The 144,179-nt window shown below is 45.0% G+C and overlaps 2 protein-coding genes across 4 annotated transcripts; one reads left to right on the forward strand and one right to left on the reverse strand.

Moving 5' to 3' along the window:
• Window positions 1-353: 353 nt before the first annotated feature.
• WNT16 (Wnt family member 16) lies at window positions 354-12,680 on the forward strand. Its single transcript, XM_030549103.1, has 4 exons — window positions 354-590; window positions 706-956; window positions 5,034-5,320; window positions 12,159-12,680. The coding sequence occupies exons 1-4, from the start codon at window positions 496-498 to the stop codon at window positions 12,621-12,623; spliced, it is 1,098 nt and encodes a 365-aa protein (XP_030404963.1). The 5' UTR covers window positions 354-495; the 3' UTR covers window positions 12,624-12,680.
• On the reverse strand, window positions 12,599-90,281 carry FAM3C (family with sequence similarity 3 member C). Of its 3 annotated transcripts, none has more exons than XM_030549101.1 (11): window positions 90,096-90,281; window positions 76,797-76,858; window positions 65,830-65,934; window positions 63,520-63,549; window positions 61,522-61,645; window positions 47,394-47,452; window positions 45,889-45,939; window positions 45,115-45,199; window positions 41,205-41,331; window positions 39,876-39,988; window positions 12,599-12,680 (listed from the first exon to the last, which is right to left on the reverse strand). In XM_030549101.1, the coding sequence occupies exons 2-10, from the start codon at window positions 76,807-76,809 to the stop codon at window positions 39,899-39,901; spliced, it is 684 nt and encodes a 227-aa protein (XP_030404961.1). In that variant the 5' UTR covers window positions 76,810-76,858; window positions 90,096-90,281; the 3' UTR covers window positions 12,599-12,680; window positions 39,876-39,898. The 3 variants fall into 3 exon arrangements, with proteins under 3 accessions (XP_030404961.1, XP_030404960.1, XP_030404959.1); XM_030549100.1 differs by lacking the exon at window positions 12,599-12,680 and adding an exon at window positions 80,551-80,603 and having other exon boundaries at window positions 38,108-39,988; window positions 90,096-90,280; XM_030549099.1 differs by lacking the exon at window positions 12,599-12,680 and having other exon boundaries at window positions 38,108-39,988; window positions 90,096-90,280.
• Window positions 90,282-144,179: the final 53,898 nt, after the last annotated feature.

Raw genomic sequence — 144,179 nt, forward strand, 5'->3', positions numbered from 1 at the left:
CAGTGCAGCCCGTGCTACGGAGCTGGGCGCTCTGGGGACACCTGTCGCACAGCCGAGCCCCTTTGCTTTCTCCCAGAGCAGAGGCCGGGACCCGCACACAGACGCCGCGTCCCTCTCCCCGAGCGAAGCCTGCCTCTCCCGGGAGCCTGTTTCACAGCCGGTGTCCCGCGCGGGAGCGCCCCCTGGCAGGCGAGCCCTTGCCAACCCCCGGCCCCGCGAGCTCTGCGGACCAATGGGCGCTCTCCCTAATATTCATGAGCTGCCGCGGGCCAATGAGCGGCCAGGCGCGGCTGGAGGGGCCGAGAAGGCTGGGCATGGAGGAGTCCAAGAGGAACCTGCTCACGGTTGAAGCGAAGGCACCTCTGCCCGGCCCTGCGCTCCCGCGGCTGCCCCCAGGCCGCTCTCCCCGGGCTCGGAGCACAGGAAGAGGCAGAATAAGGGGAAGCTGCCGCCGGGGCTTGTCACCTGCTGGCCCGGGGACGGCGGGCTGCCTCCATGGGGCGGGCTGGCTGGGGCTTGCCTCGCCTGTGCGTGCGGTGGGCAGCGCTGCTGCTAGCGCTCTGGCCCTGCTGCGCCCACGGGAACTGGATGTGAGTCGGGGGCGGGCGGGCAGCGATGGGGCTGGCGGGGCGGCCGGGGGAGGGGGCATTGCTGTGGCCGAGAGACTCCGGCTGCCTGGCTCTCACTCCCGGGCTGGTTCCGCAGGTGGCTGGGCATCGCCTCCTTCGGGGTCCCGGAGAAGCTGGGCTGCGCCGGGCTGCCGCTGAGCGGCCGCCAGAAGGAGCTGTGCAAGAGGAAGCCCCACCTGCTGCCCAGCATCCGCGAGGGCGCGCGGCTGGGCATCCAGGAGTGCCGGAGCCAGTTCAGGCACGAGCGCTGGGACTGCCTCCTCCTGCCCCCCGGCTCCGCCGCCGCCGCCGCCGCCTTCTCCGTCTTCGGCGCCGAGCTGAGCAGCGGTGAGTCCGCGGGGGTCCCGAGCCCGCTGCGCGCCCCCAGGTGCCCGCCAGCCGGGAGGGGCAAAGGCGCTGGCACCTGCCAAGCCCTGACGCCTTGGCAGGGGTTCGGCGGCCGCCGAGCAGCGTTAGTCCAACTTGGGGCGCAGCGGGGCGCCGGGCTGCGGAGGCCGCTACTCCATCCCCGTCCCCGGGCGGCGCGATCCGCCCATGTGCCGGGGCTAGACTGGGGCGCAGGGCGGGGACGAGCCAGAGGCTGGGAAGTGCGAACGTTGCACGGACGAGCAACCCCCGTCCCCCAGCTGTCCCCGCTTATGGAGGGCAGAGGGGCCGGGGCGGGGGGGAATCCTGGGGCCTACCGGTGCCCAGCGCCCCCCCTTGTGTCCCCTCCACCAGCTGCTCTCCAGACACTTTGCTGATAACCAGTCTACGGACACGCTAAAGGACCCCGCGGCCGCCGCCTCCTCCTCCTTTTCCCTGGCAAGGCGGGCAGCGGCACTGGCAGCAGCAGAACACAGTTGCTTTGATCCTGATCTTCAGACGGGCTTGGCACGTGTCCCCCTCCAGCAGGGGAATGGCTGGCTGGTGTAACTCACCATGCACCTGGGCTGTTGTGTTCTGGTGGGGAAAAAACACAGGATGCAACTTTACAAGGGGCCTGGATCTGATCTGACCTTGCCAACGCCTCCATTGATATTCTTGCAATTCCTTTGATTTACATGGAATTACACCTGGCTGACATCAGTATAAGTGAGGGTAGAATCAGGTGCATTATTATTTACATTCTTTTATATGCTGCTGGCCTTCCCCCAGTTTACACAAGAAATTTGCCCTGATTTCAGCCAGCTCTAGACAGCTGCCAAAGGCTTGATCCTGCTGCTGCTCAGGTCAATGGAGAAACTCCTGTTGATTGCAGGATCAACCCCCAAGCGAAATCCTACATAGACAGGCAAAGACACCATAAGCCTTGATGTGCACCAGTGTTGTTTAGTCTGATTTCAAGCAAGGGTCAACAGCATCAGTGCAAATCACAGTCTGTCCTAGCGTACTATGTCTACACTAGCTGTAGCAGTGTAGGGGAGGGATGGCTGAAATCTGCAGTGTAGACAAGACCTAAGTCTAAATTTCCAAAACCGTCATAGCTTATTGTAATTGTTTAATTTTGATCTGCTACATCCCTGCATGGCAAAGTGTTGTTTTAAATATTAATATTCTGAGATGAATATTTGTGCAGTTTTAATCCTGTTGTTTCACAGTGATGAGATTAACTGAGCAATCATAAACATCATTTCAAGCAAATCATTTGATTGTTTTATTTAGAAGTGCACACAATGGGTACAGTATCAGTGTAGAAATGTACCATGTACAGTGTAAATAAGGGGGAAAAAAGAATCCAAATGTTATGTTGTCTTAATTCTTTAAACATTTCTCATTGCTCTTTTTTGTTAGTTTTATTTGTTGTGTTATAATCACAGTATTTTAAACATATTTCATTAATACAATAATTAGAATGCAAGACCTCAGTTCAGCAAGGTATTTAAGCACATGCCGGCTTTAAGTATGTGAGTGGTCAATGGGAATTGGCTGAATCAAGGCTTAAACTAGGGGTAATTTGTCTATATTAGATGAAAGCATCAGCTCCTGCAAGAAGCTCTCTCCTTGCTCCCCTGGAGCCTCGCTGACTTGACATCTATCTTAGTTGATCAGGTTGTAGGATCTGGGCCAAATTTACTAATTAAACACAATTATTTTCAAATGTGTTTCACTAAAACATGTTCTCCTTTAATATAATTATTTTATGCCAAATGTTTATTGCTTTAGATACTGTTAATAAGTGATGACCAAGGCACCGATCCTCCCTACCCCCACAGCAGTAGTGTGATTGCTCCCAAACACTTTTGCACATGGTTCATTTTACTCACATGAGTATTCCCATTGAAGTCCTGTGCATAAGGTTACTCATCCATGTCAGTGTTCGCAGGATTTGGGTTCAGTCCCACACTACTTGTCTGAATGAAGAGTGCGCAATCAGGTCCTTCAGTAGTTTAAGATGGTATTTTGTCCCTGTGTAATGGTTGCTAAATGCTATTATACAGCACTTGAGAAATAAACCACAAAAATAAATAACTAAAAATAAGCAATACAAAGTAATGTAAATTCGGAAAGGGCCATCCTTGCAGTTACCTGTGTGAATAACTTTATTCATGTGACTACTTCTATGGATATCATTTGGGCCCAAACTTAGGGACTGACCCTGCAGATACTTAAACATGAGTGTCTTTACTGGTGTGAATAGTCTCATTCGTGTTTTTTAAGGGAAAAGTTGTTTTGGTGCCATCAAAACACTTTAATAGAAATGAAGTTCCTTTTCAGTGAGCAGTGTGGATAACTAAAACGCTCTCTTATAACAGTGGAGAAAATAGTGGTGCTTCAGCTGATGGCAGGATGTTTTAGATGGCCTTAATAGTGTGCTAACCTTACCGGAGCCTTTAAAGATACCAGGCCAGATTCTCTGGGGCTGTCACTTTATGCCACACCTCCAGCAGAATTTGTCTCTAAAGTTGGCTTAAACAGCATGGGAACAGTCACCCCAGGGCAGTGGTTCCCAAACTGGGGTTAGCGCACCGCTGGGGGTTCGCAAAATGTTACAGAGGTTCTTGGGAGAAAATTCCCTAATGTTGGACAGAGCTGTCCCTAGAGACCCTGGGCAGCATGGGGCCAGCAGCCTGGAGCCCCTGGACTTCCAGGAGCTAAGCAGATCAAAGCAAGCATGTCTGTCACACTGAGGAGATTTAAACGTCAAGATTCCTTATAAGAAATAGAAAGGGAGGTGGATATTTTTTGCTGTTTTTAAAATTAAATAGGCAGCTAGTATTGGTTTTTAAATTAAGAACAAGTTTAAACTTTGTTGTAACGTGCGTTGTTTGTCTAGACTGCTCAAGACCTGAATGCTTGTGTAGGAGGAACTCTCTGAATTGGCTTCTTAAATACCTGCATGCTGTTTCACATCTGATACTCCTTGATGAAGCATAGGAGCCTTGTCTTATAACAGGCTTATTCAAAGTGATACAACCTACGAAAGTGAGATCTTGGAAGAGTGTTGCCATTTTTGTAATGTAATAAAAATACTGTAATGATAAATCCTAATAATAAATAATGTGTAATAAGCATGTCAGAAGAATAAATTTTATATTTCCAGAATCACTGCTTTTATAATTTATACTCGGGTAAAGGAGAAAATTCCTGGAAATATTCATTTTTAGGAGGGGGTTTGTGAGACTTGACATTTTAGTGAAAGGGGTTCACAGGTTATTAAAGTTTGGGAACCACTGCCCCAGAGCAAGGATCATCCATTGGTGGCATAAAGATAGCACTTTGGCTTTATGCCACTTCCCCTTCTTAATGCCAGCCTACCAGAGAAAAGGGAGTATGGCCAAAAACCTTTATGCCACTCTGATCCCTGGCTGTGCTTTCAGCTTCTTCTGATTGTTGCACCCTTTGTAAATTAGAACAGCCCTGAGGTTCTTAAAGGTGGCATACAGTGGGATCTGGCCCTGTACAAAGGCAGCGCTATGATCCTGGGTGTGTACAGGTGAACTTTGGGTCACCCCATGATCTGAACCATTTTCTCCTTATTCAAATCAGTATTAATGGTGGAGAGCAGCAGGGCTGATCAGAAGTTTTCAACTGAAATTTATTTTTGAAATTTTTCTGGGGCAAACCCCCCACAAATCCACTTCTGAAAGTGGTGAACAAAAGCAAATGTTCCATTAATTATGCTCAGAATGAAGTAGCATAATTAAGGGAACAGTCCTGAAAAATGAAATGTATGTGAGCAGTCCTTCTGCATCTGCGAAGTCTTTTTAGGCTGGGGTCTCGTTTCCATGCCACCGATGTAACTCCATGAATCAGGCTCACTGACATCAGTGGGATATGGTGTAAATAATGACCGTAGAGCTCTCTTATTATATCCCTTGAATAATAGCTACTGGGGATTGACTTCCAAGATTCATTTGTGACAATTAACAGTGGCCAGATATGGTTAATCTCTAAAATAACATTTCCATGCATTCTTTTTAGGCACCAAGGAAACAGCCTTTATATATGCAGTGACGGCGGCAGGCCTTGTACATTCAGTGACTCGAGCGTGCAGTGCAGGAAATATGACTGAGTGCTCCTGTGATACAAACCTGCAAAACGGTGGCTCAGCCACTGAAGGCTGGCACTGGGGTGGCTGCTCTGATGACATCCATTATGGAATGTGGTTTAGCAGAAAGTTCTTAGATGCACCTATTAAGAACATAACTGGAAAAGACGGGAATGGATTGATCTCAATGAACCTGCATAATAACGAGGCTGGAAGGCAGGTATGCATTAGAAGTTAGAATCGAACAAAATGCTTGGTAGATTTAACTGCCCAAAGTGGCATTAATGCAAAGAGGCCTGATCCTGACTGCAAGCAAGGATTGGGCCCATGGCAAGAGCCAAACTAAAATCTCCAGAGCAAAGAATTTCAAAACTGAGGCTATCATCTATCTAACTCACTTCATAGTTAAAAACCAAAAACCACAAAAATTTTGTCAGAGTTGGAGTGCAGTAGAGACTTTTATCATGCATGCCCCTCCTTTAGTCAAATTTAACCACACCCTTCTCAGAATAATGCTTGTGGCTTTGTTTCCTTTCTATTATATACAATGGGCTGCCTTTTTTTTTAATCTTTCTGTGGGTTGACAGAGTGGACATCAGGTTTCTTAGCTGCTATAGTCTATTTTTTTTAAAATTGCTCTTTACTTTGTTGCCCACAGTGCATTACATACTGTTATATAGACCCATGAATAAGCATTTTTAGACAGAGTTTATATACAGTCTTTCCTGAAAGAAGCTGAGTACCCACAACTCTTAGGAAAGTCAGCATGAGCTTTGAAATCAGTTGCAAAACTCTCATTAACTTCAGTAGGATCAGGATTAGGGCCCACAGTCTGCAATGATCAGGCGCTTGCCTATCACTCTCTAAGCTCTACCTACACTTAAAAATTAAATAAAAATTTTTAGCGTTGAGCACCATAGTTAGATTGAGGTAGCCCCTTGTCTTGACCGCTTCCATCAATGTAGGAAGCATCTATGCTATAGCAGCATAGCTGTAGCTGTGTAGATGTAGTGTAGATAAGCCCAGGGTAGTTTTATTGAAATCAATGTTGGCAGAGTAAGGTACCACTTTGTGTGAATAAGGATAGCAGAATTTGCCCCAATGAGAATCTAGGAATTTAGGACCTTACAGGATTGCAGGCCTTTTGTAATACAGAGCTCTGCAGTACAGCACAGAAAAGAGCACTGTAGAAATCATTTGGTGCACACACCTTAGTCCATGCTGCATTTTTCTACAGCGCAGCACTGGTTTTTGTATTTAAAAAAAAAAATTCATCCATGGCAAGCTTGTAGCAGTTAATGATCTTTAGCCACACTGTTTTTCCAGCAGAGCTGGAATTGTTGTTAATACCCTTGGAGAAAGTATGCAGACTATTTTGTGTGATTTCCATACAGTAAATATTTTGCAATTTAGCTGTGAGCTGTAGGGTAAAGCAAATACTGAGGCTTTTATGCAACGTGAAAGAGAAAGCAGCCCTCATTATTTACAGTTAGGATTTTACTCTAACCCTGGTATCAGTGAGTAAAATATCAGCATAAATTCTCTTGATTGTCCTAAATTCAAAATCCTTAAATAGACGTTGAAAAGAATTTAAACTGGTGTTCTGGGGCCTACAAGAAGGAGGTTTTGCAAGATATTGTGCTATTGTATGACCTTTCATAATAAATACCATCGTGTTTCAGATGCCATGTCCTTGCAAGAACAGTCTTCCAGGGAGTGATGTGACACTGTTCATTTGGAATAACTGGTACTGGTTTTGGTATGTGTAGAATACTCCAGTTCCTGTCCCATCTTTACTCAGAATCGTGTGTTTAAGCTTTGATATCCTAGTTTGCTCTAAGACATGTAACTTGAAAGTAGGAAGGACTGGAAGATGGGAAAAGAAGAGTGGGCCAGTGTTAACTAGTCTGAGACTGAGAACATCAAGGTTCAATTCCCTGCTCTGTCAGAGAGTTCCTGTGGCAAGTCATTTAGGCCCAGATTCTCGAAGATATTAAGGTACCTAACTCCCAAATGCCAGTGGGAGTTGGGCATCTAAATACTTTTGAGGCTGAGTGCCTTAGCTTCCTGTGTCTCAGCTGCCCTTCTGTAAATGGGTGGGGGGGAATAATTCTATCTTACCTCACAGGTGTTGTAATAGGTGAATAGACTTGTGATTATGAGGTGCTCAGATACTATGATATTTCAGATATCTAGACAGACTGGGGGCCAAACGCTCCCTTCTGGTTCCACAAGTAGAAAGAAGGAAAAAAGGAATGGATCTGGGTGGGGTGGGCTCTGTTGTATGCAACCCCTGTTCTTCCAAGCACTGTAGAAACTTTTCCCTGGATGCTTCTTGAAAATAAGTGAGTACAAGTGAGCTGTTGACAAGAGGGGTTAGTCTCAGGAGTCTGCTCCCCAATCCCATGAAAGTTCCAAGTGTATGTTAATTTTGACCCTTTGATAATGAACATACACTGCTCCCCTCTTGTTAAGTGGAAGTTGGAGAGAGCAGCAGTCAGGACCATTCTGAGAACACTGCCCCTACAGGAGCTCTGTTGCTGGGGAGGGGAGATGTGGCAGCATGCAGCGTCCATATGGATTTCCCTTGGCTCTGGTGGGTCTCAGAGGAAGGAACCTCAAACCTTTCTCTTGGGGGTGGGTGCAAACCTCTCCTCCCTCGGAATGATCAGGCTAAAACTGAGAGTCTGAACTCAAAGGGTTCCATGTCGCATAAAGGAATATACTAATTGACCCATCAGAATATTGTATTGACAGATAGTCAGAGGAACTCACAGGTGTGTAGCACTTCTTAGCTCTGAACCTATTAGATAATGATTTGGGGACAGGATGGCTCAGAGGATGTCTAATGGAGCAGTTTGGAATTGATTATTGGTCTGCTAGTGAGTGAAATGTCATCTGCTTAGTGGCCTGTGTGAAATTAGGTGATGGCCTTATCAAGGTCCAGATAACTGTCATCAGAACCACAATCCCTGTTGGCACTCTTGGTGACAGCATCGGCAAAGTGGATTGAGTGGGTGTGGACTGAAGTACTTACTCTGTCCTGTCATTGCTCCAAATGGGGCTGTTGCTTATAGGCCACAGTGTATGGTCTAAACAGAGGATTCAGCCACCAGGATAGCACCTTTCACAAACAGTAAATTCACCTCGCTTCCCTGTATATACACATACATACATAACCCATAAAAGCACTGCAGTGCATGTGACAGTGCCCATATGGCATAAGTTTCTAGCTGTAGTGGATCAGAACATATTGTACCTTGAAATGCCCTCAGATTATGCAGAAACATGAGACCATAATTTCCAGCATCCTGACACAATCTGGTCTGCTTTCATTTAGATGCTTACCATTAGGCACCAAAGTTTGGCCTCGTGCATAGAAGCTTGTTTCATGACAATCTGTTGTTGCAGTCAGAATATGAATACACTGCCTCACAATGCTATCCTTGCATTCACCTTTTAGAGCAGAACCACACTTTAATAAGGAAGGTGTATCCCACATCATGAAGCACCATGGGGACAGGTAATCAGAAACACTTAGATACGGGACTAGGGGTGAGAATGAGGCTCACATCATTTGCCCCACTAACTTCAATGGGGCTAGTCATGTGTGGAAAGTGAAGTTTGTGAAATTATTTGCAAGATCAGGGTGTATGTTCATGCAAAACCTAGAACCAATGTGGTTTCAGTCTACTTGGGGATGCTACATTCTACCATGATACATATAAATAATAATGGTAACTAGGATAATACTTTGAAATAGAATCTCTTTGTAAAACAGGTTTACTGTTTACATTCTCTATATGGTTTCTGTTTTTCTTTGTCATTTTTGCTAGCTTCTCAAGTTATTTACATTGTAACAAAGGCCCTCTTCTCTAAGAGGCCAGCTTCTCCTCTGCCTTAATTATAGTGAAGACTTAATGCCAAAGCCATGACTATCCAATCATTTCCTTATCAACTGATTCTGAAGATACAAACACAGGATTATAATTGTATAAATAAGTAGTGAGGAAGAGAACACAAGTATCTGCCGTGATTGCGATGGTGAATCAGAGTGTTACTGGAAGACTATTGTAAATTGGGGATGCCCAGGGGTAGTCTGGGCATAGGCCCTACACCCCATTCTTGCAGAGGAGCAGTTTGAGTGTTCTTACTGCCTGGACATAGCAGCCTCCAGCTCCAGATATGGCCCATGGGGTCTTGAAATGTTGCCTGCAACTCCTTCCCAGTTCACTAGGTTAGTCTGCATTGACTGATGGTTCTAACAGGTCAGGGCTCACACCTGCTATTCCTCTTTAATGACTCTGTGAATACCTCACTTGTTTGACTTACCAGCGACCTCGAGCAACAAGCAATTTCTATTCATGCACCAAGGAAGGTACAAGTCCAACCAAATATGGTCATGTGTATTTTTAATAATGTTTGTAGAGTTATACATAATTAGGTGTGACCTTGAAGATCCAGGCACATTGCCAGTGCAGCCCTCAGTATCACTCTGGAGTCAATCTGGCAATGTGCTGAGAGCCCTGAACTCCCACTGAAGTCAATGGGACCTAGTCAGGGCAGGGTCCGAAGCTTCAGCCACCCTGATAGAAATGTGTTCATTTTTTATTCCAGATTTACTGTAATGTTAAAACTTAAGGCAGGGACAAATCACTTCCTCTGCACCAAATTATAACAACTGCTCATTTGTTAAACTTGGGGCGAGGTGGGGGGGTTGCCAGTCAAGACACAAATAAAGACAGTCCTTGGCCCTTGGAGTTTGCAGCCTAAGACCCTGACTCTTAAATCTGTCCTTTGAGGATAGAGCAGTGCCCCTGATGTCACTGGGGCTCTGCATGGGGGCACGGCTCCAGTGGTTCTGATCAGTCTGCAGGATAAAGTAAGAGTCGCTGTCAAATCCAGAGGAAGGTGTTAAATTTGTATTTTTCCTCCCTCAGCCCCTTCGTTCCTCTCCTTTTATAAATGCTAGAGTGGGGAAGGCATGTGATGGACATGGGCGAGTATTTGTGGGCATCATGGAGGAAGTGGGTCTGTGGGAAGGATTTGAGTAAACAGAGAACAAGTTTTTTTTCCAGTGGATGCTGAAGAACTTGCTCTGTAGTTTGTGTGGAAGTGTGTGTTCCTGTACAGAGTTCTCCTAAGATCTTTGTGGTGTTGGTAAAGATATAAAACTGGAAAACACACCAGACTCTATTGCCTTATTAGTCTGCTGTAGGCTTAACCCAAGATCCCTTTTACACTCAGTTGTTATAAATCAGGGTAAATGGCCTTTAACCTTTCTGCACTAATAGCTTAAAAATGAATCTACTTTCCTGTATAAAGAGTTTAAATAGAAGCTTTTAGCTCCACTATTAAGTCTTAAAAATCAGCCTTTCTTAGTACTCTCCAGCTACTGGTGCTTCAAAAAATTTCATCAATAAATTGTTTAGTGATTAAAATGTATACATTTGTTGTGGGAGTGCAGGACAGGGGCAAGTTAGATACACTACAGACAAGTATAATATGGACTTTTCCGCACCAATTACCAATGAAGCCATATAGCGTGTTACTAATGGAGAGGTTCAAAAAAATGTAGGCTTCATCATTTTGCTAAGTCTGTGTATATCAGGGGTGGGCAAACTACAGCCCATGTGCCGGATCCAGTCCCTCAGTGCTTTTGACCTGGCCCGTGGGTAAGCAGCTCCGGGCCGGAGCCCGCACCCTTAACCCCTACTGCACCCCAACCCTCTGCTCTGAACTCCCTGCTGCACCTTGCACCCCTCCTGCACCCCACCCCCCTGCCCTGAGCCTTCTCCCGCACTGTGCACCCCCTCCTGCACCCCAAACCCCTTCCTTGAGCCCCCCCATACATCCTACACTCTCCCTGCGCCAACCCCTTGCCCTTAGCCCCTTCCTACACAACGCACCCCCTCCCAAACCCCACAGTACCTCCCACACCCCAACCCCTGTCCCAGCCCTACATTCATGGCCCTGCATGCAATTTCTCTGGCCAGATGTGGCCCTCGGGCCAAAAACTTTGCCGACCCCTGATGTACATGATAGTTTTTTTAACTTCTCCAGAACTGTGTCACGTGTACCAATAGACACACCTCATTGTTTACTTCTACATATGACCGTCCATGAGAGATTGAAGGGGAAACCATTACACTCACTCTCTGCTAAAGATTTGAGCTGCAGTCCCAGCTGTAGGAAGTTAGTGCTTTGTTTACAGTCTACAGTTTTTCGAGGCTGGCTCCAATATAAGCTCTGCCTAGATTCTTGTGTGCACTGCAGAAGCCTAATTAAGGCTGCAGACACCGTTTGCCCTGAAGACACTTTTTATTAAGTCGTCTTATATCTGAAAAGGATTTCAAACTTATTCCACCCAACAGAAACACTTCAAAAAGGAAAGTATTAACTCTACTGATATTTCTAAAATACTGCAAAATTATAAACAATATGGATAAGTTACACTATCAAAATACGTTAGCTAGTGTTTGTGTGCAGTGAAAAAATGCATTGAAAACAAAAGACATTAATGGCAAACCTAACTTAATACCTATGCCAACAGTAGAGCCTGATCCTGCCTGTGTGACAGCCACCTGGGACTTAACCTAAGACCTTGGATCTAAATGTCCTCAGCTAAATCCGCTCTCATTCCCAAACTGTGCACTGTTAAACATCATTGCTGTGTTCCACTCAAGAGGTAGCTGCATTTCAGCAATGGGTGGAATGATTAAGTATATGTAGGTTAGGGGAAACTTTGAATCCTTCAGAATGAAAAAAAGGCATACACGTTAATTTTGAAGTAGTAATAATGGAAACGTACAATTTATTTTGTCTTGCTAAGATGAGCTGTAGGTGCTCAGCACCTCTAAAAAGTCAGGCCCTGTGCATGTCTTAAGCTAGGTACCCAGAGAGAGTAACCACTAAAAATTTGTCCCTTCTGTGCCCTTGTTTCCCCATCAGTAAAATGCTCAGAGACCTATGGATTACTAGTGAATGAGCAATATTTTTAATGAATGAGGAAATACGGTGGAATTAAAGTCAGAATATTGGTCTCAATTTGTTTTCAGGCTGTAGCAAAGCTGTTGTCAGTGGATTGCCGTTGTCATGGAGTTTCTGGGTCCTGTGCCGTGAAAACTTGTTGGAAAACTATGTCTTCATTTGAAAAGATTGGCCAGTATTTAAAGGATAAATATGAAAATAGTATACAGGTATCGGACAGACTGAAGAAAAAGCTACGCAGGAAAGAAAAAGCCCAACGGAAAATACCAATCCGCAAGGAAGATCTTCTCTACATAAACAAGTCACCCAACTACTGTGTAGAGGATCGCAAACTCGGGATTCCTGGAACACAGGGAAGGGAATGCAACCGCACTTCGGAGGGACCAGATGGCTGCAACCTCCTCTGCTGTGGCCGTGGTTACAACACTCACGTGGTCAGACACGTGGAGAGGTGCGAATGCAAGTTTGTCTGGTGCTGTTATGTTCGCTGCAGAAGATGTGAGAGCATGACTGATGTTCATACCTGCAAATGAGATACGCTGCCTCCGAAAACAAAGTAACTCCTTCCTGCTGAACAGGACTCATTCCTCCTGTGTTGGAATAACAAGAGGATCAGTCTCAGTAACAGACCTCACGGAATGTATTGTATTCCAAACAGTTTGGTTTCTAACTGAAAGAGCAACTCAAGACAAATAGTAGCGTGCACAAAATGATAAAGTAACAGCAAAAATGGCCATGCCTTCTGAGAAGTCCAGGTGGATAGTGACATATTTGAATATGTAATGCCAGAGCTAGTTAGAGGTATTAAACTTTTCATCAGCAACAGCCATAACATGATGATCAAGAATTGCCTTAATGTTGTCAATAAATATAGTGGAAAAAAGTCAAGAAGAGGTATTGGCTTTTGATGGCCACAGGCTGAAAGGATACTGGACAAGTGAGAGGTGTCATGGAGTCCTCACTCCCTTCTGTTTAATAATGGGAACCATTCAGGAACTAGAATTGCCCATGTATGGCTTGTACCTGCATGCTGCTGAAAGAAATGAGGATGCAAAGCTCTACTGTTGAACATGCAGTGCTTGATTAGCCACTGTGCAGAGGGGCAGTCATGTAGTGTAAATGTCTTGGTGCTCAGTAATGTGAGCTGAGTAGTTGGGAGAGTGGAGATAATGGGTATATTTTGGGTGGAAATGAGGCATGGCCAGGCCATCAGTCCTGGAGTTCGTTCTAGTGAATGTGCACAGTAGCTGCCATTTTTAGTATTTTCACAAGGCTATTACTCAAATGTGCTTAGAACAACTGAAAGGAGGGCAGCTGTGTAGGAGAGAATGGTAGCTGAAGGAAACAAACTGCTGCAGCCAGCTCCTCCAGGTCTCATATGTGTGTGGGGCACAGTGTTCTTGCCAGCCCCCTATCTTTAGCCCCAGTGCTCTCAGCTTACTGTACTGTTGGGTCAAAAGTAACAAGTCACCATCTTACAGCTGTTTTAGTGGTGGCTTAGCTCTGGTTCTCTTAATCCTCAGCCACATCACATGCAGGATCAAACCAGGAGAAATTTATCATAAAGGGAAATAAATGTCAAAAACAGAACTTTTTTTACCCTCCTGCCTTTAAGAACATAAGTATGGGCATACTGGATCAGATCAATGATCCATCTAGCCCAGCATCCTGTCTTCTGACAGTGGCTGGTACCATATGTTTCAAAGGGAATGAATGGAACAGGGCAATTTATCGAATGTTCCGTCCCATCATTCAGTCCCAGCTTCTGGCAGTCATACTTTAGGGAGTCCCAGAGCATAGAGTTGCATCCCAGGCCCTCCTGACTAATAGCCATTGATGGACCTATCCACCATGAATATCTTTGCAGATATAGTAGCTAGAATATTTCAACAGATCACTCCCCAGCCAGTGTTGCTTATAAAACAAGATCAAATGCATAATGTATTTGATAGATTATTTTAATGGTGTGAGCCACTTACTGTACTGGTATTATTTTCCCCCCATTTTTGGCCCATTGTTATTTACATCTGTGAAAGGATGGGAACCATTCAGGGATTAGGCATTACCCATGCAGAGCTTGTTCCTCCACACTGCTGAAAGAAATGTGGATGCAAAGCTCAACTGTTGAACATACAGTATTTGCTCAGCAGCTGTGCAGAGAGGTCCATGTAGTATATGAAATGCATCTGGTGCTGATTGTTTATTTGTAATTATGTGTTAAATACTGCTTTAAAAGCATTGTGCGAAAGGGTTTTGGTTGCTGAAATATACAAAGATGTATTTTTGATAAGATAAAGTTTATATTTTGTAAATATTTAAATTATGCAAGTTATAGAAAAGGCTTTAAAGGCATGTGTATTAAGTTCCCTGAACTAACACAAGATTACAATGTTTGACATTTGCTGGTTAGATCTCTTACTGTTGCAGTAGCTTTTATCTGACTTTTATTCACACGTGTAAGGCGAAAAGCATGTATTTGAGCTATTACATAAATGACATTTCTTAACAGCATTGCACTTTTAGATATTACAGCTAAAATACACCTATTATGACACACTGAGAATTTTATTTTTGAAATGAGCAATTGAATTATATTTGCTACATTTTCCTTTTCCTCTTAAATTTGCTTGAGGAAGACCTAGAGAACACAACAAACACTTCTGTTTGTTTTGTACATATGTTATTTTTCTTGGACGTGATGATACTGGATTTGTTCTCATGTTTCCTGTTAGATTTACATGTGAGGTTTTCTAAAGAAGCAGACTACATTTACTGACATCAGAACCACCCAAGAAAGATTCCAGTTTGGTGAAATTCACCACAGTTGCCAAGTCAGCACGAGGCCTAACTCTGTTTTGAAGGCTAGAGTGTGACATACACGGTTCATATGCTTTGTGCTGGCCCTCTGTTCACAGGTGGATTTCACCTACTCATTTTAATCACAGTAGCGGAGGGCTCTAAGGCACCTCAAGAAATCAATTCCCTTGAGCTGAATCAGATTTAAATATACCTAGACCATCCCTGATAGATGGTTATCTTACAAACCACCAGTGACAGGGATTCCATCATGGGAGTTTTTCCTGCATAATGACTGCAAACTATGATAATTTATAAAATATGGGATTACAGTACTTCTGTTACCATAGAGTGGCAGAATATATAACTCCTCCTTAAAGAATAGATTTCCCCCAAATCTAAACTGGATTAAAGAAGGGATAGTAGAAAGAGATACTCCATCTCGTACATTACATGGGAGAGGCTGCTTATCTCAGTCACGTTCCTTCACTCTGACGTCTTTGTAAGCATGGAGCAGCAATTTGTGACAAGTGGCAAAGCTATGAAGAATGCCACAGATCCATTTTTTCCAAACAAAGAATAATTATGACCTCTTCTTTAAACTCAAACTATGTTAATTATTTATGCCAGTTTGGATTCAGAGAAACCAGGGGCTGGTATTTTAGGGAGAGAAGTTTAAGCATGATTGGGCTAAATTAATCCTGGGAACAATTCTGTCAAAGTCAGCGAAGTTACACTAAGGATGAATTTGGCCCATTTTGTTTGCATGCTAATTTTGTAACTTACCAGTCTCCGTGGACAGTGATAGCTATAGAAAACTACCTCTTGGGTGGAGATCTCTCACTAAAGGAAACTATATTGCTATTGAAATTCTCTCTCTTACTGGACAAATTGTTCTGTACTGGGCAGCACTTTCTAGTGCATTGCCTATATTGCAGGATGCATAATGAATACTAAAGATATATGTAGGAATAACAAAATGTAGGTAATGAGCAAAAGTCAGTGTGGGCCAGTCAGAGGACATAGTCAAAAGGATACATATTAGGGCTGAGATATTCAGAGGACCAGATGAGTGTCAAGTGCCCAGCTGCCATTGATTTTCATTAGGAGTTGGTTACATGACTTCTTTGGAAATCTCAGCCTAGGATGTTTGTGTCACACTTTTAAAAGTTATAAATGACTCATTAGCAGCGAGCACATTAGCAACAATATTTGCTAAGAGGGATGGCTCTGTTAATAATATTAAATACCTAGCTCAAATATAGCACTTTTCATCTGTAGATCTCAACGTGCTTTACGAAGGAGATTGGTACCATTAATCTTATTTTACACATAGAGAAGCATGGAAAAGCAAAGTGACTTGCCCAAGGTCATCCAGCAGGGCAGTAGCGGTCCTGGGACTAGACACCAGGTCTCCTGAGCCTCTGTCCAATGCTCGATCCTGCAGTTGTTTCCTATTCCAGCTATTGGGAAAAGGAAGGCTACTTACTTTATAGTAACGAGTTCTTTGAGATGTGTGGTCCCTGTAGGTATTTAGAATGGATGCATGTGAGCTCGGGATCGGAAATTCTTCAACAGCAGCATCTATTGGTCTGCACCTCCTTGTGCTGCGAACTGAGGGCAGAAGTAGAGAAGTGGACCCACTGCCTCTTCATTTCCTACTCTGCCACAAATCACGTGAGCAGGGCTGGCTTTAGGCTAATTCGCCTGATTCCCCGGAATTGGGCCCTGCGCTTAAGAAGGCCCTGTGCCGTAAATGTTTTTTACTCACCCCAGTGGCAGTCCACTCCACTGGTGTCTTCGGCAGCCCCGCTCCCCTGGCCAGAGCGCCGGCTGGAGCGTGGCAGCCCCACGGCCCCGCGACCGTGGTCAGAGCGCTGGCTGGAGTGCGGCAGCCCCACGGCCCTGCGACCCCGGCTGGAGCTCCAGCCAGAGCACAGCAGCCCTGTGACCCCGGCCGGAGCGCGGCAGCCCCACGGCCCTGCGACCCCGGCTGGAGCTCCGGCCAGAGCGCAGCAGCCCTGTGACCCCGGCCGGAGCGCGGCAGCCCCACGGCCCTGCGACCCCGGCTGGAGCTCCGGCCAGAGCGCAGCAGTCCTGTGACCCCGGCCGGAGCGCGGCAGCCCCACGGCCCTGCGACCCCGGCTGGAGCTCTGGCCAGAGCGCAGCAGCCCTGTGACCCCGGCCGGAGCGTGGCAGCCCCACGGCCCTGCGACCCCGGCTGGAGCTCCGGCCAGAGCGCAGCAGCCCTGTGACCCCGGCCGGAGCGCGGCAGCCCCACGGCCCTGCGACCCCGGCTGGAGCTCCGGCCAGAGGGCAGCAGCCCTGTGACCCCGGCCAGAGCGCGGCAGCCCCACGGCCCTGCGACCCCGGCTGGAGCTCCAGCCAGAGCGCAGCAGCCCTGTGACCCCGGCCGGAGCGCGGCAGCCCCACGGCCCTGCGACCCCGGCTGGAGCTCCGGCCAGAGCACAGCAGCCCTGTGACTCCGGCCGGAGCGCGGCAGCCCCACGGCCCTGCGACCCCGGCTGGAGCTCCGGCCAGAGCACAGCAGCCCTGTGACCCCGGCCGGAGTGCAGCAGCCCCACGGCCCTGCGACCCCGGCTGGAGCTCCGGCCAGAGCGCAGCAGCCCTGTGACCCCGGCCAGAGCGCGGCAGCCCCACGGCCCTGCGACCCCGGCTGGAGCTCCGGCCAGAGCGCAGCAGCCATGTGACCCCGGCCGGAGCGCAGCAGCCCCACGGCCCTGCGACCGCGGCTGGAGCTCTGGCCAGAGCACAGCAGCCCTGTGACCCCGGCCGGAGCGCGGCAGCCCCACGGCTCTGCGACCCCGGCTGGAGCTCCAGCCAGAGCACAGCAGCCCCATGGCTCCCCTCCCCCAGCCGGCAATTGGAAGTGCTGCTGAAGACTGGGAGCGCCACCCGGTGAGTAGAAGCCCTGCCCCCAGGAATCAGGCCCACACTTGCTAAAGCCAGCTCTGCATGTGAGGATCCAAAGCAGAGGGGAAAGAAGGTGGATTGTGAATACCCACAGGGATCACAAATCTGGAAAAATTCCAGTTACTATAAGGTAAGTAACTTTCCTTTCTTTGAATGCTGGTCCCTATGAGTACTCACTGTGGGTGGTGCCTAGGCAGTGCTTATTTAGGAGGGGTGTGCGTGGAGGTACATGGAACCACAGTCTGCAGGATTGCTGAACCAAAGGTTGCACCATCTGCTGAGCTCCAAGTGACTGCTCTGCAGATTTCAGAAAGAGGAACCTCTTGCAGTGATGCTACTGCAGCAGCCTGTGCTCTAGTTGAGTGAGTTCTCCCACCAGGTGTCTGACCCAGTGCAGCCATTCTTCTCTTCTTATTAGGAGGAGTTGCTGTGAACTACTAGCAGAGGAAGATGTACTCAGAGATCCACCTGGAGAGTCTCTGAGAAGATCGGGCCTCACCCTTCATTCTTTTGGCAAATGAAGTGAGCAGTCAAGGAGATTATCAAAAAGCCAGGGTCCTTAGAACATCTAGACAGCGTAATCTCCTGCTGTCTCTAGTGTGGTGGGACTTTGGGTAAAATATAGGTAGATGAACCATGTAATTCAAATGAAGTCTGCTGGGACCTTAGGAACAGAAGTCCGATACAATCAGAATGATACTGTATGAAAGATAATGTAAGGTGGCTCTGCCATGAGAGCACCAAGTTCACCTACTCTCCAAGCTAAAGTAATGGCTGTCAAAAAGCTAGTTTCATTGATAAATACAGGAAGGAGCATGAAGCCAAGGGCTCAAAGGGTGGCTGCATAAGTGCTGCTAGTTCAGATTCCAGGGTAGTGTAGGTTGAGAGGAAAAGTTCTAGCAATGCTTTTGTGGGATGAGTGAAAATAGTAGCTCTCTATGGGAAGGTGCAAATGTGCTGATAGTTGTGAGATGCACTCTCAATAAGCTGACTGGAAGTTTTTAGAGAGAGGAGGTAATCAAGGCATTAGGGAAGTTCTGGCTCTTCTGGAGAAAGGTTGCTAAGTGGGAGCATTTTCCCCTGTCACCTAAGACATGATGAAGGGTTTCTACTATTAAGCAAGATGAATTGTGTTGCTTTTGAACACGTTCATTTAAGTCTGTTCCCCAACCAAAATCCATCTGCCAACTGAAAGGAAATCAGGTTGGGATGGTTGGTTCTGTCCCCCATTCTGAGACAATAATGTGGGAAATGACTGCAGGTGGTCAGTTGCAGGGCTATGGTGAACCAAACGGATACAGCCACTATGGTGCTATTAGAATTACTGGGTATTTTCCAGAGAACACAAGGTATGAGGGGAATGGGAAGAAAGAAATATATTAACACTTCTGAAAATAGGAGTAGGAAGGCATTCCCTCTGGAGTCTGGACCCTGGTCATTACTAGAGCAATAAACTCAGCATTTCATATTTTTTTGGGTGGCAAAGAGGTCCCAGGATGGATCCCCTCATTGGAAGATTTCGTTGGACCAACAAAGAGTAGAGCCTTGGGTTATGTGATCATCCAGGTGTGCTCCCCAACTCAGGAGACACACAGTGAAAAGGAATGTCTTGGTGAGAAGAGAGGAAGTGAAAGTAATAGCTACACACATCATTCCTCTCTTCCCACCATGTGAGTAACACTCAAATTGGACACAGGAGGGAGACCTTTATGGAGTCCTTGCATGGAATATAAACTGATTTTAACCAGGTCTGAATGCTGTGCAGGTGCAAGCTGGTGAATGAGGTCACACAGGTGCACACCACCAGGGCCGGCTTTAGGCCTGTTCCATCAATTCCCCCGAATTGGGCCCCGCGCCTAAGAGGGCCCCGTGCTCAGTGAGAATCCCTTCCCTAGCTAGAGGCACCTTTTAAATTTTTACTCACCTGGCAGCGCTCCGGGTCTTCAGCAGCACTTCGGCGGCGGGTCCTTCAGTGCTGCTGAAGACCTGGAGCGAGTGAAGGACCCGCTGCCGAAGTGCTGCCGAAGACTCAGAGCACCAGCCGATGAGTACAAGCCCCACGTGTTTTTTTACATTTTTTTTGTCATCCCTGCCAGGCCCCGCCGAAACTGTTTGAATTGGGCCCCACACTTCCTAAAGCCAGCCCTGCACACCACCATGTACCCCAACTGCATCAGGCAAAACAAACTGTTGTCTGAGTGATGAGGTGGATTTGAGCACTGAGGTCCTCCCGAGGCTAGAAACCTGTCCAGTAATAAGTATGCTCTGGCTGTGGTTGAGTCCAGGACTGCTCCAGTAAACACTATAGTCCCTGGAGATGTTAAAGTGGACTTCCCTGGATTTACCTGAAACCCCAAGAATTGGCATGGGTTCAGTTGGATGGTCACTGCCATCTGTACATTGTGGTGGGACCAACCCTTGAGGAGCTAGTCGTTGAGGTAGGGAAATATGCGATAATGAGTCTGTGGAAGTGGGCTGCTACCACTGCCATGAATTTTGTGAATATCCTGGGCATGGTTGATAGTCCAAAGGGGAGTACTTGGCATTGTAAGTGATCTATGCCCACCATGTAGTGCATAAATCTCCTCGGGGCTGGGTTTATATCCGTGTGGGAAATGTGTGGATTTTTTCAGATGATGAGCAACACACTTGTGTTTATGCAGCGATGGGATTATGGCAGTAAATGTAACCATCCTGAGTCTTGCCCACATGCTCAGGGTTTAGCTGATCACCATATTTGGGGTCAGGAAGGAATTTTCCTCCAGGGCAGATTGGCAGAAGTCCTGGGGGGGTTTCACCTTCCTCTGCAGCATGGAGCACGGGTCACTTGCTGAAAGATTCTCTGCACCTTGTAGTCTTTAAACCATGATTTGAAGACTTCAGTGGCTCAGACACAGGTTTGATACAGGAGTGGGTGAGTGAGATTCTGTGGCCTTCATTGTGCAGGAGGTCAGACTAGATGATCATAATGGTCCCTTCTGACCTTAAAGTCTATGAGTCTATCAGATGAAGACATTCAACTGTCCAAGGATTACCCTCCAACTCCTTGTCTTCTTTGGAACTAGGAAGTACCTGGAGTAAAAACTTTCACCTCTGTATTCAAGAGGTTCTGCGGCTCCTAGCTGGATCAAGGAGTCCACTTCCTATTTGAGAATCCTCTTGTGAGAGTGTCCGCAAAGAAGGATCCAGAAGGGTGACTGGGAGGTGTGGTGGACTGAAACTTGATAGTATGGCCTGTGGACCCCTCTGTATGAGGTTAAGGTCTGCCATCCTGGAAAAAAATGGGGTACGTGACTGCTCAATGGCAGGTGAAGGTGGTGACAGAACACATGATTAGCAGTTCTTGAGCGATTTGTCAAAACACCTTTTTAGGATGTCATCTCTGCTGGGGTTAGGAATCAAGATGTGGTGGATGGACAATGTTTTGATGTCCTATACTAACAGCAGTTCCATCAGAACTGGGGACTCCAGATCACAACAGGTAGCCAAATCCATCTAGAAGGGTGTATCCCTGTTTTGCTGGAGAGCTGGTTGGAGTCTTCTGTTTTGGGGCTGATGGTTGAGGCTGTGATCTGTGGTGTGATACGATCCGTGTTCAGGGCATGTGCTCCTTACCATCTTTGCATCACTCAGAGGATAGTTTTGGAGCATCAGATGCTCCTAGTGCCACTGGTGCCTGCCCAATCTCACCATGAGCTCCAGGTGAACCCTGTCTAAGGCCTGGAGTCTTGCGGAAGCCTGTAGGGCTTTGAGGAATAATGAGCAGACTTCTCTGTCCTCTTGTGTGTCTCCTTACCCTCATTGTGCTTCTTCTTGTCGGGCATTCTGTCTGTGCTGGCAGAACACTACTCAGTGGTTCTGGGTGATGAGTTGGAGAACAAGAGGGCCCTGAATCTGATCTCAGGCCTCAAGGCTAGCTCCATGAAGTGTTGGCAGAGCTGGAACTCCCAGACTTGCCTAGTGTGAGAAGGAAAGGAGTGACAAATCCCACACTTAGCTGGGATGTGTGCCTACCCTAAGCGGCAGAGGCACGTGTTGTGAGTGTCACTCACCTGGAAGACCCAGGGGCAGGTGAGGCAAGATTTGAAGTCCAGAACACTGGGCATAATGCCCCAGAGGTGGGAAAAGACAAGGTGAGGAATGACTGACACACACACACATACACACGCACACTCCCACTTCTAACTAAACTAGACTTATGCAAACTATCTAAAAGGAAATAACTATTTACATGTAAGCATCAAGTGGAAGAAGGGAATACAGGCACAGGAGAATTCCGTCATGGACCACAAGCAGTAAAAGAGGAACTCAAGGGCGTGGTCAGTCCATGTCACCACTTATGCCTTTGGTTTGAAGTACAAGGAAGCATAATGCACAGTTCAGACCAGCAGACATTGCTATTGAAGGATTTCTGCTCCCAGACTCACAGAACACCAGTCCAGCCACAGTGGTTACCCATAGGGCACCAATACTCAAAGAAGAAATTGTGGTTTATCAATTACAATTGTATGGTAACTGCTGGCATTTTAATATGGACCATAGCATCAGCAACAAGAAAGTGATCCCCACTCTAGCCTCCAGTAATTTTTTTAAAAAAGCAATAGTAATGTAACCAACTCTGAAAATGCATTTCTTAAACATGGAGTCTCATGATTCATATTTCTGGAAGGCAGTTGTGTTTCTTCTACAGACAGGTGGCTAATTCATTGCTGGTGTAACTCCATTGAAGTGAGTGGTGTCTATAAAGTCTAATTACAACATTAATTTCAGATAACTAATGCTGAAATATATCTGACCCTGGTCTGAGTTCCGCTGTCACACTAGTTTAATTTCTGTGTAGTTCCACTAACTTCTGTGGACTAACTCATGTTTCCACTAGCACAGAGGACAGAATCAGTCCCTTTACCAATGTGCCAGTTTAGTAGGATTGAAAATATGGTAGAAGATCTGGAATGTGAAACTGCAATTAATTTTGCAGCTATCTCAGTGTTTTGTGATAATCGTAGATGGGAATGGAATCAGGATTAAAAAACTTAATCTAAATGCACCATTCCTGATGTACAGTAGCTATCTTTTAGCTAGATTGCTAAACAATGGGATTTAATAAACAATGGCAAAAGAGTTACTAATCTTTTAAAAAAACCACAACTAATTTAGGGCTTGTCACATGGTACATTAGTGAGCATCAGCTTGGGTGCAAATTCTAGTGTGCACCAGAATGGTACACACTAACTGTTCATGTGTGTACATTAAAAATTCCCTAGTGTGCACTGACATAATCCTGTTTCAAATCAAACAGTACTAAGTCACCATGCACTAGGGAATTTCTAGTGCACACCAGCAGGAGGTGTGAGGACAGCTGGTGAGAGAGATACCTCAGCTGGTGAGCACTAATGCACCACATATACAAGCCCTTAGTACACTAACTGAACAACTGGATGTAGGTCCAGATATTTATTATAGCTACAGGACATATAGTGCCACGTATCTTGGGAAATCTGCTATTGATCTTGAGCGCACTAGCAAGGTAGAAAATTCCATCGCACACACACAAGATCAGAATCTGTCTTGTAGTTTGGCCATTTTTCTAACTCATGTGTTTACAACCAGGCAACGTAACTGTTAAACAGCTGTGCACTTGCCCATGTTATTGCTTAAATCAAACACAGTTTGGTACAATCAAACTTGTAATATGTATGGTTCAAATTGTTTTTAATTTTTAATAAGTTGAAACTTACTATTGGGAAGTATTTTTATAACCTCTTTCCCGGAGCTCTGAAAATTTCTCTCTCATTGGCAGGCAGAATGAAATGTCTTATGATCAATTCTGTTTTCTACAACCGAGACTAGAAACTAAACTACAGGCTAAAAAAATGATAATCCCCAAAGTTACATTGTTAATTTCCTTTTGTGCTGAAGGGTACATTGTACCCCCTGTCAACAGCAAAAAAACAGATCCATGACTGAAATAATATCCCTTTCTCCCCTGAAAGAAAGCCTGCACACTATCAGCTGAGAAACTGGAGAGCCACTGAAATGTAACAGTGGATAAATTTTGTCCCAGACAACATCTTAAAGGGCAAATGCATTGTTAGAGAATTTATTTATCTATCATCATGAAAAGGTTCTGCATAGAAGAGCATAACTTTAAGACATTGTCTAATTGCAATTTGGAATGTATTGATGTAGGATTGTGTATGTTTTGATTTTTTTGACTTGTGAGTCAGCCATGATTACACCAATTACTGCAAATTAAGGAGTTACCTCTAATTTAGGCCTTGTCTTCACTGCTAAAAAGGGTTCATTTTTTTACCTTGGAATAGCTCATGTCCGTTAGTTACCTGAGGTAAGAAACACACCTTTTTAAACAGCGAAGACAAGTCTTTAAAGAACAAAGTAACTTAGTTTAGTGCGAACTGGTTTTGGAGCTTCACAGTCTTTGTGCACTTCTTGAGATTCGATTCTATCAAGGGTAAGAAGATTGGTAATCCTATAGCATGTGACATGCCGTCAGTGACTCCTGACCCAGTATTTTGAATCATTGTCTGCAAGAACAGAAAACTTGATTCAAGTGTTGTAGACAAAAATAATCTAAAGTCCATTTATTGAATGGATGTATTGACTATCATAAATTAGCAATGAGCTAACAAATGTTTTTTGGTATGATTTTAAATAACAGTGGGCTGCCATCTCCCACAGTGGTCTCATTGGCTCTCAGAAGTTAAAGCTGTGAGTGCGAGGCTAGATTTCCCACAAAAACCCAGGTACCATGGAAAGTGTTGACAGTTCAGTGGTTAGCACTGTTTCATTTTACTCAACACCCCACTAGTGCTTTATTTTAGTATTAAGAGGCAATATGCTATTGGAGATGTAAAACAGAGGTCCTAATTACTTACAGTCATTTAAGATCCCAGGGTACTTTGGCCAAATAGTGACATTGCCCCTACATTCCTGCATAGTTTGGATAATAAAATTTTGCCTGTCTAAATGACCTTGAAATTTCAGTTGGATACAGCATTCTTCACTTCTTGACCTAAGCAATTGATTAGTGTTGCAGTTTAGGGTTACCAGATGTCCCAATTTTATAGAGACAGTTCTGATTTTGGGTTTTTTTTTCTTATATAGGCTCCTATTACCTCCCACCCCAGTCCTGATTTTTCACACTTGCTGTCTGGTCACCCTAGTTGCTGTTATGGTCCAATTCTGCTCCTACCAAATCTAAATATAAGATCTGCTATTGACTTCAATAGGAACAGGATTGGGCCCTTAAGTAGCCAAGCTGGTGTCATCCCACAGGGATGAGGGTGAAATGATATTGCTGCAGATATTACTGTCATGGATCAGTAATTGTTTAAAAGACAGGGAACAAAGGGTAGGAATACATGATCAGTTTTCACAATGGAGAAAGGTTAATACTGGGGTTTCCCAGGGATCTGTACTGGGGCCAATGCTGGGCAACATATTCATAAATGATCTGAAAAAAGGGGTAAACAGAGAAGTGGCAAAGTTTGCAGATAATACAAAACTACTTAATTCCAAAGCAGACTGTGAAGAGTTACAAAGGGATCTCAAAAAACTGGGTGTATGGGAACAAAAGGGCAGATGACATTCAATATTGTTAAATACAAAGTAATGCACATTGGAAGGCATATTCCTAACCACACATACAAAATGATGGGGTCTAAATTAGCTGTTACCACTCAGGAAAGATCTTGGAGTCATTGTGGATAGTTCTCTAACACAATCTGCTCAATGTGTAGTGGCAGTCCAAGAAGCTAACAGACTCATAGACTCATAGGTCAGAAGGGACCAATATGATCATCTAGTCTGACCTCCTGCACAAGGCAGGCCACAGAACCCTACCCATCCACTTTTATAACAACCCCTAACCCCGGACTGAGTTATTGAAATCCTCAAAATTGGTTTGAAGACCTCAAGCTGCAGAGAATCCACGAGCAAGCGACCCATGCCCCACGCTGCAGGGGAAGGCGAAAAAGCTCCAGGGCCCCTGCCAATCCGCTCTGGAGGAAAATTCCTTCCCGACCCCAAATATGGCGATCAGCTAAACCCTGAGCATGTGGGCAAGACTCACCAGCCAGCACCCAAGAAGGAATTCTCTGCAGTAACTCAGTTCCCATCCCATCCAACATCTCCCCGCAGACCATTGAGCAGACTTATCTGGTGATAATCCAAGATCAATTGCCCAAATTAAACTATCCTATCATAACATCCCCTCCATATACTTATCAAGCTTAGTCTTAAAGCCAGATAAGTCTTTTGCCCCACTACTTCCCTCGGAAGGCTATTCCAGAACTTCACTCCCCTAATGGTTAGAAACCTTCGTCTAATTTCAAGTCTAAACTTCCTAATATCCAGTTTGTACCCATTCGTCCTCGTGCCTACATTAGTACTAAACTTAAATAATTCCTCTCCCTCCCTAACGTTAACCCCCCTGATATATTTATATAGAACAAGCATATCCCCCCGCAGCCTTCTTTTGGCCAGGCTAAACAAGCCAAGCTCTTTGAGTCTCCTTTCATAAGGCAGGTTTTCCATTCCTCGGATCATCCTAGTAGCCCGTCTCTGGACCTGTTCCAGTTTGAATTCATCCTTCTTGAACATGGGACACCAGAACTGCACACAATATTCCAGATGGGGTCTCACCAGCGCCTTATATAACGGTACTAACACCTTCTTATCCTTGCTGGAAATACCTCGCCTGATGCATCCTAAAATCGCATTTGCTTTTTTAACAGCCGTATCACATTGGCGGCTCATAGTCATCCTGCTATCAACCAATACCCCAAGGTCCTTCTCCTCCTCTGTCGCTTCCAACTGATGCGTCCCCAACGTATATCTAAAATTATTATTAATCCCTAAGTGCATGACCTTGCACTTTTCACTATTGTATTTCATCCTATTACTATTACTCCAGTTTACAAGGTGGTCCAGATCTTCCTGAATAGTATCCCTGTCCTTCTCCGTGTTAGCAATACCCCCCAGCTTTGTGTCATCCGCAAACTTTATTAGCACATTCCCACTCTTTGTGCCAAGGTCAGTAATAAAAAGGTTAAATAAGATCGGTCCCAAAACCGATCCTTGAGGGACTCCACTAGTAACCTCCTTCCAGCCTGACAGTTCACCCTTCAATACGACCCGCTGGAGTCTCCCCTTTAACCAGTTCCTTATCCACCTTACAACTTTCATATTCATCCCCATCTTTTCCAATTTAACTAACAGTTCCCCATGTGGAACCGTGTCAAATGCCTTACTGAAATCGAGGTAAATTAGATCAACCGCATTTCCTTTATCTAAGTAATCTGTCAACTTCTCAAAGAAGGAGATCAGATTGGTTTGGCACGATCTACTTTTAGTAAATCCATGTTGCAATTCGTCCCAATTATCATTGACCTCTATGTCCTTAACTACTTTCTCCCTTAAAATTTTTTCCAAGACCTTACATACTACAGACGTCAAGCTAACAGGCCTATAATTACCCGGATCACTTTTATTCCCTTTCTTAAAAATAGGAACTACGTTAGCAATTCTCCAGTCGTACGGCACAACCCCCGAGTTTATCGATTGCTTAAAAATTCTCGCTAACGGGCTCGCAATTTCACGCGCCAGTTCCTTTAATATCCTTGGATGGAGATTGTCCGGGCCCTCCGATTTTGTCCCATTAAGCTGTTCAAGTTTGGCCTCTACCTCAGTTGCGGTAATATCCGCCTCCATATCCACATTCCCGTTTATCATCCCTACATCATCGCTAAACTCCTCACTAGTCTTATTAAAAACTGAGGCAAAGTACTTATTTAGATATTGGGTCATGCCTTGGTTATCCTTAACCTCCATTCCATCCTCAGTGTATAGCGGCTCCACTTCTTCTTTCTTTGTTTTCTTCTTATTTATGTGGCTGTAGAACCTTTTACTATTGGTTTTGATTCCCTTTGCAAGGTCCAGTTCAATGCGGCTTTTAGCCTTCCTCACTTTATCCCTACATGTTCTGACCTCACCAAGGTAGCTTCCCTTGCTAATCCCGCCTTTCTTCCACTCCCTGTAAGCTTTCTGCTTTTTCCTAATCCCCTCTCTGAGTTTCTTGCTCATCCAGCTTGGCCTACAACTCCTGCCCATGTTTTTTTCCCCCTTTCTTGGGATGCAGGCTTCCGACAATTTCCGCAGCTGCGACTTAAAGTAATTCCAGGCCTCCTCCGCATTTAAATCCACAAGTTCCTCCATCCAATCCACTTCCCTAACTAATTTCCTTAACTCTTTAAAGTTAGCCCTCGAGAAGTCGAAAACCCTAATCCCAGATCTACATTTGTTTATCCTTCCATCTAGTTTGAACTGAATCAGCTCATGATCACTCGAACCAAGGTTGTCCCCTACCATCATTTCTTCTACGAGGTCCTCACTGCTCACCAAAACCAAATCTAAAATGGCATCCCCTCTCGTAGGTACTTCAACTACTTGATGAAGAAATCCATCTGCTATCACTTCCAGAAAAATCTGCCCCCTATTATTCTTGCAAGCACTCGTCCTCCAGTCTATATCCGGGAAGTTGAAGTCTCCCATAATCACACATTTCCCCTTTGTGTTTACTTCATTAAAGACATTAAAGCGGTCTCTATCCATCTCCAAATCAGATCCCGGTGGTCTATAGCACACCCCAAGCACTATCTCAGGGGAAGCTCTAGTTGCTTTTTTACCCAGTGTGATTTTTGCCCAGACAGACTCTGTCTTATGCATTCCATCACTTCTTATTTCATTACAGTTAATCTCATCATTGATGTACAAGGCTACTCCACCACCTTTGCCTTTCTTCCTGTCTTTTCTAAACAGCACATAGCCTTCAATACCTGTACTCCAGTCATGAGTACTATTCCACCAGGTTTCTGTTATCCCTATAATATCCGGTTTCACTTCCTGCACCAGTAACTCCAGTTCCTCCATCTTGTTACCTAGGCTCCTCGCATTAGTATACAGACATTTTAATTTTTGGCGTTTGGCGTCAGTGACATTCTTTCCCCCGTCGTGCACAGACCTTCTACCACCAGCATCACCCGTTAATCTGGTTCCTACTCCACTATTCCTCCTTGGATCAATTATTTGATTCGCAAGGGTATCCCCTCTCACTTTGTTTACTTCCCTCTCCAGGTTATATTCCGGCGTGGAGATCTCCTGAACATCTCCCAACCATCTCCCCCAACTTCCTAGTTTAAAGCTTTCTTGATGAGATCAGCGAGCCTCCATCCTAGAATTCTATTTCCCTCCTTACTTAGATGAAGTCCATCCTGAGCGAACAGTTGTCTATCCATAAACGCTTCCCAATGACCGTACATCCCAAAGCCCTCCTTATAACACCAATGCCTGAGCCATCTGTTGATCGCCATAATCTTGTCACTCCTTCGTCGCCCTGCTCTAGGAACCGCAGAATCCCACTGAAGATCATCTGAGCCTCGATTTCTTTGAGCGTCTTCCCCAGTCTGGCATAGTCCTCCTTGATACAGTCCAGCGAGTAACTAGCCGTATCATTCGTTCCCACATGAAGGACAATCAACGGATTCTTTCCCGCTCCCGCTAGGATCCTATTCAGACTCAGGTCCACATCCTGTATCTTAGCCCCTGGCAGACAGCACACCCTTCTGTTCTCCCGATCAGGTCTAGTTACAGGCCTGTCTATTCTTCTCAGTAAAGAGTCTCCAATCACGTGGACTTGCCTTTTCCTGGCGACAGTGTGATTCTTCGGTCTATCCCCCACACCAGCTGGCCGCAAGTCCTCTCGATTTGTATTCGCCCTTACAATCCTCCTAGGGCTCATACTTGGTGTCGCCTCCATTGACTCCTCCCCTCCTTCTGCAGGACTAGCTGCTCGTCTCTTTTTCCTTGCCCTCTCTCCTTCAACAGCCTGCTGTGCTCCATCTTCATTTTCCAACTCAGCAAACCTGTTCCTGAGTTCTGTTTCTCCATCGCTGGCCCATCTTTTCCTCTGCCTGGTTCTCCTAGTCACATGCTTCCATCGTCCACTTTCCTCACCCAGCAGCCCCTCCTCAGAGTTCTTTGGTCCTGCTTCTATCCGCTCGTCTGAGCTTATCCCCTGTGCCTCATCATGTCTGTGTTCCATCATCTGCTCAAACCCCCTTCTAAACTCAGCCAGAGTTTCCACCTGCATCTCCAGTCCTCTTATCTTCTCTTCCAGCAGCTCTATCAGGCGGCACTTCATGCAGACGAAACTCCTTTCAGGTGCCCCCTCCAGGACCATGTACATGCCACAGCTACCACATCCGGTCATCCTCAGTGTGTCTCTACCTGCTGCCTCTGCCTCAATCATACCCTTCCAGCTCTGTGCCTGGCAATCCACGCCTCACACCGCACCACAGGCCACCAAGCAGCACTGGGCTGCTGGCAGATCCCTGCCCCTTCCCTTGTCTGACTTCCTGGTTTCTCTGCCTTGGTCTCCCCTGGAAACTCCCACTGAAACTCCCGTTAGCAGCTCTGTTGGCTGGCTCCTGTGCCGCTGCAGCTGTCTGTGCAGCTGCCTGAGTGCCTGGCTCCTTATATAGGACCCCTAATCAGGTAAGCCCCACCCCCAACTCAGGGCTCAGCCTCGCTCCCAGCACACGGCCCCTAGCAGCCTGCACACACACTCACTCACACACAAACTCCACAATACAATCCACAAACTACAAAAACCTGCTCCTCCAACAGAACTCCCACTGAAACTCCCCTGTTAGCAGCTCTGTTAGGAACCATTAGGAAAGAGATAGATAAAGACAGTAAATATCAGAATGCCACTATGTAAAGTCATAGTACACCCACACCTTGAATACAGCATGCAGTTCTGGTCATCCCATCTCAAAAAAGATATATCAGAAATGGAAAAGGTGCAGAGAAGGGCAACAAAAATGATTAGGGGTTTGGAGCAACTTTCATCTGAGAGATTGAAAAGACTAGGGCTGTTCATCTTGGGAAAAGAAACAACTAAGGGAGGATATGATCAAGGTCTATAGAAACATGAATGGTGGGGAGAAAGTGAACAAAGAAGTGTTATTTTCCCCTACACAACACAAGAACTAGGAGTAACCTGATTAATTGGCAGGTTTAAAACAAAAGTAATTATTTCCTCACACAATGCAGTCAACCTGTGGAACTCATTGCCAGCGGATGTTGTGAAGGCCGAAAGTATAATTCTGTTACTTTTTTTTTTTTTTTTGCTAAGTTCATGGATGATAGATCCATCAATGGCTATTAGCCCAGATGGTCAGGGATACAACCCCATGCTCTGAGAGTTCCTAGCCTTTGACTGCCAGATGCTGGGACTGGATCACTCAATAATTGCTCTGTTCTGTTCATTCACTCTGAAGCATCTGCATTGGCCACTGTTGGAAGACAAGATACTGAGCTAAACTGACCATTGGTCTGATCCAGTATGGCCGTTCTTATATTATGTTCAGTGCTCTACATCAATTCTTCACCTCTTCATTTATGTTACACTATTTATTATTAAAATTAAACAGGCATATTTTTGATTCTACATAACATGAAGAAAAGTGGAGACCATGTTTAACTATGTCCTTTACTAATGCTCTACACACAAGTTAAGGCAAAGAATTATTTGCATAGTGCCACCCAGGGGCAGGTCTAGGCATTTTGCCACCCCAAGCACGGCAGGCAGGCAGGTTGCCTTCGGCAGCTTGCCTGCGGAAGGTCCGCTGGTCCCGCGGCTTCGGTGGAGCTCCTGTAGGCATGTCTGCAGGAGGTCCGCCGAAGCCGCGGGACCAGCAGACCCTCTGCAGGCACGCCTGCAGGAGGTCTGCCGAAGCTGCGGGATCAGCAGACCCTCCGCAGGCAAGCCACTGAAAGCAGCCTGCCTGGCGCCCTCGCTACAACTGACAGAGTGCCCCCAGTGGCTTGCCACGCCAAGCACGCGCTTGGTGTCCTGGGGCCGACCCTGGTGCCACCTGTGTATTAAGCACTTCACGGAAGGATACAAATCAATGAGGGTGCCCCTTGCCCACCTCTGCTACAGATCTAAAACAACTCACTGATCCAGGGGGTAACAGGGCTATCCTGGCTTCTAGCGTTACTTGGAACAGCATCAAAGCTGTTCTTATGTTATGCTGCCCGTGGCCCAAAGTGCATATTCCACCAACTGAGGATCATGGATACATTGCAGTGCAGCAGCACATCTCTCTCTTCCCCAGCCAGGCTCCCTATATCAGCAATCAGGGCGGGGGATGACGCAGAGCTAGCTGAGATTTCCCTAACACAAAGGGAATCCTCAGATGTTCATCTCCACAGGTTTTATGGCTATTTTGTGCTGACAAAATGGCACAAAACCAGCACAACAGGGCCACAGTTCTGGTCCAAGATGTCTGTCCCACAGAGTTTATTGGTAGATTAACAATGTAGTTTCATAACGTTAGTCCAATGGGAGAACTAGCATCAACAGATTTTTTGGAAGAAGTGTGTTTTGACAGGGGTCTGCAAGAAGGGAAGGTGTAGGCAGGGAAAACTAGATCAGGGACAGTACCAGCTGCCAAGTTTCTACTCAAGACAAGCCCAGGACTGAACTAGCAGGAATGCTGCAGGTCAGGAATGAAGTACATTGATGGGACTATACAGACAACCATCACAACCTGCACTATGCCCGACTCAAGCCACTGATGCCAGTCCTCACATTCCTAAGTAGTGACATTATTTTGGTTTTTCTTCCCTTTTCCCAAAAAGTCCTGGCTTCATTTTTTACATTTATTTAATTCGTTCTTTTAAACACTTGTTCCTAACACACACAATACTTCTGAGAAATCACAACTGCACTTGTAGCCGTTATGCACATGCTAAGAAACCCAAGGCTGCATTTTCAAGGGTTCTCTACTTGCTGCTTACTTAAGACTTGTAAGGGGGTATTAAGCTGGACAACCACAGTCAGTGGAAGCTTTTCAAAATTCGCTATCAGGAGACAGATAGTCAAGATCACTTGTTCTGTGCAACACAGACAGGTGGGAAAAAGAACTGGAAACAGGCAGATGGCTCTCACAACCACCCCTCTGACCATATCATGCTCTCTTGTCTTCAGGGCCAACCGGTGGGGGGCAAGTGGGGCAATTTGCCCTGGGCTCTGCAGGGGCCTTGTGAGCCCTAGCCTGGCGGCGGTCTGGGTCTTCGGCAGCATTTTGGCAGCAGGGGGCCCTTCAGTGCTGCTGAAGACGCGGAGCGACCGAATGGCCCCCTGCCACCGAAATGCTGCCGAAAACCTGGACCACCACCAGGTGAGTACAAGTGCCGCAGCTCCCCTGCTTTTCCCCAGGCCCCCTGAATCCTCTCGGTGACCATGCTTGTCTGTACAGTATGTGAAAAGCTCAGTAACCACACAAAGTATCAGTAGCAGGGTAAGAAACTAGGAGTGGCAGTAGCACTTCCATTTGTGATGCAGGACTCTTTGGTTGGATCAGATCAAGGGTGAGCATCCCTTTGGGAAATTGAAACCAGTCACATTCCCCTTCAACATGTTGTAGATGTTAACTTGTGTAGGCCTTTAACATTTTCCTGTCTGTCCTCTTCTCCACCCCCCAGTTAGTCCTTCATGCCTCATATTGGGAAATGCTAGTGTAGATCTTCATAAGAGGAGACATCCTTCCTTTCATGCCTGGATTAACAGTAAAATAGTTAATACTGACAAAATATCATCTGAGTTAGCTACGACTGAAATGAGCCTGCTCATACCTCAGAGCTATAGTTTCAGACTCCTTGCAAACTCATGCAGATGTCTCCATATGGGTTACATTTGCTCTATCTTTTGTTTTGGTTTTGGTTTGTTTTGCAACCATAGCAGTTTAATTTTTAATCAAAGCTGAAATCATGAGCCATGGAGGAGAATATTTACACAGCCCTCAGCTAGTCCCCTCACTCACCAACAGGGAAACGCACCCCACTCCCTAGGGAACACTGATGTACACAATGACACTTTGGTATGCTAGTGGTTGAGACACCTACTCACATTGGAGTCCCTGATGCAATTCTGCGACAGGGCCTTGCTCAATGAGGAGTTACTAAAACAATCTGCTGCAGATATTCCAATGACCTGATGCACAGAATTCAAGCAGGGCAGGGTAGTTTCACATGCTGAGCCAAAACTGAAAAATTGCTACACAGAATTATAGAAACGTAGGGCAAGTCCAGTTCCCTGTGTTGAGGCAGGACCAAGTAAACAGATGATCCATGACAAGTGTTTGTCTAACTTGCTTTTAATCAAATGATAGGGATTCCACAAACTCCCTTGAAAGCCTATTCCAGTGCTTAACTACCGTATAGTTAGTTACATATTAGGAAAATTTTTCTAATTTCTCTTGCTGCAGATTAAGCCCATTACTACTTCTCCTACCTTCAGTGGACATGGAGAAAAATTGATCACTGTCCTCTTCATAACAGCTCTTAGCATATTTGAAGACTTATCACTTTTGTTGCTCTCCTCTGGACTCTCACCAATTTGTCCACATCTTTCCAAAGTGTGGCTCCCAGAATTGGACACAGTATCTCCAGCTGAAGCCTCTCCAGTGCCAAGCAGAGCTGGACAATTGCCTCTCATATAACACTCTTAGTACATCCCAGAATTATATTAGGCTTCTTTGCTACTGCATCACATTGTTGACACTCATTCAATTTGTGATCCACTATAACCTCCAGATCCTTTTCAGGAGTACTATCACCGAGCCACTTATTCTCCATTTTGTAGTTGTGCATTTGATTTTTCCTTCCTAATGAAGTACTTTGTGCTTGTCTTTATAGAATTTCCTTGTTTATTTCAGACCAATTCTCTAATTTGTCAAAGTTGTTATGAAGTCTAATTCTGCTAGCAACCTCTCCACTCAGATTGTATAAGCATTTTCTCCAAGTCATTAATGAAAATATTTACTAGTATTGGACACAAGACTGACCCCTGCAGGACCCCACTATATAGATTCATAGACTTTAAGGTCAGAAGGGACCATCATGATCATCCAGTCCAGAGGTCCCCAATCTGTGGGGCATTCCCCCCCTAGGGGGGTGCCAAGGAACATTTGGGGGGCCCAGCTGGGGCCCAGAACAGAGGCAGGGAGGAAATGTCACCGAGCTCTGCTCCTGGCCCCAGCTGCTGGCCAGCCCCATGCCTGGGGCCCCTGGCTGCCAGACCCATGCCTGGGGCTCTGAGCCCACCCCAGCTGTGGCCCAAGCCTCGGCCCACTTACCCATCTGCATGCCCCCCTCCTGGAGCTGCAGCCCCGCTCCTGGCCAGCAGAGGTGGGGGGGAAATGGGGGCACAGTCGCAAGGTAAAATGTTTGGAGACCACTGATCTAGTCTGACCTCCTGCACACTGCAGGGCACAGAACCTTACCTACTCACTCCTATAATAAAACCCCTAACTTCTGCTGGAGTTACTGAATTCCTTAAGTCATTATTTAAAGACTTCAAGTTACAGAGAATCCATCGTTTACACTAGTTTAAATCTGCAAGTGACCCATACCCCATGCTGCAGAGAAAAGGGAAAAACCCTCAGGGTCTCTGCCAATCTGATCGGGGAGAAATTTCTTCCTGACCCCAAATATGGACATCAGTTAGATTCTGAGCATGTGGGCAACTCACCAGCCAGATACCTGGGAAAGAATTCTCTGTTGTAACTCAGAGCCCTCCCCATCTAGTGTCCCATCAGCAGCCACTGGAGTTATTTGCTACTAGCAGTTGCAGATTTCCTACAATGGCATGTAGCCCATCTCATCATACCAACCTCTCCATAAACTTATCAAGCTCAGTCTTAAAGCCATTTAGGTTTTTGGCCCTCCACGGCTGCCCTTGGAATGCCGTTGCAAACCTTCACTCCTCTGATGGGTGGAAACCTTCATCTAATTTCATGCCTGTTCTGTTCATTCCCTCTGGGGCACCTGGCATTGACCACTGTCAGAAGATAGGATACTGGGCTAGAGGGACCTTTGGTCTGACTCAGTATGACCGTTCTTATGCCTAAACTTGTTTAGGATAGACAGTTTATATCCATTTGTTCTTGTGTCCATGTTTGTACTTAACTTAAATAATTCCTCTCCCTCTCTGGTATTTATTCTCTAATGTATTTAGAGAGAGCAATCATCTCTCCCCTCGGCCTTCTTTTGGTTAGGCTAAACCAGCCAAGCTCTTTGAGTCCCCTCTCATAACAAATATACCTCCTCAAAGTTTACTGCGAACCACAGATAACTACTCTGAGTATGGTCATTCAACTAGATGTGCACCCACATTACATTAATTTCATATAGGCCACATTTCTCTAATTTGATTATTAGAATGGCATGTGGGACTGATTAGGTTGGCTTGGCCTGATTTGTTCTTGACAAATCCATGCTGGCAATTCTTTATAAGCTTATTATCCTCTAGGTGCTTACAAATAGAATGTTTAATAATTTCTTCCAGTATCTTTCCAGGTATCAAAATTAGGCTGACTGGTCTATAATTCCCTAGGGTCCTCTTTGTTCACCTATGCTATGTTTGCCATTTGCCAGTTCTCTGGAACCTCACCTGTCCTCCATGAGTTCTCAAATATAGTTGATAATGATTCCAAAATTATCTAGGATGAACTTCTACCAGGCTCTGACTACCTGCATACATCTAAATACTATTTCATCTGTTCTTTCCCTGTTTTGGCTTGAACTCCTTCACCTTTCTTGTTCATATTATGTTGAGGATCTGGTCACCATTAACCTTTTTAGTAAAGACTGAAGCAAAAGAGGCATTAAACATATCTGCCTTCTTGATGTCATCAATTATTAGTTTTCCTCCCCCGCTAAGTAAGTAATTTCCTTCATCTTGCTCCTAATGAATTTAAAAGCCATCTTATTACCTTTTATGTCCCTTGCTAGGCGTCACATTCATTTTGTGACTTACCATTTCTGATTCTGTCCCTAAATGCTTATGCTATTCTTTTATACTCCTCAGCAATTCATCCATATTTCTACTTTTTGTAGGATTCCTTTTTGGTTTTCAGGTAATTAAAAAGCTCCTGATGGAGCCATACTGGCCTCTTCCTATTCTTACCATCTTTCTTTCGCATTGGGATAATTTGCAGTTGTACATTTAATACCATCAAATTGTTTAATACCTACTCTTTAGGAGTCACATGATGGGTTCATCATTCCATCAAAGTCAAGCAACTCCCTACCTTCATCTGTGTGAACTGTCAGAAGCTTGTGAAACACTTATTACCTCAGGACTGAATGATAATAGTATTAAAAAAAATGTATGCAGATTGCATTACTTGGCTCAAACCACAGATTAGAACACAAACCTGTTTCTTGTACACCTTTTGACATTCAGCACATATATCCAATCGTAATATTTGACAACTTAGTATGAAAACTAAGAATTGGTCTGTTACAGAATTAGGTCGATATAAGGCAGCTTATGTCAACCTAATTATGTCAGGGTACACAATACAGCCTTGTCCTGCCGATGTAAGTGCCCTACTACACCAACATCATAACTGCACCTCCATGAGATGCATAGGGCTTATGTCAGTGTAGTTAGGGCAATGCAATGTCCATGTAGACATTGCGTTAAGTTGGCCGTCATTCTTGTCAATTTCATGCTTCATGCTGGAGCCGTGAAATTGACAAGAAAGCCTGGAGGCTCGTGGTGGGCTCTAGGTAGAGCCTGGTTGCCCCACAGATTGGCTTCCCACTCCCAATCAGGTTGCTGCTTGTGTTCATTGCTGAGAGCCCTGCTGCCTCCAGATTCCCCACTGGGCTGGAGATGAGAAGCCTGGGTAGCTGCTCCCTCGCCCATCTGCTCCCATCGAGGAGGCGAGAAGCCTGAGGGGGCAGCTGGGCTCCCGGCAGGGAGCTATGAGCCCTGGCTCTCAGCTTCCCATGTTACCCACCATCAGTCGGGGGCAAGCGCTCCTGGTAAGGATGTGCACCACCAACAAAAGGAAGGTAGTGTGAACATCAGCCAACACAGTAACTACTGTGGTGGCTGTACGTTGACCTAACATAGGTTGATTTAAGTTTGTAGTGTAGACACACCCTGTATAAATGTCATTTTGTTGGCACTCATATCAGAATAGTATTACACAGGCTAGTAAGACAATAGCCTAGAGAGATTATTCATATACAAACTGGATTTTTTTTTAATAAAGCTATATAAACCCCTAAGTATTGTATCTTCAAGATTCTTTCAAATGTATTTTGCCATTACCTAAACACTAAAGCTTATACATTCATTTTCTTGATTAATCTCACATTGTGAAATAAAGTTAGTTTCAGTTTATAGAATTGAGGGGATTTTTACTTTATTTGATGAAAAAATATACATGGTATTGACACGTATGATGTAATCTCTCTCAAATAAGAACTAAAAATTTGCATGATATTTTACAAATAAATGGTTTCACTGTATAAGGTGCATTTATTGCTGTTCTACATTAAAGTTGAGGGAAAAACATTACATAGCAGACTAGTTAAACATAGAAAAAATGCAAATTCCAGTCTTACTCATTCCTGTATTAAAGGTGGATATTATTCTGAACAAAGTTATCATTCCCTATATTGCTTTAAAGATTTTAGTGTATTATGTTTTAAGCTGGTCTCAGAAGATACTGATTATATAGCATTCTGAATAGCACTATTTGTGATTCATACTGCAGTTCCTGACTTTTTTTTAATGGTACTGCTCAAAGATGTTAACCATTTATACTAGAACATACAGTGTAAATAGAACTCCAAGAGATTAAATAGACTTCTGAGCTAGTTCCTGTACAGTAAATGCCTGGATAGTCAGTTTCACCGTACTCACTTTGTATTCAGAAAAAAGTTCTAAGCCTGCCCTACTAAAAAAGATAAGTGATTTAAAAAAATAATTTCTACAGAGAATGTTCAGTTTTCTATTTACTCTTACATGAGTTATGGTATAAGGCCACTTTAACTTGGTCCAGTTTTTTAAAATCTTCATCCTTTTCAGCAATGGATAACAGTGTTAGCTAATTTTTCAATACCAATTGATACATATCTTAAAATGTGGTGCTCTTTGTAACATCCCATCCTAAGTACTGATTAAGTATCTTGATTCACATTAGAACTAGTACAGGTAGTAGTGAAACTGTGAATAATTACATATACTAAATTCCTATGAGGATACAGCCCATTTTCTAACATACTTTCCTCACTGGGAAATCTTGCTCCTAGGACTAGAATTAAAACAGAATGGCGTTCCGTCATACAGCTCTATCATTCAGCTAGTTACTATTGCTTAACAGCCATAGGCAGACCTGCAGGTCAGGCAGCTGGTACAAAAATTGTAATAAAAACAAAACAATTGAATCATAGAACTGTTACTAAGCCAAGTATCTTCTACAAAGTAAACACTATTTCCATGTTAAATACAAATCTTTTCAAGCTTCTTTTTTTAAATATCATGTACAAGTATTTATATAATTTACTTTTTAAAAATAAAAATGTAATTGTGCTTCTCCTGGCTGATCTACACTTTTGTATAAAGTACGCTGATTTTGTTGATTATTAGGTTTTTGGGGGGCTGCAAAACAAAATTCTAAAGCATTTGTACTACAATAACCACACAGATCTTTAATAAAAAGTGATGCTGCCATCAAAAGGCAGAGGCTAAAAAAATTAAAGCTGTTAAATTTCTCACTAAAATCTACATATTCCACAAAGGTTACGGACTCACAGCAACATTTATATTGTTAGAGGACAATATAATATCCTTCAGTATGAGTTCATTCCTTTACTGGGTACTTAATTTCTTAGTCAGTAGATCTAACATCATTATTTACCATAGGCAAACTAAATGGTGCACTTTGAGGAACGCTGTTTAGAAATGGTTCACTGTCTTGTTTATTTTGGGTCTATTTACAAAACAATTTCTAGATGCGTTAGCAATAAATAATTCTGATATTCAAACCACCAGTGCTCATGCGCACACTGACAAGATGGATGCATGCTTTAAAAATATTTACATTACACAGTATCTTCTTCATAGCCCTCTCCCTTATAATAGCAGAAAGTGCATTTTCTCTCACATTCTTTGTTTTGAATCTTTGTTTTAATCTTGCTTCTGAGGGATACAGCCTTCCATCTCAACAACTTCTGGCCAGCCTTCATATTTGTTTGTATCCTTGTTGTTCTTTATGTGCTATAAAGAGAGAACATGAATCCATTGTTAACATAAAACCATTTGTCCTGTTACCATTATAAATACTGCAAGGCTACCACTGATTAATTAAAAAAAAAAAAAATGCCCTCCAGAAATGCATATATATCCTTTAGCAAAGCCTACTCTGTGGGTCTGAGACAGAACTAGAGACAAAATAAATTATTTTGCCTTATATAGATATATATATATATATAGATATAGATATAGATATATAACCTAAATCTTAATCCAAATCATGAACAATACAAAATCAATGACCACAATTGAATATCTGCTATTAGCCACGAATTTGGAAAACTGGATGCTAAGTAGGCTCCTTAAATCGGAGTTTCTCAAATACGACCACCATGGTCTTTTCTTGTGGCCACAGCCTCCCGGGCTGTGATTGTGGGGAAAGGGAGGGAGAGGGGAAGGTGGGCACTAAGCAGTGGCCCCTCTCCAGGGCCTCCAGCAGCAGTTGGGCCTTGCCCCCCTCTGGAGAGACAAACTCTGGAAGTATAGGCAGCTGGTGTTTCTAGTCTGTTTAGGTCCAGTAAAGAACAGAGACAAATGTAAATTATTTTTATTACTGGAGTCCGAAAAAACCCCATAAATAAATTATGATTTGGACACGTATACGTGCATATTTATTTTGTTTTTCCTTAAGTTAATTTAGTATTTTAGGAAAAATTGTCAGCGCAGCCACCAGCAAGAGTTGGTGGCCACACTCTGAGGCTACCAAAAAATTTGTTGTAAGAACCCCTGCCTTAATGTAGGCACTGAAATAAGTGTTCTATTTTCAAAAGCAACTTGAAATAATTATGATCTGTTGGGTGATTGGAATTTTTGAAAATTAGGCTACTTAGTTAGGTGCCTAAATTTTGAATTTCAAACACCCATTTTTGAACTGACCTATATGACCATATTATAGCTACCTGGTTTTTTTTTTTTTTTAAAGTAAGAAAAACTCATGTTACAGAGTTTTAGTTAATCAGTTTTAATGTAGATCTATGTATCATTTTTCTAAGATGCATATCACAGAATCCTTTTGTATATTTAAAATAAGTTAAATATTCAAAGAATTATTTGTGGAACTTAAATACTAACTATTTACTGTGATAGGTTTGAGACAGTGATTGATGTTCATATAATAGGCTGAGCCTCGGTTAGTACAAATTGACTTATCACACTCTGAAAAGTAATATTAGCAACAAACCTGTTCAAATGGACTTTTAGTCTTAATTCCTTTTCCACCACAAAAGACCCAGTTGTCTCTAAAACCAAGGTTCGTAATAGATGTGCTTCCCAGTTCAGCAATCAGTTTCCGTGCCTCCTCATTAAGCCTTGAACAAAATGCAAAGTGTGTTAAATGTGAAGAATAGAATCCATGTAGCTAGATCCTTTATTGCTCAGTTCACAATTCAGCTTCTAATTCACACAATACAATTTCCAGTTAGTTGGTTTTTGGGCTAGTGTTACAATTAGAATTGGGAATGCCTCTCTTTATGAGGCCCATTGATCGAATGAGATTTCTACCATTTGATGCCAAAATCTCACATGTCCAGCAGGCGGATCCAAACCTGCAAAAAACAAGGCCTCCAGTCCTGCAAGGATCTATGCACATGCTTAACGTAAAGAATGTTAGTACTTCCACTGAGTTCAGTGGGACTGCTCATGCTCAAAATTAAGCACATGTGAAAGCTTGCATAGGATTAGGGCCTAAATCTGGGTCAGAATCTGACCACCACCCATATCTATAGAGAACAATTTTTGGAACAGTATCACTCACTCAGGCCATAAGATATCAATCAGCCTTTCCAAGGTAGGCCTGATGGATTGTAGATTACAATCAACCAGCTGAATTATTTATCTTTTGTATGCTTTTCTCTAGGTTTTGATTTTATATTTTTGAATGTTTTGATATCATAAGCAGGCCATTTAGTCTGATCACAACTAAGTGAAAGATGAAACATATGACTGCTCAGGTCCCAATTTAAAATTAATGATGCTGCCCTTTGCCACAATTATGGCTCTAGATCTAAACAAACCCGTTATAGCAGGGAAGATAAAATGATGATGTAACAAGATACATTTTATTCCAATTTTTTTTTTTTTTTTTATGAGGCAACCCTTTTCTCTCCTGCCAGCTACTATGTTTTGGCCAGTAATTTGGCTCATTTTCAATTTCTGAGCACTCCACAAAACTTTTGATTACTACTAACTAATGTGGTACAATCATATGATACGAATTCAAAATACATCACGTTAAGCCAGAACTTTGGGCACACCAAATTGAGTTAATTTTAGGGCTACTGTCCTGTGATTGTAACCATCTAAATATTCTGTACATCCCACTAATGCAGCTCTACAGATAAGGCACAGATTTTGTTGAAATTGTTTGCATTTACTATTACCAGGATGCAATATTGATGAGGTTTTTGTTATTCATATGAAGTTACTAGTGAACATTAGAGACTGCGTATTGACATGGACCGCCCAAACCCACATTCCTATTGACCTGTGGAGCTGCTTTTTTTTTTTTTTTTTTTTTTTGCTGTTGTCACATTTGGATACCAGCTGTCGCAAGTACACAGCTGGGATAGGATTACTGAAACAAAAGAAATCTCTGCATCCATCTTATTAAATATCATGAAGTGAAAAACATGTAACAGGCAGCTAGTCAAAAGGGAAGAGGATGGTGAAAGAGACATCTTCAGGAGTGGGGGAGAAGCAGGAGTAGGTGTGGCAAGGCACCTTCTCAGTCTCCCCAGTCTCTGCTGCTTTTAGCCCTAGTGAGACAGGCTCAGGTAACGCAGTCCTCCTTGGGACACAGGGGAAGTCTGCTCCCCGTATCTCCACCAGTCCTGGTTAGCGAATTCTTACCCCCTTGTGGGAGAAAGTACTGCCTCTCCTCCTGGTGGATCTCGCTGGTTTTGCTACTCCTGGCAGCAGGGCTCCTTCTCTCTCTGTTCTGCTCCCCTTCCTTCTACAGGGAAGGGTTTAAAAAGGTCTCAGGCAGCCCCAAGTTGGAATCAGCTGATCCCAATTAACCTCAGGTAGCTCCCCCCTCAGCTGATTCTAATTTGCTACCTTAGTAACCCTTTCACAGCTGAACCTGATTGACCTGTGGTTGCCTCTCAGTTGATAAGGAGGAGGGCCTTTTAACCCTCTGGTACTGATTCCTACCCCTCCCTTGCAGCTGTCTGTCCTGAGTTTATCACAGAGGTTAGGAGGAGAAAAGTGATCATTTTTAACTGCCTTCTTTCCCTAGCACTAGTAGTTTGGATTAGGCAGCCGCTTTTAATCCACTCTATTGTACAACCTAATTTGGGAACAGTTCAATATTATAAATCTAGGTTTTACCATAGAAAGTGGCTATTGTGCCATGATCTGCTACTGAAAGAACAGCTGGGCTGGAGGGGGATGGGTTAACTGAACTTGAAAAATATTTACAAAAAATGTTTTGAATACTTAATTTATTTCCTAATTAGGAAAAAGTTGCTCACAACTTTGTTTGTTCTCATACTCTTCCACAAGGAATTATTTTTCATAGTTGAAGTATAGGTTGCATAAAACTCCCCAAAATTATTTGTAATGGCTATTTAGCTTTAAAAATTGAAATACTAGATAACCTATAACCTAATAGCAGTAAGACACATAAAAGTTTGCTGTTGGTGAACACTCTGGTGGTTTGACTGTTTGCTTCAGATCATCATCTCCCTGTGTAGACCAATAGTTTACTAAAGCATAACCTATTATAGCTTACTGATATAGTGCAAATGCCACCACCTCAGTCACATACACTGGCAATTACAATACTTAAGCAAAAGGGAATCAACTAATAGTCATGACGACAACCTTAACTCTTGACTTATTTGCTTGTGTTGGTTTAAACAACATTTAGGGCCTGAGCTTGAGAATGATTAGATGAAACCTGGGATAGATGTATATTCATGTATGCAAAACTGAACCAACTGCACCTGCAATGTATGCTCAGACCATGGGCCTAATATGAAATTAAATAACTCATTAACTTTAGAACAAAAAAAATGAACTTGCACAATCTATTGATATGGTAATGATAAACAGACAGACAGTACATATCTGCGTTTGAAGAAGCGAGGTTTTTTTACCCATGAAAGCTTATGCCCAAATAAATCTGTTAGTCTATAAGGTGCCACCGGACTCTTTGTTGTTTTTGTGGATACAGACTAACACAGCTACCTCCTGATACATTACATATGTAGTTATTTAGAATCTCAGGGTTGGAAGAGACCTGAGGAGGTCATCTAGTCCAACCCCCTGCTCAAAGCACGACCAATCCCCTGACAGTTTTTCCCCTAGATCTGTAAATGGGCCCCTAAAGGATTAAATTCACAACCCTGGGTTTACCAGGCCAATGCTCAAACCATTGTCAAAGTTGTGCATGGGACACTTTCACTGCAAAAAGCCCTTTGATACCCAATTCATTGCTCCTTTTAACCTAAAAGGGTTTATAATCATAACTGCTACACGTCGCATACTAAATACAGTAGAACCTCAGAGTTACTAACACTAGAGTTATGAACGAACCAGTCAACCACATACCTCATTTGGAACAAGAGATATGCAATCAGGCAGCAGTAGAGAGAGAGAGACACACACACACTCTACAGCACAGTACTGTGTTAAATGTAAACTACTAAAAAAATAAAGGGAAAGCCGCATTTTTCTTCTGCACAGTCACGGTTCAAAGCTCTATGAAGTCAATGTTCCGTTGTAAACTTTTGAAAGAACCACCGTAAAGTTTTGTTCAGAGTTATGAACATTTCAGAGTTATGAACAACCTCCATTTCCAAGATGTCTAACTCTGAGGTTTTACTGTATGCTTTATTTCTGCACAGCCTGGAGTATTCACTCTTCAGGTTACAAGATCATAAAAATTAAGAAACTTTCCCACAAAGGATAGCATCAATGATATTTTTGCAGAAGCAAAACTTCTTCAAACATGTTTTAGGAACAGTTAAGGTTTTTTTCAGTATACATACATACATACATACATACATACATACATACATACATACATACATGTTAAGTATTTAAAAATGCAGGATATGCAACATTTACTATATTTGGTCAATACATACTTGGTTGCACCATCATCATAGGTTCCCATTAACACTACAGTTCCATCTTGAATGGACTTTAGGAAGTCAATAAATGGTGCCACATCTGAACAGAGACAGAATACACAGAATTACCACATAATACAATTACCATACCAAATCTAGACAAGACACTATTCCTTCTGCTGTGCTAATTCAACATTGAGATATCCTCTTATACACAGTTTACACATGGAAATTAAGTTGGGAAAAGATGACTAGAGCATCAGAGAAACTGTACCTTAATTTTATAGCTGCAGGTATTTTATTACACAGAATAGGTGAAACTGAGGTTTGTTTCCATTTAAATTAAAAATGGTGGCAATAAACTGAAGCTATGGTAGCTCAAATTGGGAAAGTACTCAATACCAAATTAGTGTAGTGGGGAAAAAAGCCAAAATTATATAACACAAGAGCTGTGTGCTAGTCATTTAGGAAACCAATTTATTAGCACTACCATAACTCTTACTAATACAGTTTACATGCCATTTTGGCACACGATGGCTTCTTGAATCTGCTGTCAGAATTGCCATTAGGGGGATGATTAGTCAAGAGGGCAAATGCTTTTATGTGCATGTGTATAGATAACAGAATATATTTGTGCTTCTATTTACCTGTCCTCCCCTCAGAACAATAGTAGTGTATATGAAATGACTACATAACTGCTCAATTCGAATATTTAAAATGTAATCAGAAGCAATTTATTTTTGCCATTCAAAGTTATTTTTATACGAGAAACAATTCACGAACACTTACCTCCTCCCCACATGTCGAAGAACTTGGTGTCCAATGCTTCTCCTGTTTTGCCTAGGAAAAAAAGCTTACATTGTGTCTCTCTATCCAAAGTTCTGTTAAAAATATCTTCAACATTTCATAACAACCAATCACAGGTGACCTTATAGATTTGAGAGCCTGCAAAAAATACCATACTAATTCTCAGCTGGTATGTTCTCTTCCAGAAAACAGCACCTTAACTGCCTGTTACCATACTACTATGCACAGGACAGACAAAGAAGAGCACTGCCGTCTTACTGACTGAGCTACTCATGCAGGAGTAGAAAGATGAGTGTTTTTTTTTTTCAATTTTAAGAACAGTAAAAAAATGGCAATTTGTACTCAGACCTGCTTCCTGTATCAATTTAATAAAAAAACTAGCTTTCACTACTTTTTATCCCTAGTAGCAATGTGTGTGTGGAAAACAGGGCACTTTTTGCAGCTGACTGGAAATTCCACGGCAGCTTCATTTAAATTAAACACACGGAGGATTTCAATGGATTAGATACAAAAATGAACACTACAACCTGTTATTCATTTTGATCTAAGTTTATTTTATGCTGTTCCAGGGTCAGTTTTTGATATGCATTGAAAATACAAAAATCTACATCATAACTGCATTGTAGAAGATAGCAGAGCACTTCAGCTGCTCCCTACCTAACTGCCAGATTATGGTCTCTGGTCAGATGGAGACAGTTTAAGATTGAGGCATAAGCACATTAGCTGGATATTACTGCTAAAATCATCATCAATGAAATAGCTGACAAAGTTGACACTTAAATGGTCATCTTTACTACTGAAACCGTGTGTGTGCCTATCACAACATATAAATTTTTCAAGCTCATCCCCTTCACAATCATATGTACAGAATTTTTCTGGTTTTTTAATGAAAGCTTAAATTCTGGAACATAATCTTGCAATAACATTCGGTGGAAAGATTTGTGTCTGTGGAATCAAGGCATGAAACTTATCTATGAAAGAATGACTGATTCTATTCTGGCATTATCAATGGAACTTTTAACTAAGCTCCACTGAAAACAAGTGCAAGAAGAATTTGGCTCACGGAATCTTTACTACTGGTGGTGTCACATTACCAAATAAAGAGCACCACTTGACTTCGGAAGCATGGCAGTTTTTCCATTTTACAAGTAAACAGAACATATATTAGCTGATAAACAATGAGATAAAATTAACATGGAGCCTGTGAACCCATTTTACAGTAAAATTTTTAGACAAGAATTGAACTAAAATTTGATGCTTTCCACACTGCATTTCTAAACTAAACTACAAGTAAGAGATTTTTGCAACACTACTTTCAATATAAATCTGAGAATTTGCTTCCTATGACTCCCCTCCCTCACTTTTTCTTCTTTCTCTATCTTTGCCTCTTGGCGGTCTCTTTCTCCCATCCTCCCTAAATGCCTTAAGGACTATTTGAAAAATGGTCTTTGAATGAAAATACTTTGCACATTTAAAATATGACTTACCATTTATCAAAGCTATATTTATTCCTCTGCCAACATTATTCTTTACACCACTCATTAAACTGAAACAAAATAAAAAAAATGTTTACATCAGAATTATGACAAACTTCTGATACAAGCATTTCATATTTTTAAAAAGGCAACACTGAAAAGTTGGTGGTAATGAATATAAATCAGAAGTTAGGAACTGTAGAAAACTGATAAGGGAAATCAAGGGACACAAGAAGAAACTTATGATCAGAGTTAAGGATAACAAGGAGTTTTTAAAAATATATCAGAAACAAAAAGAATCCTGACAATGATATTGGTCCATGAGTAGATGGAAATGATAGAATGATCAACGCAAGAGGCAGAAGTGTTCAATAAATATTTGAATTCTGTATTTGGAGGGGGAAAAAAAACAGATGATGTAGTCTCATATCTGAAGAAGTGGGCTGTAGCCCACGAAAGCTTATGCTCAAATAAATTTGTTAGTCTCTAAGGTGACAAGTACTCCTGTTCTTTTTGCAGATACTGACTAACATGGCTGCTACTCTGAAACCTCTCATTATATTGTGATAACACACTTTCCATTCCACTCACGTCTCTGTAGGTCGTTAAACAGACGCTACATTAGTCATACATTTTTAAAATGAGCAGGTCCAGATAACTTGCATAGAAAAACTTTAGAAGAGCTGGTTGAGGAGCTTGCTGGACATTAACGTTTACTTTCAATTAGTCGTGGAACACTGGGAAAGTTCCAGAAGGCTGGAAGAAAGCTAATGTGCCAATTTTTAAAAGGGTTAAATGGGATATCCCAGGTAATTATAGGCCCTTCACCCTGACATTGACCCCAGGCAAGATAATGACTTCGGGCAGATATGGGACTCCATTAATGATGAAGTAAAGGAGAGTAATGTAATTAATGCAAATCAATACAGGTTTATGGAAAACAGGTCCTGTCAAACTAACTTGGTGTGGATATAATAGACTTAGACTTTTCACTTGGTACCACAAAACACTTTGATTAAAAAACTAGAATATAAAATTAAGATGAGACACATTAAATTGATTCAAAAGTGGCTGATAGATCCACATGGTGATGATTCTCCATTTACAGTTACATTTTGAAATCTGTTTCCCATGGGGTCCTGTATGGACTGGTTCTTGGCTCTACACTATTTAACATTTTTATCAATAACCTGGAAGAAAAAATCATCGCTGATAAAGTCTGCAGATGACCAAAAATTAGCGGAGTGGTAAAAAAAATGACGATATTCAGAGTGATCTAGATCAGTTGGTAAATTGGAAGCAAGCAAACAATGTGTCTTAACACGGCTAGATGTAAATGTATACATCTGGGAACAAAGAATCTAGGCCATACTTACAGGATGGGGGGACTCTACCCTGGGAAGCACTGACTCTGAAAAAGGATTTGGAGGTGGTGGTAATTGGGTAATCAGCTGAATACAAACTCCCAAGTGTGACACTGTGGCCAAAAGAGCTAATGAGATCTTCAGATGCATAAACAGGGGAATTTGAACAGGAATGGAGGTGCTATTTCACTTTTGCATTTGGCAATGGTGCGACTGCTGCTGGAATAGTTTGTCCAGTTCTGGTGCCCACAAGTCAAGAAGGATGTTGATAAATAGGAGAGGGTTCAGAGAAGAGTAATAAGAATGATTAAAGGATTAGAAAACATGCATTATAATGATAGACTTAAAGGGCTCAATCTATTTAGCTTAACAAAGAAATGGGAAGGGGTGACTTGATTACAGTCTCTAAGTACCCACATGGGGAAACAAGTATTTAATAATGGACACTTCAGTTTAGTGGAGAAAGGTGTAACGCAATCAAATTGCTGGAAGTTGAAGCTAGACAAATTCAGACTGGAAATAAGGCATACATTTTTAACAGTAATTAATAATTATAACAATTTACCAAGGGATCTCGGCGGATTCTCCATCACTGACCATTTTTAAATCAAGATTGGATATTTTTCAAAAAGATATGCTCTGGGAATTGTTCTGGGGAAGTTCTAGGACGTGTGCTTTACAAGAATTCAGACTAGATGATCGTAATGGTCCTTTCTGGCCTGGAAATCTATGATTATGCTTTTATGGAAGCTCTGAATTGAGGCTAGGGAATGGAGTCATCTTTAATTGTTCCCTGTTTAACTTGGTCAGCTGACTTCTTCTATTATGGCTATTTTTGATAGACTAACCATGTTTATATGGCTGGACTGTTAATGTTTTCTTAAATTATCAAGAAATAAAATTAAGTACATTTTTGGCAAGTTTATTTGTTTTAAGAAGTGGTAAGCATTGACCCTAAGGATACAAAATGTTTATGGAAGTTTTAATAAAACATACAACTTTAACAAGATTTCATCTCAATGCATTTGAAGTAAAAGACAGGCACTTATATACTAGGTCCTAGTAACTAGGACATAGTCTCTGTTCAGATAAAGATTTAAAACACAATTTTGACCAATAAGGATTCTATATTCTTCCAGTAATACTATAGAATTTGGCCCAAATGTTATGCTTTTTTATAAATATACAACCAATGGAAATGTTTCCAATTCCAATTAACTAGGATATGAGAAAGTGAGAGCAACTAGTCCTGTTTTCATTGGTCACATGAAAGATGCAAAAAAGGTTAAAAAAGCACAATAAAAAAATAAATGACATGTGTAAAAAGTTTCAGCACTCATTGTGCAGTTACACTGCAATGGCAGCGTATACAATGGGAGCAATCTATGATAAAAAGTTATTTCACTGCACCCAAAGATATGTTGCGCAGTTCAAAGAACATACAAATAAGGTCCCTGTAATAAACAGCTAACAAGTTAAAAAGAAACACAAATGCAGGTGAAAACAAATTAGATGACTATGAGATAGAGTTTGAGAAGGCTGCACAAATAAGGTGCCATAGCTAATCTTAGGCTCTGATGCCAGAAAGCACTTAAGCATGTGTCTAAATTTGGGCATCTGCTCAAATCCCACTGACTTCACAGTGAGACTTTAGGATGTGCTTACATGCTAGCCTGAATAGAATGCTCTCCTGAATTGGGACCTCAGTTTGTGCTCACTTCTTAAGGAGCATGTTTTTCTGATATGCTTTAAATTTAATCCAGTTTACTTCTCTGGTCAGTTATTTTCAGTCCAATTTCGCAAACCCCATTGGAGAATTTGCTTCTGAAGGGCAGTATCCATGCAGACACAACAGCAGCAACTTGAGCTTCAACACAATGACCCACTACTGTTCCCCCACATTGATGTCAAAATACCGTCTATTAAAGTCCTTCAATGTATGATGCAATCCACCTCTGCTGAGACTGCAAATAAAGGCATTACGTAGTGCCAGTTCTGGTAGACACCAGCTCATTTCAGATTGGGCAGAGAACAGCAATCGGTTGATAGTAACTTTGTCACTGTGACTGTATCTGAACCAGTAATCAGAGATTAAAGGTTCCATATTCCTCTACCAGTTCCCTGAGTTATACAGTCTGCCAAGAATTTCGAGTAAAAATACAACCCACAACAGGATTTAAACTCCAATTTTAAAATATAAGGCAAGCAATTTTCTGCTAGGCTACAAAGTTAGGCTCTGGTTAAATCTCAGGGGATACCAGAGGTATTTTGGTGACTGGCGGGCTTCCATATTTTTCCATTAATGCAATTGAAACATATGGCAAATGAAAATACCTGTACAAATGTGTTTGAAAAAGGCAGTAAAGTTCTAAGTACATTCTTTGGTCATACTAAATTCTCTGTGTAGACAAAGTTATCTGAATGTTTAATTTACCATGTTTTTATTCAACACAAAAAAAAATCAGAAGAATTTCCTGTTAATTTGGCTATAGATTTCTTCACAAATAGGTGCCTATTAAGAGAATGCAATTTTTGAGTGATCAGTTGTCCATAAAACCACAAAGACTGAAGTTATAGCCCTCTGTACTCGAAGGAAAATGAACTTGGGAAATCCAGTGTAATTCTTCAAGTAGATGGAGCCATGTATTCCACATGCATGTGCCCAGCACACCAGAGCCAGAGAATCTTGCCTACCAGTAACCTCAGAAGGATGGTGCTATATCGCATGGCCACAGCCCCTCCCCTGGCTAGATGAGGTTGCATCATGACTCCCCTCAGTTCCTTCTTACTGCCTGTGACCAGAGTCGGAGCTCTTGTGTGGTTTTTAACTTCACAATTCATCTCTCTCTCTCTCTTAATGACTTACTCTAGTTGTATATATTGTAGTTAGTTTTTCCCTGATGATACTCTCACCAGGATTCAAACATTCAAACACTAGGTGTTGCTTTGCTTAGGTGAAACCTGTGTCAAAAGGAGCTGTGTTTATTTGCAAATACACCTCTACCATGATATAATGCTGCCCTCAGAAGCGAAAAAATCTTACCGCATTCTAGGTGAAACTGCGTTATATCAAACTTGCTTTGATCTGCCGGAGTGCGCAGCCACGCCCCCCAGAGCACTGCTTTACCACGTTATAGCCGAATTCATGTTATATCGGGGTAGAGGTGTAGTTCACAAAACAATAAGATGGCATGGGATATTCACTTACAGCAGCAGCTTCTCAAACCGGCCATGTGGCCTGCATTGGCACTGAGGTCTGTGTGGGATTGGAGGTCACCTCAGGTTCAGAGGGCTGATGTTTCGCACTTTGGAGCTGGCACCTCTCTGAAGTCATTCTCTGTCTAATGCACCAAGGAAAACGTTTCATAATACCAATCAAGACCACTGCAGGCCTCATGGAGAGTCTTCTTCCTCCTCCTCCTCCAGAAAGTATAGACTGGCACAGCATTACTGCTGGCATGCAGCATGAAGCAGGCCCTTCCAATCGCTCCCTGCTACCAGGTAGGGAGATGAGAGACCCCATACCATCCCAGCTCTGGCGCTGGGACGTCCGTTGAATCCAGTATTGGCAAAGGTTGTGATGGCACTGGCTGTTTTCACACTAGCAGCATATCAGGCAGCAATGGACCTCCTCTGCCTTTCTGTCCTGAGCTCTCTTTTGGTCCAGAATTTAGGCCAGGCTACAACATTTACAGCCCCGCTGTCTGGATAGGCTGTTGAACTCTTAGGTCTGTGGGCACTACATCTCAACATTCCCCGTGCTGTAGACTGTAGAAGCAATGCCAGCACCGGGCTCGGCACAAGGGACCTCCTCAGCACCAGAAGCTCTTTGGCATGCTGTTGTTGCAACATTCTCTGCCCTCCACCTCCGCTGACTTGAGAATTGACATCATCTTCGGCACTGGAAACAATGGAGGTACACTTGGTGCCGGCAGTACCATTTCCACCAGCAGTACTGGTCCCTCCTTAGTTTTGGGCAACAGATTAATCACACTGCAACCTCAGGGTTGGCTCTATCCTTATTCCCATAATCCTAAAACGCCTCGGTGTCCAGGTCAGGACACTCCTGCTGATCTCCATCACCCAATTGGAGGCTGTTTATGGAGCAACATGTGTACCAGGATCGGCAATCATCTTGCTGTAAAGAGCGGGACCCATGGCCTGATGTCTCCTCGCCACTAGTGCTCTAGCCCTATGCCCAGTGGTCTCCATGGAATCAGCAGAACATTCCTCAGTCACAGAAGTCTCAGCTCACTCCAAGGTGAGATAATTAGGCAGGTTGGTGGCTGGGACCATTGATGCATTGCAAGCTCAACTACTGGAGGCTCTGCCAGGCGAGGGTTAATTGGAGTTGTTCAATACAGGTCCACCACTTCAGGAGCAAGCTCCAGCCCTTGCAGAGTTAACTGCCTCCTCCTCATCCCTGGATGATTCAGCAATGTCCAGTTCTTCCTTCCCTCCAGTACTTGAGGACTTCAAGGCCAACCAGATCTTTTGCAGTATGTGAGTGCTTCCCTGGGCATTCAGGCAGATTTCTTGTAGGAAAATACCCACAAGTTACTGGATATTCTGCAGCCATCTGGCCTAGGAAGGGTGGCTCTCCCCATCAAAGACATACTTCAGGAGCATGCAAAGGTTGTTTGGAGCATGCTGGCTTCAGTGCCACTTACTACAAAGCAATTGGAGAAACACTACTTTTTAGTGGTGCAGAGACTTGAGGGTTTTACTCCCATCCAGCCACTAATTCCCTGGTTTTAACCACAGTTAACAACAAGGGCTCAGCAAGGCAGGTTTAAGTCTACCCCTAAGCACAAGGACTTGAAAAAGATGGATTCACTGGGTAGATAAATCTGTATCTTCTCTTCCCTGCAAATGCAGATTGCCAACTAGGAGGCACTGCTGTCCAAGTATGATTTTGTAAATTAGTCAGCCATGTCTAAATTTGCAGACCAGCTGTCTGAAACCTCCAGGGATGTTTTGGGTGTTTATCATGGGAGGCGACTTTGCGTCCAAGATGGCGCCATAGTCCACGCTAGATGGCGCAGACACTTCAGCCAATGTAACAGCCTTGACGGTAACCATGAGAAGGTCATCCTGGCTGCAGAGTTCTGGAATTGCTCCAGCATGCAGCAGGACATAGAGGTCTTGCCCTCAATGATGGGCTGCCATTTTTTTCTTTTCTTTTTTTTAAAAGACAAAATGGATGAAACTCTGCTCTCCTTCAAGGATTCTAGGGCTACCCTATATTCCTCGTACAGGGGCTGCACCAGCAAATCAGAGGTGCTATTATAGCGGACAACAGCAGCAGCAACTGTACTGCCTGCAACACCCCTTTGGGCAGACTTTCCCTCCCATGAGAAAGCAGGACTACCCCAGAAAGGGGCTCAGGTCCCATATGCGGAAGCATCCAGGTCCAGGATTAGGCCAGTCCACACGCTCTCCCCAACCAGCTACCACGTGCCCATTTTGACTCACTGGTCCGGAACAGTAGTCCAATCATGACTTCTACCAGTCCTCCCCAATCAGGGACAGCCTCACTCATTTTCTCAGTGTTTGGGACTCGATTACTACTAACAGTTGGGTCCTAAGCACTGTCAGACTGGGGAAGTTCCTCTTCACACCTCCTTCACACCCTCTGTGCAGGTCCAGTCTCTTCTGGCTTTGGGAGCAGTGGAAGAGGTTCCTCCGGAATAACAGGATCAAGATTTTTACTACCTGTATTTTCTAGTTCCCAAATCCAAAGGAGGAGTAAAACCTATTCTTAACTCTGCAACCCTAACAAATATAACAGGCACATGAGATTCCGAATGGTCATCTATCTTCCCTATGTTCTCTCAGAACAATTGGTTTGCTGTTCTGGATCTTCAAGACACTTATTTCTGCATGGCAATTTTCCTGAGCCACAGATGATTTCTCTGATTTGTCATGGAGAATTGTCATTTTCAGTACACGGTTCTGCCTTTTGGTCTGTCTTCTGTCCCCAGGTTATTACCAGATGTAGGGTCATAGTGACAGTGTAACTCACAAAGAAGGTAATCCATGTCTTCCCATACCTGGATGACTGGCTACCAAGAGGCAGAGTCAAAGAAGTTATCCTGCCTTATGTATGCATTACATTGCACTCTCTCAACCATCTGGCTCTCACCTTAAACACTGGAAAGTTAACGTTGGTCCACGCTCACAAAATCAAGTTCACTGGTGGCCCTAATAGACTACAAGTTTGAGAGCTTTTTTGCCAGCTGACCGTTTCCAGACAGTTTGTTGCCTTGGTCTCAGTCTGCAGTCTCAATCTTCCATGACAGTTTGGCTGTGTCTGAGGCTCTTGGGCCATATGTCAACATGCATGCAGTCAGCTTAACTTCCAAGGTTGTGCCTTCAGCCTTTTCAAATATTGCCCAGGACAGTTTACCATCCAACTCTCCACACCTTGATAGATTGGTCCGTGCCTCCATTGATCTTGACCCCTTGCACTGGTGGACGGTTCAGGGGAACATATGTCAAGGTTTTCCCTTCATCTTGCCTTTCCTGATCATGATGGTTGTCACTGATGCATCCCTGGTAAGTTGGGGAGAGCATCTGGGGTTGTTACAGGTTCAAGGTCTGTGGTCCGAGCAGGAAGCTTCACTGCATACCAACGTGCTGGAAGTTCAGGCCATATATAATGCCTGTCATGCTTCCCTAGACCTCATCAAGTGTTGAGTGGTTCACATACTTACCAGCACCACCACTGCAATGTATTACATGAAGATGCAAAAGTGAGCACACTTCAGAGTGTCTTGCCAAGAGGCAATCAGGTTATGCCAATTCTGCATCAACGAGTATCTCTCAATAGCTAATCACTTGCCCAGAGTCCGGAATCATCTCGTGGACCATCTCAGCAGGAATTTTTCCCTATGTCATGAGCGGTCCCTGAAGCCCAGTGTTCTGCAAATCATTTTCATAGCTTGGGGCATCCTGTTCGCTATGAGGGACAACAGGAAATCAAGCAGTCCTCAGTCTGGGCTCCCTGACTGCCTTTCACATCAGCTAGCAGCCAACGCTCCTGTATGCTTACCCTCCGATACCGAGCATTTCACAGGTCATCCTGTGACCATCCACAGCTGAAAGTGGATCAGGCCAAGGCCATCCTCACTGCCCCATGGCACTTTTTTTGGTCCTCTTGCTATGTTTTTTAATTTGGTAGTATACATTTAAATTGAACCTCTATTATGGTGTCTTTAAAAACTTTCCATGCACCTTGCAGGAAATTCACTTTTGGTACTGTACCTTTAAATTTCTGTTTAACTAACTTCCTCATTTTTGCATACTTCCCCTTTCTGAAAGTACATGCTCCCTTGGTAGGCTGCTTTGGTATCTCTCCCCCTCCCCCAGGGTGTTAAACTGTATTATGGTATGGTCACTTTTACCAAGAGGTTCAGCTATATTCACCTCTTGGATCAGATCTTGTGCTCCGCTTAGGACTAAATCAAGAATTTCCTTTCTTCTTGTAGGTTCCAGGACCAACTGCTTCAAGCAGCAGTCATTTAAGGTGTCAAGAAACTTCCTCTGCATCCCATCCTGAGGTGACATGTAGCCAGCCAATATGGGGATAGCAGAAATCCCTACTGTTGAGTTTATTTTTATAGCCTCTCTAATCTCCCTCCCTTTCACAGTCACTATCACCATCATGGTCAGGTGGTCAGTAGTATATCCCTACTGCTATATATATTATTCAAGCATGGAATTACTATCCATAGAGAATCTATGGTATAGTTTGGTTCATTTAAGATTTCTACTTCATTGGACTTTACACTTTTTCCCCCCATATAAAGTGCCATTTTTTACCCTGGTAGGATCATATTCCATTGATTATCCTCATTCCACCAAGTTTCTGTGATATCAATATCCTAATTTAATACAAGGCACTCAAGTTCACCCATATTAGTATTCAGTACCTGTTGTTGTGGTTGCCTGAGGTATCCAGCACTTGCCAGAACACAGCTAAAACTGCAGTAACTCAGAAATAGTCTCTGCTTTCCTTCAGTAATTACCTAATCTGTTCTCTGATCTGATTAGATTAAAAACAAGTGACTAATATCAACAAAGGAGGATTAACTATTTAGGGAATTTTACAAACAAACATTCTACTTCAGTATAATATTACTGGAACACAGACAAACAATTGTTTCCTACTAGAACAAAACTGCCTTCAGGGATCAAACATAAAAAGAGATATGACAGTATTCTGCAGTAATCATTCAGACCAATCCAGTACTGATATTATGAGATGCAAGGTTTTGGAACCATATCATCTCATACTTTCATGGATCTTGAACTGCACCAGCTCTACAGGAAAATTGTATTTTCCCTCAAAATCACCAACCACCCAAAAGAAAAATTTCCTAATGAAGTTTAGTCTGAAATGTCAACAGATTTTGGAACTCAGCATAAAGCAAATGCATTCATTTATGTTGAACGTTCACTTACCTCTGTAACAGTGCTATTCAATTTGACTTGCTTTATTAGCTGGCTGTTGGATGTTTGCCGTACAGTAACTCCTCACTTATCCCCGTTAACTTGTTTCCTTCTTAGGTTGCTGATCAGTTAGAGAACATGCTCGTTTAAAGCTGTGAAATGCTCCCTTATAACGTTGTTTGGTGGCCGTCTGCTTTGTCCACTGCTTGCAGGAGGAGCAGCCTGTTGGAGCTAGCTGGTGGGGGCTTGGAACCAGGGTAGACCAGCAGCCCCCACAACTGCTCCCCTAAATTCCCTATGCAGCAGCTGCCCAGTAGGATATCAATTGCCAAGTAGTTCAGCTGTCCCTCTCCCCACTGCCATGTACTGCTCCTGCCTTGGAGCTGCTCCTGGGAGCCTTCTGCTTGTGGTGCACAGGAGAAAGGGGTGCTAATATCAGGGTGTCCCCTCCCCCCCACTCCTGAACCCTATCTCCACAGAGCAAGGGGGGACAGGACAGGGCTCAGGACAGAAGAAGCGTTCTGGCAGCAGCTGCTGTCTCAACTTGCTGATCTACTTAAAAAGGCAGTGTACTTAGAATGGAATCAGCGTACTTAAGGGGTAATGTGCATCTCTCACACACACACTGTCTCTTTCTCTCTCTCCCTCCTACACACACACACACACACACACACACACACACACACACACACACACACACACACACACACACACACACAGTGTCTGTCCCTCTCTGCCATGCTGTGTCTCCCCCCTTCATTCCTACTGCGCCTTGTAGTGTGTGAGGCTACTTTAACACGTTAACCCTTGAGGGCTCAGTAGAGTGCTAGTTCATTATCTAGCAGTAAAGCATTTCCTGGGAAATATCCCACCCTCTGACTTCACCACCTCAACCAAGCTTCACAGTCATCACTGCTGTGTACAGTATTAAATTGTCTAAAACTTATACTGTGTATATGTGTATAAACACACACACAAACTATAGTCTCTTGTCTGGTGAAAAAAATTTCCTGGAACTTAATCTAACCTCCTTCTGCCCCCACATTTACATTAATTCTTATAGGGAAATTGGATTCACTTAACATCGTTTCATTTAAAGTAGCATTTTTCCAGGAACATAACTACAATGTTAAGCGATGAGTTACTGTACAAACAGATCTGAACAATCGCCTGAGCACAGATAATGAAGGGCAATTTAAAGCAACCATAAAACAGCTGCATTATCTAAAATGAATTCTTGCAAAGTGGCTAGATCTTTCTCCTCACCCTCCAAGTGGCAGCAGCAGTGATAAGCATGTACAAATGTAATACTGAATTTCTCAGAAGAGGGCTGGTTTTAGAATACTAATCCAAATATTGAGTCAACATATTATGTGAGCTTTTAAAATATAAGTCAAAGGCACTGCATTCAAAAATAAAGACCTCTATAAATATAGATTCTTAATTGTGTATATAAAACCAAGAGATATTAAAAGGCACCCTCATAGGAAGTTAGCAGAGATAATACACTTTTGGCAAAAAGTACTGTAAATTGATGCAGAAGATCCTATTCAGATCATGCAGGATAATAGTACATCATACAAACAGAACTATTACGCTATTTATTACTAAGAAGTGCCTCTTGCTTTTTATCACTTGTTCCAGAGGAGAATCTGACAATTATTACAGCAGAAGCTTTGCCAAAGAAATCAACACACATACCACTCCTTATTTAACTATTTGAGATTAAAAAAATAAATAAATAAAATCAGACGACTAATATGGTGCACACATATAGCATTTAATCTCTGCCTTTCCAAAAATCTTTGCAAATATTTTGCTTCATAAACACCTTGAGAAGTTGGGAAGTTTTATTACATCCACTGTACAGACTGGTAGACTGAGGGACAGAGGGATTAGACTAATTGCTCAAGGTCACAAATTGAGTCATTGACAAGATTGGAAACACAACCCAGTAACCCTGGGGTTGGCAACCTTTCAGAAGCGGTGTGCCGAGTCTTCATTTATTCACTCTGATTTAAGGTTTTGTGTGCCAGTAATACATTTTAACGTTTTTAGAAGGTATCTTTCTATAAGTCTATAATATATAAACAAACTATTTTTGTATATAAAGTAAATAAGGTTTTTCAAATATTTAGGAAGCTTCATTTAAAATTAAATCAAAATGCAGAGCCCCTAGACCGGTGGCCAGAACCTGAGCAGTGTGAGTGCCACTGAAAATCAGCTCGTGTGCTGCCTTTGGCACGCGTGCTATAGGTTGCCTATCCCTGCAGTAGCCCTTCCCAGTTCAGTGCTATGAGACTACACTCCCTCTTTACAAACATAACATAACCTCGTGTTAAGCTTGAAAATACATAAAGACAACTCAAACAATCTCGAGTCTCATCTTGATGGATCCCAAGCACTTTAGCAACTACTTTTTATATGACTCTATAAAAACAATATTGGGACCACTCACCCCGCAGGGAATTAGGGCACCTCTGAGGCAGAACGCAGTATTCATTCACTCACCGGCATTAGATAACAGGGTTTTAGGAAGGAATTAAAGAATAATTTCCTCAACTGCACAAGGAATTTTAAAGGAGACTTTCAGGTTGACAGAATATAACTATCTAAGTTAAAGTTTGGTCAAGAAACTGAAGTTAACACTTCTGCTCACTGAAAGATTTCAAGAGGGTTGAGGCAAAGTATTATGGCCGCTGTCTAGCTAGAAAAGAGGAGACAACCCCTAAAGAATCCAGCTATACCAACCATAATTAGTTTCATGTTCTGGAACTGACGTATTTCATAAGTACCTGTTTGCTGAGTAAGTTCTAAGGAAAATTACATCACTGAACTATAATGAATGTGGCTGGCCAGCCACTTAACCAAGTTTGATAGTTTGTTTAAAGTCCAGTTTGGCAGGGCAGTGAACAATCTAGCCAAACTGGATCTTAAACAGTCTAACCAACTTGCCGAGTCATTGGTGGGTATAGTACCGGCTGTGCACGGAAGGGCGGACGGAACATCAGTCCACAGTTAAGCATGTTAACTATCTGTCTATTCTTCCGCACGTTAGCTTAGTATATTCCAGCCTCAGTGGATCTGCGTTACTAGAGTTAAGTGATCATGACAGGGTACAGTCTTGAAGACAAAGACAATCCTTTGGCTCAAATGTTTCTAATTTTACAAAGTCTCTTTAAACAGAGTACACTGATGAAAATCCTGTCCTCTACTTAAAATTACCTTGTAGTTAAATTGTCAGCTGCAGCATTATAAATTGTTATGATGTTCACTGAAAAACTGCCAGTTATTTTGGAACAACTCTGCATAGCCTGATATAAGACATATTGGAATTATGCAGCACCAGAAGAGTATGCGCTGGGAGAAACCAACAACTAAACTGTACTATTTTAAAGCCAATCTTCACATGAATGCTGATTGTGACTGGAGTAAACAAAGTTCTTCGGTAGTTGTAGCAATACTAGAAATCCTTTTGCAATGCAACTTATTCAGAAACTGAGCTGGTAAGCTGTAACCTATAAAGTTACATGTATTCTATTGGGTAAAATCAAGGGCAACCATGATGTAAGAGGTGAGACTGTCTGGAACAAAATTAGCATACTAATGAAGTAATCCAATTAGCTTAATATTTAAGGAATACAAATAGCCCAGGCATAAAACAGATTTTGTATTTCTAAAAGGGTTGCATTAAAAAACTATTATGTTTTTATTCAATTTAATAACCTCAAAGAATACAATTTTTCAAACATTCCCCTGCAGTGCATGCAACCCAACCTTTGTAGCAAGGTACTAGTGGATATAAAAAGTGAAAGTTACTAGAAACAAACAAAAGTGAAACTCGTTAGATAGCCTAATATTATTAATCAAAGTGAATTTACTGTAAATATGAAAAGTGAATTAGATTTTTAAAATGTTTAGGTTTAATAACCTAAGATATCAGCAAACTTTAATTACCTTTTTATTATTAAAATATCTTTTTACCCTGGCAGGGCTCTTTTAAAGAAAGGCTAAAAATATATTTTATCTGTCATTGGCCTGATGGAGTTTAAAGAATTATTTTTAAAAAAGTATAACAATTCCACAGTACAATCCCGCATACAGCTAGTGAGTGTCAAAAGTACATGAAAAAGGTACGTTTGTACCAGTTCAGATATTTGTTTGCATATTAAACTAAAAGTAAACCACAAGATGTTCTATTTACTTCAGCAAAACAATCAATACATTATAGTCTGTATTCAAGAGATTCTGACCGAGCAATTATCCAAAATAGATTTTAAAAAGGTACATACAGATAATCTGACAAATAAGCAAATACTTACACATTATCTTCTACACAAATTTTTGGTCCAACTACGTTGGCTGCTCCACTTGCCATTTTGAAGGCAAAGTGCTTTTCAGGACAAGCTTTTGAAATCCCACATTTATATCTGGGTGGTTTTGTAGCTTTAGAAAGGAAATAAATATGATTTAGATATGACAGTAAATAAATATTAGTCAAATCTAAGGAAAAGGTGGAGGCAAGTCACAAATTATCTCAGTCTATATAGAGACACAAGGTGGGTGAGGTAACATTCTTTATTGGACCAACTTCTGTTGGCAAGACAGACAAGTTTATGAGCTCACACAGAGCTTAGAGCTGAAGAAGAGCACTTTGTAAGCTGAAAAGCTTGTCTGTCTCACCAACAGAAGTTGGTTCAGTAAAGGATATTACCTCGCCAACCTTGTTTCTCTAAATCCTGGGACCAACATGGTGACAACAGTGCATAACTCAGTCTGTATGTCAATTCTGGGAGAAAGCATTTCACAAGCATTCGTTTAATCTCTCTTGCGAAGCAGGTGCGTATCTCCTTTTTATAAATGGAGAAACAGGTACAAAAAATTATGGACCTGATCCAAAACCCACTGAAGTCAACAGGAATCTCTCCATTAACTTCTGTGGGCTTTGGATCATTCCCTAAATGACTTGCCTGAAATCACATCTGTTTCTGCCTCTGCTGCAAAATTCTGAACTTACATCTACCAGATTCCAGTCCTGTAACACATGAACAAATATAACTTTTCTCCTTGCTTAAATAATGTAACAAAGACATCTTGAATCAAGTGCTTAAAAGTAGATATAAATCAGTATCTGCAGAACTGCAAGGCTCTCCAGGAAACTGTAGCTGCAAAAGGAGCAGAATGTGGGGCCGCCACTCCCCTGCATCCTGCGACAGCAGCTTCTCTTGTGCGGCAGTACCACCCCGAGCCCTGCCCCTGTCCCTTCCACACAACTGTTTGCATAACTGTCTCCTGTCTGGGGTCTGTACAGCTGTGCCAGAGGACAGAGCTGGGGGTGGTACAGCTGCGCCAGAGGAGCTGCCAACATGGGCCACTGGCTTCTGGGAGGCAGGGGCAGCTCCAGGCCCCAGCACGCCAAGCGCGGGCTTGGGGCGGCATGCCACAGGGGGCACTCTGCTGGTCGTCGGGAGGGCGGCAGGCGGCTCCGTGGACCTCCCGCAGGCATCCCTGCAGAGGGTCCGCTGGTCCCACGGCTCTGGTGGAGCATCCATAGGCACGGGACCGGTGACCAGCAGAGCGTGCCCCATGGTGTGCCGCCATGCTTGTGTCAGCGAAATGGCTAGAGCTGCCCCTGCTGGGAGGAGCAGCCCCACATTCTGCTCCTTTTGCAGCTGTGGTTCCCGGGAGAGTCCTGCAGTTCCATGGATATCAATTTATATCCGTAGATATCTGCATCTGCAGATATAAATTTATATCCGAGCAGGGCTCTACTTAAAAGCCAGGACAGAAGATTTTCAGGGAACGGTTTGATCATCTTTTTAAGGGCTATTGGGAACCCTCTTCAAAATGTATTAACACTCAAGAGCCGCATCATATATCCTTCATAAGAAACTTATTTTTACTTCGATTAATAAAATAATGCCAGTTAGTGTAATCTGTCTCCATCCTGGAATAAAAGTAAAAATGTATTTCCCACATACACTATCTTGTACTTGACCAAAAGAGCACAAAGATAACACTGATCAATACACACATGGAACTGTAGCTTAAATACTGTACATGCAACAGTAAAATTAATTAGGTACCATATCACAAAGCATTAAAATATCTATTCTGACACATGCTGATCTAACAAATGCAACTCTATGGTTAGATGTGAAACAATCTTCTACTTCTGAAGCTATTCTCATTGCATTTTTATGTGCAGGTGGCAATTTCTACATCAAAGTGAGAGTCAGTATTTAAGAGTCACAGCAATATTGTATATACAGACAAAAGTAAATACACACCGCAGTAACTGCAGCAAATGAAATACTTACGGTGTGCAGCTATCTCCAGTGCTGATCTAGCTAAAACACAGAAGAAAGTTTTTTAAAAGCTTTGGTTACAATGATATTTCATTGGTAGTAAAATGTTTATAATCCCATTAGTTTAGTCTTTTGTAGATCTATAAAAATAAGTTTGATTGTTTATGATACTCCATTTAATACCTCCCACCATCATATTCAAATATAAAGCACAAACATTTACAGTAAGACACACAAATTAAAGGGCCAAATTTCAAAATGCAGTCTTTAACATCCTTTGCTTCAAGTTTTGGTTGGCCAATTTTAGATACAGGGGATCGGATAATAGATATGTTGAGCTTCCAGAGATCCCTGGAGTTGTAGGTGCTCAATCCCTCTAAAAAAAATCAGGGTGTAGGTGTCTAAAGCTGGGCTCCCATAATCAGGAGGCACTTTTCAAAATTGGGAGCCTGGTTTTTAAGCTACCCAAAAGTTAGGTTAATGGTGGATTCTCTATTTACCTGAAGTCTTTAAACCATGATTTGAGGAGTTCAGTAACTCAGCCAGAGGTTATGGGTCTATTGCAATAGTGGGTGGGTGAGTTCTGTGGCCTGAGATTTGCAGGTCAGGCTAGATCAGTGTTTCCCACACTTGGGATGCCGGTTGTGTAGGAAAAGCCCCTGGAGAGCCGGGCCAGTTTGTTTACCTGCCCCGTCCGCAGGTCCGGCCGATCGCGGCTCCCACTGGCCGTGATTTGCTGTTCCAGGCTGATGGGAGATGCTGGAAGTGGCAGCAGGTATATCCCTTGGCCCATGACACTTCTAGCAGCTCCCATTGGCCTGGAGCAGCGAACTGTGGCCAGTGGGAGCCTCAATCGGCTGGACCTGTGGACGCGGCAGGTAAACAAACCAGCCCAGCCCGCCACAGGCTTTCCCTACACAAGCGGCATCCCAAGTTTGGGAAACATTGGACTAGATGATCAACATAGTCCCTTCTAGCCTTAAAATCCATGAATCTATACGGAGAGCAGAAAAATAACATGCACACTTGACACAGTTTGATCACTTTATGTGTGTTGGTATACTACATCCAGCATGTGCACTTTATGTTAATACTAAGGACAAGGAATGAAAATAAGTAAATTCTGAAATGTCTATGCAGCACCTCTACAGTTTATCTTGGATGCCCACTCGTTATACCAGAGAGATGAGGTGGGGCAGCACAGGGGCAGTCAATAGGCAGATCACTGGCCAAATTCATACCATCAGATGCTTTTGAACAGACCCTGAAATCTTTTTATTTACGTATCATTATTGTTACTATTTTTTAAATTATTTTTTCTGGAGTCTGGACCTTGACTACACCTTGACCAAGAAATTTGGAACTTGACAAAAAATAGACTACCCCTATTTACCTTATGGCATAGCATAAGTACTTAGCACATATTCAAGGTGAAGTAGTCCTTTGGAATATGTGCTAACTACACAGGACCCTCACTAGAACGCGGGATTTGGGATCCATGCGCGGTACCATGCTAACACGGGGACTGCGTTATAGCGGGGACCACGTTAAAATGAATTATTATATAGACGCGCATTCTAGCTAAACTATCTGTTCAATCTCGTATTTAGCTATGACATAGTGAGGGCATAGCTAGACTGGAAACTTCAAAGCGCTTCCTGTGGCAATGCTTTGAAGTGCGAGTGTGGTCGCGTGTGAGCACTGGGAGAGTGCTTCTGATTATCCACCACCATGAGGGGATTAACTCCCAGTGCTTGGAGCCTGTTTACACTAGTGCTTTAAAGCACTCAGACTTGCTGCGTTCAGGGCTGCCCCCAGCCAGCAAGTTAAGAGCGCTATAAAATGTAAGTGTAGACAAGCCCTGAGTACCTTTCCCAGGCTTGAAAAAGAGCTGCGTAGCGTGAAAACTTCTCTCTCACCAACAGAAGTTGGTCCAATAAAAGATATCACCTAACCCACCTTGTCTCTCAAATATCCTGGGACCAACACGATGACTTCAAACACACTGTGCACTCTTGTTATACTTACAGTCTAAAGAACATTTGATTAAAATCACGAATACAATTAAACATGATCTGTGCATGGATAAAAATTGTGTATATTTTGAATGAACATTTTACGCTAAAATATTCACATTAAATTTGTAAATATTAATATTTTACCTTTTAGTGCAGAACATAAAAGTATATTCTTAAAAACATGCATTCTTCTGGAGCATGACCATGCCAGGCTCACCACGGAAAGATCATGTAGCACTCACTCAAACTATATCCAAGGTCAACCAGATTTGCGTTGGGAGAACAGTTAGAAAACATCACTTACCAAATAGGCTTCCTAAGTTTGTATCCATTTTTATTTCAAATACTTGAGATATGACATAAAATGTCAGTAGAAATATTGAGACAGCTACCACCAACTTTACAGCACCTATTCAGAACCACAGAAAATAAATTTTCAGCATCTATTTCTTTCTATTCTATAATTTATACATATCAGCTTTTACCACAAAAGATAAACTGCATGAGAAATCCACAATGAATTGTGTTAAATAAAGCTATTACAATGCTGCCAGAAACATGTTACAAACAAACTGTGGAATAAAGTAAACAAAAAGAATGTACATGAGAAATAAATCAAAAGTGAAGCTTTGTACTGTCAAGCTGTGAACTTAAATCACTGCAATGATAATAATACTGTGAGGCTCAGCTGTACCTCTGATTGCCGTCTTCCACCCTGGGGTGGGATACCAATTCACATCTCACAGTTTACCAATAGCGTGTTGGAATCACACTGGCATTTACAGAACAATATATATGCTAGATCAGGATAGTCAATAGGCAAACACTGGCCAAATCGGGACTGCCAGACAGTTCTCAGTGGACTGCAAAGATCAAACAAGCTGAAGCCGAGCCAGGGCTGGAGCCGTGCCTGCTCTCCAGCACAGGGCCCCTAGCAGGGGTGGGTAGCTGGGCCTAGCTGGGCTCCAGAGCACAGTGTGTCCCTGAGTGATGCAAGCGCAGCCCCACCAGGTCTGTCATCTGCCACCTGGCAGCAGTGCAGGGGTGGGACAAGTGGCCAGGTGGGCAAATGAGCAAGTGCTGGAATCCAGGCTCAGCGAGTGATGCACCAGGAGCCTCTCTGGGACGGGTGGGTACGGAAGTGGCAGATGATCAGGGGAGGGGAGTCGGAACTGGGCTGCCTGGCCTACCAGGAAAGCAGAGCTGCAAAGTGCCTCTCAGCTGGGCCGCCTGCCCTGCCATGGGGCCTCGGAGCCCAGTCAGGCCCTGGCTCGCCACCCTGGGGAGGGGGAGAAGCCCACAGTGAGGCACTGACTGATGCAGCATCAAGGCCCTGTGCCAGCTGCTCTTGCAGTGACAGGGAGCAACACTGCGCCCCACTTCAAGTGTGAGGATGCAGATACCCCTAATAGTACTCCTTCAAATATCCCTGCCAGCACCCCCCAAATACCCCCCCTCAGTACTCACACATCCCTGCAGCACCTCCCCAACTACCCGTCCAGTACCCCCCAATACTCCTGGCAGTGCCCTCTGTCTGGGAACTTGAAATATAAGTAAACCTAAACTGGATGGGAGACAATTGAGGGGCTATATGCCTACAATAATTTTATTTGACAAAACTGTAGTTAAGGCTACGTTTTACTCACGGGGATTTTTAGCAGAAGTCATGGATAGGTCACAATAAACAAAAATTCATGGCCCATGACCTCTCCATGACTTGAACTATATACCCCTGACTAAATCTTGTATGCTCTGGAGGGGAGACTCCAGGGGCGCCATGGGTGCTCTGGAGGGGGTGTCCTGGGACCGCTGCTGGTGTAGAGTTGCCAATCCTACAGGATTGGCCTGGGGTCTCCAGGAATTAAAGATTATGTCATGTGATTAAGTCTCCCGGAATACATCCAACCAAAATTAGCAACCCTAAGCTGGTGCTCCAGGGCAGAGAGCGGCAGCCCACAGACCACTACAGGTGCTGGGGGATGGTGGTGGCCCAAGACTGCCCCAGCAGTGGCCAGTGTGGCTGGCCCGGGGACATCCGAGCTGCTCGGACTGGAAAGGCACAGAATCTGTGACCTCTGTGACTGACTCGCAGCCTTAACCATAGTTAATACTCTTGATAAACTCAAAGCAAATTTAAAACTTAAAACAGTTGTCTGAAAGTATTTTAATGCTAATATTTGCATCTATTTGACATTTTATCTATATACTTTCTCAAAGTCTCAGGGCTTGGCTACACTGGAGAGTTGCAGTGCTGGTGGTGGCTTTACAGTGCTGCAACGCACTCACTGTCCACACTTGCAAGGCACATATAGCGCTGTATCTCCCCGGCCACAGCGCTGGCTGTACTCCACCTCGGCCTGGGGAATAACGACTGCAGCGCCGGTGATGCAGTGCTGCTCCACCAGTGTGGCCACCAAAAGCGCTGTTATTGGCCTCCAGAGGTATCCCAGAATGCCTGTTCAGCCACTCTGCTCATCAGTTCAAACTCTATTGCTCTGGCCTCAGGTGACCCGCCCTTTAAATGCCCCGGGAATTTTAAAAATCCCCTTCCTGTTTGCTCAGCCAGGTGTGGAGTGCAATCAGTGTATTTTTCCAGGTGACCATGCCTCCATGCGCCAAACAAGCCCCAACATGGAGCAATGGCGAGTTGCTGGACCTAATCAGTGTTTGTGGGGAGGAAGCTGTGCAGTTCCAGCTGCGCTCCAGCCGTAGGAATTACGATACCTGTGGGCAGATATCAAGGGCCATGCTAGAAAGGGGCCATGACCGGGATGCGCTGCAATGCAGGGTTAAAGGGAAGGAGCTGCAGAGTGCCTATCGCAAAGCCCATGAGGGAAACCGCCGCTCTGGCGCTGCCCCAACGACCTGCCGTTTTTACACAGAGATGGATGTGATATTTGGGGGTGACCCCACCGCCAATCCGAGGACCACGATGAACACTTCAGAGCGGGAGGTGGGGAGGAGGAAACCGAGAGTGAGGGTACTGGGGTCGGGGGGAGACACCCCGGAGTCTCTGGAGGCATGAAACCAGGAGCTCTTTTCAAGCCAGGAGGAAGGTAGTCAGTCACAGCAGCCAGTACTTGGTGAAGGATAAACAGAGGAGCGGGTTCCTGGTAAGCAGCTTTTATTTTCAGGATGGAAATTTTTTGGGAGAGGGAGGGAGGGTTAGGGCTGCATGCATGCCTAGATGTGGACCAACACATTGATGTGGTCTATCACGTTGTGGTAATCGGCCTCAGTAATCTCTTCAAAAGTTTCAGCCAGAGCGTGGGCGATGTGCTTCCGCAAGTTTATTGGGAGAGCCACTGTGGTCCTTGTCCCAGTCAGGCTAACGCATCCGCGCCACTGTGCCGCGAGGGGTGGGGGGACCGTTGCAAGACACAGGCAAGCTGCATAAGGGCCAGGGCAGAATCCGCATTGCTGTAGAAGACCCTCCCGCTCTTCCCAGGTGACCCGCAGCAGCGAGATATCTTCCAGGATCAACTTCTGTGGAAAATGTTGGGAGAATGTTCAGTGTAGGTGCCCCCTGCAGCTGTTTGCTTTCCCCAACGCACAGAAACCCCAAGGACAGTACAGCCCTGAAGCAATCAGTCCCCCTTACTCACCATTTCGGGGCTCCTGTGGCTTATGTGCGCTCTCTTTGGTATGGGAAAATTATGCTATTGTGAAGACTGTAAAATCCTTCACTGTGTGGGAATAACTGTCTGATATAAACAATGCTGCCTCTGTTAAGTGTTGCCTTTTTTGCCTTTCCACAAGCAACCTTGAGATCTCGGCTGCCCGTGTTATCAACAGCTCAAAGACTCCAAAACCTCCAGAAGACTCAGACTCTAGGACTGGAAGGGACCTCGAGAGGTCATCGAGTCCAGTCCCCTGCCCTCATGGCAGGACCAAATACTGTCTAGACCATCCCTAATAGACATTTATCTAACCTACTCTTAAATATCTCCAGAGATGGAGATTCCACAACTTCCCTAGGCAATCTATTCCAGTGTTTAACTACCCTGACAGTTAGGAACTTTTTCCTAATGTCCAACCTAAATCTCCCTTGCTGCAGTTTAAGCCCATTGCTTCTTGTTCTATCATTGGAGGCTAAGGTGAACAAGTTTTCTCCCTCCTCCTGATGACACCCTTTTAGATACCTGAAAACTGCTATCATGTCCCCTCTCAGTCTTCTCTTTTCCAAACTAAACAAACCCAATTCCTTCAGCCTTCCTTCATAGGTCATGTTCTCAAGACCTTTAATCATTCTTGTTGCTCTTCTCTGGACCCTCTCCAATTTCTCCACATCTTTCTTGAAATGCGTTGCCCAGAACTGGATACAATACTCCAGTTGAGGCCTAACCAGCGCAGAGTAAAGCGGAAGAATGACTTCTCGTGTCTTGTTTACAACACACCTGTTAATGCATCCCAGAATCATGTTTGCTTTTTTTGCAACAGTATCACACTGTTGACTCATATTAAGCTTGTGGTCTACTATGACCCCTAGATCTCTTTCTGCCATAATCCTTCCTAGACAGTCTCTTCCCATTCTGTATGTGTGAAACTGATTGTTCCTTCCTAGGTGGAGCACTTTGCATTTATCTTTATTGAACTTCATCCTGTTTACCTCAGACCATTTCTCCAATTTGTCCAAATCGTTTTGAATTTTGACCCTGTCCTCCAAAGCAGTTGCAATCCCTCCCAGTTTGGTATCGTCTGCAAACTTAATAAGCGTACTTTCTATGCCAACATCTAAATCGTTGATGAAGATATTGAACAGAACCGGTCCCCTGCGGAACCCCACTTGTTATACCTTTCCAGCAGGATTGGGAGCCATTAACAACTACTCACTGAATACGGTTATCCAGCCAGTTATGCACACACCTTATAGTAGCCCCATCTAAATTGTACTTTCCTAGTTTATCTATGAGAATATCATGCGAGACTGTATCAAATGCCTTACTAAAGTCTAGGTATATCACATCCACCGCTTCTCCTTTATCCACAAGGCTCGTTATCCTATCAAAGAATGCTATCAGATTAGTTTGACACAATTTGTTCTTTACAAATCCAGACTGGCTATTCCCTATCACCTTACCACCTTCCAAGTGTTTGCAGATGATTTCTTTAATTACGTGCTCCATTATCTTCCCTGGCACAGAAGTTAAACTAACTGGTCTGTAGTTTCCTGGGTTGTTTTTATTTCCCTTTTTATAGATGGGCACTATATTTGCCCCCTTCCAGTCTTCTGGAATCTCCCCCGTCTCCCATGATTTCCCAAAGATAATAGCTAGATGCTCAGATACCTCTTCTATTAACTCCTTGAGTATTCTAGGATGCATTTCATCAGGCCCTGGTGACTTGCACGCATCTAACTTTTCTAAGTGATTTTTTACTTGCTCTTTCCTTATTTTCTCTTCTAAACCTACCCTCTTCCCGTAAGTATTCACTACACTAGACATTCCTTCAGACTTCTCAGTGAAGACCGAAACAAAGAAGTCATTAAGCATCTCTGCCATTTCCAAGTCTCCCGTTACTATTTCCCCCTCCTCATTGAGCAGTGGGCCTACCCTGTCCTTGGTCTTCCTCTTGCTTCTAATGTATTGATAAAAAGTCTTCTTGTTTCCCTTTATTCCCATAGCTAGTTTGAGTTCATTCTGTGCCTTTGCTTTTCTAATCTTGCCTCTGCATTCCTGTGTTATTTGCCTATATTCATCCTTTGTAATCTGACGACATGCTGCAAGTAGTTATGGATCACTCTGTCACAGAGAATCAAAAAAAAGTGCAGGACTGGAGGTAAAAGGGAAAGCAAGATCCGCCAGAAAAACACAGCAGCCAGGAAGAAAAGCACAAAGCAGATGATAAGCATCCTGGCGTGCCAAGCGGACTCTATCCAGGCGCTTGTAGCCATGCAGGCAGAGCACTACCGCGCCGGCCCCCCACCCCGTCCCAACGCTCTTTCCCTTGTGCCCCAATGTCAGCTCAAAACCCCCTTCCCCAGCATCTAGGTTCTTACCACCACCACCAGCTGCCTCCAACACCTGTACGTTCACCAACCAGCCCTGAGAACTATGACCCCTACCCTCTGCACTCAGTCCCCATCACCATGCAGTATAGGCATCCTGAAGTGCAGCAGTCATTGCACAGCACTCCAGACAGGACATATTCAAACCTGTGACTGTGCAGTTCTCCACCCCACCCCTCTGCCCTTTTAGGTTCCCAAAATGTTGTGTGTCTGTCAATAAAGTTATTTTCTTTTCAATAAATGAATTCTTGGCTTTGAAAACAGTCTTTATTTTTGCAGAAAGTCAAAGATACCTTAGCACAGGAAAGAAAACAGGCACTGCAAATCAGCTTAGGAAACACAGATTCCTACTAACATTGTAACCACTGCACTTCACTCCCGTGCAAGGCACCAAACATTACTGTTGATTTTCAGCCTCATATTCCTCCCTCAAGGCATCCCTAATCCTTGCAGCCCTGTGCTGGGTCTGTCCAGTAGCCCTGCTCTCTGGCTGTGCAAATTCAGCCTCCAGGCATTGAACCTCAGAGGTCCATGCCTGACTGAATCTTTCACCCTTCCCTTCACAAATATTATGGAGGGTACAGCGTGCGGATATAACCATGGGGATGCTGCTTTCCTCCAAGTCTAGCTTCCCATATAGAGATCATCAGCACCCCTTTAAATGGCCAAAAGCACATTCCACAGTCATTCGGCACCGGCTCAGCCTGTAGTTGAATTGGTCCTTGCTCCTGTCAAGCTTCCCTGTATACGGTTTCATGGGCCAAGGCATTAATGGGTAAGCAGGGTCTCCAAGGATCACAATGGGCATTTCAACGTCCCCTACTATGATCTTCCGATCTGGGAAAAAAGTCCCTGCCTGCAGCTTCCTGAACAGGCCAGTGTTCCGAAAGATGCGTGCATCATGCACCTTTTCCAGGCCAGCCTGTGTTAATGTTAATGAAACGTGCACGGTGATCCACAAGCGCCTGGAGAACCATAGAGAAATACCCCTTCCGATTAACGTACTCAGATGCTAGGTGGGGTGGTGCCAGAATAGGAATATGCGTCCCATCTATCGCCCCTCCACAGTTAGGGAAACCCATTTGTGCAAAGCCATCCACAATGTCCTGCATGTTCGCCAGAGTCACGGTTCTTCTTAGCAGGATGTGATTAATGGTCCTGCAAACTTGCATCAACACGATTCCAACGGTCGACTTTCCCACTCCAAACTGGTTCCTGACTGATCGGTAGCTGTCTGGAGTTGCCAGCTTCCAGACTGCAATAGCCACCCGCTTCTCCACCGGCAGGGCAGCTCTCAATCTCGTGTCCTTGCGTCGCAGGGTGGGGGAGAGCTCCTTACACAGTCCCATGAAAGTGGTTTTTCTCATCCAAAAGTTCTGAAGCCACTGCTCGTTATCCCAGACTTCCATGACGATGTGATCCCACCACTCAGTGCTTGTTTCCCGAGCCCAAAAGCGGCGTTCCACGGTGCTGAGCATTTCCGTGAATGCCAGAAGCAATTTAGTGTCATACGCGTCAGGTGACTCGCTATCATCATCGGACTCCTCATCACTTTGGATCTTAACGAATAGCTCAGTTGCCAAACGTGATGTGCTGGTGAGACTTAGCATACTCAGCAGTTTGGGCTCCATTTCCCACAGAAATCGTGCTGCACAGAACCGTTGAGAGAGTCAAGATGGCGCCAAACGTGGACAAAAAAAAACAGGGATTGCTGGGATGTGAAGCGATGCATCACGGGGCATTGGGACAGGAAGCAGAATGACCCGCACCCTCCACTCCCTTCCCACAACCCACGCGCCAAAATGGGATGAGGTACTCTGTGGGATAGTTGCCCATAATGCACCACTCCCAACACCGCAGCAAATGCTGCAAATGTGGCCACACTGCAGTGCTGGTAGCTGTCAGTGTGGCCACACTCCAGCGCTTTCCCTACACAGCTGTACGAAGACAGCTGTAACTCCCAGTGCTGCACACCTGCAAGTGTAGCCAAATCTCAGATGTAATTTATTACTTCTTTCTTGGAGGTTATTTTTAGGTTTTACCGTGGTTTGATTTTTTTTTCCCCAGAGTCACATCTACAAAAAAAAGTAGATTTTGGAACATGACATATCTTAAATTAGACAGATAGTGCATGTTTTGTTATATATAGAATAGGCAAGAAAAAGTGAGCAGACTGTACCAACACCAAAGAAACACCACAGAATTCTCAGCCCTCTCATGGAATTGTATGGGCTCTTTCTATAAAAAAGAAAAGACATTTCTAAGAGAGCCCTTCCTTTAGTCTTTGAACTAAAAGCACTCAACTAAAGTACTTGCTTACTATACCTAAGAAATGTCAGCTTAAGATTACATATATAAATTTTACCAGGTTCTGCCCTGATTGTGAGATCTTGCAGGGCTGAAGTGAGGAGGTTTATAGGAGGGAGACAACCACCATTGGTGACCTGATTGACCTTCCAGAAAACGGAGCATTTCCCAGTCTTACCAAAATCTGCCCACTCCTACTGCAGCATAAAATAGACTTTCACCAGACCCCCAATGGAGAGTGTCTGAACTAAGTTCAGATATAAGCATACATAATACAGTTAATAAAAATGTATGTTCCATGTGCTATTTCTCTATCACAGCCTTACTGTTAACTTTAATGTCCTGTGTTACTTTGAAGTAACTGTTACTAAGTTAAATGTATGAATCACACTGCTGAAAAGTCTAACCGTTTGTCAGACTATTAACTAGCACACTCACACATTCCTCCTGCAACACAACAGTACAAATTACATCGCAATGGAACGCCTTGAAATTATTTAGTTGTGATACAGACGCAACACACTACTGAATTTTCTTTGATGTTTCCTGCTTCTTTTCTCATAAGTAAACAGGCTTCTCAGAGACCTCTATTACTGCTCTCCAAATGCTACATTTATTCAGCTTTCACTCCCAGTTTCTTTCTGAACTCTACTCAGTCGGTCTCCGATACACTGTTACTCCTGAGGGAATTTAGTACCAAAAAATTAAAAATAGTGCACACAATATTTTAAAATTCTGCAAATTTTATTTGTCAATAAATAAATGTAGCTCCAGCATGGCAGTGGGGAGCACAGGCCACTGGCTACACTGAGGTGGGAGATCATCCTGAAACCCCCAGCTCCCCCGGTACAGGGATTTGGCAGTGAGGCTGCACCTGACACTGACACAGTATAAGGGCTGGGCCTGACCCAGAAACACGCCTCTGTGCCAGGTGCACCAGGTATGGGTGGGAAGGCTCAGCCCCGCAGGATCCAAGTGTGGAGGGGCTAGTATGTATAGGATCCAGGTGTGGGGCAATCTGGGTGCCGGCAGCTCAGTGGAATATCTGGATGCAGAGGACTTGTTGGGGGGTTCCAAGTGCAGGTGAAGGTGGTGGTGGTTGGGGCTCAGCAGGGGGGATCTGGGTGTAGGGAGATGGGAATCGGCAGGAGTTGGGAGGCCTGGGTGTGGAGGGCTCAGTGCGGGGGCCCGGATGCTGGGGGAGGGGGCTTGATGGAGTGGGGTCCAGGTGCAGCTTCTTGGGAATCAGTGTGGTGGGGGTCTGGATGTGGGGGGACTTGTTGTAGGAGTCCAGGAGTAGGGAGGTAATGCTTGTCAGTGTGAGGGTTTGATGGTACTGCTTAACAGGGGAGCCCCAGCTGCTGCCAAGGGATGCCGCATGCTGGACTCCAACTTCCCCCCATGATTCCCCTAACTCCTTCTTCTCCACTCCCCACCCCTCACTCCCCCATCCTCCTGCCCTATTCCACCCCCGGTTCCTTCCCCACTGCCTCTTCCCCTCTACCCCTTCCCCTCTACCCCCAGCACTCACTGTTGCATAGAAAAGAAGGCTCCCAGCACACAGAAGGGGAGCACAACTGGCACTAGGACCCAGGAGATGGCGTTCAGCTGCAGAGTCAGGGAACCAAGATGCAGGCTCCTTCAGCTGGGCAGCTCTGCACTTGCAGAAATGGGGGGGAGGGGCACGTGCACGTAACCCTGTGTGGACCCCATGCCTCACTTCTGTTTGGAAGGGGGCAATCCCCCACCAAAACTGCACCCATGGTCATCTCCCCCACCCTGCTTCCCTGCAGTTTTCTGCAGGCAAGCACAGGAATTCTGGGGAAGGGGCGTTTTCTGCGAGTGCGCAGTCTCACCGAAACCCCCCCCAGAAATAATGCTGTATTCCTTCTATACAGGACATTTCCAGTTATTTCTTTTCTGTTTTGGAACAGTTACCTATTTCTCATTCCTTCATCTTATTGACCTATGCCTTACAAATACCAAGAACACTCATTACATTTACATCAAAGACTTATCTTCAAGTCCTGAAAAATTTCAAATTCCATTTCTTCCTATTGTACTAAACATCACTGTATACATTTGTTAGGTTTCCTGAATTTCTAATGTGTATATCACTTCCTTGATGTTATTTACTACAATGACTGGCGTTTCTTTGGTGTTATTTTGCACTATGATTAGAACTGATTCTTGTTTAAAAGATTGAAAGATATATAAAAAGACCCATAAGACATCTGATGTGAAAGGTGCTAAATACACTTTTTAAATTTAGTGATGTATAGAATATTTTCTGCATTATTCTGAGATGTCTTTCTTATCCAGGGTACTAACAAACAAAGACTGGACTGTAGGAAGAGATATTGTGGCTGAAAGTGGCAGATAAACATTTCGCCATTTTATTAGACAAAATATCAGAGGGGTAGCCATGTTAGCAGTGGGTATTCCCCCACAAAAGCTTATGCTCCAATACTTCTGTTATTCTATAATGTGCCACAGGACTGTCGCTTTTTACTAGACAAAATGTTTTCTTCCAATAAACTTGAACCTCCTCCCCTGCAAAAATTCCAGTTTAGTAACTGAAATGCATATACAATAATTGAATGAACTACATATAAAAAGCTGAAAGCCAGGGTTACACCAAGAAACTCAGAGGAAGACCAAATTCACATTTGCTTCTTCTTTTCGACCTTCAGGGAAGCTAGATGTTCTGGTATGGAGAAAATAACATTCATCATTTTTTTTCTGCCATTCATGATTGCTTAATGCCATGCTTCACAGACAGCTAAAGAGGTAGTGAAATAGCAAAGCAATACTGTTTCCATTAAATTAACGCTGCCATGCTTCTTTCAGAAGTTTGATATTAATAAAAAAATCACAATTATCCTTTACTTATTAATGCAGTATATGGCTTGGTTTAAAAGTCTCATCAATCTGATCCCAGTGACTGTTTTTCTTACCTGCTACCCTCATGTTTAGTCTTGTCAGTCAGTCAACAGCACTACTGCACTAAACAAACCACCTAAAAAGGAGAAAATATAAGGCACAACAATTAGAACTAGAGGCAAATAAGCCATTTTACTACTGTTCTGTTTGTTAATTAATTCATAGAAACATTCAGTGTTTCCAAACTAGTAGTGCTAATGAAGATTTTGCTGATCACTTAATAGTTAACCCGTTATAGTTAGCATCAAGCCTTGATTTCTTAGTGCTCACAGTGAAAGAGTATATTGGATTGATTTCTGATGCATTGCTCTCATTTGTCACTCAAGTATAAAGCAAGCTACCTGAATGTTTTGTTATTCTAATCATTCATTTCTGAGTTTTACTAAATCCTTCATAAACTCACCTCATTTTTAGCCTGTTTTGATATGACACATTATACTCAATCAATTACCAAGGAAATCGGATGACGTTCCTTGTTTTCTTGAAGGTGTTCAATATGTATGGTACAAATGTAAACATGCAACAGAGAGTGCACACACAAAAAAACCCATTAGCACTCTTTCAAATTGCTAGTGACCTTTTGTACCAAGATTATGTTTTATTGCAGAGTGGCAGTCAAACTTTTGAGGATTTTCTCTCTAGATTATAGTAAAAAATAGTTAAAGACCACATTGCAAAATCTGTGCACAAAAAAACTCCACTTTCCTTCAGCAAAGTAATGATGTCTGAAATGTAAGAAGGTATGTAGCTTGATAAATCTATTCACCTACATGCATTTTATTAGTTAAATGTACAGATGGCAAGTGCTGTAGAAAGTTGGTGCTTAAAAGGGCACTCCAAGAACAGTGCTCAGAAGAAGACAGAGCCTCTATCCCAGGGGCAGGCAACCTATTGCACATGTACCAAAGGCGGCACACAAGCTGATTTTCAGTGGCATTCACACTGCCCAGGTCCTGGCCACCGGTCCCAGGGTTCCACTGCTGGCCTAGGGTACCGACTGCCAGCTCCCTGCCAGCCAGGGTTCCACACACCGGCCCCAGGTCTGGCCACTGCTCAGGAGGGCTCTGCTGTTGGCTGGGGGTCCCAGCCGCCGGCCCAGGGCTCTGCAGCCGCCCCCAGCTGTGTCCCACTGGCCCCCAGCTGTGTCCCACTGGCCCCCAGCCTGGACAGTGAGGGGTGCAGAAAGGGGCAAGGGGGGTGCAGCTCAGTACCCTCACTTTAAAAATTGTTCCAGTGCCACTGTACTCGGATATTTTTAAGTCCTGATTTGCTGCTTACATCACTATCACACCAAGTGGAACAGCACACTGCGTTTGATGGTGAGATTAGAATGTACATGCAAGAACTGGAATCAGAATTTTCTGACAGATTTCAAGATTTCCAGCAATTTAGCCCAATGCTTTCTTTTCTAATTAAACCTGTCAAGTTCAATGAAAGCGACTTGGATTTGTTTGTATTTCACTGGATGGGTGTTGAAGATTTCGAAATGCAGCTCATTCAGTTAAAAAGCTCAGAAGTGTGAGCATCGAAGTTTGAAGATCTGTGGAGTTCCCTTGAAGCAATGAGAGAGAGATCATGGGGCCTCTATTCTTACCTGCTGGATGTCCCTGCCAGTGAAATGTAACTGTTTGAAGAAAATTGCGTTTGCAATGCTTTCAGCATTTGGATCCACATACCTGTGTAAACAGGTATTTTCACACATGAAATATGTCCTCTGTCCCTCTCAGTGCCAGTTAACAACTGATCACTAAGAAGCCTGTGTGCAGCTTAAATCATCCAAATACGTGCCAGACACTGGAAAACTCAGCAAGGAAAAGCAAGGGCAAGGATCACACTAAACTGATAAGATCTGAATTTTAATTTAAATGAAGCTTCAATATTTTTAAAACCTTATTTACTTTACATACAACAATAGTTTAGTTATATATTATAGACTTATAGAAAGAGACCTTCTAAAAACATTAAAATGTATTACTGGCATGTGAAACCTTAAATTACTGCAAATAAATGAAGACTCGGCACACCACTTCTGAAAGATTGTGGACCCCTGATCTATCCTGTGCAGCTCAAAAGCTCTACGGGGGGGATATGAGGCAGGAGCAATGAGCCAACCTTCCCACTCAATCCCTGAAAGTAGAATAAATTATCTGACTAATAACTCAATGATTATTTACTGAAGGTTTATTGGTGTATGATACATGGGGATACACAGTAATTTATTCACATTAATGCAAAAAGGTAAGCAAAAGAACTCCTCCCCTGCCACCCCCCACCCCCCGCATCCCCATCTGTAAGCATGCTTAACTGAGGACTACATATGACATGTAAGTTTGAGATAAAGTTATTAAAAAATTGAATGTGAAAAGGTATACATTTTGATATACTCAAACAACGAAGAGAATTTTACTAACTTAACATGCATGCATGCACACAAGGGCTCATAAGAATGAGAAATTTAAATTCCAGAGATAACTTTCCAGAAAAGTTAGAAGTATCTGAAAATAAGGGATTAGACTGAAAGTACTGCCTCAACCAGAACTTCAGCATTTCTACAACAGGCTAATTCTAATCTAAAAAAGATATTTTAGAAAATATCTGCAACATTTATAAAACATTCACATAAAATAGAGTGTTTGTAAATAATTTTTTTTTATTGCACAGATTATCTTTCAGTTACTGGAAAAATAAAATGCACTTCATAGCACCTTCCAACTAAAGATCTCCAAGCATTTCTTGCACTAAGCCTCAAACAGTCCTGGATGGTTAAGTATTATCCCCAATTTTTAAATGGCAAAACCACCACAGAAACTTCTAAAATTTTCAAACTAAGATGCCTAGAGATTCTGAGCACTTGCTCAGAACCCAATGAGAGGTTCAGGACTCTGATCCGCTGAAAAAAATCAGGCCAGACATGTCTAGGTTTAGTCAAAGTGTTTACGTGCTGGCTTTTGTGACACTAGGCAAGTAATTTAGGAAGCATTTGGGTGAACACTGGAACAAAGGAGACAGCATTCTCTAATACTTACTGATAAGGCCTCAGAGGCTCTTAAGAACCACTGTATTATGTACTTCCATACCTTTGGTGTGAAAGCATTTTCACATTTTTCACTGAGCTGAAATTACATTCTGCTTGGAAACTTAGCAGGAAAAGATTAAGCTATTGAGCTATTTACTATTTCACTTGCTCATTTCTTACCATTTAATAATGCATTAAAAACTATACAAGTGTCACGTTCGCGTTGGTTTGGAAAATAATCGACTCCCGAAGGCACAGGTTGGCTCTCCTCCCCTGGCCTATGGTGACTGCGCTGCTTGATCTGCTCCTGCCGAACACCAACACCACACTGTGCTGTGTTTGCTGCGGAGCGCATGCACCAAGAAATCAGAGAGCCTCATCCGGCAGCGCGCACACTCCACAGCAGGAGCAGTGCACGCAACTGCGGCCATACCAACCTCACAGAAAGGAGAAGAGCCAAACCGAGCCCAAGGGGATCAGTTTTCCAACCTGACACAAACCTGACATCTGTAGTCGAAAACTGACTCGACCTTCTCGGGCTTGGGTCAGTTTGGGTCTGGGTTAAAAAAATCAGGCCCAACAATCAGGCCTGAGCAGAGCTCTAGAGGTTACCTTAAAATGCACAAGATACTCAGACCAATAATGTAGCCTGTAACCAATATCTCCTTTAGGTAAAAGGAAATCTGCTCAATTTCGCTTTTGCGAAATGTAAATGCTAGTGAGAAAAAGCAGTATTGTGCAGGATGACAAACCTGTTTCAGTTGGGTGGTGATTCTGGCAGATTCATCCCAAATGGGGAGGGAGCCTGAATATATGGAAAAGATTGTGTAAATGAATGGTTGATGCCTAATACAAGGCTTTGTGAAACAGCTGTATACAACAGTACCACAACATCCCTGAGACTCTGTGCTCTTGAATGCTACGATAGTGACAAAATCCTGTTATTCGTCTCTAGCACCTGTTACTCTTTGCTCTACATCCTTCAGAAAACTCTCTCAACCCTACATAAGCCTGATGTTCAACTCCTGGGAGAGGGAGAACTTTCCATTATTCAAGCTACTTCTTTTGGCTTGTGTTCGAAGTAGTACTGTTGAGTTCAGAGACCCATGTCCAGCCTCTCTCTGCCACAGATAGGGTGACTATGATATACTGCTTAAAGTTTTATGGGAGTAAGCGTTAGTAGTGAGGAGGACAGTAAATGAGGGAAAAATGGAAAGGCCTGAGAAACCCTCCTTCCCTCCACAAAAAGAAAGACCTTAAAATATCAGCAGGCACTTTCAAGAGTAGAGAGGAATTTGGTGCTAAATGTTCACTGCTTACATTAAGAGTGAAACTTTCCTAGCAGATGCATCACAAGCTATAAAAAATGTCCAGAGGATGACAAGCAACTGGCCATGAGCAAGCACAATGATACTGTAGGATCACTATGGGTGTAGGCAACTGAGAATCCTTCTGAAAATCCCCATCACCACCACCACCACACACACACTTTACCTCAGTGTCCATCTAAATGCAGATTCCCTAACCCTCAATACAGTAGAACCTCAGCGTTAAACACACCTCAGGAATGGAGGTTGTTCGTAACTCTGAAATGTTCCTAACTCTGAACAAAACCACATGGTTGTTCTTTCAGAAGTTTAAACTGAACACTGACTTAATACAGCTTTGAAACTTTACTACGCAAAAGAAAAATGCTGCTTTTAACCAGCTTAATTTATATGAAATAAGCAGAGAACAGTTTCTTTGCCTTGTCAACAATTTCTTTTAAAAAAAGGGGGGGGCTAAAGTAGTTTATGTTTAACACAGTACTATACTGAATTTGTTTTGGGTTGTTGTTTTTTTTGTCTGCTGCTGCTGCATGATTGCATACTTCTGGTTCCAAATGAGGTGTGTGGTTGACCAGTTAGTTCTTAACTCTCATGTTCTGCTATATTCTGCCAATCCTACAGTCATACAGTTCAGTTTACAGTTCAGCTCTAAGTTAGACAAACTGTTAAAAATAGGGAGCAATTTTATGTTAGCGCAAGCTGAGTTTTTGGCATTTAAATGTTGGTTTAAAGGGTTATTTTACTGTAACGTTCACATCCTTCTATCTTCCCAGAGGAGGCATCATAGTAGAATGGAACCAAACAAAATTCTGCACCCTGAATAGTTTTCATGCTGGCAGGATGTACAAACAGCTTGCTGTATATATTTCCCCCCACTCCCCATTTGACAAAAAAATTGCCTAACAAATGCAATTTCAAAGCACTAAAAACATGAGCCACACAAACTTACTACTTAGCCTACGTCCACACTACAGCTTTAAATCGATATTAGTAAAATCGATTTTATAAAACAGGTTTTATAAAATCGATTTTACGCGTCCACATAAGGGCACATTACTTCGGTGGTGTGCGTCCATGGTCCCAGGGTACCATCGATTTCCAGAGCGGTGCACTCTGGGTAGCTCAGTAAAAGAATAGGACCAATAACTTCGATATCCGTCCACACTAACCCTAAATCGATTTAGTAATATCGATTTTAGGGTTACTCCTTTCGTTTAGCTGGAGTACAGAAATCGATTTTAAGACCCCTTAAAATCGATTTTAAGTGCCTTATAGTGTGGACGGTTACAGCGTTAAATCGATTTAACGCTGTTTAAATCGATTTAACGCTGTAGTGTGGACCTGGCCTTACACTAACGTTTTACAGCAGCACATCTGCTCACTGATCTGAGCAATGGTTACTGACTGCATAGACCACACATTCTTTGTATTAGCTACTTATATAGTAGCAGACTGATTTTAGTTTGGAAGAATTCTATTTTTTATTAACTCCTGTCTATATCTGAGATATTTTTGAGCCTTTTGTTTTGTTTTATGATTGCACTATTATATATTGCAGATCAACAAATATAGTGGGCCCTATCCAGGGTGTTGAACTTGCTCCCCTTTTGACTTCTGTTAGATCCTCTCTCTTCAGTTCATCTTTGTTCCTAAATGTATTCATCTCATAGATTTTTTTAAGGCCAGAAGGGACTATTAGATCATCAAGTCCCAGATCATACAATTTCACCCAGTTACCCCTGTACCAAGCCCAATTACTTGTGTTTGACTAAAGCATAATTTTTAACTAGCTAAAGCACATCTGCCAGAAAGGTTTCCAGCCTTGATTTGAAGACATCAAGCAATGTCTACCTCCCTGGCTAGTTTGTTCCAATGGTGAGGCAGGCCCCTCACTGTTAGAGATGTGAGCCCTATTTTTAGTTAGAATTTGCCTGGTTTTCATTTCCAGCCATTGATCTGTGTTATGTCTTTCTTCACAAGAGTATAGAGCCCTTTAGTACCTGGTATTTTCTGCTCAAGAACATACTTAAGCGTCACAATCAAGTCATCTCTCAAATGTTCTGTGAACTGATTGAATTTAAGTCTCTCAGTGCAACGCATTTTTTCCAGCCCTCAAAACATTTTTCTTTTCTGCACAGCTCTCCAATTTTTTAACATTCAACAAAAATTTTGACACCAGAATTGTACACAGTATTCTAGTATCAATCTCACCAATGCCATATACAGAGGTAAAATCACCTGCCTACTGCTACAGAATTGTTGCATCTTATGCGGAGGTTACGTTCTAAAGTCAGCGCGTTAGGCGAAAATTGCATATAGTCAAAACCCCAGACCAGCAGCAGGCTGAGCTGGGCCGGCATCTGGAACCCCCGACTGGCTCAGCCCGCTGCCAGTTTGAGGTTCTGTCCGCCAGTTCCTGCCAGCCCGGGACATGGCCCCGCTCAGCCCACTGCCCGCCTGGGGTTCTATCCATCGGGCTGAGCAGGGTTGGTGGCCGGGACTCCGGCTTGCAAGGGGCCAGCAGCCGGAACCCCAGATCGACAGCGGGCTGAGTGGCTCAGACAGCTGATGGGTCTAGAGTTCTGTCCACTGGCTCCTGCCAGCTGGGGGCCGCAGCCCCGCTCAGTCAGCTGCCGTCCCAGGGTTCCGTCCATCCAGCTGAGCGGGGCTGGTGGCCAGGACCCCAGCTTGCAACGAGCCGGCGGACGAAACTCCAGACCATCAGCTGGCTGAGCTGCTTAGCTAGCCCGCCGCCGATCTGGGGTTCCAGCCGCTGGGCCCTTGCAAGCCAGGGTCCCGGCCGCCAACCCCACTCAGCCCGATGGACTGAACCGCAAGCCGGCAGCGGACTGAGCAGAGCTGTGTCCCCCAGCTGGAAGGAACCAGTGGACAGAACCCCAGACTGTGCATAGTTGAATTCGTGCAAGTTAAATGCGCAAATGATGCAACTCCACTGTTTATAGTTACATCCAAGTTTTAGAACAGTCCCTTTTTACTATAGCACCACATTGAAAGCTCTTGTTAAGTTGCTTGTCCACTATGACCCATAAATCCTTTTCAGAGTCACTGCTTTAAAGGATACTGAGCCATATACAGTAGGCATAACATGCATTCTTTATATGACCTTATATTTGGTCATATTACAACATTTTTGTTTCAATGGGCCCAGCTTATCAAGCAATCCAGATTGCTCTATATGACTGTCCTCATCATTTTTTACCACTACTAGAATTCCTAAGCCAGCGCTCAAGAGCTAAAGAGACCCTAGGCTGACTAGAGGATGGGGAGGACAACAGAACTGCAGTAACCAGACTTTTGGTGTCCGGTCAATATTTCTGATTGGAGACTACACAGGTTCTCTTAAAACCAGACTTTCCTGTCAAAATCCAGCTACCTGGCAACCCTAAAAAGAAAGCAGAAGATAGACAGTTAACTGAACACACATATCTCCTGCACCACCCCCCAGCACAAGAAGAACTACTTCACATGGACTGCTCCTGAGGGTCAAAATGACAGTGTGGACCTATACATAGAATGCTTCCACTGACGTGCACAGACAGAAATTCTGGAAAAACAACATCGCTGCCTTATAACCTAAGTTGTGCAGAACACAATGCCATTCGCAGCCTCAGAAACCACCCTGACATTATAATCAAAGAGGCTGTTAAAGGAGGTGCTGTTGTCATCGTGAACAGGTCTGACTACCAAAAGGAGGCTGCAAGACAACTTTCCAATACCAAATTCTACAGGCCATTTTCCTCAGATCCCACTGAGGAATATACTAAGAAACTGCAGCATCTACTCAGGACACTCCTACACTAACACAGGAACAAATCAACATACCCTTAAAGCCCTGACTAGGGTTATTCTATCTACTACCCAAGATCCACAAACCTGGAAATCCTGGATGCCTCATCATCTCTGGAATTAGCACTCTCACTGAAGTACTTTTCGGATATGTAGACTCTCTACTCAATCGCTACACAACCAGCACTCCCAGCTATCTCCGTGACACCACTGATTTCCTGAGAAAACTACAATGGTGATCTTCCAGAAAACACCTTCCTGCAACCTGACCCCCTGCCCTGAGCCCCCTGCTGCACCCCAACCCCCTGCCATGACCCCCGCCATACCCCACCTCCCTGCCCTGAGCCCCCGCCACACCCCACACCCCTCCTGCACCCCCTGGGGGCAGGGAAGGGGTGGAAGGAGGCAGGGCAGGGATGGGGCCTCATGGAAGGGGTGGAGTGGGGGCAGGGCCGATGGCAGTGGGGGGAGGGGTCAGTAAATGTGGCCCTCGGGCCAATGTACTAGTCCTCAGGTGGGCCTCGTGGTGATCTGAGTTTGAGACCCCTGTCTTAGCACAGAAGTGACAAGTATGCACAGCTGGAAGTCCCTCAGTTTAAAGTGCTGGAGATTTAAGAAAACTTCTGCACAGCACAGGTGCTCAGTAAGGATAGACAATTTCTTCCACAACACACATGAAACAATTCTTAGAGGGACTCAAGTTAGTCAGGTACTAAAGACCCTGGAATTCACCCTCAGAAATCTTAGCATTGAACCCGAGTTACCTGCAGTGCCAATGTGGAGGTAGCCACAAGGGTATGAGGCAAGGGCAGCTCTGCAGAGTGCGTGTCTGCAGGCAGACTTGGCTAATCCGGGTACCAGGAAGCTTGAGATGGGCAGGGGGGGGGGATTTATTTTTAATGCTATGAGAAATATATTTAGAAGTTCAAGTGTAGCTGCAATTACCACCTGTTTGATAGCTCACAAAAAAAAGTGCATCACCACCTTGGTGTCTTAATGTATTCTGAAGTATACATAACAAATTATAGCAAGATTTATTCAATCATTCCATAGTAGCTAAGGACAAAATAAAGGCATTAATTAAAATCAGAAAGCAGTTACCCGCCAACACTCTATTCCCACTGGTAAAAAGTGTGACTGGAACATGCATACACTGGATTATAATCATACAAAAAAACAAATACATACATAGTATCGCTGTATTATGCCGTTACTGTATACAAAACAGAAAATAAGTATTCAGAATGATTGCTACACACAAATTTCAGAAAATATTTTACAAATATCTATCACTAAACTCCTAAACTCTTTCTGTAGTATCCTTCTCAACTTAAAATATTGCCATTTATGCATCTAAATCAAGTTCTCTACTATATGTCCTGTCCCACCTGTGCCGGATGTGGAGCTGCTCTGTAATCATCTACGAATACCATATGGTTACCTGGTTATTAGGATCTTTACTGTCTGGGTAACTCAACAGAGTTGTTGGAAAAATAAGCAGGAAGTGAAACAATGGCTTGAGATAAGCCACCCAACCCGCTCCTCTCCACAGACACTTCAAAGTTGTTTAGACTTTAGAGAAACACCCAAGCTATTAGCTGTGAATATTCTATCTTCAGGCTCCTTACAAAACTTGTTTTGCAACATGGGACCAATGCTGGAAGCTAGCAGATAAACTGCACTATCAACAGTTAAAATGATTCAGAGGCCAGTCCTGTTGTTGCTGGGGAGCTCTTCAAGCTGACACCCAGGGCTTGCTGGGGTGTCTAAAGGTACATCTACACTACTCGCTGGATCGGCGGATAGTGATCGATCTATCGGGGATTGATTTATAGCATGTAGTGTAGACACAATAAATCGATCCCCAATCGCTCTCCCGTCAACTGCTGAACTCCAGCTCGGCGAGAGGTGGAAGCAAAGTCGATGGGGAAGTGGCAGCCGTCAATCCCGCACTGCAAGGACGCAAAGTAAGTGATTCTAAGTCGATCTAAGATATGCAACTTCAGCTACGAGAATAGCATAGCTGAAATCGATGTATCTTAGATCGATTTCCACCAGTGTAGACCAGGCCTAAAGAAGCTAGGCCTATCTGGCCCACAATCACAGAATGGCAGAGCTTTAAGTAAGATAGAGAAAAAAATTGTAAAAGTCCAAATGCTTTATTCCTATTGTTAAGATTAAACAATATTTTGGTTTAAGTCAGCTGTCTGGTCACAAACTCCCGAAGAGAAGAACCACGGGTGCTGAATCTAGTCAGACTTGGCTGAGAAAACATGCTTGTAACACAGGGTAGTACCACACCTGGTCTAAATGTGGCAGAAATACGGAATTCTACCCCTATAGAGGTAAAGATACAAGGTCTAACACTTTAAGAGGTACACTCAGACAGAGGACAGAGATGCAGTTAGCCCTCTAAGCATAACACCATTCATTTAGTTAAGCATAGAGACAAATTTGCCATGAAATTAACAGCAAATTCTGCTTCACTGAAGCCTCCACTAGAGCCTTTGACATTTAGGTATCACACATAGGTATACTCTTGACTAGTGAGAAATGCCAGCCCATCTCAGTCTTACTTAATTTCTGTGATATGTTAAAAGCAACCGGTAGGTGTGTATTTATGGTATTTATAATCTGAAAGGAAGAGGCTGGATGGAGACCATATAATTTTTACTGCTAGAAACTTTGACCGTGATCCAACTATCAGCTATTGATTACACTCTGATTCCAGCCAATTAAGACTACCAGTACTGCTTTGGCTACTAAGTACTATTAACATTCAGTTGCATGGGGATTAGGTTAAATGCTTTAGTGTTTAGTAGTAGAATGATTACAAAAATAAAAGTAACTATAAACCTGAAAAAACCCTTCTCCTTCCAATAGTAATCCTATTGATATCAAAAGGACCAATAGAGAGTGAGTAAGCATTCACAGTATAGATGTCTAATCCTTTAGGCCTCAATCCTACAAATACTTATGAACATCCTTTAATTTTACTCATGTGAGTAATCCCATGATTTCAATGAGAATACTCCGGTGAATAAAATTAAGCATATAAGCAAGTGTTCACAAGATCAGGGCCTTAGTGAATTATTTCCATACCACAAATACACAATTGAACTCTAAAACTTAATATAAAATACCATCTGGTTATCCAGTGTTTTCAGTCCTTGACAAGAGAGTAATTTTAGTGTGAGCCATTTAGATGGGTTCATGTATTTTTATTTTATTATTAAATAACTTAACATTTATATAATGCTTTTCATCAGTTATCAAAAGTTTTTACAAAAGTACATAGGTATCATTATACCAATTTTACATGCGGGGAAAATGGGGTAAAGACCAAGATCCCATTAATAGTTAGTGGCTCAGGCAAAAATGGAACCCAGCGTAGACAAGGCTTTATACTATCTAGTAGCTACTATAGTGACAGATGCTCAAAGATATAGATTTATGATCTATATTTACCTTTCTACTTCACAATTAAAGCAGTAGAAAAACTGGAGATCAAAGTGATGAATTAGGTCATTTAGACCCAGATCGCACAGTAAGATCCATGAGGATCTACCAAACTGCAGAATTGGGTCCTTAGCTCACTCCCCTGCCAATGCAGGATTGGTCCCTACAGTAATATCTTTAGCGTTCTGTTGAATGTCAGGTTAACTACTGATAACTTTTGTACTGATGATTTCCACGATCAGTTACAAAAGATTTAGTAAAATGCTGTTTTAAAAAATTACTTCTTCTTTACAGCAATATTTCCTCCTTTTCCAACAACATAAGGGGTTTGGCTATATTAGAAAATTGACAGAGTTAACACAGTACAATACCCTTAGTATAAATACAGTTATATCAATATAATGACACTTTACACTGGTTTTGTTATTCCCATCCAAGAAAATAACTAACTAACTATACTAGTGTGAAATATTTGTATAACTGCTTCCACAGTAGGGCTTTTACCAGAGTAAAGCCATACCAGTTTAAAAAAAAAGTCAGCCCCCTAATTAACATAGTTATACTGATAAAAGTACACTAGGTCTTTAGGGAAACTAAAGCTTTTCACTGTTGGATGACTGATGGAAGCAGAACTGGCATCAGGCTACAAAGTCACATAGGAGGAAAGTTGAGCTGAGAAGCAAAATCAAGCTTACTTATTATGTATCAAGGATAAAACGTTAGGAATGCATTTCTACAAATAACAGCATAAAGATGTGAAGAGATAAGCAAAGTTACACAATTTAAAACCGAAATGGAAGGGCTAATTGTACTTTTTTTTTTTTTTAGTTTTGTACCAATAATAGCTGATTGCAAATAACAGTGACAACCAGAAAACGAGTTTACAGCTATTAATACTTAAGACCTAAAGCACTGCAAGCTTACACCGTTAAAGGTCATCAGACGTGCACATTTTATCTCTTCTCCGTGACGAATGCATCCATAGCACTAGGTTGGGAAGTCTCCAGCTCTCTCTCCACACCTGAAATACCTCTTTCCACACACTTCGTCTCTGATTCAATAACCTAGAGCCAGCACACAAACTCTCGTCTCCATCCTGCCCCTGCCCTTTGGTCCTGTGCAAGGCTAAGTTTACAGTTATTTTTTACCTTTTGTATTTTCCCCCCCACACACACTGGGGGGTGGGGGTGGGGCGATATAGAGACCTGATGTAGAATAGCCCAATTTTTTCCTTTTTAAGGAGCAGGAATTTTTGCGGCAGGAGCCGAGAAAGGAAGAAGAGCAAAGCACAGAGGGCCGAAATGGAGGGGTCCGGGCTGCTGGGTGGTTTATTTTGCGGGCAGAGGAGACAGTCAAGGGGGCACAGGCCGGGGCTGAGAAGGGGGAAAGGAGACGTGCCAGAGGAGAGAGTTGCGGTCTGTAGGCGAAGGAGGGCAGCGGAGCAGGGCACCCAGGCGGACGAGCGAGGGAAGCCGAGCGGGAACGTGGCAATGGGGCAGGCGAGGAGCAGCGCCCGCCGCCGGAGCGCAAAGGACACCGGCTGGGTGGCGAGCGAAGGACGGAACAAGGGGCGCGGGCGGGCGCGCAGGGTGAGACGGGGACACGCCGGGAGAGGGGGCGGGTTGCGCAGCGTCTCTGAGCCTGGTGTGCGCCGGAGGGAGGCAGGGAGCCCAGGCCGGGTGCGGGCGCGGAGAGCCCCTTACCTGCACTGCGCCGCCGCTCCGCCTGCCCGCCCGGCCCTCCTCGCTCGGCGGCTGCGCCTGCGGACTCGACCCGGCTCGGCGAGAGCCCAAAGGGCGGTGGGGAAGCAGGAAAGCGAGCGGCCCTGCCGGTCCCTGCAGCTGCAGACACAGACGGGGAGAGCTCGCTCCCTCGCTCGCCCGCCCCCTAGTGCTGGCGGCCTTGGGCCGGAGTCTGCTCCAGGGCCCGCTCCGCCCACCGACAGCCCCTCCCCCCTGCCCACACACCGACTGCCCCTCCCCCGCAAACCGGCTCCCGGAGGAATCCCATCTCCCAGCGCTGCTGGAAGTCCCCAGGCGGGGCTCCTGGCCGCTCTTGTTGGGGAGCTCAGACCCCGCTCCACAGGCCGCGCAGAAGCGGGGGTGGGGCACCCTCGCTTCTGCACGGCAGCAGCCCCAGAGTTGGGCTCAGGGCTTGAATCTCCCCTGGCTCCAGTCAGGACTCCGGGTTTGGGGCTTCCGCTCCCTCTGGCTCTAGCGAAGCTCTGGGTGCCCGTCTCGGGGCTTCTGCCCTGCAGCTGGGACTTGGGGTATCCAGGCTTTGGGTTTCAACCTCTGTTAGGGTGACCAGCTGTTCTGATTTTATGGGAACCGTCCTGATTTTGGGTCTTTTTCTTATATAGGCTCCTGTTACCTCCCACCCCCTGTCCTGATTTTTCACACTTGCTGCCTGGTTACACTAACCCCTGTAGCTGCAGCCAGAGCTCCGGGCACCCGGGCTCGGGGCTTCTGCCCCTGTAGCTCCTGCTGCGTATCGGGGTGACTGGAATCTGGGCTTCTGCCCCTGGTCTTCTTCCGGGGCTTGGGGTACCCATTTTTCTGGGGGCCCCCACAATAGCAAGGGCTATTAATCCTCCACTGGCTGGTACTAGCAGCCAGGTGCCCCCCAGTGGGGGTGCTCCCAATAGCATAGGACCCACCTTCGCCTCCGGGAACGTCCTCTAGCTGCAGGAAGCTCAGCAGCTGCTCCCTTCTGAGCCCAGCTCTGAAAGCAACACAGAAGTGAGGGTGGCAATCCTGTGAGGCCCCCCCTTAACCCCCCCCATGAAAAAAAGATCCCATTTTGGGTTGGAGCCTCCAGGGTTACACCACTGTGAAATTTCAGATATAAATATCTGAAATCATTAAATTGACCAATTTTAAAAAACTGTGGCTGTGAAATTGACCAAAATGGACCATGAATTTGGTAGGGCCCTTCTCATGATTTCAGGTGAAACAGTAAAATTACTGCAGTGGAGTGTGGGAGAAAAATTGCTGGTGCCCTTCTTTTGCAGGGAGAAAGGGCCACTGAGACATACAAATGTACTTTATCACTGAGGCTACCACAATCCAGCCTCAAACTCCTACCCCAGCTTCACACAAGGGCTCTTCCCCCCACCATCTGTCCTACTGCCCCCCCATACACACAATTAACCCCCACCTTCACACAAGGGCTCCCTTCAATCTCCAAGCTACTGCCCCACCACCCCCTTTCACCCAGCGCTGTCACCTTGCTCCCTTCCACTGCCCCCACCCACAGAGCCAACGCCTGCCTTCAACTCAGACTCTCCCCTCCCTTCGACCACCCCCAATCCCCACCTTCACACCCTACTTCTACCCACTAACATAGAGTTACCACCAGCTCCTCGTTGCACCTGGACTTGCCCCACAACTTCCCCTTCTCTCGCTGGAGTGTGGGGAGGGAAGTTTCTGGGCATTTCCACTGGCAGAGGGTGTGTCAACCAGCACCGCTCCTCTGCAGTCACTGTCCCCTACCCCCCCGTGGGCTACAGACAACCGGCCTTCTCCGCACCAGCCCCCCGGTGGAAACTGAGGACCCACACCCCTCCCCCTGGCGTGAACCTGCATGGTCAAGATGGTGTCCAGGAGCCCGCAGCCAGGCATCAGCGTTGCTGGGGGGTGCACACCAGGAGTCACAGCACCGCTGCTATCCCCCGCTCTCCTCTCCAGGAGAGCGGGGGAGACTCAGGGGCAGGGAGAGGCCTATCCAGGAGCCCCCACGCCAGGCCTCATCGGGTAAGGGGACGTAGTGGGATCAGCACTCCAGCACCAGGAACCCTCTCCCTGAACCAATTCCCTTGTTTTGGATAAATTTTTCTGGTTCACTCCTCTGCCACCCACTTCAACTGGGGTGGCTCGCAGCATGGTGCAGGGCATACTGGGAGTAGTAGTGCAGGTGGTGGTGCAGGGCCAAGGGCCCTGGTGGAATGCAATAAACTACAACTCTCACAACACCCAGTCCCTGTTGTGCCTGTGCACTGCACTCCCTGGGCTGCTGAATGTTTTAGCAAGCTCTGAGTAGCTGCTAACTCTTTGCATTGCTGGGCCATGACCAGGGCCAGATTAACCTTTTGTGTGTCCCCATGTAGTCGTTATGGGCCCCTTCCAAGCGTGGGCCTGGCACCACTGTAAACTCACACTGGCTCCAGAGCCCTGCTCCCTCACACCAACACCGCCACCCCAAGGCCACCCCCTGCACACCAACACCCCTGCCCCACCACCTTTCTTCCTCAAGAGCCCCATGCCATGGCCCCTCCCCTCCCACACCCTCCACAGAGCCCATCCCACAGCCCCACCCCCCAACAGTGACACATTCTCCTGAGAGCCTGCCCTTCCCCCCTACAATGACACCCCCACTCCAGGGCCCTTCCCCATGTCCCCTCGCTCCCATGAGAGCGCCACACATGGCCTGTCCCCCACACATTGACACCCCCTCCTCTGGGCCTGCGCCACATCCCTTCCTTCACATCAACACTCCCACCCTAGGCCCCCTCCCCCACACACTGACACCCCCTCCCCAGGATCTGCCCCAGGGATTCCTGTCTCCAGGTATGTCACACACAAGTGCCACCCTCAGGTGGCTTTCTTCCACCCAGTGTTGCCCCCACTGCTAGACCAGTGACTTACCCGCAGCAGCAGAGATCATGCAACAATAATCAATGCAGCAATTCCACATTCATTTTTGTTTTAGGGTGTGTAATTTAAACCAAATGTGCAAAGATCAGCATTCACTGTTGAGGTCCTGTGCACCTGAGCTTCTCCTGCTTTCTGTATGCCAGCAGAGCCATTGCCCCTCAAATATTCCTAGTGGCTGCTATGTTGCATTCCATGGTCATTTGGTGTCCTGAGTTTCTGCTGTGCCACATACAACAACCACTCAAGACACTGATTGTAGATAGGGATAATAGAACTCTGGTTCTGTGGTTCCAAAAACATAGATCCTGACATGACATGACATGAGCTATAGAAGAATCTCTTTTTGCTGTACTAGTATTAGGTATGTGACATACTCTTGAATGGGTTTGAGATACCATCCACTAGAGAGTACTGCTACATATAAACTATGGCTAGTACATTAGAAAATTATTATTTCATAGGGCAGTGTTTCCCAAATTTGGGATGCAGCTTGTGCAGGGAAAGCCCTCGGCTGGCCGTGCCAGTTTGTTTGCCTGCCGCATCCGCAGGTCTGGCTCATCGCGGCTCCCACTGGCCACGGTTCGCTGCTCCAGGCCAATGGGAGCAGCTGGAAGTGGGGTGGGCCGAGGGACATGCTGGCTGCCATTTCCTGCAACTCCCATTGGCCTAGAGCAGCAAACTGTGGCCAGTGGGAGCCTTGATCGGCCGGACCTGCGGACGCGGCAGGCAAACAAACCGGCCTGGCCCGCCAGGGGCTTTCCCTACACAAGCAGTGTGCCAAGTTTGAGAAATACTGTCATAAGGAATAATACTGTCCCCAGCTTGAGCAGCATTCCAGCCACCTTTGTTGTCATTGTTGTTGCTTGGGGCGGCAAAAAACCTAGAGCCAGCCCTGTGTGAGAGGAAGTATTATAATATTTGTTTTAGAGGTGGAGTAACTGGAACACAGAGATATTAAGGGCATGATTTTCAGAATGGTTGAACATCCAGAGAGGGAGCTAAGGGTGCTTTGTATCTCTGAAAATAACCTTAAGAAATTTTCCTAATGTCACACACAGGAAGTCTGTAGGAAATCCAGGAAGAGAACATAGATGAATGTCTTTTCTATCCTAACTGTACTATTGTAGTTCTAGAGTGCCAATCATCATAGTATCAAAACCCTTATTTGCCTGACTCTACACTACAATTAGACATCTGTGGTTGGCTTGTGCCAGCTGACTTGTGTTGCAGAGCTGTTCAATTGTGGTGTAGACATTTTGGCTCAGGCTGCAGCCCAAGTTCTGGGAACTTCTCCTGTCACAGGGGACTAGAGCTCAGCCTTCAGCCGAAGCCTGGAACATCTGCATTGCAATTAAATAGCCCCTTAGCCTAAGCCCCAGTTAGCTGGCAAGAGCCAACCTCAGGTGTTTAATTGCTGTGTAAACATACCCATAGAGACAATGTGGGTGGGGTAATAACTTTTATTGGACCAACTTCTGTTGGTGAGGGATACAAGCTTTTGAGCTACATAGAGCTCTTCTTGAGGTCTTATGTAAAGCTGGTTTAATTTGGGGGGAGGTAAGGTGAAGGTTTATTAACATTTTGGGGGAGAAATAGTTTTAATTCTATTTGAAAATTTTCACATTTTTTCGTTTCTTTCTTTTTTTGATGAACAGAATTTTACATGAAATTTTTAACACCAAAACTAAAATGTTCGCTTCTTTTTAAAAGAAATCATTTTTGGTTTTGTCTCCCTTTCTTTCCTGGTTTTTATGTACTAAAAAAATGTTTTGGGGGGAGATAAAAAGTGAGAGAAAGTGGGGATAAAACACTGTCTTTTCATTCCTTTCCAAAAGTGGAAAAATGTGTCATCCAAAATACTTCAACCAGGCCTAACCCTGAGCTTCCCCACGATACTCTTTAAAAAGTGATATTTCCAAACTAGTAACAAAAAGAAAAGGATGATAATGGATCCAACAGTGTTCACTATACTTAGTATAAGGGTCACTTATACTTACCTTCACTGACCATCAGCATTTAAAAGAATAATTCCCCTTTATCACCCCAGGCTCCCACTGTAGGAGAGAAGGAAAGAAAGAAATTGCCTGATTTCCCATAACAAAAGCAAATCAGGCCACCAACATAAGGGATGCATGGTTTATAGAGGCCTGCCCAGCTCCATAGCATTGTAATAAGCCAGCCAGAAGAACAATACTGAAATTCTACTTTGCAGTACAGTATGTAACATTTATTGTAACGTATGTAACAAATTGTGATGTGATAGAAGCAGAATTCAGAAATGATTGGAAACAATGGGCCAGTTTTTCAGCTGTGCTCAGTAGGAACAGGGCACAGCTGAGAGCGGGAGCTTTGTGATTCTGGAGCAGGCTCTGTGCCAGCCCTCAAGCACTCAAGCTATCAGCTAGGAATGAGCAGAACACCGTGCACGCTGGCTATGCACCCCTCCCAGTGGAATTTTCAAGGAGAATCATGGCCAACTAGAATAGCTGGAGACTTCTCCACACTGAGGAGATTCAGGTTTTGGTTTTTGTCGCTTTCAGGCTGTAATCATGCCCTCTGGGCAGGATCGGCCTATGAGAGTTTGCTCTGATAGTGAAATCATTGTAATCCTTCTAACTTGGGGTTGGTTGAGAGTACTTTTCTTGAACTCCTGCTTGATTGTTTTAGAGATGAAATTTACTGAATTTCCATCAAATTTTCACTTTGTACAGTATCATTTATTTCAGTTACGTGCTTATTAAACCAAATTTTTATTTTTCCAAATCACTTGTAATTGCTATTGCTCTGAACACAAAAATGATATAGGCCTGAACCCTGCCTACCTAGCCATTTCCACTTATACTTCCTCTAAGATTTCACAAGCCCTGATCCTCATAAACACAGTGAAAATAAATGTATATTAAAGAAGGACAATGTATGTATTATTTTCTGTTTCAAAATTTCTTTTCCATTGTGCTCAGATTCTACCAACAGCTCTGGAAAGGAATTTTAAAGTGCCGGGGGGGGGGTCTCTGATTGGTGCAGAGCTTCTACCAGAGTTGCCACCTCACACGGCTCCCTTCCAATCCATTCCCTCATGGGCAGGCACTGCCGACTCACTGGCACAGCTGCCCTGGAGTCAGCACCCAGGGAGTGGGAGTGCCTGTGTCTGTGGGGAAGAGGAGCAGAGTGGAGCTGGCTGAGCCCTCAGGGCACCACATGCAGCAGTTTTGGTGGGGTCTCTGCCCTGATGCAGTCTAGAAGCAAGAAAGGGGTCAAGAGAAATGGCAGGGGACACACATCATATCTGGCTGGCAGCCCTGCACCTTATAGGGTCAGGCTCAGAGCTGGGCAGAAAGGAGAGACTGGGTGGGGAACAGTGAGAAGAAGAAGTAGCACCTCAGGAAGGACAGAACTCCTTAGCACAGGCCTCAGGGACTTAATGTAGCCACAAAGATCCACCCATTCTCACTGCTTTGTCACTTCAGCTCCTCGACCTCGCTGCCTATCACCATATCCCTAGCCCCAGAGAAAACCCCATTTCCATTGACAGTCATTGCACCCCCAGTCCCTTATTCCCAGAGAGACCCCAGACCCACTGAATCCCACTGCAGCACCAGAGAGACCCCCTCAATTCTGTCCTAACACTATTGTGATGAGATCCCTGGAGTGCAGCCTGGGACTGTGGGACTGCTCTGCCCCCTTACCTCTCCAGCCCGGGCTGTGTCTCACTATGGTTTGCTAGTGACAAGCAGTAAACCCCTCCAGGTGCTGTAATCGTTCAGCACAACTGCATGTGGATCCCCACACCCAGCTAGATTGCATGAATGCTCCTAGAGCTACTCATGAATCACACAGAGAAAGGCACCAGCCAAATCTTCCCAGCTCCCAATACTGTACGCCAGGATTATAGCGTCTTGCACTGCTCAAAATGAGCAATGCAGATTTATTAATTGGTTCACCACTTCATCAATGGAAAATGGATTTACACCAGCCTTTTCAAACCTGAGCAGATTTACCACATACTTCAGGCAAACTCACCAGTAAAGATAAACAGTTAAACAAATTTATTGACTACAAAAGATAGATAGGCAAAAAGTCAGAGTGATTAGAATCATAGAATCATAGAATATTAAGGTTGGAAGGGACCTCAGGAGGTCATCTAGTCCAACCCCCTGCTCAAAGCAGGACCAATCCCCAACTAAATCATCCCAGATCTTGAATTAGCATCTCTCTGGTCTTCCCTCCAGTTGTTGAGGCCTGTTTGCCTTTCCCTGGTGAGGGGTGTTGTGTTCATTAACACTATTTGGATTTAACCCCCATAAAGAACTTGTTCTGTTCCCCCTGGGCTCAAGAGGGGTTTGGTTTAAAGGGCTCACTCCAGGGCAAGATCCTGCATCCTCACTCTGGGCTGCCCTGTCCCTTTGGTCAGCTGGGGATCCAGGAGACCCTGGGAACAGCTTTAGCTGGACCGGTGCCACTACTAAATAAACAGTGGCAGGGTCTGGGGGATTGAACATCAGTCTGATGAATGCACCGGTAGGGGTTAGTTTGTGGGTACGAAAGACGCAAGAAGAAACTTTCCAAAATAAAATAAAATATAAGCACACAGTCTAAACTCTCAACCCTGTTAGACTAGGCCATATCTAGATTGAGCAGTTTTTCTCACCCCACTGGATATTGCAGTCCTTAATATACAAGTTTGTCCCTTAAACCCAGGCCATTCTCCTCTGTTGGAGTCTTCAGTCTTCTTCCGAGTGTCTTGGTTGCTTGCAGCATAGGTGGGGGCAGGAGAAAGGTGAAGCATGGGCCCCCTGTGTTCTGTTTTATATCTTTAGTCCATGTGCTTGGAGAACACAAGTCCAGACGTGTGGTGGGCATTGCTGAGTCCCCAGGCAAGGTTGAGCAATTCCTCTGGTGTGGCCTTATGCAAGTGAGTCATTGAATTGTAGCTCCGTTGCTGGACAATGTCTGTTGATGGTTGTTTGACACCCCACCTGGGCATTGGTTACTTTCCTTCCTGTTGTCTCTGGAAAGCTAATATCTAGCTGATTGCCCAACTTACAGCATGTTTTAGTGACAACCATAAAACACAATCTCATAACTTCATGTGCACTAAAGATATACATATTTAGATAGAACAGTGACTTTCAGCGAATCATAACCTTTCCCCTGATACCTCACATGGCATACTTTATATACAATATCACAATTATATACAGATGAAGAATATGGGGGTTACAAGATGCTCCCCCCAAGGTATAGTATGTCACAACTGTCACTTCATGCTGAGAGGGACCTCTAATCAATGTTCCCTCTAATTTTTCCCATCCATGTGCGGAATTAATTTCGTCGTGCTCACCAATATGGAGGTGATATTTGGTGGGGGTCTGGCCAAGAGGTTTGGAGTGTGGGAGGGGTCTCAGGGCTTCAGCAAAGGATTTGAGTGCAGGGGGTGACGGCTCTGGCTGGGAGTGTGGGTTCTGGGGTGGGGCCAGGGATGAAGGGCACAGGGTGTGGGAGGGAACTCAAGGGCTGAGGCAAAGGGTTGCAGTGTGGGGTAAGGGGGCGAGGTCACCTGGGGTTGCAGGCTCTGGGGTGGGGCCGGGGATGAGGGGTTCAGGATTGAGGCAGAGGGTTGGGGTGTGTGGGAGGGAGTGAGGTCTGCCAGGGGTGCAGCCTTTGGGGTGGGGCCGGGGATGAGGGGTTTCGGGTGCAGGCTGCCCCAGGGCTGCAGCAGGGAGAGAGGACTCCCCCCAGCCCTCTCTCCTCACAGAAACACCTGAGCTTGGGAAGAGCATCTCTCCTCACCGTAGCAGCTCTGGGGCTGGGGCTGGGAGAAAGGCACCTCTCCCCACCATAGCCCCTGAGCTGAGGGAGTCTTCTTTCCATGCCACAGTCCAGGAGCTGGGAGGGATGGGCATGTCTCCTCGCCATGCTGTACCCTAGGGCTGGGGGGGTTAAGTGCATGGCCCTTGGAGGCCTCCTATGTGGCTGTGCAGGTGTGCACCTTAGAGGGAGCTTAGCCCCTAGCCCCCAGAATTTCACCACACACCCCAAACTCCACAGAGACCTCCCAGTTTCACTGAATGTGTAAGGGGACTGTTGGCCCCTTACTAAAATTTAGTGTGGGTTTGGTTGACTAGCTCCCAGTACAAAAAGAAAGAGGAAGGTCTATGGGAAATCAGGACCCTGAGATTGACAGTCTCCAGGAGCAATCGGGAGAGGCCAATGCTCCAGGTCAGCCTGATTAACAAGCTGGGGAGGCTAATGAGGGAGACCCCAGGGGTGTTCTGTCCTCCATGTGAGCTGGAATTGCCTGGAACAGAATGGGGCTGAGCTAAGGAGAGAACAGGAGCCCGAGCTGAGCTGGGGAGCAGGGCTGTGTCTGCCAGAGAGAACCAGAGAAGCAGCCCAGGGAACAGATCCATGTTGGGAGCAGGGCCTGGGCGGCAGGACATCTGGGCCGCGATGTCCCCGGCCCTTCCCCAAGACCTCCACAATCTCCTCCACTACAAACAACCCTTTCCCTGCTGCTTGCCACATCTCTCCTCCTCAGGTGCTGGGGTCAGCAGCTCAGCGGGGTGGCAAGGCCTTCAGGGGCGGAAGGAGTTGGCACTAGGGGGCTCACAGCAGCTCGGCCCGATGCAGCTGGGTTGGGTGAGCTGCGGCTCCTCTGGTCATGGGAGTCCCTCAGAGTCAGGCCTTCTCCTTTTATAGGGTGTGAATGGGGGTTTGAGGGCTCTGGTGTGTGAGGGTCGGAGCCTTGGGCGGAAAGAGCAGGGCTGGTTGGCTTGCCCCTCCAAAGCCGGGGTTCACCCACTGCCCATGGAGCAGGGCCGCAGAGCAGAGCAGCATCAGTGCTGAGGCAGGGTGGAACTGGAGCTGGGGCTGGAGCCACCTGGAGCCAGATGGGGTAAGCAGCTGGGGAAAGCGAGGGGGGACCCTGGGCAGCAGGCCCAGTGCAGGGAGACACCGCCAGCCAAGAGGCCTTGCAGGCCAGACTTGGAGGGGGATTGTAACCTGGGGAGGAAGGGGGGTTGATACTGGGAAGAAGGGTCCTGCTACCTAGAGCCTGAGCAAGTGTATGACCCACAGCATCCCTGCAGCACAGCCAGGGCCTGAGAAGGAAGCCTGGGACTTGTGAGGAAGAGACTGTGAACTTCCCTTACATTCCAGAGATTGCTGGTTGTGGTGTCCCCGTGCCACAGAGTGGGGTTATGTTTTCCTTTAACCTTTCCCTTTTTTTCAAAAAAATTGATTGCTGTTTAATAAATTGTATTTGCTTTGAACTGTATGTAATGATCAGTGGGCCAGGGAAGCATCCAGTGCAGAGAGAATACTCCAGAGTGAAGACACCCTAGCCCCTGTCCTAAGTGACCATGATAAGGTTGGGGGTTGAGCCCCCCAGGATCCTGGGCCAGCCTTGTTGGGGTTATGAGGACTCTGCCACACAGAAGAGTGGAAGGGGAGCCCTTGAGGTCAGGCAGGCATCTGGTATAGGAAGTGGGAACGAGGACTCAGATCCATTCATTAGTCCATTTTACCAGGATAGTGTATAAGCCAGGAAAGTTCCCCATAATACTGGGATAAGAACAATATATTTAAATGTTTATGTTGATCCCATGTAAATGCTTATGATTCCAGAAAATATATACACATGTACTTGCCGCCACCATAATGAACTAAACAAAATCCCTCAATCCAAACACCCCAGAGCTTTGAGTACGTTTGGCTTAGCTCCTGATCTTCATTTTAGGTGTTTGGGATTCAGCTCTAATTTTTACAAACATAAACTAAGTGAGCACTGTCCCTTTATGAAAAAAACATGATATATTCATATAATTATTCATGGGCTAAAAAAATTATACCCAGGCCTATGTAACCTATGTGGATCTAGGACTCTGTGCCACTGGAAGAAAATAATATGTACAACTACATGGTCAAAACTTTCCAGTGCTATGTCTCCAGGCTGCAGATTATCAGCTGAACCCTTTGGCTATGGCCCTTGGCAGTGGATCTTCTCATAAGAAATTGTCAGTCATAATTCACTGATCTGGTGTCAAAGCAGTTCCTCATGACTTTTTAAAAATATGGCTTATCATAAGTAAGTATAGACCTCATGTTCATATATTACAAACTAATTCTCTGCCTTAACTGATCTTACCCTGAAGTTATGAATGAGCCAGCTTGTTTTAGAAACCACTAGGCTGTTAGTTATGAGTGCAGAGCCAGCTTTTTGGAGTTTGGATATTTGGTGGTATAAAAAGTATTGCTTTCCATGCAGTAGTATAATTTCAGGAAACATTTATCTTGCAGACTTAAATGGCTGTTTATAACTATGCTCTCTTTAAATAATAAGATGCAAATCCTGGAAATTTACAAAAAATTAGAGCGAAATAAACGTACCCAGGAATTTGTAGGAAAACTGATCAGGAAATGCTCTAGGTTTTTTGCTGCCCAAGTCAAACTTGAAAATATGATTTCCCCAAGTTTTCATTCACTCAAATTATAAATAATAACTAAAAAGTATAATCACAACACAAAGGCACTGAAATCTGCTCTTCTCACTTCTCTCTCCCCCAGGAGTCCCCCCGCACCCATGCTCTGTCCGCCCTGCAGGTTTTATTCCCCCCCAACTTTGTTGCTCCGTCCGTCCGGCAGGTTTGTTTGTGTCCCCCGCACCCCGTGCTGCTCCGGCCCGCCCGCCCACCGGTTTGTTTGTTTCCTGCTCACCCTCTTCCCCCTCCTCCAGCCAGCGGCAGGTTTGTTTGTTTCCCGCCCCCACTGCTCCGGCCAGCAGCAGGTGTTTTTTCTCTTGGGGTGGCAAAAAAGCCAGAGCCGGTCCTGTCCTAGCCTCTGTTTGCCAGAGGCTGTGAATGGGCAACAGGGGATGGATCACTTGATGATTACCTGTTCTGTTCATTCCCTCTGAAGCACCAGGCATTGGCCACTGTCAGAAGACAGGATTCTGGGCTAGATGGATCTTTGTTCTGATCGAGTATGGCCATTTTTATGTTCTTATGAGTCCAGGGTTCACCAACCCCGAGCTCATGCTGCACCCAAGCAAAAGTGATCTCCAGAAAGGGCAGGAGATACTCTACTTTGGGAAAGGGAGGAGGAGTTTGGTTAGAAGAAAATAATGCTCTCTCGCTCTCTCTAAGAATTGGGGACTCAGTGCATTGTACTACTGCTGGGTGGTATGTGTGATTCCTTATAGGAGTCCCTCAGTGGTCCCTTTAACTAATTGGGAATTTCCCAGATATAAGGATTGGTACTGTTATGCTTGGGGTTTGGTGAAATCTCACTGAAGCTGTTGGGCGTAATATCTACCCTTTATTCAGGATAAAGGTAAAAAGCAATGAAGCTCCTTTATGAGATATATTGCTGAAACAATAGGAGCCACCATCCAAAACACAGGCCACATGCAAAGCCAGTTAGGAATTTTAGCAATGCAAATACAGCAATTTCACTTGGGAATTAATGCGGACACAGGGGGATGAGTATCACTTAAAGGAGGGAGTGTGTGTGTGTGTGTGTGTGAATGAAGCAGCAAAAACACCCCTGAACTACACAACGAAGGAAGCCCTAGAGATAGCCAGAGAAGCACTTGTAGTATGACTCTGAGGAAAAAGAGATAGAGACAGAGAGCACTTTTGGGTAGCTAGCTAAAAAGAGTCTTGGAACTCTGAGCAATGAAATTATCCCCAGTTGTTTGATTCCTACTGTGTTTAGGGAAACAGGATTTTGTATACATTCTTTGTAAATAAACAGGATTGTATCAAAGAAATACCTGGTTCCATCATCAATTTATTTTCCTAACAGAAACAATCAACAAGACCCCGAATACTGGCTAATTGCTTGGGTCAAAAAGGGGTAATAATATTATACCCGAGTACAACATTTATTTCTGGAGCTAATTCCTGACTTCTCAAAAGCTATGGAAGTCCAAGAGACTGCAACCTAGTGGAAGGCAAGTGGGATTCTTCATTCCCAAACAGAAGGTTTGGAATTTGGGGACTGCTCAATGAAGCTGGTGCCCCTACCACATTGTTCCACTAGTCTTCTTCCCACTGGCATTATGACTCCAGTAGAAGCCCAGCTGCTGTGGCCAAGTGTCTCACAGCTTCTCAGTGGCAGCTTAGTGTAGAGTCCTGTAAATGATACTATTAAAAGCAACTAGTCTCTGGTTCCATCTGTTCCTGCTTTGGAAAACCTGCAGAGCCTAATCCCTGTGGTGCATCCATGGCACGCTTCTGCAGTGTCTCAGGGACCTAAAGATGGAGCATCAGCAGCAGGAAGATTCTGCTCAAGTTGGGTCTCGTGGGATAGAAAAGGGTAATTTTAAATTGTTGTACGCCAAGTAATTTTATTTAAAAAATGACTATAATTAATTAGCTTAGACAAACAAGAAATGGTAGACCAGCTCTTAGTAATTGTTTCTCTTACTGCCAACTTGAGGGAATGTGCCTCCTGCCAAAGACCAATATTTCTTTGTATATGTTCCAAAGTACGCATTTCTATGCAATGAAAATTACATGTATTGTACATTTCAGTTCACATGATGCTGGCAGGATGTCTACTCTGCATCAGGATGCTGCATTGTACAAACAGAATAGGAAACATAGAAAATGTGTTATTCACCCCATGAGGCACACTGAACTGCTGCTCCTGAGTAGTTCAAAGAAACTTGCAGTTTCCCAGCCTTTCTTTCAACGTGAGGAACCGCTCTCAGTAACTGTTTCCCAATCTGCTTCTCATTGTGCCCTTTGCTCAGCTCATTTGCAAAGAACTTCTTCTATTTATCTTCCAGGGAAAGTTGCCAACACTATTTAAAAAACTATGGGACAGACCTCAGATGTCCCCAATCTTGACTTGAACCTCTGGGGCAAGTCCCTTTCCCCGCACCCCCATGCTTCCTAGGATTTCTCTCTCTCCAGCTCCAGATGCTGCAGAGAACCCAGGGCCTCAAGCAGGGCCGGCTCTGGCTTTTTTGTGGCCCCAAGCAAAAAGAAAAAAAAAAGGGTGGGGCCACCAGAGCAGCAAAGCCGGGGGCAGGGGGGGAAACAGCATGGTTGGAGCGGCAAAGCAGGCGGGGGAACACGGCACTGCTGGAGCGGCAAAGCGGAGGGGGGCAGGGGGAGAAACAACGGCGTGGCTGGCAAAGAAAGGGAAAAACAAAACAAAACAAAAAACCCTACAGGGTGGCCGGAGCCAGGGGGACTCCCTGTGCTGCAGAGTGCGCGCCCAGTCTAGTTGGGGGGAGGGAGAGGAAGTGGGGGGGAGAGAGAGAAGAGGAGGGTTCTGCGCTGCTCTGGTAGGTGGGGAGGGAAGGACAGGGGCTGCCCTGCCGAGTTTGCTGCAGGGTGCTCCCCTCCTCTGCGCCATCGACACCTACAGGGCGGCTGGAGCAGCGAACAAAACAAACAAACAAACAAAAGTGGCCGTGCCTCTCTAGGTTTGGGCGGAATACGCACTGTAGAATCTGCCACCCCCAAGCACTAGCTTGCTCAACTGGTGCCTGGAGCCGGCCCTGAACTCAAGTGCTAAGACAGCAGCTGCTGCAGCTCCTGTTCACATTCAGGTTGGAGGCTGCAGTTGCTGGCCTTTGCCTGCTGCAGTACTGTGCACTCTGTTGGGGACGTTGGCAGAGCTAATGGATGTATTGACACCTCCCTCCCCCCAACAGAGTCCCTTCCTGACCCTGGCCCTTCAGCACAGCTCCAGGGCACACAGCCCTGTCCACTTGCCCTGCCAGACAGCCTGTGCAGGTCAAGCAGACTGGGCTCTGCTCAAGGGCTGAAGTCAGTAGTGGATCATGTCCAGCAGGGGCCAATACTCATGGATGCATCTTTCCACTCCCACTTTCTATTTCAATGCTGGCTCTTGAGCACAGCCCCGTTTGCTTTCCCTGCTCAGCACTGAAGGGCCAGGTTTGAGAGGGGAGTGAAAAGATGCACCCAGGAGTACTGGCCTCCTGCAGTTGAAATCAGGATAAAAGGCATCCTGTACTGTTTTAGTATGGGACAGGCAATTTTCTATTTAAATAAGGGATGTCCCTTGTAATCAGGGGCAGCTCCAGGCACTAGTGCAACAAGTGTGTGCCTGGGGCAGCAAGCCACAGGGGGGCAGCCTGCTGGTCGCCATGAGGGCGGCAGTCAGGCTGCCTTCGGCGGTGCAGCTGCGGGAGGTCTGGCGGTCCCACGGTTTCGGTGGCAATTCAGCGGCTTGTATGCCAAAGGTGCCAGAGCAGCGGACCTCCCTCAGGCATGCTGCTGAATCTGCGTTACCAGCAGATCTCCTGCAGGTGCACCGCCGAAAGCAGCCTGACTGCCGTGCTTGGGATGGCAAAATATATAGAGCCGCCCCTGCTTGTAATATGGGACTATTGGCAACCCTACTTCCAGGAGTTCCCCAAATTGTTCATAGCATGCACCATATCTTAATACTGAAGTTGCCATGTGGTCACCTCTCCTTCCATTCACTATAATTTCCCTCCCAATTAGGATGAAATAACATCCATGTGATGGTACCAATTGCTTACATGGGCAATGTTTAAAAGAAAAGCATTTAATGAATTCTTTTACTTTCTTTCAAGGCAGCATAGAAGGTGGAAACAAAGCAAAACCAAGTCTGGGGAAACTTGTGCTGATTCCAGATAGGGTGACCAGATGTCCTGTATTTTTAGGGACATTCCGGATATTCCTGGCTTTGTCTTATATAGCACCTATTAACCCCCACCCTCTGTCCCAATTTTTCACACTTGCTATCTGGTCACCCTAATTCCTGCTTTGCATGTATTTCTACATTAGGAGTTTGCAACCGTGTAACTAGTTATACTGAGTAAATTTACCTAATCTAGACAAGCCCTAAGTGTCCCTGCCTATTTAAGTGTATATGGCATTTAGCCCTTCTTAAATAAGGTATTAACAATCCGTTCCAATAATAGTGCCCCCAAACCTAGCATGGTTCTCACAAATTAACTTATTATTGGATTGTTTGTCTGAATTTGTTGTTGTTATATATCCTGGAGAGAAAGGAAACTTTTTCTGAAACTACTACTTTGGGGAAACGGTCTTGCAAGAACCTTTTGGATTTCTCTTGACAATAAATTGTTATTTTTAACTGAATTTGGCATACATTCTAAAATCTTAATACTCTACATGAATCTATCATTTTAGAAACTGAAGCAGATCAGTACAAATTAATGAATAATGAAAGAAAGGAAACAAAAGTACTGGAGGAGTGAGTCCATCATATTGTTGCATGGTTCAATTTCTAGACAGGCCATACCGAATCAAAAGTCACTTTGACGGATTAATATAAGGCAGAAGTATTACTGTCACAGATTTGTGACAAGCAGGATGTTTTGAGTTACTATTCTCATTGAGATACTGCTGCCTCTGTGTTAAAAATGTGCTGAAGATGTTTCACATAATATGCTATGTTAAATTATCTTGCGATCATTGCAGTGTACTAACGTTCAGTGGGTCAAAACTATCAGGGTGTTGACCAGCTGAAGTCAAAGGAGTTACTCTACATATGGATTTGACCCTACATGTCCAACTCACTGATACAATTTTATTCCTCTTTATCTCATAGGGTATGTCTACATCTACAATTTTGCAGCGCTGGTTGTTACAGCTGTATTAGTACAGCTGTATAGGGCCAGCGCTGCAGAGTGGCCACACTTACAGCAACCAGCGCTGCAAGTGGTGTTAGATGTGGCCACACTGCAGCGCTGTTGGGCGGCTTCAAGGGGGGTTCGGGGAACGCGAGAGCAAACTGCAGGGAAGGAGACCTGCTTGCACGGGGGTTCGGGGAACGCGAGAGCAAACCGGGGAACGAGACCTGCTTGATTACCAGAGAGGCTTCCTCAGGTATGCTGCGATACCTGCTTATTCCACGGAGGTCAAGAAAAGCGCTGGTTAGTGTCTACACTTGATTACCAGCGCTGGATCACCAGCGCTGGATCCTCTACACCCGAGACAAAACGGGAGTATGGCCAGCGCTGCAAACAGGGAGTTGCAGCGCTGGTGATGCCCTGCAGATGTGTACACCTCCTAAGTTGCAGCGCTGTAACCCCCTCACCAGCACTGCAACTTTGTGATGTAGACAAGCCCATAGTTGCTATATGTCCTCTGGTGCTTATCTGAGGAGAGATGTTTGTTTCAGGGTGTTTTGAAGAACTATTACTGCTGTAGTAATTTTTCATCAACTTCACTGAACACAGATTCATTAGGCATTAACTGCATAGCTGACTACAAAACAGATTTAGAATCACAGAATGGTTATATTACTTACATATTATTTGTGGATTAAAAAATCCAGCAAACCTTACGCTTTTTTAAGGCTGCTTTTTATGGATTCAATTTGACTGTCAGTTGTAGATCAGTTACAAATCATTTAAATGAACACAAACTGCTTACAGGAACATATTCCAGGATTTCTGTAGGAAATCTTTCCTGCCCATATTTAAGATTAATCTGGTATTAATGTATGTCTTTAATCAGAGGCTAACCTCCAGTTCAATTAGTTATGCAAGTGCTTCTCTGAAGAAAAAGTGTATACATGATTAAGAAATATACTAATCTAGTGGAATTGATTGCTGTCTTGAGTAACAGTGTGCTTAATTTGATACAAGCTTCTTTACTTGTAGTGAGAATTCTGGATTCAGAATTTAGATTCATGCTGTACAGAAGTGGGCCTGAACTAAACCATCAAATCCAAATTGGAGCAGCGCAAAAAATCCAGATTGCAGTCTTTGTCCATTTCAATAATATTAGAATTGGTTAGAACATTCTGGCAAAACATTTTTGTCATCAGAATTTTCCGTTCATTGATATCAAAAGGTTCTGGAAATAGCTTGATTTTTGATACCGTTCTAAAGGAATCCAGGGGACAGAACCCTGCCTGGTTCTTGCCAGTGTGTGCACCTGGCTCCTTGGCAGCTTGCTTGGTGGGTTGATGGAGAATTGAGACCCTGGAAGACTTAGCCTGACCCCAAGGCTTATGATTCCTTTGCAGCCAGGCTCCCAGGATTTCCAGAGTCCTTGGATCTGGGGCAGGCCACCGGGCAGAGTGTTTAGACACTATCAGAACCAGAGACATCAGAGTCTAGGAGTGGTGGGCTTCCCCAGAACTGAGACTCCATTCCCCTTTGGAGAACTGGGAGATTTTTGACTTTTGTTCCAAATCGTAACAAAATCAAATTTCAAAATAACAAACTCCTCCACAAAATAGAATGACCTTTCTCCTCCCAGCTGTCATCAACATTAGGGTGACCAGACGTTCTGGTATTAATGGCTTCATTTTATGCAATTGTACCTTCTCACCCCCGAAAAAAAAAGTGTCCTGATTTTTTCACACTTGCTATTTGGCCACCCTACTTCCCATCTATGCTAGACTTTTGTTGTATGGGCCGGGTCAGAGTATTAAGCTGCCCTCACATGGATTCTAAACTGTTTCTAAAAATTGTTCCAATAAATGTAAAATGATCTAAAGTAATTTACATTGGATGTATCATCTCTTTAGTTCAGTGTGACTTTTTATATTGTATGAATGCTAACATGACATATTTATCTCCTGGAGAGAGAGTCTTTAGTTTTTATGGCTGGTGCTAATAGATGTCAACAATTGCAAAAGGCCCATTGAGATCTGCTTCTCTGAGCTACACCCAATGATTTTCTGAAAGGGCTATTTAGATGTAGAATACTTCATTGAGATTGTTGTAAATACTATGTATAATGTGTTTGTTCATGTTACTCTCCATATAACAAGATATGCTAACTTCCCTAATTCATCAAAGAGATTATGATAGCTTCTCTCTCCTTGCAATGTATGGACTGATTTCCTGGAGTTATTTTTCTCCAGGAGGTCCCATTTCTCACTTGTTCTTTAAGGATGATGCATGGAACAAAAGCAACCTTCTGGATTTCCAGTGGCAGGAAATTTGAGTCTGTCATAAACAGATAGCTGGGGGTTAATGTTCTTTTACCTGTAAAGGGTTAACAAAGGGAACCAAACACCGGACCAGAGGACCAATCAGAAAACAAGATTTTTCAAATCTGGGTGGAGGGAAGTTTTGGGTGTGAGTTCTTTGTTCTTTGTCTTGGTTCGGTGACCCTCTCGGCTCTGAGAGTGATCTTTCTATCTCCAGGCTTTCTAATCTTCAGTTTCCAAGTTGTAAGTACAAGGATAGTAGACAATAGGTTTATATTGTTTTTTTGTATTTACATGTGTGTAGTTGCTGGAATGTGTTAAATTGTATTCTTTTTGGATAAGGCTGTTTATTCATTTTTTCTTTTAATCAATTGACCCTGTATATTGTCACCTTGATACAGAGACCATTTTATGTCTTTTTCTTTCTTTTTATAAAAAGCTTTCTTTTTAAGACCTGTTGGATTTTTTTTTTTAGTGGGGGCTCAAGGGGATTGAGTCTGTAGCTCACCAGGGAATTGGTGGGAGGAAGAAGACGGGGGGAAGAGAGAATCTCTTTGTGTTAATTTACTAAGCCAGACTTTGCATACCCTCTGGGTGAGGGGAGAGAGAGATTGATCTCTCGGTACTTGTATTTCAAAGACTTGAAGCAGGGAATCTCCTAGAGTACCCAGGGCAGGGAAATCTGGGAGGAGGTAAAGAGCGTGGAATCTCTTTGTTTAGATTCATGGAGCTTGAATCTGTATATCTCTCCAGGAACCCAGGGAGGGAACACTGGAGGGGAGGAGGGAGAAGGGAAGTGGGTTATTTCCCTTTGTGGTGAGACTCGCATCTGAGTCTTGGGTGTTCCCCAGGGAAGGTTTTGGGGAGACCAGAGTGAGCCAGACACTGGAATTCTGGCTGGTGGCAGTGATATCAGATCCAAGCTGGTAATTAAGTTTGGAGGTTTCATGCTAGCTTCTCATGTTCTGAACTCTAAGGTTCAGATCTGAGTAGGATAGTTATGACAGAGTCTTGAGATTTGTGGTCCCAGCAAAAACTTGCTAAATCAAATGGTTTTACAGACTCCCTCTCTGCACTGCTCTGCCAGCATGAATTTCAAATATTTGGTAGCTCCGTTGATAGTAGAAGATTCCAAACTGGGGGCAGGGATCTCAGTCTAGCCAGCAGATGGTGTTTGCTGTGTCAATTACAAATTTGTTCAAAAGACATCTAGAGATGGGTCAAAACCAGAACCACAAATCCAAATCTCCCTACCCCTCTCAAGAGCTAAACTTTGCAGTTCAGATCCATCTCTAGTTATTGACAGGTTGGTAATTTTCATTGGAATTTAGGTGTGTTTTGAGAACAAGATGATATTTTTTAACCCAGCCACTGGAGTCTATAAATGTACATTTGTTTTCATTTAATTGCTAGCTGCTGCCTTATGAACTTGCTTAGCTGAAGACTGAGGCTTCTCCCTTAAACAGCTCATATCACAAAGCTATGTTCATTGTGGAGAACCATTAGACCCTTTGTGACATTCTATACCTGGGGGGAGCGTCCTGTAATCCCCATATTCCTCATTTTTATATAATGGTGATCTTTCATCTAAAGCATGTCTTGTAAGGTATCAAGGGAAAGGTTCTGATTTTCTAAAAGACATTGTTCTATCTAAATATGTGTATCACCAATGCATATGAAATTATAAGAATTGTGTTATATCGTTTGCACTAAAATATGCTGGATTTGGGAGGTGCCCAGATACTAGCTATACAGAGACAATGACAAGGGAGGTAGCCAACACCCGAGTGGGTGCTGTTGAACAGGCATCACTAGCCATTGTCTAGCAAGGGAGCTACAATAAAATGACTCACATGCATGAAGCCATACCAGGGGAATTGTTCAACCTTGTCTGGGGACTCAGCAATGCCCACCAGACATGCCTCGACTTGTGTTCTCCAAGCGCATGGACTAAGGATATAAAACAGAACACAGGGGGCCCACGCTTCACCTTTCTCCTGCTCCCACCAATGCTGCAAGCAACCAAGACACTCAGAAGAAGACTGAAGACTCCACCAGAGAAGGCTGGCCCAGGTTTAAGGGACAGTCCCAGGCTGCACCCCGAGGATCCCCTCACACACTCATTCATACTTAAATTCAGTTAGTGCCCTTCTAGGTCACACACTCAGCTCCTGCAACCTATCAGAGCATTGGAGGAAATGATGTAGAAGAGATATAGCCACACACTGACTCAGCTTTATATTCTTCACCTTTGTAACCCTATTCAGCTATTGAAGTAACATGAAAAAGTGCTAACAATATGAAGGGTTTATATCATGTCTTTCACTATGTATGTACATTTTTAAAGGGCACTGACTATGAAAAATGAAATAATTTGGAAGATCATTGCCAAAGATGCCACTAAGCACCAGCTAACCTGTCCTATGTAATTTTTTCTTGCCACACAATACAAAAACACTGGAGCAATACATGCAAAGTTCTTTCCACAGTTTCGAATACAAAGATCTGCCCCTCTGGTTTAGTGTATGAATTAAACAATCCAAGGAACATTAAGAAGTGGGCAGTGACATATTTGCTTGTAGAAAAATGTATAACACTCAGAAAATGGAAAACTAATACATCTCCAGTTTATTCAGAATGGTTTGGAAGGATTGTCAAACAAAACTTTGATGGAGAAAATAACTTTACATCAGTGACAAAATGAAGAATAAGTCACTAAACTGGTGTGCCATATCTGCATTAATGCAGTTGTGAAGTAGTATGGTTCAAACACGATGGCATTATTGACACAGCTTTTTCAGGTGATATTTGTATCTAGTGTATACCGATCTGATGATTGTGCGCTGGCCCCCCTCGTGTCAACATTTGAAAAGAAAATAGCTGCTAAATGCATTAGGTAATATACCTATATGTTTGCATTCCTTTGTCCAGATGCTGGTAACACTGATTGTTGTATTAATTTAGATGTCTCACTCATTATATTTTTAAAAATTAATAAAGGAATTTCTTTTTAACTGGCTACATTTATATATAATTTGACCAGGGACAAGCTACTGCTAGTCCTTCAAAGACTTAGGCACATGCTTAACTTTAAGGACTGAATAGTTCTACTGAATTCAGTTGAGTTAATCATACTGGATAAAAGAAAGCATGTGCCTTTGCAGGATTGGGGCATTAGATGTCTTACTCACTATTCAAATTATTCACAGTACTCAGCCAGCTGATACAATATTCAGATACTGTATTTGAGTGTGCAGTCTCAAAAAGTGAAATCCAGGCTTCACTGAAATCCATGACAGTTGTGGCAGTGACTTCAGAGGAGCCAGAATTTCAGTCAGAGATTCTTATCCTCCCCCTTTGGGAGTTTTGTCACTGGCTTCAATGGAAATAAGATTGAGAACTATTAGTATTTTGGAATGTAAATTAAGCCCAAAGATCACTCTTTAGACTGGGTGTGCCTAATCTAAGGATGACTGTGTGCTGGCAAAGAAAGATGTGGTTTTGGATAGACTCCAGCTCTAACTGTTTACCTAACTCTCTTTGCAGTGGTGGCAATCATATGTCAGTTTAACTTTATATTTATTACAGTACCAAAAATGGAATGACATATTAAGACTATGGGACAAACCTGGCCTCTGTGAAGTCAATGACAAAACTCCCATTGACTTCAATAAGTCAGCATTTCACCCTGTATGCTTTAATCCACATAAAGTGAAATTTGAAGTATCCCCATGCATAAGAGTTGCTGGGAAGGATGAGCCGAACTGGGACTGGATTAGTTGGCATTACTTCTATAGAGCAATTCAGTTTTAGTTTACATGCATTTACATATATGGTCCTATTACAGGAGTAATAATTATTCACACAGAGATGGAAAAATAGAATAACTTATAGTTTAGCAACATTGGGTATCAATGAACCTATCAGAAGACTCGTCTTTTTTGTCCACACCCATGCTAGACACACCCAACTGCATGCCTTAAGGGTGATCATTTTTCTTGATTTGCTTTCCAAAATACTGGTGGCCCAATCCAGCTCCCCCTGAGTCAGCAACAAACTCCCATTGACTTCAAAAGGGCAAGATCAGACCTTCCGAGATTACATTCTCAAATAGGTTTTGGAAGGCTTTGTGTTTAAGAGGCTGGGTTTAAAAGAAACCCCAGACTTTTAGATTTGCAAACTGTCAGTCTGATTTTCATGCCATCTGAAAGTTCTGTATCTTTGGGATCTTAATGCTATTTACTTTAATTGTCCTTGTGTTCAGCTGTATTTTGCTTTAAACTTTTTTCATGAACGTTTGGGAGTGGGATGTCAATACCACTCAGCTGGTAACATTCTTGACTCTTGAAGAGAAGTTTGGCTGTTTGAATCCTACACAAAGCCATAAGCTTGCATCAATTACTGATACTGAAATGCAGTACTGGATGACATAAGGGATGGGAGATACCGCATCTCCATTAGAATCCTTCAAATACAATAGGACACCAAGGGGGTTAATGCTGGTCTTTGGCTGTCTGATTCCTGATGCTAGTTACTGATCCTATTCCTCTTTTCAAAGATTGTGTTGTGTCTACACATGACAATTAAAATAATTCCATTCTAGCTCCATTTTGTATGGTAAACATAGCGCTATGCCATAGTTTTGATACTAATGTTTAATTATGGAGAGTATAGATCTTATCCTAGAAGCAAGTTTAAAACAATGTTAAATTGAGTGTCTTGTTCAAAGAGAGAGTCAAATGGGACGTTTTGATTCAGATCCGACCATTGGGAGAGCTATTTATTGTCGCTTACTCTGGAGGACGAGCAGTCTCACTCTGGGAAGTATGAGCGTAAGCTGAGACAGGAAAAGCTGTTCCGGGAAGGAAACAAGAAGGAATGTGATGCTAGTGACAGCCAAGCTCAGGGAAATTAAGGAGCAGGGATGGCTTGAGGTGTTTTGCTGCTCAGGGTGGAAAATGTTTCCAGTACCCACCGAACGGCCAATCAAAAACCAAAACCAAAAACCAGATTTGGTGCTCTCTTCCCTCTCCTGGATATTGATTTGGTGTCCCCAGTAGCTGGTGCCCAAGGCACCCACCATGATCACCTGCCCCTAAGGCCAGAACTGTTAATGAGACACCTGGATAAGTGAGTGTTTCAGTCTCATTGCTATAAACATGTTTTCAGCATCTTAAACAAATGTTTCTCTGCTTTTACATCCTCCCAGACCTTCCTTCTGTTCAGAATATGTACAACATAAACTTGTCCTATCTGGGCCCAAGCAGGTTCTAGCCCAGCCGGTGAACCTGCTTCAAGTTTACACTGCAAAAGAGAATGTATTTTGTAACCAGGCAATTGTGTTGTAACAGAGTACCATGTCCTGATTCAAGTACAATTGTAGTGTAGCCAGGCGCTATAGTTTGAACTGCACTGGCAACAACCATGTTGGAAAACTGCTCTCAATCACTGTTCTGCCAGGTTTACACTTGACAACTGTTTATAAACATCGCTAGAGCTAGCACAGTGTCCTCATCCAGCGTAGACTGGGATTATTTTTGAGAATGCTGCTAGCCCTGACTGTGCTGTAGGTAGCATGTAGCACATCTATAGACATTTCTGAACGCAGCTATAACAGTTCATTACCAAGTTAGCTATGAGAGCAAACCACATATCAGCTGTGTTGGCTGTTCGAAGCCAGTTACAAGCTATTGAGTGGAAAGGGGCAAGAAGAGGACAACATTCCTCCTCTGAAGGCCCAATTCTGACTTCCGTGCAATTACTTACATAGTAAGATACTACTCACACACACAAGGCTGACATAAGCGGGCTCAGACAACATGGGTTCTAATCCCTAGGGCTGTGTGTGCGCTAGTTAAGAACATAAGGCCACACCATGCATGATGGGGGAAGACAGCAAATAGCCATCTCGCCCCACTCATAGGGATTTTGCAGAAACCTCACCCCTGATGATGTGAGTAGATGGCAGGACTATCCTCCCTTAAACACTGCATGGTGGAGCTGACCAGCTGCACAGGGGATAAGAGCAAATAGGCAACACCCTATAAAGTGCTGTAGCTGGTGGCATGCTGCCTTTTGGCACCAAATTGCTCCAGTAATCTTTTCCTGAGGCAGAGCATGACTCAATGCTTGCTATGGGGCAGTGCAATTCCATTTCTTTAAACTGTTGTGTGTCCTTATTTTAGGGTAAGCATAAGCATGCAGCATTTCTGGCATGATGACAGAGGCATGAACCCAGTACACAGAAAAGCATGTGTTTATTACTGGTGGTGCTGCTGCTGACCAAAACCAGTTTCATTTTCTCCCCATGCAGGAAGCACAGACACTCTCTGAACTTCCTCTCTGAGACACGGGGCCTTCCTCTCTGGGAGAAGCTGCATTCTATTGGAGCTCTGTGTGTGTGTGTGTGTGTGTGTGTGTGTGTGTGTGTGTGTGTGTGTGTGTGTGTGTGTGTGTGTGTGTGTGTGTGTGTGTGTGTGTGATAATAAGACAGTGTCTCTCTCTCACTCTCTCTCACAAACACACATACACACACACTCTTTTACAAGACAGTCACTCACCATCGCTATGTACTTTATTATTTTACCAATTAATTTGTAAAACTGTATAAAGCTCCTAAAAAGTCTACTTGGTAGCACTGGCTTGAGGGGTGAAAGCATACACAGGTGCAAGCTTCTTAACACAGCTCTGCCAATGCATTTCATCATCATGTATCGCATTTCAGCTTTTCTGATCGCAAGCCTCTTTTGAGCTTAAGCTGCCGACTGTAATGACTTTTTTTCCTGTAAGCCTATGCCCACTAACGCCTAGGATGAAATCACTAAATTAGTTTCACTCAAAACCTCTGTAAGATGTCAACATGTATTTCTTTTATTGCTAGTGTGTAAAATGCTCTGAGTTGCTTGTGTTAAGGCCATTATATAAAAGAAAAGTATCTGATTAATATTTCAGAGCTCTTTCCTGCAGAGTGGAACATTAACACAAATGGGAACAAAATTATTGTATTTGACATTAGAAACCTAGTATCTATTATTAATTTCTATTATTTACAAATCACTAACAGGATGGTCTGCATCTTCCAGACAAATATGAAGACAAGGTTTCTGCCCTAAATAGCTCAAGGTAGGTAACATACAAATGAAACTGAGATGGGTGGAACAAGAGATATTTTAAGATTTTCATGTGTCATGTAAGTTCCAGAGGAGCTTTTCAGATATTTTTTCTTCTTTAAATTTCAATTTCTTTCAATAAATAACTCTTCTCTACAAGGCCTTGTAGGCTTTTTGAAAGAAGTGTGTTTTAAGGAAGGACTTGTAATGTATGTACTGATAGTTTCAGGTTTACGCCCCGAAACACTCCTCAGTGTACATGTTCAAAGCTGAATTGCATTTTAAGACACAGTGGGCCAACTTCAGCCCTGGTGTAAGCTTGAGCAACTTCACCAAAGATAGTGGAACTGCATCCATTTGCTCCTGGGTTGAATTTGATCCAGCATTTTCAGTATAACTTTCTTTTACATTGACACTTTTTACAAGACACATCAGGCTTATCAAAATAAATACCAACCTTGCACTGCTCTGGAATCTTACAGAGAAAATATTGCAGAGACTCATCTGACAAAGTAAGGACTCATATGCAGCACTGTCATCTTGGGCCAAACACTCCAATAGATCTTGTACCATCTTAGAGACATAGCTATTAAATTATGTGAAAACAGAATTAAGCAGAATGAAATCTTGGAGGAAATTTATTTTATCATCCATTCTTGAGAGATTTGAAAGTCTACATTGACCTGAGTGAGTATAATAGTTTTACCCCACTGACCCAAACAAAATGAGTGGGAAATTATTTATTCTCTCTTTAGATCTGGTGTCATGGTTCCATAACTCTTTCCTCAGGAGAACAATAAAAAATGCATTGCAGTTCTTAGATTTAATAAATTGCCCTAGCAGCTCACGAGGACCTTTCATATGAAGCATTACCCTGGCTCTGAGGGCCGGAATTGCTACAATATATTACACTATCTGCCTGTCCGTTTAGCACGAGTTCAGAGAAAGCTGGCATACTTGACATTTTTCATTTGGTTTTCCACTAATTGTAAGGGCATGTTTTGATGTTTCCACAACAGCCCTTGGGAATTTTAGGTCCTATCACAAGGGAAAGAATTACAAAAGATCATGGTGGTTATTCCAATCTAAAACTTCTGAAGCAAATTTAGTGCACATTAAAGATGATGATATGCAGGCCCAAGGAGTGCAGTTCTCAGATTATCCACAGAACAGAAACAACATGAGCTGCAGCAGAGCAAACTTGTCCAAATAGCCCTACTAATATGAATTTATCACCCATCATACATCTCCTTATCAATACAATTCTGGTTCTTATCTGGCATCTAAACTGTGACTCTCACTGGCTATCACAGAGGGCTGGATTCTGACTTAAGACACAGCCTTGAGATGCACCACCCTGGGAGTAATCTTCCTGGCCATTGTGCCTCTGAGATACTCTGCAGTCACAATTCCCTCTCTAGTTGCTTCTTGCATGGCAATTGACTGCTGGCCTCAACCAAGTATACTCAATTATTCCGGCCAGTGAGTAGGAAGGATAAAACCAAGGCTCTGCCTGTTCCCTGCTCCTCAACTACTCCCTGTCCACCTGGTCCAGGGAAAGTAAATGTTATGGATCAGAATGTAGGCGGTCTGACATAATAGTCAGAGCAAGAGTCAAGTCTCATAAGCAGAGCAGGCATTCAGATTGGGAAACAAAGCAAAGGGTCAACACCGGAGTCAACTGCCAGTTACCAGAGCCAGGGGTCAAGTCAGAGTCAGAAGCAGGAATTGAAGCTAAAGATAAGAGCCAAGGTCAGATACAAAATGTCAGAACCAAGGGTCAAGCCAGAGACAGGATCAGAAGTCAGAAGCTGGGCTCAGAGCCATGACTGGTAACTGATGATTGGAGGGAAGATGTAAAGGCAGGAACTGGAGGAGTGGCCAGGATCAGGCACAGAGCAGGAGCACAATGGGAACAGGAGCAAAGATAGGAGGCAGGAGCAGAGCAGGAATCAGGAACATGGTTGGGTGCAGGAGGCAGGTACAAGCAGGGCGCAATGCAGCCGCAACAGGAAATCACCTAGTTGCTCACACAAGCATCCTAGGCTTCTGACTTAAATAGTGTGGTTGGACCAATTGGTGGAGCTGGGTGTTTTTCCAAACAGGTCTCCCGTGGGTGGTGCCTTGGCTCAGGCTATAGTCCTACCAGTTTCTTGGCCTACTAGGTTTCAGCAGACATTGGGTGGAGGTCAGGATGCTGCTGCTGTCTGGGGACTCCCAGCCCTGGGTTCAGGACATCAGAATGAGAAAGCAAATAGCCCTGTTTATTCCTATATGCCTGGGCTTGAGGTTCATGTAGCCTGAGGCATGGTGTAGGACAGCTTTACTCTCCTTTGCAGTCAGAGTCACAATGAAGCCGAAGCAATGGGTAAATCCCTGTGAGAAGGGGCAAAGACCAAAAGTATCAGGAAGTTTGTTTATATAGAACTTCCTCCCTTGGCCAGATATATAACTCCCATCTGTGGAGCCTTTGCTTTTTGTCTGTGTAGATTTCAGCATCAGGCAGACAACTCCCCTGGAAATTCCCTCATTCTGCTACAGCCACAACATCCATTCCACTTACTTGGCTGAGAAGAATGCAAACATTTTTCCTGTATTGGGCCCATTTGTAGTAACTAGCCTGCGATGTTACAGTACATACTGTAAGGACTCCATCACTGTGAACAGCTGGAGGCCCATTAAGCTCCTAATTAAGGACGAAACACAAGACTAATAGCTGAAGAAGATTTGACTGAAGAGCTGGAGTCATCCTGAATGAACACTCAAAGCATAAAAATGGAGCAATGGAAATCCCATAAACACATCATGGAAGTATTATATACACCAGATTATAGTACTCAGAAATTTTTGGATCTGTCTATATATTGTAGTTGGATCTGGGGTGGGGGTTGTGTGTAGAATATAAATGTTTCTCTGTGGCAATTTATATTTAAAAGGTTATCCCTTAAATAAAGGTATTTCATTCTGGTGACAATGCTGGAAAGTCAAGCTCTCTTTCATCCAGGGGGAAATACTATCACCCCTGAATGAAGCCTGAGTGAATTGACTTTGAGCTGAGTGATTCCCATTCAGTCCTTTCAGTTGTTCTGCTGAATTTTCTAACACAGATGTCAGTTAGTGGCATTTATAGAGATAATTTTTGTGATGCAGATATTCAGTCATTTGGTATCTGGGCTGAACCCACCAAGCTCAATTCAGGTGGCTCATTTCTTGGTCTGAAACATCTTTCATGGAAACATCTTTTAGTTTAGTGGGCAGAAAGGGACAAGTTGCTTCCAGCCACAGGGGAAATGGGGGATGAGAGGGCAGAGATGAGCTCTGCAAAGACATGGGCCAGGTTATCCTTTCCCCTCCCACACCTCCCCTATGGCTGGAAGCAGCTCCTTTCCCTTCCCTCCAGTACAGTGCCAAAAGGCTGTTCCTGGCCACATTCTGATGTAAACCCTGGCAGAAATCTGGGGAAACGGCATGTAATCCTGTGTGCATCTCCACATGTTGCCTCGGGAAGACACGGTGCCAGGTACCCAGAGAGGTGGGTCTGGCCCAGGGGCCCGGCCCAGGGGCCCAGCCAGGCATGGAGGGCAGAGAGCGCCGAGCAGGGAGGGGAAGGTTGGTTGGTCAGCTCCAGCCCCGTGTTAGCAGGGGCGGCTCTATGTTTTTTGCCACTCCAAGCACGGCAGTCAGGCGGTCTTTGGCAGAATGCCCGCGGGCAGGCCGCTGCTAATGCAGATTCTATGGCGTTTCTGTGGGTGATCTGACGATTCTGCGCCTTCGGTACCCTCTGCTGAATTGTTGCTGAAGCCGCGGGACCGGCGGACCTCCCGCAGAAATGCCGCTGAAGCGTGCCTGACTCCTGCCCTCATGACGACCAGCACGCCGCCTCCCCGTGACTTGCTGCCCCAGGCTCGCCCTTGCTGAGCTGGTGCCTGGAGCCACCCCTGCATGTTAGAGAGGTGTACAAGAGTGTATGTGTGTCACCTCTCCCCGTGTGAACCCTAAAGCCTTAAATACAAGAAGGTAAATAAAAAGAATACAACTACTATATGCAGTATTTCTTCTTGACAGGGGCTCAGTCAACTTGATGTTAATTTGAACATTTGTACAGTAACTCCTCACTTAAAGTCGTCCCAGTTAATGTTGTTTCATTGTTATGTTGCTGATCAATTAGAGAACATGCTTGTTTAAAGTTGCACAATGCTTCCTTATAATGTTGTTTGGCAGCCGCCTGCTTTGTCCATTGCTTGCAGGAAGAGCAGCCTGTTGCAGCTAGCGGGTGGGCTCTTGGAACCAGGGTAGACCAGCAGCCCTGCCATCAGCTCCCTGCTCCCCTAAGTTCCCTGTGCAGCAACTGACCAGCAGGCAATCAAGAACCAAGCAGTTCAGCTGTCCCTCCCCCCAGGGCTGTATGCTGCTCCTGCCCTCTGCCTTGGAGCTTCTCCTGGGAGCTTCCTGCTTGCTGTGCAGGGGGAGGGTGGGAAAAGGAGGGTTAATGTCAGGGTGTCCCCCTCCTCCTTGCTTCTGCCCCCCGCTCCTTTACCCCATCTCCATAGAGCAGGGGGAGGACATGACAGGGATCAGGACTGGGGGAGCTTGCTGACAGCAGCGGCTGTCTCAACTTGCTGATCTACTTTAAAAGGCCATGTACTTAGAGTGGGGTCAGCGTACTTAAAGGAACAATGTGCATCTCTCTCTCTCACGCACAGGAGCACTGACAGCTTTTTTGGTGCTCTAGGCGGCAGAAGGTCCCGCCCTCAAAATGGCACCCCTGACAGAGGCAGCAGAAGGTCCCGCCCCCGAAATACCGACGATGACCGGGGCGGCTGAAGATCTGGCTGCTGCGGTCGCCGCCCCCCAAATGTTAGCACCCTAGGCGACCACTTAGGTCACCTAATGAGTTGCGCCAGCCCTGCTCACACACACGGTGTGTGTCTGTCTCTTTCTGTCTCTCTCCTCCCTCCATTCATGTTGCCTTGTAGAGTGTGAGGTTACACTAACAAAGTGTTAATCCTTGAGGGCTTAGCCAAGTGCTAGTTCAGCATTTAGCAACAAGGCATTTCCTGGGAAATATCCCACCCTCTTCCACCCTCTGACTTCGCCACCTCAACCAAGCTTCACAATCATCATTGCTGTGTTTAGTATTAAATTGTTTGTTTAAAACTTATACTGTGTATGTGTGTGTGGGTATATAAAATATAGTCTTGTCTGGTGAAAAAAATTTCTCTGGAACTTTTGCCCCGCTGTAGCGATGCAAGACTTACCGGCACGGCACCTTCTGCTGGTTGTCTCAGGAATTAGCTCTTCCAGCACTGAGTGCCCTCTGCAGGCTGGTGTCTCACCTGCTGCTGGCCCCCGTATCCCTCCCGGACCCCAGTGCCCCTCTACATCAGGGCCCTCCCCCCAGCAGTAACCCATAATCTGGGTTTCTCCCCCCCAGGGGAACCCCCAACCCTCTATCCCCACCATGCCTCAGTGGCTACTGCCAGTCTCCATCTAGCCCCCACTCACTGGGGCAGACTGCAGTCTGTAAATCAATTCTCATCAGCAAGGGGGGCTAGGACCTGCTGCCTTTGCCTATCTCTGGGCTGCCCCCCTGCAGCCCCAATACCTTTTCATAGTTCCTTTTGCAAGGCCTGCACCCCGGGGTTTTATCAGGCTGGAGCTCCCCAGCTCCCTCTGCCCTTCCTCAGCACTGCTCCACTTCAGGTACCCTTCTCTGCTCGCAGGCAGCCAGGTCCTTCTCTTTCAGAAGTTAGAGAGCGTCTCTTTTTTGAGTTCCTGGCTCACAACCCTTTTATAGGGCCAGCTGTGGCCTGATTGGGCGTGGTCCCAGCTGTGGCTCCTTCCCCAATCAGCCTAGCGTTTCCCTGTTGCAGCCCTCTCCAGGGCTGCTTTTAACCCCTGTTCTTCAGGAGTGGGGCAGCCGCCTCACTACACCCCCTATTTACATTAATTTTTATGGGGAAATTGGATTTGCTTAACATCGTTTTTCTTTAAGTAGCATGTTTCAGGAACATAACTACAACTTTAAGCGAGGAGTTACTGTACTACATAGTTCTGATTGATTGCCATTGAACTTGCTTGAATATGAGTAATTTTACCAGGTGTCCTGAATTCAGCATAGGGAAATATGGTCACCCTAGAAACTTATTTAATGTTTGTAAAGCACTCAGATCCTCAAGCACTAGAGAGGCACAAAATATTATAGTATTATGCATTTATTATATAAAATTGCATTACTCTATTAGAGTGGTAACCATGTTAGTCTGTATCAGCAAAAAGAACGAAGAGTTCTTGTGGCACCTTAGAGACTAACAAATTTATTTGAGCATAAGCTTTTGTGAGCTAAAACCCACTTCACTGGATGCATGCAGTGGAAAATACAGTAGGAAGATATATGTACACAGAGGACATGAAAAAATGGGTGTTGCCATACTAACTATAACAAGGGTAATCAGTTAAGGTGGGCTATTATCAGCAGGAGAAAAAAACCTTTGTAGTTATACTCAGGATGGTCTATTTCCAAGAAGGTCTGAGTAATAGTAGGGGGAAAAAATAGCATGGGGAAATAGGTTTTACTTAGTGTAATGACCCATCCACTCCCAGTCTTCATTCAAGCCTAATTTAATGGTGTCAAGTTTGCAAATTAATTCCAATTCTGCAGTTTCTCATTGGAGTTTGTTTTTGAAGTTTTTTTGTTGGAGTACTGCGAGGTCTGTAATCGAGTGACCAGAGATGTTGAAGTGTTCTCCGACTGGTTTTTGAATGTTATAATTCTTGATGTCTGATTTGTGTCCATTTATTCTTTTGCACAGAGACTGTCCGGGGTTTGGCCAATATACATGGCTGAGGGGCATTGCTGGCACTGACTTCCTAAGGAAACTAAAATCCGCTGGTGATCTTCCAGAAAACACCATCCTGGCCGCTATGGATGTAGAAGCCCTCTACATTCAACATTCCACACAAAGATGGACTACAAGCCGTCAGGAACAGTATCCCCGATAATGTCACGGCAAACCTGGTGACTGAACTTTGTGACTTTGTCCTCACCCACAACTATTTCACATTTGGGAACAAAATATATCTTCAAGTCAGCGGCACTGCTATGGGTACCTGCATGGCCCCACAGATTTATACTCAGCCTTTTTCTATGGTAATTATATTTGCTTATTAAATTGCTTTGGTAAAAGTTTTTGAATGACAGTCAAGGTTGTCCTATTCAGATCAATAATACCAAGCAAATATATGAGTTATATTTGGGCCCAGCTGTATCTTTAAAGGACTCACTTACCTAGGGGTTGATATAACACCTCATCAACCCCACAAGACGCCTGGAAAACATGGGAATGCATGCACTGTTACACCCCTTCAGGGGATGATGTTTACACTCTCTTCCATACCCTTTCAGGATGGCAAGTGCTGCTAGCAGTGCTAGCTAGGAGCAGTCCATTTGCTCAGGGAGGCACAAAGGCTGCAATTGTAGCCATCTCTTTACACCGTTTCCCCCTTCTCCTTCTTGTACACCAATATCAGAGTTGACTGCAGTTTGGCCTTTTATTGCTATCTCTTAATTGATTTGAACAACAACAAACACTCTAGGCAGAGCATCTCTAAAGGATAATTACATGTCTCTGGTTAGTCACTTAGCATTCAGCATCATGCCTCATAACATCCACTAGCTGAGGTGCGTAATAATAATACAGTCTTATGTCTCTTTGCGATAGGGCCAAATTCTACTCTTGTAATAGGCTTCTTATTGAAGCCATGTGCACCAAAGCATATAATTTGGCCCTAAATGTGGCTTCTGTCTGATTGTTTTTGTATCAGCATAAACCAACAGTGCATGTTTCAAACTGAAACTAAAACCACCTACTTCTGTCATAGTCTTTTTACTGGCTGCTGCATCTAACTGATTTTGTTCACTTGATTCACTTTTAAAAATTGTTATTTCTGTGACATGCCAATAAAATGGTAATTTGTTTATTGAGACTTGAGGTTTCTTTGTGCTTTAGTGACTATGACAAAGGTGAATTCTATGGGCTTGCAGATATTAAGTTATTTTTAATGCCTGAATCTCTCATTAATCATAAAAGAAATAAAAGCCTGGTGAATCAGGTTCTATGATTTTTCAGATGATGTGCTAATTTAGATGATTTGCCCCACTGTTAAGAAGGCAGTTAAACTGGAGATGAATTTGACCTGTTATATTTATTGCATCACAAAAATTCAGTTTACATCTATAAAATTCTGTTTTTAGTATTCTCTGTGTAATGAATTCCTATTGATATTAAACAGACATGATGTATTCTCCAATATAAATTTATTCCAACAAAATACATTAGAACAGCATTATAATTGCAAAATGAAATATTCAGAAGTGCAGAACTGTCAAAGGTAAGTCTGTCTGCATATGTCCACACCAGCTGCATGCTATGGGACTCAGCTCTTTCAGAGCTCTTTATGCAACAGCACAGTTGGAAGGACTCAGATTGGCAAGGCAAGAAACCTGCAAGCTATTTCCTCCTGCGGTGGGTTGGGTAGCACAACAAGGGAGGCAAAGCTTCAGCAGTGGCTGCAGGCCAAAGAATGGCTCCATGGCAGCTACAAAACGCAGGAAGAAAAAAATCTTTCCTCTTGCAACCTTCACTGCTCTCCCTAGAGGTTAGCACTAAGTTCGCTAAGGCCTGGTCTACACTACGCGTTTAAACTGATTTTAGCAGCATTAAACCAATTTAACGCCGCATCCGTCCACACTACGAGGCCCTTTATATCGATATAAAGCCCTGCCAGTTTCAAAAGGCCTATATTGCGAAATTGACAGGCGAACGTTATCAAGGGGAGTGGTTTCCTTCATTCCTTCCCTTGGATCCCATAAATGAGACCCATGCATATTATATGGATGTCTCCTCTTGCATTTTATCACCTCACTCATCCCTTGTAAAAATCTCTGAATGCCAGGGGGCGCTACATCACTTTACATCACACTTGTTTGCTGTTACATACTGTGGGAGTATCTTAAACAACACCCATGCCATGGGACATTTGAATGCATCCCATTGGTGGTGCCGAGGCAGGGTATTTGGCAACTCCAGACATCGAGATGTTACAGTAGATTGGCGCCACCGAATAGCAGGAAGCTCTCTCACCCTTTATCTACAGAGCCCCGGTCTGTATTTTATTTGTGGCCATAATGCTTATAAAGCTCTCCCGCCGGGTTGGCATGGCTGGTGTGGTGTGGCCAGAGAATTACCAGATGTTCAAGTAAACACCACACTGGACTCATGCCAAATCCTCAACCTGGGGACTTATTCTCACAAGCTCTTCACACCCTTGAAAGGGGCTCAGGTTAAAAGTGTCGACAACCCCCTAGTAATCAGGCAAACGGGATTTCATTCTTTTATACGTGGACTTATTCCTGGACTAGGGGTAGTGGAGTTGGAAAGGGCAGTGGTAAACATTTCCGCAGAACTTGAAAAAGCAGTTAATGCCTCCTTGGATGCTTTCCAAAAGTTACGATGAGAAATTGATGACATAGCAGAAGTAACACTGCAAAATAGGCATGTTCTAGATGCCATGAATGCTGAAGTAGGGGGGGCCTGTGCTCGCATTGGGGAAAAATGCTGTTTTTATATTAATCGCTCTGGTTTAATTGAGGAGGATTTGCAGGCCATGAAGGATGCAGCTGTCGTTTTCCACACTGTATCTCTTGATCATACCCTTAATTTTGAGGACCTCCTCCCAGACCTTGGGTCATGGTTTACTGGCCTTTTCCGTAAAATTATCAAATGGATTATTTTCTTTCTATGTGCTGTTTGGGTTGTGTTGTTTGGGTAATGTTGCAATGTGCAAAATGTTTGTGTAGTGCTGTTACTAAGGGTTCTACTGTCCGCAGGAGAACACAATATTTCTCCTTCCAGCTTGATCGCAAATTGCGTAACGGGCCTGACAATTTGGATTATCAGGCCCGATGGAGGGACTGTGACAGTCAGCAGCGACCCCCTAACAGCTAGTAGCCTTATAATAGCTGACAACCATTAGGAGAAATTGGACACCTCACAGGCACAGAAGCCTGAACTTTTGAACTGTCTTCCCTTATCAGTTTTGAGGCAGTTGAAGCTGGTCCTAAGCTGGTTTTTGCTGAGTAGATTCCAGAAGTGCAGGGTTTGCTAACCACCAATCAAATGCTAACATGACCGAAGCCTGTGTGTGAGTGTGTATAAAAGATTATTGGTTTTTGTATGGAGTAGAGTTTTTTGTACCAAGGTACAGAACTCTCCTTTCTTCTGCAGAATAAAGCAACCTTTCCTTATCCCTGCCTGGCTGTCATTGGCTCTCAGCTAGGTGGACTCGACATTTTGGTAACAATATTTAGGGGCGGGGGCCTGGGGAAGAGCCATATGGACTCTGGCCACTAGGCCATGCTGCCCCGCAATCAAGGGGTAGCCCTTGGACTGTGGTCACTGGGCCACGTTGCCCCACATCGAGGGGTGGTCCCCTGAATTCTGGCCATTAGGCCATCCTGTCCTGCTTTGAGGGGTAGTTCCATTGACTCTGGCCACTAAGCAATGGTGCCCTGGTGAAGCCAGGGCCTCTACAGTGATATGGGAGATTCAGCCATTCAGGTTACCAAATCCCTACTTTAATTCCTCCACAGCCTGGCACTCCCTGGTGGTGGTATCTACTCCACAACAGACTCTATTTAGAGGTAAGGCTCTGTTCTTTTGTGCTGACTGAGTGGCAGAAAGGAAGTAAAGCAAAGCAGAAAATCTGCCCCTAATATTTTAATACATAACTATGAGAGTAACAGTAGTAAAAATCCCTTTTCAATCTACCATGTAGCTGGAGGCATCAAAAATAAAAATTAATTGAGAAATACTTTTTTGAAAACCAATGCTGTAATTTTCTGGTTTTTTTATAATGAGCAGAGATTTATCTATTACTGCGTGTGAGCATTTCTAATCTAGTATGGTATCTGGGTGGAACGACCTCACGTGGTATCTGGGTGGACTTCATATGGTTTAGATTAAGAACAGTATTGTTTTCCAAGCATGGGATGAAACAGAGAGAGAGAATAACAGGAGCTGTTGGAAAACCCTGGAGCTAAACTGCTTATGGGAGCCTTTGCTTCCAAAAAACTCAAGTAGAGCAGCTTCCACTCATCTCTCCATAAAGACACAGAGAATGCACAGAAGGAGCTGCTGGAGATTGCAGAGGCAAGAACCAGTCTGTCCTTAGAACACTTTGATGTGGATACCTTCTGACTGGCTGTTTCTGGTCTCACATTCAGCCCTAAATCAATGGTTTGGGTAACATAGAAAGATGGTTTCCTGTATTCAATAGGGGATACATGACATTTACACGTATGTCTTGATGACAGAACAGTTACATTGGAGTCAATTTTAATAAGCTCCCTAGCAAAGGGCCTGAAAGCCTGATGTCAGTGGGAGTTTCCCCAGCTAGTAATGGGTCCCAGATTCCCCCCTGCCTTGGGGTAGAGACCTGGCCCATTGCCTTTCTGGAGGCAGGAATTCACCCAGAAATTGTACCAACACCATTATCAGTACAAACACTCCTTTCATCAGTAACTGTAACCTTGATTAGCAACAGATTGAATCAGAATTCGAATCGCCCCAGCTCCAGTCTCTAAACAGTACAAATGTGGCCTGCCAAGACTGCGTCTCTGCTGTGTTTTGTGTCTGCAGCCATTGTTCCAGTACTGGCCTGGCCTTCGCTACTGGGACTTGGCTACCTCTTGCATCTGGTCCTTCTCTCCAGCAGCTGCAGCAGCATACAGTCCCATGCTGCCCACTCATATGAGACACAAAGCACCACAGCATCTGCCCTTCACTACCCCTTCTCCTTCTCAGGAGACTTTACTGCACAAAGTTGGCACAGAATTCCTGCCCTCTCTGACCCCCTGCCAATCAGGGCTTCTGAGGCAGAGCCAGATTTGGTGGAGTGGGAATTCACACTTCACCACTGAGAATCTATGACACCTACTGAAATCAATGGCCCAACAAACATGGGAATATCATTTACATTCAAACAATGACAAACAGAGGATTCCATTTTCCAATGTAACTTCCTCCTGGTGAGCAAAAAAGCAACATCCTCAGCAGATCATTGTCCTTTTATTATTGAATGTTGTGCTGGATACTCTCTAGAGGAACACTGCTTAATCATTCAGCACAAACTGATGGTTCCATTTTTTAATTTTTAAAATATGCTTTCTGTATTGTACAGGCAAAACCCCTGTCAACTTGTAAACAAGCCAGAAATAAAAACATACTTTACCTGATCCATCTGGAATCATTCTTACAGCACTAGATGCTGCCTTGTGCTGTACATCATCCAGGCAGTACTTATTCTCTTTCTGGTGGAGGTCAGAAAAACAAACTAAAAATAAGAATACTCTGGTTATAATCACTGTGGATGAAATGGCAACAGTAATTATTTCAGATAAACCAAACACCAGAGTCAGACACCTAGTACTGATGCAGTCAGCAAATTGCAGTAGAAATAAATAATAGATTGCAGGGTCTAACTGGCTGCATTTGTTTTAAAGGGGAAACCATCACTTTTGTTTTTTCAGTTTTAGTATTATGCCATAATGAAAACCAAGGAATACCATGAATTCCTCAAGACTGTAGACACTTAAACAGTATCACCAAAGAGTTTCTGGCAGCTTCTCTTCTTTTTCTCCACTCTCACCTTCTGCAGTACTACTTCTTGCTACCAAGTCTGCTCCTTCTCCTTACTCAGGTGAAACCACTGTGACATACAGGGTACAATCCAGACTAATGGGCAGCTGTGTCACTCCTGCCCTCTAACCTGGGGTGCCCTTTACAAAGCTTTATTCCTGTAGCCTCCAGCCTGGACTGTTCACAAACAGCCTCCAGCATCAAGTCACTCCCAACTTTACATGTGTGTGTTTGCTGCAGCCAGTCAGCATCTTGGCTCTCATCAACCTGGGTTATTATACAGGGCCACCCCAATGCACTCCCAGTCTTAGATATTCCCTCAGAAATGTACGTCATGTACAGCCCAGCCCCCTCTGGACAATACAAGTTTATATAAAGTCTGTCATTTCTTTAATAGAAATAATATACAAGCAACCTGCCACCCAAATGGAATTTCTCAAACACTTCAATTTAAACACATTGGATTAGATAAAACAATATAACAAGTTTATTAACTACAAAGAGAGAGATTTTTAGTGACTACAAGTAATAGGCATAAAAATCAGAAATTGGTGACAAGAAAATAAAGTTAAAACTTTAGAGCCTACAAGTCGAAGCATGAAGGGGCATACAAATGTTTAGCATATCTGGCACGTAATACTTTACAAAGCCAGCTACAATGACATGCAAACGCCTGTTTTCACTTTCATGTGATGTAAACAAGAAGTGGGCAGCATTATCTCCCATATATGTAAACAAACTTATTTGTCTTAGTGATTGGCTGAACAAGAAATAAGACTGAGTGGACTTGTAGGCTCTAAAGTTTTACATTGTTTTGGTTTTGAGTGCAGTTATGTAAAAAAAAATCTACATTTGTAAATTGCACTTTAATGATAAAGGGATTACATTACAATACTTGTATTAGGTCAGTTGAAAAATACTATTTCTTTTGTTTATCATTTTTACAGTCCAAATATTTGTAATGAAAAAGAAAAAGTGAGCACTGTACACTTTGTATTGACTTGTAATTGAAATCAAAATACTTGAAAATGTAGAAAAACATCCAAAATATTAATAAATTTAAATTGTTATTCTATTATTGTTTAACAGTGAGATTAAAACTGTGATTAATTGCAATTATTTTTTAAAATCTAGTTAATTTATTTTGTGGTGATCACTTGAGTTAACTGCAATTAATTGACATTCCGAGTTAAAAACAATATTGGTGCCTAACTTAAACTATATCATATTCAAGTAAAATTTCTTAGCATATGATTTCAGCAGTCTTACTGACGAAACCCTGTAAGGCAGGACCCCTTCTCCCAGAATGCAATAAAGGCTTCCTCTGTTGCTTCAGGTGCAGAGAATTGATGCGCTGGGAGAGAGAGGAGGGGTGTCTTGAGGTGTTTGTCTCTTCTTATAGTTTCAGTCATTTTTTTGGGAAAACATTTCCAGATGGATACCAGGAGACAAACAGTCTATGTGGAAGGATGTTCCCTACCGCTTTTTCTGATCTGCTGGAGCTTCCTTTGTCTTCCCTTCCTGCTTGATGATGCTATTTGCTGCTTCAATGCAAATTAGGCAGAGTACACATTCTTTGGTTGAGCCAGACCTGTTTGCCAACCTCAGTTTGGAACATGTGTTAGTAATACCATACAGTGGAATCTTAGAACTTCATATACAATATTGCCACACACATTTTATCAGGACAATAATGATCAGCAAATTACGAGTCTTCAAATGATACCTCACAAGGCATACTTTGTAGAAAGATTATTACAATTATGTGTAAGATATGGACACAGGAGTATATTCCGTCACAACCACCATCCTATTTTCTTGTGATTCATGTCCCACTTAAGATTAGTTGTTGCCACCACTACCCCCTGAATCCTCCACCTGAGGTGCATTAGATGCGGGGACTGGTACAATGCACCATGAACAGTGAGAAGCTGCTGTTACATTGTCTGAAGTGGCTCACTCCTGTGAGTGACTCTGTCAGAGCAGACTGTCAGAAAACAAGGGCAGATACCGCAAACTGGTGGTATATTCTATTAGATTTCATCAAGCCAGTAACAAGTGTGAATTACTGGATCACTAAACCAGCCTTACCATGGAGTCACAGACAGTCCCCTTTGACTTTCCAGTCAATCTTGCCACCCAGACAAACTGGACTTTGTGCTAAAATGTATTAAAACCAAAAATCACCCCACATCAGATTTCTCCCAGTCCCAAGAGACCAGTCACTTACCTTAACTCAATTGGTACTCCAGATCTTACACCAAAGACAATGCTGACAGCCAATTCTATAGTAAACTAACTATAGGTTTGTTATCTAAGAAAAAAGAATGAGATTTACTGAGAGGTTAAAGCCTGTAAAATATAATAACAGGCGAGTCAAAGTTTGTAAGTCCAAAATGATAGAGATGTCATAATATGCCAGTTTCCCAAAAGCTTTATCAGGGTTACCCAGAATTGCTCTGGGTATCTCCATCTTGTTCAGTTATTCCACCCTGTTAGAATTCAAAATGGTCCAGAGATAAAGGATCTCTCTTTGAATCAGTACTTATAGCTTCTTTTCAGAGACAACAATCTGACTAATCGCACAATGGACAACTGGTTTGAATTTAGCATTCTTCTTCATTTGCATTTGATAAGTTATTTAGTCACAGGGATATACATAATGCAAATGTCTGCCCTTACTGTCATAAACAGATAGTTAAGTGTTAATGTCTCTTTTACCTCTAAAGGGTTAACAAGCTCAGTGAACCTGGCTGACACCTGACCAAAGGACCAATCGGGGGACAAGATACTTTCAAATCTTGGTGGAGGGAAGTCTTTGTTTGTGCTTTTGGGGTTGTTCTTTGTTCTCTCTTGGGATTAAGAGGAGCCAGACATGCAACCAGGTTTCTACAATCTTTCTGAAACAGTCTCCCATGTTCTAACTAGTAAGTACTAGACAGAAGGTGAATCAGTCTTTATATTTGTTTTCTTGATTTGCAAACGTGTATTTTGCTGGAAGGATATTTTACCTCTGTTTGCTGTAACTTATACTTAGGCTAGGGGGGAGGGAATCCCTCTGGTCTATGTAAAGCCGAGACCCTGTAAACATTTTTCCATCTTGATTTTACAGAGATAATTTTTATTTTTTCTTTCTTTAATTAAAAGCTTTTCTTTTTAAGAACCTGATTGATTTTTTTTATTCTTATGTAAGACCCAAAGGGAGTGGGTCTGAACTCACCAGGGAAAGTCAGGGAGGGGGAACGGGGAGGAAAAAAGACAGTTACTCACCTTTGTAACTGTTGTTCTTCGAGATGTGTTGCTCATATCCATTCCAGTTAGGTGTGCGCGCTGCGCATGCATGCTCGTCGGAAGATTTTTACCCTAGCAACTCCGGTGGGTCGGCAGGTCGCCCCCTGGAGTGGCGCCGCCATGGCGCTGGATATATACCGCTGCCGACCCGTCTGCTCCTCAGTTCCTTCTTTCCGGCTACTCCGACAGTGGGGAAGGAGGGCGGGTGTGGAATGGATATGAGCAACACATCTCGAAGAACAACAGTTACAAAGGTGAGTAACTGTCTTTTCTTCTTCAAGTGATTGCTCATATCCATTCCAGTTAGGTGATTCCCAAGCCTTACCTAGGTGGTGGGGTCGGAGTGAGATGTTGCAGAGTGCAATACAGCGGAGCCGAAGGCTGCGTCATCCCTAGACTGCTGAACCAGGGCATAGTGGGAGGCGAAAGTGTGGATCGAGGACCAGGTCGCTGCACGGCAGATTTCATGAATGGGCACGTGAGCGAGGAAAGCAGCTGATAATGCTTGAGCCCTGGTGGAGTGCGCAGTCACGTGGCCCAATGGGACGTGAGCCAAGTCGTAACAGGCACGGATGCATGACATTACCCAGGAGGAAATCCGCTGTGAGGAGACAGGAAGCCCTTTGATCCGCTCAGCCACCGCAACAAAGAGTTGGGGGTTCTGCGGAATGGCTTAGTTCGTTCTATACAGAAAGCAAGCGCTTTACGAACGTCTAGGGAGTGTAGCTGCTGCTCCCTGTGAGACGAACCCGGTTTTGGGAAGAAGACAGGGAGGAAGATCTCCTGGTTAACGTGGAAGGCCGATACCACTTTGGGGAGAAAGGCTGGATGCAGTTGCAACTGCACCTTGTCTCTGTGGAACACCGTATACGGGGGGTCCACCATGAGGGCCTGAAGTTCCGAAACCCGTCTCGCAGACGTGATGGCCACCAGGAAAGCGGTTTTCCAGGAGAGGTAGAGAAGGGAGCAAGCTGCTAACGGTTCAAACGGAGGGGACATGAGTCTGGCAAGAACCAGGTTAAGGTCCCATGTTGGGGCAGGGCGGCGTACCTGAGGGTAGAGGCGCTCTAGGCCCTTAAGGAACCTAGACACCATTGGATGGGAAAACACCGAGCGTCCATCCTCTCCTGGGTGGAATGTAGAGATGGCCGCCAAGTGGACCCTCAGAGATGATACCGCCAAGCCCTGTTGTTTGAGGGACCAGAGGTAATCCAAGATGTTAGATATGGATAGCTCGGCAGGAAGGAAGTTCCGCTCCATGCACCAGCACGAGAAGCGCTTCCACTTGGCCAAATATGTAACTCTAGTGGAAGGCTTCCTGCTACTCAGGAGTACCTGCTGTACCGGGGTGGAGCAACGCAGCTCAGAGTGAGTCAGCCATGCAGGAGCCATGCCGTGAGGTGGAGCAACTGAAGGTCCGGGTGACGGAGCTTGCTGTGGTCCTGGGTGATCAGGTCCAGGTGAAGAGGCAGGGGAACAGGGTCAGCTATGGATAGGTCTAGCAGCATGGTGTACCAGTGCTGTCGAGGCCACACTGGAACTATCATGATCAAGTGAGCTTTGTCCCTGCCTGCTTTCAGTAGGACCCTGTGGATGAGTGGAAATGGTGGAAAGGCATAGAGCAGGTGCATCATCCATGGCACAAGGAAGGTGTCCGCCACTGAACCCAGTGGGAGGGCTTGAAAGGAGCAGAATGTCTGGCATTTCCTGTTCCCGCGGGATGCAAAGAGGTCTATCGGGGGAAACCCCCACTTCCGGAAGAGTGAAAGAGCAACGTCCGGGCGAAGCGACCATTCGTGGGAAAGGAAGGATCTGCTGAGGCGATCCGCCAGCGTGTTCCAAACTCCTGGGAGAAAGGACGCGATGAGGTGTCTAGAATGGGCTATGCAGAAGTCCCATAGTTGTAACTGGCACGGGGTGAAGATCTCGTGCTGGCCTGTTTGTTTATATAGTGCATGGCTGTTGTGTTGTCAGTGAATACCGATACACAATGGCCCTGCAAGTGTTGTTGGAACGTCTGACAAGCAAGGCAGACTGCTCTCAGCTCCCGGACGTTGATGTGGAGGTCCAGCTCGTGAGGTGACCAACGGCCTTGGGTGCATAGGTGCCCGAGGTAAGCCCCTCAACCGAGGGATGATGCGTCCATTGTCAGGGACGCCGAGGGCTAGGGCGGGTGGAACAGGAGCCCCGCACACACCATGGAGGGATCCAGCCACCACTGGAAGGAGTCTAGCACTGTCGAGGGAATGGTAACGACCATGTCCATAGGATCCCTGGCTGACGGTATTGCGAGTTGAGCCAGGATTGGAGGGGCCGTAGGCGCAATCTTGCGTAGTTCGTTATGAATGTGCAGGCTGCCATGTGGCCCAAGAGAGCGAGGCAAGTGCGTACCGAAGTTAGCGGCGCCGCTTGCAGCCTCCGGATGATGGCCGTCAGAGCCTGGAACCGTGGCAGTGGTAGGCAGGCTTTGGCAAGAGTCGAGTCCAAGGTGGCACCAATAAACTCTATCCTCTGAGTGGAGTGGAGATTAGAGTCGATTTTTCCACATTGATTATTAGACCTAGATGTAGGAAAAGGTTCTTGACAATGCGGACGTGACTGAGGACTCGCGTCTCGGAGGTCCTGCGGATAAGCCAGTCGTCTAGATACGAAAAGACGTGTATCCGACTGCGGCGAAGGTGGGCGGCAACTACGCCATACATTTGGTGAATAGCTTTGGGGCTGTAGAGAGGCCGAACGGGAGGACAGCGAACTGAAAATGCTGCCGGTTGACCACGAACCAGAGGAACTTCCTGTGAGGTGGGAAGATGGCTATGTGGAAGTAGGCATCTTGCATGTCGAGGGCGGCATACCAGTCTCCAGGATCCAGGGATGGGATAATGGTCCCCAGGGATACCATACGGAACTTCAACTTTACCATGTATCTGTTGAGTTCCCACAGATCGAGGATTGGTCTGAGACCTCCCTTCGCCTTGGGGATCAGGAAGTAACGGGAACCCCTTGCCCTGTTCGTGCTCCAGTACCTCCTCTATGGCTCCTTTGGCGAGGAGCACTTGCACCTCCTGTAGGAGGAGTTGCTCGTGAGCGGGGTCCCTGAAGAGGGACGAGGGAGGAGGGTGGAAGGGGGGGGTGAAATAAATTGCAGATGGTATCCAAGTTCCAACGTGCGTAGGACCCAACAATCTGATGTTAGCCGGGACCACGCAGAGAGGAAAAAGGAAAGCTGGTTGGAAAAGGGCGGGGATGGATCCTTTGAAGAAACTGGTACAACGCCCTTGGGCGCACCTTCAAAAAGGAAGGTTTTGGCCCGGAGGGAGGCTTGGAGGAGCTTTGGTTCTGGCCCTCTTGGTTGCCTGATTGTCTCCGGCGGCCGTTTCTGCCTCGCCGTCTGGCAAAGTCTTGTCTCTGCTGGGGTTGAGGGTAAGGGCAGTGCTGTTGGGGTCAGAAGGGCCTGCGCTGAGTTACAGGCATGTGCATCCCTAACAAACGCATAATGACCCTGTTGTCTTTTAGGCTCTGCAGCCTAGGGTCAGTTTTGTCCGACAACAGCCCTTGACCCTCGAATGGAAGGTCCTGAATCATGTGCTGGAGCTCTGGGGTGAGGCCGGAGACCTGCAGCCACGAGATACGGCGCATAGTCACGCCAGAGGCCAGAGTCCTGGCGGCTGAGTCCACGGTGTCCAGGGAAGCCTGGAGGGAAGTTCTCGTGACCTTTTTCCCCTCGTCGAGGATTGCCGAGAACTCCTGCCGTGCGTCCTGCGAAACCAGCTCCTTAAATTTGTCCGCCGCTGCCCAGGTGTTGTAGCTATAGCAGCTAAGGAGGGCTTGCTGGTTGGACACCCGGAGCTGGGGAGCTCCCGCAGAGTAAACTTTATGCCCAAGCAAGTCCATGCACCTCGCGTCCTTCGATTTAGGGGCTGGGGCCTGCTGGCCATGGCGCTCCCTCTCGTTAACCAACTGGACGACGAGGGAGCAAGGAGGAGGATGTACATATAGATATTCATAGCCCTTTGAGGGCACCACGTACTTGCGCTCTACTCCTCGTGCAGCGGGCAGAACAGAGGCCGGAGACTGCCATATTGTAGTGGCATTGGCCTGTATGGTTTTGATAAATGGGAGAGCCACTCTAGTGGGGGCATCGGATGACAATATGTCCACCACTGGATCTTGGACCTCTGGGACTTCCTCGGCTTGTAAGTTCATGTTCTGTGCAACACGCCTGAGGAGGTCCTGGTGGGCCCTGAGGTCAATTGGAGGAGGGCTACCGCCTCATCAGGGGAGGACGAAGATGAGAGACCTGGAACGAGCGGGTCTGAAGAGGGCTCCACCTGAAGCATCATGTCCATCTCCCTGGGGAGCTCGGAGTCCTGTGGCTGAGTCACCCCCTCCTCCATAGCAGGAGGGGGAGGGTGGGTAATCGTGGCCTCCGGTGCCCTGTGTTCCGAGGCTGTCGAACGCGGTGGACCTGGGGGAGGGCCTTGGGCTTGATGGTACACCCAGGGCGTCCAGAATCCCCACTGCTGCAGACCATGATCCTGAGGCTGGGGCTCGCTGAACAAGGCAGCAGGCACGTCAGTGTCTGAGGCATATACACTGTCCGCCTGAGAGGACAGGGACGGCTGTCGGGATGGCCATGGAGGAGCTGAGCGAGGCTAGTATGAGTCCCTCGCTCGTGTCGTTGGAGACCTCCTTGGTGCCGGGGATCAGTACTGGGAATCGTATCGGTGCCAAGACCGAGACAGGGACCTGCAACCAGCGCGGTGCCAGGAGGTCAACCTGGATCTCGATCGTCTACGATGGGACCAGCTGCGAGAGTCTTGGTGCTGGGAGCGGTGCCTGGAGCCGGAGCGGTATCGAGAGTACCGACCGGGACGAGAGGTGGATCTGCGCCGTGAGTACGACCGGTGCCGCCTGGGTGAGCGGTGCCGGGACTGCGAGCAGCGTCGAGATTGGGACCGACCGCGAGACCTGGAGCGATGCCGAGACCTGGATCAGGATCGGTGCCGGCTCGTCGACTCCAGCGAAGGAGGCCTCATAGCAGCAGGCTTGCCTCTGGAATGGAGAACCCCCACCGGCGGTGCCGGGGGTTGAGGCAGGGCCGATTCAGTCATCGCAATAAGGTCCCTGGCCGAGGAGAATGTCTCCGGCGTGGAGGAGACCGTCAGCTTGACCACGGGTCTCACCGGGGAGCTCTCCTGGACCAGACTTGAAGGCCCTTTCAGGACTGGAGTCGACGGTACCACAGTCGTCGGTGCAGCGGCAGGGGTAGGTGCCGGGCGATCCAGGCGAGTCTGCACCGAAGGTGTGGAGGAAGTTGAAGGCCTTCGGTCAGGTCCCTGCACCGGAGAAGGCCGGTGCCGAGGTGTCTTGCCAGGGCCGGCGAGGTCAGGTGCCAGAGAAGCGCTGTCAGCGCTCGGTGCCAAGGACGGAGGGTTAAGGGCTGCCTCCATAAGGAGAGTCTTTGACCGAAAGTCCCTCTCCTTTTTAGTCTGCGGCTTAAAGGCCTTGCAAATGCGGCACTTGTTGGAGATATGCGATTCCCCGAGGCACTTTAAGCAAGAGTCGTGGAGATCGCTTGAGGGCATCGGCTTTTTACAGGCCGAGGACGCTTTAAACCCTGGTGAACCGGGCATGGGCCCGGGCACCAGGTGTGGGGGAGGGCTAGAGCCCAAACCCCGCTAAACTATGTACAACAACTAACTAACAACTACAAACTATAAAACTAAGTCAACTATTCACAACAAGAGATCAGACGAACGGAGAGAAGCTAGGGAAGTGGAGGACAGCTAAGCCGCGCTCCACTGTTCCAACGACCGACACGGGCGGTAAGAAGGAACTGAGGAGCGGACCGGTCGGCAGGAGTATATATCCAGCGCCATGGCAGCGCCACTCCAGGGGGTGACCTGCCGACCCACCGGAGTTGCTAGGGTAAAAATCTTCCAACGAGCGTGCACGTGCAGCACGCACACCTAACTGGAATGGATATGAGCAATCACTCGAAGAAGAAGGTTAATTCCTCTCTGTTTTAGGATCCAAGGAGTTTGGATCAGTGTACCTCTCAGGGAAAGTCTGGGAAGGGGAGAGAAGGGGGGAAAAGGTTAGTTCCTCTCTGTTTTAGGATCCAAGGAGTTTGGATCAGTGTCTCTCTCAGGGAAAGTCTGGGAAGGGGAGAGAAGGGGGAAAAAGGTTAGTTCCTCTCTGTTTTAGGATCCAAGGAGTTTGGATCAGTGTATATCTCAGGGTTCCCCAGGGAAAGTTTTTTGGGGACAGAAAGTGTACCAAACACTATATTTTGGTTGGTGGTAGCATTATCAGATCTAAGCTAGGAATTAAGTTTAGATGGGTACATGCAGGTCCCCACTTTCTGGGCACTAAAGTTCAAAGTGGGAAAGAGACCTTGACAGTTACATTATAACAGGAATAGATAAGTGAAAACAATACAAGTAACATTCCATTAGTTTTCCTGAAGTTCCAACAGTTGAATACACTCTTACATTAACTCACACTTCGATCTAGGGTTATTTAATTACAGGACATGTATAATGTAAATGTACTGTAGGGTGACCAGATGTTCCGATTTTATAGGGACAATCCCGATTTTTGGGTCTTTTTTTACATAGGCTCCTATTACCTCCCACCCCCGTCCTGATTTTTCATATTTGCTTTCTGGTCACTCTAAAGTAATGTAGGATATAGATAGCAAAATCAATGCAATTAACATTTACTTTGATCTCTATTAATACACAAGTGAATTGGCCTGAATATATGCTATAACATTTAACTCAAGAGAATTGCCCTGTGAATCTGGCCTGAGCTGATTGTCAGTGTCACAGTTGCCTCCGCCTGTTCAGCATCTAGGCCCATTCAGCTTCATCCCAGTGACCCTCCTTAGCAACACTAGGAGAGATGCTGGGACCTGTATGAGGTGGGGAAAGGGTTGCTGTTTTTCTCTGCTGTGATTCTAAAAGAGAAATGAACAAAAAATTACTTCTGCATGTGTGAGCCCCAGACCACACTGGTCCTGGAACTGACAAACCAAGGCCCTTGTCACCAGAGAGTAATTAGTTTTTTCCCCAGAACTCATAAACAGTCCCATAAGCTTCATCATAATTTGCTTTGTGGATGGGAGATATACACAAATGCAAGAAAAAGGGAAGCAGATGCTAGTGCAAGACCTCTACCTTCTGGAAAATGGTCAGAGCTCACCAATCTTTTCACCTTTCCACTATTTGCTATCCCTTCTCCAGGGTCTGTTCCCAATTCTAGCTCCTCGTTCTTCCCTCTCACAAATTCCAGCCCTAATACCTTAAGCTTCCCCTCTTCCACCAGGCTCTTCAGGTATAATGAACAAGAAAAGGTTGGCTTGCCATTTCCACCCAGCCAAATCACTTTGCTTTACGAAGATTGACTCAGGCTCCTGAGAATCCAGGCAGCTGATTGGCTGCTTGCTCCTGAACCAAGGGGGGCTATAGAATGGTTGTTCCAGAGAATCGAGGACCAGGTGGCAATGACCTTTGTTCCTGAATCATGTTTTCCAGAGCTGGAGAAATGCAGAGGTGACTGGCAGTGCTCAAGGAGCAGCAGCAAGGGGTCATGGAGGTCCTGTGACCAGAAGGGTCCACCAGCCACACATACAAAAAGAGACAAAAGGTATTAAGAGGCCACAAGGTCTAAGGCCTGACCAAGGGTGTGTTGTGGCTGTGGGGCACATTAAAAGGCTTTGTGCCTTTATGATCTAGGACTAAGTCTTGTTCTGTTGTACAGAGCACCGAAGAAACTGGGAACTCTCTGGGAGGTACTCTGTCTGTTATACAAGCCCATGGGAATCTAATGTCTTTGTTGTAGGAAGGAAGGGCATGTTAAAAGGCATTGCTCCACTAAGTATTCGGACTTGGGGAAAATGGACTGTGTATCCCTGGGAAAATTTGAGTCTATGGGAATAGGTGACCATGGATTAGCCAAAAAAATCTTCCCTAGGATGTAGACAGCAAAGTGGGAGATAGGCAGCTGGGTCCAAACTTCCTTTTGGGTATGACAAATTGGAGGCCAACCTTGAATAATTTTCATAATTTGTTAATAGAATCATGTCAGGTCCAGAAGCCTGAACTGGGACATTTGAAGGAAAACCAAAAGAGATGCTCAGACCTCATGGCAGTTAAACGAGGGGAAGACTTCTGGAATCAATGCTGCAGAAAACTCAGGAGCTAATGCAGGGAGAGGTACACCAGTAGCATGGCAATCTGAGCAAATGTCAAACAGAATGATGGATGAAATCAGAGAAAAAATAAAAAGGACAAACTATTAGATACAAATCCCTACAAGGACCCCCTACACGCCCCCACACTGAACATACACAATGGTTTATAGTGAATAATTCTAAAAAAAAACCCCTGCAAATACCAGGACAAACTGCAATCACAAGATGTCTCTGCAGAAAAAAGCTGCCTTTCTTCATTCAGTCTGACTTCTTCATGGTTGTCAGAAAATCTAATTGCAAGGTTGCATTTAACCTAATATTCTTTGCAGGGCCGGCTTTAGGCCTATTCCACCAATTCCCCCAATCGGGCCCTGCGCCTAAGAGGGCCCCACGCCCAGTGAGAATCCCTTCCCTGGCTAGAGGCACCTTTTTAATTTTTATTCACCTGGCAGTGCTTTGGGTCTTCAGCGGCACTTCAGCGGCGGGTCCTTCACTCTCTCCGGGTCTTTGACGGTACTTCCATGAGTGGCAAGTTATATACCCACGTGGTGCCTGGGCACCAGCAGTATTCAGAGCCCAGGGGCCCAGCTCCACCAATGTTTGGGGCTGGGTCTCCCCCCCTAGCCCCACCTGCTGCCCCCCCCACGCCTCCCCCGAGTGTCCCCAGGCCCCCCTGCTGGCCCCATGCACATCCCCGGGCCCTGAAGGGAGCAGAGCGTCCCTGCCTCTTCCACGCAGCTCCATGCTGCCTCCCTGCAGCAATTGCTGCCGCAGGGTCCTAGTGCCCTCCATATCGACTGCCAGGGCAGACTGACTGAGCCTGCCCTTCCTCGTCAGACCCTTCCCTCTTCCAGCGGGACCCTCCACCAGCACAGCCCCCCACCCCCAGTCACCGATCCTGCCCCATGCTGGGCAAGGAGGCAGTCCCATCCCCCACCCCCAGTGAGGCTACAGTCCGGGGCAACAGCAGTGGAGGAGGTGCACGCAGCACCCCCCGGCACCCATAGAGGAGGCAAAGGAGATTCGTGGACCTGAGATAGGCCCTAGGAGCATACGCAGGGACACTGGTGGGGTTGAGTGTGCTGCTAGGGGGGTGAGTAGGGGAGTCAGGAAAGGGGGGCTCCTCCCCCAGAGCTTGCTACTGCTGGCAGGGAAAGGGCTGGAGTGAGTCCTCCTCTCTAGCCCCTATCCTAGAGCAGCCTGCCTGCACCCCAAACTCATCCCTACCCCTGCCCCACCCCAGAGCCCCCAGCCAGAGCTTTCACTCCCCCCCGCACCCTAGCCCTCTGCTCTAGCCAGGGCTGGCTCCAGACACCAGCCTACCAAGCACATGCTTGGGGCAGCACCTTGGAACGGGATGGCACTCGAGTTTGTTTTGGTTTTTTTTTGGTTGGACTGGGTATCACTGGGGGAGGGCGGGCTTGGGAGGCAGGGCACCATGCTGGGGGAGCGGGGACTTGGGCGGTGCGGCCACTTGGCAGGGGCGGGCTTCAGTGGCATGGTGCTCGGGGGGGCGGGGACTTGGGCGGTGTGACGTGAACGCTCGGGGGGGACTTGGGCAGCGCAGTGCGACACTCGAGGGGGGTGGGGACTTGGGCAGCGCGACGCGACGCTCGGGGAGGCAGGGGACTTGGGCGACACGACGCGATGCTTGGAGGGTGGGGGACTTGGGCGGTGTGATGCTCAGGGGCAGGGACTAGGGTGATGCTCGGGAGGCGGAGTGGGTGCTCTTCGTTTTCGCTTGGGGCGGCAAAAATGTTAGAGCCGGCCCTGGCCCTAGCCCTGAGCCCCTCCAGCTCCTCAAACGACTTATCCCCAGTCTCAGCCAGAGCCCTCATCCCCCTGCATTCCAACCCTCTGCCTTAGCTCTGAGCCCCCTCCAGCACCCCAAACCCCTCATCTCCAGCCCCAGACAGAGCCCTCATCCTCCCGCATCCTAACTCTCTGCCCCAGCCCTGAGTCCTCTCTAAAACCCCAAATCCCTCATCCCCGTCCCAGACAGAGCCCCTCACCCCCCCACACTCCTACTCTCGCCCTGAGCCCCTCCCACACCCAAACCCCTCATCTCCAGCCCCAGCCAGAGCCTTCATCCCTCTGCACCCTGTCTGCCCCAACCCTGAGCCCCCTCCTGCATGATGAACTCCTCATCCTGAGCCCCACCCCACAGCTCTCACCCCACACCCCCAATCCTCTGCATAGCCTTGAGCCCCCGCCCACAGCCCAAACCTCTCATCCTCCCGCACCCTGTCTGCCCCAACTCTGAGCCCCCTCCTGCATCATGAACCCCTCATCCCCAGCTCCACCCACAGCCCTCACCCCACCCCCTCTGCCATAGCCCTGAGCCCCCTCCCACCCCAAACGAGCCCCACTCCTGCAACCCCCTCCCTCCACACCACCTCCCCATCCCCAAACTCCCTCCCAGCACCTGCACCCTGCACCCCAGACCTCCTCCCAGAGCCTTGGCCAGGTGGAGGGCGGAGTTTTTGAGGGGGCAGAGTTTGCGTGGGAGTGGGTTCTGGGCACCACTAAAATTTCTACAAACCTGCCACCTATGGGTACTTCAGTGGCGGGTCCTTCGCTCACTCTGTCTTCGGTGACACTTTGGCAGTGAGTCCTTCAGAGCCGCTGAAGACTGGAGTGAGTGAAGGACCCACGGCCAAAATGCCGTCAAAGACTCAGAGCACCGCCCGGTGAATACAAACCCCAAGTGTTTTTTTACATATGTTTTTTTTTTTTTCAGTCATCCCTGCCAGGGCCCCGTCGAAACTGTTTGAACTGGGCCCTGCACTTCCTAAAGCCCGGCCCTGATTCTTGCCTGCAGCAATGAGGCAGAGATGACATTTTGACCCATAGGCTATGAGCAAGGCACACATGTTTTGCAGACCACTTTTGTCCATCTCCCCTCTCTTTACTATTAGCACAACAATATTGAGGCCTCCCAGTAATGGGGGAAAATTGCAGACTGTGGACAAGTAAATGCACATACAGATTTTACTTAACAGGAAGGTTGTCAGGATCAATTCATGAAAATGCAATTTGTAGTAGTAAGATGTTAACACGAAATATTGGGTTAGGAGTTCAATGGTAAAACTGAATCAAAGGCCTCACATTTTCACTGAGGCCAAACTAATCTCTAACTGAACTTGGAGGGCAGCAGGGAAAATTTGTCTCTGTCTCTACAAAAACTATGCTCACACCAACATGAGACCTTCTGTTATCTACTTTCTGGTCCATTTGAAAAGATTATTTAATGTTGTAAAAGAAAACTATGCCAATCTTCTCTCCCCAGGAGACAGAAGAGAAAAGAGGCCACTCACATATTCATTCTGCTCTTCTCAGATGATGAATTTGGCATTTTAAAGGAATTGATTCCTTTTAGCAAGGAAGGCCAAATAATTATAATTTGATGCAAGTTAGAATGTTTATAAGCCACAGTGAAAAATACCTGTTGCATACATTTTCCAAGCAGGGGTGGCTCTAGGCACCAGCAAAGCAAGCAGCTTCTTGGGGCAGCCCATCTGCAGGGGTGGCAGCTGGCAGGGATCCAGCCTTGGATCTGAGAACTAATAGGGGGCCCTGGGAGCTGTAGTGTCACTGGTGGAGAGGAACGGGGGTGCCCAGAGGTGGTGCAGCACAGGGTGTGTGTAGGGGTGAGCCCACGGCTGGGGTGCCAGGGGGTGTGGGTGAGGGGGGGAAAGCCCAGGGCTGGGCGGCTGGTGGGTGTGGGACGGGGGAGGCCCAGAGCTGGAGCCACAGGGGGTGCAGGTGGGGTGCAGGGAGAGACCAGGGCTGGGGCAGCAAGGGGCTGCAAATTAGGGGGAGCCCAGGCTGGGGTGGGGGCAGCCAAATTTTATTTTGCTTGGGGCAGCAAAAAACCTAGAGCCAGCCCTGTTTCCAAGTAGGGACCATACATGTT

Source organism: Gopherus evgoodei, chromosome 1 (assembly GCF_007399415.2).
Source record: "Gopherus evgoodei ecotype Sinaloan lineage chromosome 1, rGopEvg1_v1.p, whole genome shotgun sequence".
Classification (NCBI taxonomy): domain Eukaryota; kingdom Metazoa; phylum Chordata; order Testudines; family Testudinidae; genus Gopherus; species Gopherus evgoodei.

Coding starts and splice junctions, on each gene's coding strand:
- WNT16 (XM_030549103.1), top strand. CDS start 496: ATGGGGCGGGCTGGCTGGGGCTTGCCTCGCCTGTGCGTGCGGTGGGCA. Junction 591..705: donor TGCGCCCACGGGAACTGGAT/GTGAGTCGGGGG, acceptor CTGGTTCCGCAG/GTGGCTGGGCATCGCCTCCT. Junction 5,321..12,158: donor ATAACGAGGCTGGAAGGCAG/GTATGCATTAGA, acceptor ATTTGTTTTCAG/GCTGTAGCAAAGCTGTTGTC.
- FAM3C (XM_030549101.1), bottom strand. Junction 63,550..65,829: donor AAACTTAGGAAGCCTATTTG/GTAAGTGATGTT, acceptor TCTGTGTTTTAG/CTAGATCAGCACTGGAGATA. Junction 47,453..61,521: donor ATTTGTGTAGAAGATAATGT/GTAAGTATTTGC, acceptor ATTTTGTTTCAG/TTTAATGAGTGGTGTAAAGA.